The 144179-nt window shown below is 38.7% G+C and overlaps 3 protein-coding genes and 5 long non-coding RNA genes across 14 annotated transcripts; 4 read left to right on the top strand and 4 right to left on the bottom strand.

Moving 5' to 3' along the window:
* Positions 1-5735: 5735 nt before the first annotated feature.
* Positions 5736-11668, bottom strand: LOC131997639 (uncharacterized). 3 transcript variants are annotated; one of them, XR_009398314.1, is made up of 2 exons: positions 5995-11668; positions 5736-5863 (listed from the first exon to the last, which is right to left on the bottom strand). XR_009398314.1 is itself a non-coding variant. In XM_059368803.1 (2 exons), the coding sequence occupies exons 1-2, from the start codon at positions 11666-11668 to the stop codon at positions 6134-6136; spliced, it is 5367 nt and encodes a 1788-aa protein (XP_059224786.1). In that variant the 3' UTR covers positions 5736-6133. The 3 variants fall into 3 exon arrangements, 2 of the variants coding, with proteins under 2 accessions (XP_059224786.1, XP_059224785.1); XM_059368803.1 differs by having other exon boundaries at positions 5736-8085; positions 8254-11668; XM_059368802.1 differs by having other exon boundaries at positions 5736-9505; positions 9575-11668.
* A 5128-nt stretch (positions 11669-16796) lies between these two features.
* On the top strand, positions 16797-20117 carry LOC106082524 (uncharacterized). Its single transcript, XR_001220519.2, has 4 exons — positions 16797-16901; positions 16973-17111; positions 17205-19705; positions 19907-20117. It is a non-coding gene; the product is annotated as an uncharacterized LOC106082524 (long non-coding RNA).
* LOC106082587 (uncharacterized) lies at positions 19647-55662 on the bottom strand. Of its 3 annotated transcripts, XR_009398317.1 has the most exons (7): positions 55483-55662; positions 54991-55404; positions 22458-29043; positions 22297-22384; positions 19924-22228; positions 19794-19837; positions 19647-19730 (listed from the first exon to the last, which is right to left on the bottom strand). It is a non-coding gene; the product is annotated as an uncharacterized LOC106082587 (long non-coding RNA). The 3 variants fall into 3 exon arrangements; XR_009398316.1 differs by having other exon boundaries at positions 19794-22228; XR_009398315.1 differs by having other exon boundaries at positions 19699-19837.
* Positions 55663-58524: 2862 nt separating this feature from the next.
* LOC106082603 (protein pangolin, isoforms A/H/I/S-like) lies at positions 58525-59897 on the bottom strand. Its single transcript, XM_059370312.1, has one exon. The coding sequence runs from the start codon at positions 59895-59897 to the stop codon at positions 58776-58778; it is 1122 nt and encodes a 373-aa protein (XP_059226295.1). The 3' UTR covers positions 58525-58775.
* A 12400-nt stretch (positions 59898-72297) lies between these two features.
* LOC106082604 (uncharacterized) lies at positions 72298-115984 on the top strand. Of its 3 annotated transcripts, none has more exons than XR_009398573.1 (7): positions 72298-72916; positions 91412-91446; positions 91508-91730; positions 91811-92053; positions 107354-107633; positions 107697-108081; positions 115859-115984. It is a non-coding gene; the product is annotated as an uncharacterized LOC106082604 (long non-coding RNA). The 3 variants fall into 3 exon arrangements; XR_009398574.1 differs by lacking the exon at positions 115859-115984 and adding an exon at positions 108154-108260 and having other exon boundaries at positions 72299-72916; positions 107354-107619; XR_001220527.2 differs by lacking the exon at positions 115859-115984 and adding an exon at positions 108154-108260 and having other exon boundaries at positions 72299-72916.
* On the top strand, positions 98288-99978 carry LOC106082606 (uncharacterized). Its single transcript, XR_001220530.2, has 2 exons — positions 98288-98382; positions 99778-99978. It is a non-coding gene; the product is annotated as an uncharacterized LOC106082606 (long non-coding RNA).
* Positions 113814-117352, bottom strand: LOC106082602 (protein pangolin, isoforms A/H/I/S). Its single transcript, XM_013245225.2, has 2 exons — positions 117268-117352; positions 113814-117196 (listed from the first exon to the last, which is right to left on the bottom strand). Exon 2 carries the CDS (start codon positions 116658-116660, stop codon positions 114027-114029), a length of 2634 nt encoding a protein of 877 aa, XP_013100679.1. The 5' UTR covers positions 116661-117196; positions 117268-117352; the 3' UTR covers positions 113814-114026.
* A 19394-nt stretch (positions 117353-136746) lies between these two features.
* LOC106082605 (uncharacterized) lies at positions 136747-140420 on the top strand. The gene is made up of 3 exons (XR_001220529.2): positions 136747-136775; positions 140155-140222; positions 140286-140420. It is a non-coding gene; the product is annotated as an uncharacterized LOC106082605 (long non-coding RNA).
* The last annotated feature ends 3759 nt before the right edge of the window (positions 140421-144179 follow it).

Raw genomic sequence — 144179 nt, 5'->3', positions numbered from 1 at the left:
GATACATATATCAATTACTCATAAGTTGAGTAGTGATCATATCTCTGTGACTGGTTGTGGTAAGTTATTGCAAAAAATTTTGTTTTTACTCCCATTTTTATTTTGATCTCATATGATCTTATGACTTTTTGTATAACACAATTTAGCTCGACAAAAAGTTAAAACTGCAGCGCAGTTGTTTTCACACACAACAGCAAACGCAATTGTTCGATGTCACAGCCTGGGGTTTCAAATGTATAATGCATTGGAGACTGCAAAATTTATTCAAGTGATAAATGATTGGTTTGACGTTTTTAACTCTAACCTAAATACTTTCGGGTACCCTGGCAAGGTATTTAATTTGTGAATTTGTTATTTTTCTATTTATCAATTTTTGTCATCTATTGTTTCAGCAACCATTTGGTCTAAATTATGAAGCACAAAAAAAAGTCATTGATCAAATGAATGAAATAATGCTTGCTCCCATAATCCCAGGGAAAAAATCTATTGAATTTTTTCAAAAAGGCGTTATAATGTCTAATACATCTATAGTAATGTTATACTATTACCTTAAAGAAAAATTTGGTATCGAATACATTCTATCCTATAGATTGAACCAGGATGTATTAGAAAATTTTTTTGGGGCTTTACGAAGCAAGGGTGGTCTTAATGACCGTCCTACACCCAAAGAATTTAAATTCAGACTAAGGAAATATATATTAGGTTGGTACTAACGTATTCTCTTTTTCCAAAACAAAATAGTTTATTTTATATATTATCTTTCAATTTCAGCCCGAAACACTGAGCTCCTCCAATCAAGTGGAAATACACAGGAAGATTGTACGGAATGGCTCAACGCTTCCTGTCATTCCAATACAGAGCAACTTTGTGCTAATGACGAAATTGAGCCTGAAATTAATGAACCCGAGGAGCTAGAAGAATTCGAAGCGGACAATTTTCCGGACTTTGGCTATCTTCAAAATGACGCTCTCGAATATATAGCGGGCTATATAATCAGGAAGTTAAACCTTAAAGATTGTCAGAGTTCCGAGTATTCTTTCACTTGGGTAGACCAAATTTCAAAAGGTCACCTGGTAAAACCATCCTCCGATTTCTTAAGAGACCTTAAACGCTTGGAAATCGTTTTTAGAACGGTGAACGGAAATGGAATTGATCACAATTCCAATTCCAACAGAAACTTTTAAGTAAAAGTTTAGAAATAACAATCCCTGACAATGTAAAGCAATTTTTTTTCAAATGTCGAATTTATTTTAGAATTAAAAGCCTTAATCACGAAATAAAAATTCAAAAACAAAAACAACGAATATTCAGTTATACAAAAGCTTTGAAGTACAAATTTTAATTTTTTTATGATATTAAAATTAAACAAGTATGTAATTATATATCTTGCGCATGTATTCTATTCTATTGCTTTTTGTATGTATATTATTTATTGCATGTATTGCTTAGCAATGTTTCCTTACACTTTTATCGATTTGGGGAAGCTATGTGTTTCAAAAATGTAAAGTAGTTTTTTTTACATAAAGTCTTAAATCTATTTGTTACAGTCGTAATCTTTGTATATTGTTTTTAATTAGTCTACGTCATTACTTTTGATACATAAAAAATTATTTATCATTTTGTTTTGTCATTTTAGCATGATACATATGTGTGTATATATATACATTTATCCACTTAAATGAATGAATGCACTATTAGTACAATAGTATTTTAATTTTGGTTGACAATAAAATTGTTAAAAAAAAAACAATAAAATTGTTTAAAAAAAAGCAATAAAATTGTTAAACAAAAACAATAAAATTGTTTAAAAAAAACAAAATTTCAGTCACTTAGATTTAGTCTTTCGAGAGTTAGCATGCTTTCTACAGACACACCGACGGAGATTGCTATATCGACTTAAAAGGTCTTGACGATCAAGAATATAAATACTTTATGGGGTCTTAGACGAATATTTAGAAGTGTTACAAACGGAATGACGAAATTAGTATACTCCAACCTATGGTGGAGGGTATAAAAAGTACTCTCAAAAAACACCATTTATTGGCGTTTAACAAAGCTGAAAAACAGGTAAAGGGAGGAAGCGGGCACCATATTTATTGCAGGCTTAGAGAACTTTAAATTTTCTTTTGAATTTACGTTGATATTCTTTTATTCTTTCCCAAACTCACAAATGGCAATTTCTGCCCAAGCCAAAACAAATAATTAAAAAGCGCGCACACACACACATACACTTAATATGACAGTTTTTTGACAACGATGTCATTTCAGAAATGACATTTAGATGACGAGATGGTCGATTGCACCATATGATTTGTGGTTGTTGTACAAGTGAGACCACTTTTAATTTGTTACACCATGCAAGTGCTGTAAGGAGACGTCATACAGGGCTTAAGTCTACTTACCGAGTCGCAATTAGCAAACAACTCACAGCCGTAGAGAATGCCAGGAACAAGATACGTCTTTGCCAAGAGAGACCTAACCCGCAGCGGAGTAACCCACGGAGTGGCCCAGAGACCACGCAATTTTGAATGTCCCTGACCAACCACAGAGTCGATATGATTACTCCAAGTCAGAAGTCAGAGTGCTATTAATAACCGCGCCCAAGTACTTTGCATGAGGAACGATTTCCAATCTAGCGTCGTTAATGAATATACCGACATCACATGGAAAACGAGACAGCCTGTTTCTGATAACAACGCACTTGGACTTTACAGGGTTGAGACAAAGGCTATTGGCTTTAGCCCACATGCTGACTATTGACAGAACATGATTAAGCAGACGTATGTTTTCAGCAATCTCATCCCTCGGACTGCTGATATATATCTGTACATCGTCAGCGTACATATGTACCTCACAATAAGACAATTGACTCGCCAAGTCGTTACTGTACAATGAAAAGAGATGAGTACCCAGAATTGATCCCTGTGGAACACCGTTTAAAACAAGCAGAGGCGACGATACAGAAGACTTATAACTGACGTACTGAGTGCGGTGTGGCAGGTACGACAAAATAAGACGAGCGGACGTAGAAGAAAAATTGTAAAGATGTCTCATCTTATCACATAACAAGGAATTATCCACAGTATCAAATGCCTGAGAACGGTCAAGAACAAGGAAATTTATCTTGTCATTCTCCCAATTGACCATTATCCTCTCAGTGACCTCTGCCAAGGCATTAACGCAGCTATGGTTAGGACGAAACCCGGACTGTTTCACATATAACAAAGAGTTCTCGTTGACAAAAGACGACATTTGCAAATACACCAATTTCTCAAAGAACTTTGACAAGTAACAAAGAATCGCAATTGGTCTATATTCCTAGGAATTCATAGGCAGTGGGATGACCTTCCATGCCAATGGAAAATAACTCCTGGTCAATATCCTATTGAAAACATAGATTACATGAAAAATAATAAGGGGGAGCAAGAGTCTTACAAATCTAGGATCAATGCCATCAGATCCGACAGCGTTAGACTTTACAGTTGCGACACACTCAAAGACATCGGCGGGACCAATACAGCTGAAATTAAAAACCAGAGTCGTCATCGAGAGAGGGGGAGATATTGAAGCCATAGAAATTGGGATCAACTGGGATCTGTGGGACATTAACAAAGGCATCTTTAAGCCCATTGATATCCAAGTTTCTTGAACATCTATTAGTATCCTTCCCAATTCCTGTGTCTCGAATAACCTCCCAAGTTCTCTTGGAGCCTATTGCAGAAGAAAAGCGTCTGTAATAGTAGTCTTTTTTGGCTATCATAATCAACTTATTGACGTGGTATCTTGCTGAGCGAAACGTCTCCACCTGCTATGCGACATATTCCTCTCGTGAATAGCCGTTTGTTCATCAATAGTTTCCATGCGAAATATCAGATCCCAGTCGATAAGCACAGTACTCGAAATCAAAAAATCATGGTCGAGACTGGCAAAATCTCTATATGAATAAGTTTTCCTAGTCCTGGTGAGCTCAAATTCATAACATAATAAGATCAAGTCATGGTTCGAATAACATGAGGCTGACAGTTGGTCGTATTGGAAGACTTTAGAAGTGTCACTAACAAAGAACATATCGAGAAGCGTGCTGGAGGATGCAGAAAAATGCGTGGGAATTGTTGAATTGACAGGCAAAAGTCCCAAAGAAGATGTTTCAAACGTCAAGCCCGTGTCCTGTAAAACGTTAGAGTTGAAGTGCCCAGCAACCACAATGTCTGAGTAAGCAAGAGAGAGAGATTCAAGGACAGAGAAAAAATCTCGCGTATCCGTACGGTTGTTCGGTCTAAAAACGCACCCCACTAGGAGCTTGTTATCGGTAGCAGGCACCTCAACAAAAACATACTCAATTGAACCACCTGGGTTAGAATTTATATATAACTGAGTATTCAGGTAGTTTCCCACATACAGAGCGGTGCCGCCCCCACGACGTAATCTATCAGCTCTGTTCACACAATATCCTGAAAGATCAAAAAACGCATCAGATGTTGACTGATTCAGCCACATCTCCGATACACACACTATATCAATATCAGAGTTCTCAAACATTAATCTTGAATTCGTCAAGCTTGTTATTTAGGCTTTGGGCATTAATATGACAGATATTTAATCCATTATGTTGCCTAGACGAGAGTTTATTTCTTTTTCAGGTCTTTTCAAACTTTATCTCCATAACATTTCTGTTTTTTTATTGTTGATTTGCCAGCTTTTCAAGCTTTTTTTAAGTTCGTATCATTTGTTTACAATTTTAGCTTTTTTCTTAATATTATTCACATTCTTTTGTCACATTTATTTTGTCATATCCAATAAAATACGATTTAAAAAAAATCTTGACTTGTGTTTTTTCATTTGACGATGGCTCCACCTCCGTACGCTGCTAAGTCCCAATCCAAAAAGTAAAACGCTTCTTGGGTCACCGGCCGGCTTGACTTGGAATTGCTCCATTATCAAATTTTACTTCCAGCGGGCACCAACAAAACATATGGTGGTAGCCATAGTTGTCATCTCGTGTCAGCTGGCTGTCTCTTTCGTTGACAGGAGGCGAATTTTGCTATGGCTGTTTGCTATTCGCTAGTAGATGGCGCTGGGGTTGCACATAGACCGCACACTTGAAACCCAACCATCCTTTGAACACCACTGATAAAGGATGGGAGGGAGAAAAAAATAATTTTTCTGAGTGTATTCCCTATCATAAAGTGCATACTCCCCTTAAGCCAAGCCTATCTCCCTGTGTGTAGGTCTCATTGGGAATATGTAAGTCTTCCTCAACTTATATACCTTGAGCAATGTACCCCATAGGTATAAAACTTGACTAACCACTTTTCTACCTTTCAGATATACCTTCATTAAATTAATTGGATACCTTTCAGCAAGGCGTATTTATAAGGTGGCCGCATCGCTTAAGGGAATTGCATGCAGGGCGAAAAAAATCGATTCGCCGTGACATTTAAAATTTGCTCCAACCAACCAGAGCAAGAAGAAAAATTTTTATTAATATTTGAGTGTCAAACAAGAAAAATGTTCAAAATTCCCATTAATTCCAGAGGCCTTACTCACAAAACTACCAAGATGCCATGATTAAATAGTTTTCAATAAGTTATTGTAGCGATAAACCAGGGACTTCACATCACATGCGTCAAATGTATGACTCACTGGTGGACATGAGGATTGCTCCTGTCCTTTTTTGCCTCACCGATGAATAAACTGCATCCGACTTTACCCTTCTAAATAAAAAACACTATAAATTTGCTTTAATATTTCTTGCATCCATTCCTTTTATTTATTTGGCACTATAGAAATGGTAGGTATGAGTGAGTGTGTGTGTACAATGATGATATGGTTTGGCTTAGTGTAGTTTAAGATGGTTTATTCACTATAAAAAAGGCACAAATATACACTTGTATTAGAGGAATAAATCACAGTAAAATTATGCAAATTTAAGTGAACAACTTAAAGATATAAAATTTAACAAAATAGGAAATAGGAAAATAGGATCAGTCTTACTTATTGTTTTCGGTTATGAGCAAAAAAGGGCAGATTGTTTTGCCTGATGGGCCTATTTATATGCTCTTTAAGTGCTACAAAAATACAATCTTCTTTCTAATACATAAACAATTTTAAATCAATATTGTAAATAGAAGGATCATGTTGTTGTCCTTCTCTCAGCTTGGGATATTCTGGGGTTGGATGACATTTGATTTGCGTTGCCAAAGCTAGGGTTACCATCTCCAACATCCCCGCCTCCGTGAACTGAACCACCGGGTGAAGATTCACTTCCAATACCAACGCCAAGCTTGACATCCAGCACCGCCAGTTTTGATAAAGGCCTTCGCAAAATACCAGTGCTGGTCCTCACATCAGCAGACCGAGCTACGCCATCTTTGCCTTTGTGAAGTTCAATAACGCGACCACGTTTCCAATGGGACCTTGGAGCCTCCACATCGCATATAAAAACCAAGCAGCCGACTTCAAGAGGTTGGGATGGAAGGCACCACTTTGTTCGACGAGTCAATTCGGGCAAGTACTCACGGATCCATTGGCGCCACATGCCATTCTTTAAACATTGGAGTACACGCCACTGCTTTCTTAGGCATAACAACCTGGGCTCAAAGGGGGCTGGAGTTTGTGTAGAATTTGTGCAGCCAAGTAAAAAATGGTTGGGCGTCAAAGGCTCAGGATCATCTGGGCTTATCGGAAGATGGGTCAAAGGCCTTGAATTTACCATATTTTCCGTTTCGATTAAGAAGGCCTGCAATGTTGCCAGCCTGGGTGCCTGCTCCTTCAGCATAATGTAGAGCGCCTTTTTGACCGACTGTACGAGCCTTTCCCAAACACCACCTTCACTGGGATTGGACGGAGTGTTGAAAAGCCATTTTATGCCTAGTGCTGTTACACCTGAAGCGAGAGAGTCATTGTTAACAAAGTTACTTACACCTTGCAGCTCCTTTGGTATTCCAACGAAATTCGTCCCGTTGTCGCTGCGGATGAGTACTGGGACCCCTCTTCTGTTGACAAAATTTCGGATACAAAGGAGGCAGGCATCGCTCGATAGATCAGCTGCAATTTCCAGGTGCACAGCGCGGATTGTAAGGCAGGTGAACAGGGCTACCCACCTCTTTTCACGCCTTCGTCCTATAGCAACACTCACCGGTCCAAAATAGTCCAAACCAGTGTAGGTGAAGGCTCGTACGTACGGGGTGACTCGTTCTACTGGCAGAGGGGCCATCTGTGGTTGATTTGGTTTAGCAGCACGAATTTTGCAAGCCTGGCATGCTGATTGAACGCTCTTAAGCAATTGGCGTAGAGAAGGTACCCAAAAGCGCAATCGGATTTCACTTAACGCCGTCGCCATGTTAATGTGTAAAAATTTTTGATGGTATGACTGCACGACAAGTCGAGTAAACGGGCTGCCTTTTGGCAAAATTATTGGACGACGTGCTTCCAATGACAAAAATTTTGCATTTTCTAAACGGCCAGACACACGCAGAATGTTTTCATCATCAACATACGGATTTAACATTTTTATGCTGCTGTTTTGAGACACATGACCATTTTTCCGCAAATCTTCTAGTTCGTCAGCAAGATACTGTTGTTGAACGTAGCGACACAAGTACAATTCGGCCTTTACCTCTTCCTCGACGTCCAGCTCACCCACCATACAAGTTTCGCCTCTAACACACCGCCTCAAATTTTTTATATAGCGGTGTATCCATGCCATCGCCCGCTTTAGCCTGCGATATTTTGAAAATCGATTAAAATTTGGTACGACAGCACATACCTGATGAGTAACAAGGATTCTATATTTTGCCCGTAGTTCTGTTGCGCTGCGATCTATCTTTTCGCCCATCTCCGCCACCTTAGGCCATTTAGATTCGTCTAACAAAAGAAATTTTGGCCCATTCTTCCACCGTCCGTCCGCGTTGTAGTTTTTTGAATACTTTGCCCTTGTGGCATCATCCGCAGGATTTTCAACACCTGGACACCATCGCCAATCCTTTGCACAGCTATTTTCTAAAACTTCCGCCACCCTGTTGGCCACGTACTGCTTGTACTTACGATGATCCGATCGAATCCACTGCAAAACTGTAGATGAATCTGTCCAAAAATAACATTTATTAATATTTTTCAAATGGTTTTGCATAATAAGCTCCTTCAATCTCACGCCCATTACCGCCGCTTGCAATTCAAGCTTTGGTATAGTATGATAGCGGGTAGGAGCACAACTCGTCTTTCCCATTATGAATGCAACCTCAACAAACTCACTGTTTACCATCCGCCAGTACGCCACAACAGCCATCGCCTCTTCACTTGCGTCCACGAAGATATGCATGTCCACCAAACTCTTTTCGAAAGCTCCTGAGTAACAACGAGGCACAGAAAATTCCAAAATTTTCTGCAATTCTTCCAACCAGGTCTTCCAATGGCTATAGATATCCGGCGGCAGTACCTCATCCCATTTTGTACCACTTTTCCACACACGCTGCATTAATACCTTCGACGTAATCAGGAAATCCGCTATAAAACCAAACGGGTCGTATATCGACATGTTTAACGACAACATTTCACGTTTGGTTGGAATTTTGTTGCAATTTACTATTTCGCCGTCCACTTTGTGCAATTTTAATAGAAAATGAAAAATATCTGGTTGTGACAGCCAGTGAATGCCAAGTACCCGTTCGGTCTGGTTACTGCTGAGAAACTCATCACTATGGTTACTTTCAATTACAGGGTTGCCATACATGTTTTTAATAGTTGCCGAGTTGGATGAAATATTACGCAGATTAAAACCGCCGACTTTATGAATTCGAATTACGTCCTTTAAAACCTGAATTGCTTCCTCTTCTGACTGGAAGCAATCAACGTAATCATCCACATAATGACGCTCCACTATTCCATGGACAGCTCTCGGTGCCTCTTCTATAAAATTTTTTGCGTTAACATTTTTGATGTACTGTGCTATTGTGGGGGAACAGGTGGCACCAAAAATCAACCTCTGCATCACATATGTTTCCACCGGTTTATTGTCCATCCCGTCTCTCCATAAAAATCTTTGGCTATGTTGGTCTTCTTTGGTGATGGCAATTTGGTGGAACATTTCTTGGATGTCTCCACAGACTGCAACAGGAGCTTCTCTAAATTTGAAAAGAATCGAAATTAATGAGTTGTTTATGTCAGGCCCCTGTAATAGAGCTTTATTTAAAGAAAATTGATTAGTTTCGGCTGCCGCATCAAACACAAGGCGAATGCCTTTCTTATTTGGATTTTTTACACCAAAATGTGGCAAGTAAAAAATTCGTACGCTAGCATTTTCAATTTCTTCCTGAGATAATTTTCTTGCGTAGCCTTTTTTGATATAATCATTAATTTTGTCACAATATTGTGTGGCGTACTCACGATCCTTTGCCATTTTTCTTTCAATTGAATATAGACGTTTTAATGCTGTCGCATATGAATCTGGTATTGGTGGCACGTACTCCTTCCATAGCAATGAACACTCGTACCGTTCATGAACTTTCTTCGTATTAGATTTTAGCAACATCAAAGCTCTTTCGTCATCCTTAGACCTCATATTTTTTGTACTCACTTTCACACCTAGTGTTTCTATGTCGAAATAGCCCCTCATCATGTCATGCATTTCCTGCAACAACTGGTTTTCATGGTCATCCACTCTTCTCTGGATATGTAAACGCTTTGTTGTTGAGATTTTCTCTCCTGGAAAGGGACCATATATTATTGCTCCCAACCTTGTCATGGATATGAATGGACCACCATCTGCTAGCATACGTGGAACCTGCAATGGCACTGTTAAAAAGGAATGATTTAAACTTAAAATCAATTTTGGCTGAACGTGTGAATAGTCTTTTGCGGGTATTTTTTCCAATCCACGGGATTTCAAGAAATGTGATATGTGGCAGCTCTGGATCGGCAATGACAGTTCAGGCGAAATGTAAACATTAGAAATTGTAAATTTTTCTTCACAATGACCAACTCCACTTACGGTTAAATTAATTTTTTCGGTTTTTCGAGATATTTGATGATCGTTGAGCCATTGGAGTTGCAGGATTTCGGGTTCGCCGCGTAAGCCAAGTTCTCGGGATAGGTTTTCGTCCAGCATTGACACGTTTGCGCCGTCGTCCACGAAGGCATATGTTGTTAAGGTTTTAGTGGTCCCATACAGTTTTACGGGCAATATTTGAAATAATATATTGTTGGCTTCGTTTGTTGCATGGCAAATTCTGGCATCGGCTTGTGGTGCTTCGGGTATATTTTGGCTTTCGTTCCGTGTTTCCATAGATGAGGTTGACGTTTGTTGTGTTGATAATGAAGTTGTTGTATTGATGTGCGGTTGTGTGTTGTGTAGCAATCGGTGGTGAAGTTTTGGACAATTGTTTATGCCACATTTTCTTTTCTGTGTACAAAATTTAATACGATGGCCCCGTTTAAGGCAACAAAAACACGTCTTTGTTTGTTGTATTTTGCTCCAACGATCGTTAACGGGCATCTGTAAAAAGGATTGGCATTCTTTGATATTATGGCACTCACCTTCACATATAAGGCATTTTTGAATGACTGCAACACAAGCATACTTTCGTCCTTGAGGGTTGGTAGAGGTCGTTTGACGGCGGCCGGCAGAAGTTGATGCTATTGGAAGAGTGTCGTTTACAATGTTGGCGAGTCGTCTTAAAATGGAGAGCCATTCGCAGAAATCGACTATAGTGGCTGGTCGCTCCAGTGTTAAAGATTTTTCGGCCCATTGCATTTGTCGATTTGTCGGAAGTTTTGAGACGAGTTCACTGAGCAGAGATGGGTTGGATAAATGATGCTCACCTTTGATATTTTTTAGAAATGTCGTCATATTTGAAATTTTTGTGGCATAGTTGACGAGTGAATCTAAGTTGTCGTTTGCTAGCGGTGGGATGGCGCGAACCTTTTCTATCTGGCTTCTGACTAGTTGTTCTGGACGACCATATGTTTCCCTGAGGATTTCCAAAATAGTGGCTACGTTTGCAGAATTTGACAGAAGTGATTCCACGGTTTCTCGAGCACGGCCTTTGATCGATTCTCGAAGGCGCATTATGTTGTGCAAATTTGTGTAACCAAATTCTGTTGTGGTGGTTTCGAAGGCTTCATAAAATGTTTGCCATTCCTCTGGAAGACCTGTAAAAATAGGAAGTGGATAAATTTTCTTGTGTGGTACCATAGAATAATTTTGTGAGTATGAGATTTCCGAAGCTGTCGACATTTGTGGCTGTTGTGTGGACGGTGGTGAACTTCGTGGGTTTCTTTGCTGTTGTGTTGTTGTTGCAGTGGATTGATTATTTGTGAAAAAACTTTGAATTTGTTGCACAGTGGCAGTGAGTTGGGCTTGCAATTGTTGTGTTGAGGTTAAGTACTCAGTTTGCATGGCTTGCATTTGTCGTTGGAGTTGATCCACTTGCTTCTTTAGTTCACGACTTAGTTTCGTTGGTGAGGTTTTGGCAGGAGGATTTGATAGTTTCTTAGGGGCATTTTGGGTGTTCGCGTCTTGACGATCCTCTGTGTGAATACTTGTACCTGCTGTGTCTTTTGCTGGCGAGTGTTCGATTGGCATTTCGATGGCGTAGGTTTTTAAGTAGGCTGGTGGAATTCCTTGCGTTCGTCTACTGGTTCTTCTAGGCTGATCTTGATCTTCTGACATAAGACCGACGAGATCACAATAACAAGTAAGTAGTACGAATCACATACAAATATTTCACGACAGAAATAGACAATAAATTAACATGAATTCCAATTTTACAACAGGTTATGAGAAATTTTTTCCACGACAGACCAATAATCCATAAAGATGACCACGTCAGGCCAAGACAATAATGAATAAAGATGTCCTTTTTTGCCTCACCGATGAATAAACTGCATCCGACTTTACCCTTCTAAATAAAAAACACTATAAATTTGCTTTAATATTTCTTGCATCCATTCCTTTTATTTATTTGGCACTATAGAAATGGTAGGTATGAGTGAGTGTGTGTGTACAATGATGATATGGTTTGGCTTAGTGTAGTTTAAGATGGTTTATTCACTATAAAAAAGGCACAAATATACACTTGTATTAGAGGAATAAATCACAGTAAAATTATGCAAATTTAAGTGAACAACTTAAAGATATAAAATTTAACAAAATAGGAAATAGGAAAATAGGATCAGTCTTACTTATTGTTTTCGGTTATGAGCAAAAAAGGGCAGATTGTTTTGCCTGATGGGCCTATTTATATGCTCTTTAAGTGCTACAAAAATACAATCTTCTTTCTAATACATAAACAATTTTAAATCAATATTGTAAATAGAAGGATCATGTTGTTGTCCTTCTCTCAGCTTGGGATATTCTGGGGTTGGATGACATTTGATTTGCGTTGCCAAAGCTAGGGTTACCATCTCCAACAGCTCCTGAATTTAATTCGTACTATTTTGATGAGCACAATATTCCTATTTGAGAAGGGTCTCAAATAGGAATATTGTGATCAGAGCTCAATAACCACAAGAACGGTTTTTGTACCTCTTTTTGAGGCTTTAGACGCAGGACTATGGCTAAATGAACACCTTTATCCTGTCTAAAGTGATTCCAGGCACATGGTCCTTTTGCCATTTTTGACTGCAATAGGGTCTTCAAACGGCAGATGGGAGCGCGCCTGACTTCATGCGTGTTGGCTCCTTATCTTCTTCATTCTAATGTCCATAAATTTCGTCTGTGTTCTTCAGCGCTTTTTAAATCTTTTTCGGGGGCGACACAATGAACCTTGTTCCCTGAATGAAGCTGATACCGATTAAGGTTGTTAGACGCGTAGCTTAATATAACCTAACTTTAAGAACCATAACAGCAGCAAACACAAAAATCAAATTAGAGAATTTTTATATTGAAGTTCACATTTTAATAAGGCGAATTCAAAAATGAATTGACATATCAAGTTCCATCAGCTGTGCTGTTGCGGCCACCTTATTAAATACGCCTTGGCTTTCAGGATACATGCGAACAGCTGAGTAAAGTTTTTTAATATTTTTTTTTAATTTTTTGCAGTAAATCCAAATGTCAAAGGCTTGATAACACAGTTGTTATTTTTATCTAAAATCTTAAAAAGGATTTTTACTTGATCCGATATTACACACATAAGCAAGAAAACAGTGTCATAATATAAAACACATTTGAAGAAGCTAAGTTGCAAAACATAGTTTATTTCTAATACCACTTTGACATTTCCATTTACGGCATTTACCACTCAAGGTAGTTTCGTTAGGGTAGGTTTTTGTGGTAGTGTTAATGACACTACCCCTTAATTGTATCATGAATACCACTGCAGCCAAGATATATGTATTAGCAGGTAGCAGCAGTTGCCCAACAACAAAATATTGATGCACTATCTGTCAAAATCAGTGATTAGTGCAACTTTTTTGGGTATGTAACTACTGTTTTTGTGTATGTTACTAGTTCGCGCCATTTTTCGTTGTTTGTGTGTGGTATGGTATAATACACACACAACCAAAATTAGTTGACAGATAGTGTACATCGCGAGAAAAAATTTTACTCAGCTGTTTACGGTACAGTACCTGGTAATTATGTCATGACTGCAGCAGATGGACAACGCGGGAAATAATTTTCAATAAATGAAAAAAGGTAAGTATCGTGAGAAAAATGTCAAGGAAAAAAAACAAAAATAATATACTATCCCATGTCGCCCTTAAGTGCATACCAAAACAACATATCTAAACAATAAGAAAATTATGGCTGGCGGGAGAAAGTGTGTGGGTGTGTGTGTGTAAATGAATGGGCAAAAAAAAAAACATACGAAAAGCTAAGTTTTTTACAACATAAATGCCCGTAAGTATGGAAAAGAGTGAAAAGAATTTTTAGCTATGAAATGTTCCTTGTCAGCGTCGGCGATTGAATTGGGCTTATCAATGAACTATAAGTTGGAAAAATGCATAGAAATAAAGTGAAAATAATTGTTGTACGAAATGTGAAAAATAAAAAAACCCTAACCACAATAAATAAAGAAACTGAAAGCAACATGGTGAAGAAAAACCGTTTGTTTTGTGGGAGTGTAAGAAAAGTCATGTAATGAGTGCGTATATTACAAAGAGAAAACATGATTCAACTGTACCCCTGCCATTGTGTAAAAGTCACTCAAATTATGAATGGAGGTGCGGGTACTGAGAAATAATTCAATGACTTTCAAAATAAAAAATTGTTAGCGAATTTGGTAAAAGGTGAAAAATAGGGGGAAAAAAACTCTCGGTGGCAAAAATAAGAAAATCAACGAGCAGTGAAACACTAAACGTTATTGTGATTTTATTTTGAAAAGGAAAATATGTTTCGATATCATAAAGAATGTGAAATTCTTTCGTCCAACACAACAAAATTAATAAGGAAGGAAATTATCGAAAATAATTAGATTTGAACAATTAAACAAATTTTTAAGAAAAATGTAAAAAAATTAGGCTTTACAAAGAAAACGGAAATGTCTAAGGAATTGAAAAAATTAACGAAAAATATACCTCCGGAAAACTTTTGTCTTTTTCAAAGTTTAAAGTTGTTCTCCCTAAAGCCTATACTGACTTCCTTCACATTGAAAATGTCTATTATCTGAAAGCAACATGGTGAAGAAAAACCGTTTGTTTTGTGGGAGTGTAAGTAAAGTCATGTAATGAGTGCGTATATTACAAAGAGAAAACATGATTCAACTGTACCCCTGCCATTGTGTAAAAGTCACTCAAATTATGAATGGAGGTGCGGGTACTGAGAAATAATTCAATAACTTTCAAAATAAAAAATTGTTAGCGAATTTGGTAAAAGGTGAAAAATAGGGGGAAAAAAACTCTCGGTGGCAAAAATAAGAAAATCAACGAGCAGTGAAACACTAAACGTTATTGTGATTTTATTTTGAAAAGGAAAATATGTTTCGATATCATAAAGAATGTGAAATTCTTTCGTCCAACACAACAAAATTAATAAGGAAGGAAATTATCGAAAATAATTAGATTTGAACAATTAAACAAATTTTTAAGAAAAATGTAAAAAAATTAGGCTTTACAAAGAAAACGGAAATGTCTAAGGAATTGAAAAAATTAACGAAAAATATACCTCCGGAAAACTTTTGTCTTTTTCAAAGTTTAAAGTTGTTCTCCCTAAAGCCTATACTGACTTCCTTCACATTGAAAATGTCTATTAAATTATTGCGAAATCCGAAGGGCTCCTTTCTTTGTCAGAACACAAAAAAGTCAAATAACAACACACAACAAAGACAAAAGTATTGAAGCATAGTTGATTCGGCCCATTTCTTGAGCATTTAATTACATTTACAATTAAAACTTTACGAAACTTATCCTGATGCAACGACATGTCATTACTATTTTGCTCATAAAACTCCGTACCACTAGTATGGAATGTGTTCCCATTATCTTCGTCACCATTTTTTTGTAATGCGTTTTGAAAGTTGTTCGGCCGAAAAGTTAAAGTCAGTACTAGGTTTAACTTGTTAAAACATTTGAACAAAAAAGTTAAAAAAAAAATTCTTAAGTGCCAAAAAAATAAAGTAAAAAATCCTTTAAATATAATAAAAACAAAAAATATTAATTTTTTTTTAATTTACCCATTAAAAAATTTAAAACAGAAATATGTAAAAATTACCAAAATTAAAACAAAAATTAAATTAATAAGGCTAATTTTAATATAAAATAAAAAACTAAAAGAACCTACTTTAAAATTTGCCAAAGAGGACAAAAATTAAAAAAAATTTTGAGTAAAACTGCGGGGTAAAAATAAAAGCAAAATTCAGGGCGAATTGGGGAAAAATTTTAAAATATTAAGTACATATATCCAAAATTAAAATGAAACAGAAATATTGCTAAAACCACTTGGCATTTTCCAAAAAAAAAAACAATTGTTACCATGACTAAACTGACTGCTTCCTCTCGTTTATATTTCCAGGATCTTCACATCATGGATTTGCGTCTCGCACTGTGATGCGCCTAAGAGAATTGAACTGGTAAGTGGCAAGTAGATAGTACGCCTCGGTGTATCCTCGATGACTTCCCTCAGCCGCCTCCCATCACTCACCACGGCATCCCTCACTCCACGTCTCAGTAGCCAAAGCAACAGAAGGACGGGTTGACCCATCGTGAGGTCTTCATGAGGCTCTACCGTAGTTGAGTGACTCCCGGAGCCCGGCTATCTCAGTCGATAGAGCATAAGACTCTTAATCTCAGGAGGCGCGGTTCTTTTACCAATCAAACCCTCTAGCAAGTGACAAAAGAACATAATACATCAACCAGCTATCGCTGGAACAAGTAAACACAATAGACCATTAACAAAACACATATGTATATAAACAAACTTGTAGACATCACAACTGTGGAGTTGCCTGGCGCCTAAAATACCTTCAAGGCGCCTCAGGACATTACCTACCCCATCCATCGCACCCACGTCCTGAAATGTTTAAGGGTATCCCGTGATCCATCACCGGTTCTTACTTCGCCGCTGTCTAGCCACTTACCCCATATTCCGTTGATTTAGCCTTCCATCACTCAATTATAAGGCAAGTATTTTCAATGATAATTCATCATACAAATTCAACTATTTTATTAAATGGGAAAAAGTTTTACACCATTAATAATGTTAAGATAAAAAAGAAATTTTCAAATTAAAATTTAAAAAAATTAAACTTCTAAACAATTGCAAGAAAAAGTTAAACTTTTGGATATAAAATCGTTAACTATCCTTTTATAAACTACTATTATTTAAAAACATATATTAAAAATTTTGTAACTTCCTCCGATGAATGTTAATGACTGCCAGTGTAGAATGTGGCCTTGGTGGCGGCCTCTGCGCTTAATAAGGTCCCTGCGAGTTCTCGTCTGTGCGTCCGCCCGTCAAGTCTTTGGTAAGTTTTGTCTAGTTCAAGTGTAGTTGTCGTAGTTAGTTTTTGTCCCAAACGTCTTTTTTTCTTTTCAGGGGTTTTCTGTTGTGCTGCTTCTTCAGCGCAGTAGGGTTAACATCGGCTGAAAGGCGCAAGGAAATATCCTTTAAATTCTTACTACCTAACCTAACGATGAGCTCATGTTTAGGTCAAAGTCTGCATCCCAACCAACAGGTGAGTAAAAAGAAAAAACAACAATAAAATTGTCCCTACCTAACTAATTTCTCATTTCTTTTTTAAACAAAAAACAACCTTTTCAACAAAAAGGATCAAAAGTCCGAGGGTCAAACGTTCGTATTGCAGTCGGGTTTCCAGGTCGTGAGAATCTTAATGGAATTCTTATTGACGCTGGGGTATGCAACAGCAACTGTGTCCCTCGCTGTTGTATGGTGGGTGTGGTTGTAGCGGCTGCAGATTAGCCAATTGAAGATGTGGCGGTTGCAGCGGTTTTTGTATTTTCTTACGGCAGTGGAGTTAGAGGAATATTGGCTTTGGTTATATTTTTTGTGGCTTAGTTTTTTAGTTTTAAAATTTTCGATTTAATACTCAAACTTTATTTTCTACTTCTGTTCAGGTTTTTAATTAACATTTTTCAAAATAAGTTTTCTTTTTCAGCCTTTTTGTGTCTTTCTAGTAACTTTAATTTTTTCTAGATTATTTCTTTTTCTGGTCTTTTAATTTACTTCCACTTTTAACCTTTAACTAATGTTTTAATTAATATTTTTTTCTCTATTTTCAGGCTTTTCAAATTGCTTATTTCATTTATTTTTTCTTTTTACGCTTTTGGAATAACTTTATCTTTTATTTAATTTTTCAAACTTATTTTAAACTTTATCTCTATAACATTTCATTTTTTTTAATTGTTTTTGCTCGCTTTTCAATGTTTTTTATAAGTTCGTTTCTTAAAAAAAAAACTTTCTTTAAATAGGTATATGATATTATTTGTTTACAGTTTCAGCCGTTTTCTTAATATTATTCACATACTTTTGTCATATTCATTTTCAAAAACACACGATTTGAAAAAAAATCTTGACTTGTGTTTTTTCGTGTGACGATGGCTCCCCCTTCGTAGTCCCAATCCAAAAAGAAAAACACTTACTTGGGTCACTGGCCGGCTTGGCTTGGATTTCATCATCAAATTTGACTTCCAGCGGGCACCAACAAAACATACGGTTGTAACCATAGTTGTCAGTTCGTGTCAGCTGGCTGTCGTTTTCGATGACAGGAGGCGAATTCTAGCCATCAGATGGTGCTCTCTGTCTTCTACCCGCTAGTCGATGGCGCTGGGGTTGCATATTAAGACGAACGCCACAACATGTGCAAAAATGTCGAACAATTTTTTAGGTTAGTGCACGCATCCTTACGGCTTAGTGGCGGTGCAGTAGCAGCAACATGGCGGCGGTTTGATTCGCATTGGCAGATGTAGACGGTAAGGTGTCATGGACGATGTTGGCCAGGCGACGCAGTACGGACAGCCATTCTGCAAAATCAACTATGGTGGCTGGTTATTGTAGTTGAAGACATTTTTCGGCCCACTGTATTTCGGCTTGTTGAAGGCTTAGCGATGAGTTCGCTTATCAGTGATTCGGCGGTTTGATTCGGCATTGGCAGATGTAGACGGTAAGGTGTCATGGACGATGTTGGCCAGGCGACGCAGTACGGACAGCCATTCTGCAAAATCAACTATGGTGGCTGGTTATTGTAGTTGAAGACATTTTTCGGCCCACTGTATTTCGGCTTGTTGAAGGCTTAGCGATGAGTTCGCTTATCATTGAAAGGGTAGGACAGATGATGATCTCCCTTCACGTTCCTGACAAATGAGGCCCTGTTGGCGACTTGTTTGCAAAATTGACCAGGGCTTCCAGGTTGTCGTTGGCTAAAGCTGGAATGACACGAACATTTTCAATTTGGCTTCCAATTAACTGCTCCGGACTACCAAAGGTTTCAAGCAGAGTTTGTGGTGTTGACGTTGACAGAATTGACTTGCAGCGACTTGATGGTTTCTCTCGCTCGTCCCTTAATATCATCTCTGAGTGCCATGATGTTGTGTAGGCTATTGTAGCCAAATACGGCAGTGGTGCTTTCGTACGCTCCATAAAAGGTTTGCCACTCTTCTGGAAGACATGAAATGTGGAATTGAAACAAAACTTTGTGGATACGTATTGTGGACAGACATTTACGAATTTATGGACAGAGGAGGCAGCGGATATACACTTGTTGTGGCAATGGCAACTGTCGTGGCAGATTTTGTGGTGGATGTTGTGCCTGATATGGCGCTGGCTGTTTTTACTAATTTCGTGGCGGCAGTATCGTTTCTGGCTTATTATTTAATGGCGGCGGTGCTATCGTCGATGCAAGTAATGCTGACTGCATTTCCACTTGTTTGGTGGTGTTAGTAAGTTGTGCTTGCATATTTTTTGTTGAGGCAATATACTGTGCATTACTTGCATTTCTCGCTGCATTTGCTCCATTTGTACTCTCATTTGTTTCATGAACTCACCGACTTCACTTGAAGGTTTTGGCATACCGGCTGGTGACTTGGCTGCATTTTTCTGGTGCTGTAAATGAGGAGGCGGATTAGTCGTATTTGCAAGAGGCATACCGTTCATTGGCTGTGGCTGGTTTTTGTTGGCATATCGGACTTTGGTGAGTGGCTGATAGACATCTCACTGACGTATTGCGGAAAACGGGCTGGAGGTGTCCCTTTTTTGCTTCCCCTGCTTGTTCTTGGCTGTTCGACATAAACTAGGCAGGATCTCAACTCAAAGGTAAGTAGGGCAATTCACACAATAGCTGGATAAATAATGCAAAATTTGAGGGCTGGTTTTTTCAATTAAAATTTTGCATTAAAATTACACAAAATGTCTCTCCGTCCTTTTTTTTACAACGCTCACTTGCCACTAAACATATAACACAAAATGACATTAAACATTGAATAAAATTGTTGCTTTCTTTCCTTCGTTTAATAGGAATAAACATCACACACCTGAGGCCTTCCAAAATAAGATGATGGATGAATTTATTTTAAACTGGTGAAAAAAACTACTCGATTTATTTCTTTATTGCTTTGTGTTCAAATAACAAGATTCAACATTTGGTTCATGTGTATGTGTGTTGATTTGAGATTGATTATGTTAATTCACTATGAACAAAATAAATGTATTAAAATTTACATTTTAACACTTGAACGATTTTTTAATAAATCAACAAAAAAAAAAATACAATACAACTTACATGTTTTTGGTGGTACCACAGAAAGGACAAGTATGTGCCTGAAGGGGCCATTTATATGAAAAATGGTCTTAAGAACAAACATAATGAAGGTGTCATTTGACGTACAGTGTCAAACCCATAGCAGCCGGTTGTACGTAACGGATTAATATTTGTAATCTTATTCTACCTGTTGTCCTTTTGCCTTACATCGAAATTCATTGTTTTATTTCAGTTTGGTCGTGGTACTACCTTTATTTATTTGATATTTGAAATTGATATCCCATTCGAACCAAGCAATATTAATTCATCAAAAACTTGTTCCAGTAAAAGTAGTGAATCTGAAATGACGGATCAACAAGAGGTTTTTAACTAAAATTTAGCATGTAGTGTTCTGTTACGACTTTCAACAACTGTGCCAAGTACGGTCTTTAACTTGATGTAGCTCCCGTATAAACCGATCTCTCGATTATATTTGTTGGGTTCCTAGAAGATTTCACTTGTGTCTGGCTTGACACAAATTAAGTACGTAGAGCAATACGTAGAGTGCGCAGAATCCATGTTGGTAGTTTTCAATTATATTTACTCGTTATTATTGTGTTGTGCAAAAATTATAATTCCAGAGAAATGATACAAAATTTGCTTAAATATTTCTATATATGTTTTATTTTTCTTTATTTTTAATTCAGCTTGTAGTTATGTTATAGTATTTAAAAATTGTTTATAATAATTAAATTAATAAAATATACCCTACACCACTACTTTGGTACAGGATATATCTAAGAGCATTTGTTTGTAACAACTAGATGGAAATGAAAAAGACCGACCAATTGATAAGTATGTAGTAGGTATGTTCGCGTACTTTTCCAGTAAAAATTTGCCAGTAAAAATTTGCAGGAAAGTAAGAGCCATTTTACTCTCTTTAAAAAAATTTGCAAGCAAAAGTACGCGAACGACTTCCAGTGCAAATTTGCAAAACAACAGCTGATTTTTGTTTTGGTTAGTTTTTTATTTGCTTGTAAGGAAAACAATTGTTTTAAAATAACCCCTATATGCGCATATGGGCTCAAGCTCATTTCCTTAGATAAACGTCAATTTATTGACCTGAGAGTGACAAGGCTAGAAGGGGAGTCATTCGTCGTGTCCGTGATCCCCGTGCCGCTGGACAGCCATCGCAATTAACCGTGCACTAAGCTACGAATGTCACCCGTGGCGCCAAGTCGCACAAGGTGCTGGTCCCAGGCGGAATCTCTACACTGATGCTAAAGAATCAGGATGTGCCTCGAGTCGAGTACCTTACAACTGTCTTCAGCCTGTCTGAACACTATTATAGTATCCGATGTTTGGATGATGATCAGTGTGATCCCGCTACTGAAACATGGAAAAGACATGAGCAACGTGGAGTCGTACAGACCGCTCTCCCTTCTCTCATCAGTAGCCAAGACGCATGAGGGACTACTACTGCCGTTGGACAATTTGCATTCGACGAGCATCAGCATGCTTTTCGGAGGCTGCATTGAACTACAACTGCTTTACATGCATCACCATACATAAAAGTGGAAACAACGTTCTCAGGTCCCTTGTCAGCAGCACTTGGTGTGCTGAAAAAGTAACCTTGGACTAACCACGTACAAAGCAATTATCCGGTCGGTGATAAGTTATGCTGCGGCAGTATAGTATAATCAGCTATGTGACAGGCAGTGGAATAATATTCTGATTTGTGAGAATGCCGCTTTTCGAACTGCGACGGTCTGGTGAACTGAATTTCCAGATATTGTGGATAGACAAATTGCTGCGACTGCAAAGGGAGCTTTCCATTTGGTCATGCGCCGACTACGGACATTGTGTTATCATTGAAGATATCTATATCCGTTCACAATTGGCAGACTAATTTGCTCTAATTTTTTCCAATCCCTTTGTGCGTCACTTTTTTAACTTCCGGGCAGACCTACTCAATCCCATGGCAGCATCTTCCTTCCTTAACAAATTCAAAGGAACGGAGTTGGTTTCATCGCAGCTCTTCAGTGAGGATGATTCCATCAAAACACTTAATACTCCGATAATTGCTCTTTTCTTGGTGTCTGAAAGAATACAATCTTTTAATCTTGAAAAAGATTTTCCCAAAAAATTTCGCCAATTGTGCACTTACCTTCTAATGTACAACAACCGACTTGAGGTAAAATTATAACTTCATTTGGTTAGTTTTCTGTACCTGAAAACTGACTGCTGCGTTGAATCTTCAATAAAAGTAAATAAAAATGAATTTAATAATTACCAATAAGCAATATACATATATAGTTTTTTCCTTACCTCTGCCTTTTTGACCCATTTTGGCGTTAGTTTTTGTATTTTCATTTAACGGCTTCTGTTCATAATACAGCTGACCTTTACAAAACATCTGTTCAAAGTTTCAAATTTCTGTTAGCAAAAAAGTCCCAGTAGAAATCTGCAGGTTCTCTATTTTCTGTCTCTCTTTTTCTGTTTCCAGTCTGGCAGGTTAATTCAACATAAAATAGTTCTGGGATATGAGTAATATACCAAAATGAAGGTAATGACCTCCACCTTACAATTGGTGTAGGCGCTTTGTGACATGTACAAAATAAATATCAAAATTTTAGGAGGCCGCCGTAGCGCAGAGGTTAGCGTGTTCGCCTATGACGCTGAAAACCTATGTTCGAATCCTGGCGAAACCATTAGGAAAATCTTTCAGCGGTGGGTTTTCCCTCCTGATGCTGGCGACATTTGTGAGATAGATGAGGTTAGGTAGAAAAGAGGGTGCAGACACCTAGGCCAGTAATCGGCATGTTGTGCGATCTAAAAACTAAAAAATAACCTCAAAAAGAATATCTATGTCTGGTATTCCGTGCCACTTACAAAATATTTAATTGTTTTTCATGCCACGTCCCTAAGTTGGTCACATGTCTTGGTACTGTTGCCGAGCAATGACAAAGGAAATGCTCCAACGTCTCATCATCTTCCCCAAACGATGTTGATTTTGCCATCCTCAGAGAAGGCGTTAATCTTCTTCTTACACTGCAAGACTATTCGTGACCTTACCGTCACTGCCGCTGGCAGCAGTGCGTCGCACTCGACTTCAAGGTTCATCTCAGCTATCCGTTCGGAACCTCTCCACTTCCTCCCAGGTTTCCTATCCTCGCCTCGATTATACCGCGAAGGTATGAGCTGCTCCCATCCTCAATCCATTCTCCCATCGCCTTAAGTCTCATAGCCGCAGTGGCTGCCCCACAATTAATCTGTATGACAATGGGTCGGATATCTAGAAAAGTCTCCAGCGCCCTAGTGGGCGTGGTCCTCATAACTCCGTCTATGCCAAAACAACATGTTCTCTGAACCTGATGTGTGGTCCTTATGTTGCACTTTTTCTCCATAGCAGTCCATCAAACTACTGAGGCGTAAGTAAGTATACCAGACATAAACCAACTTAGGGGACTGGTATTGAAAACAATTAAGGATTTTGTAAGTAGCTCAGAATTCATAACTTAAAATATTCTTTTTAGAGGTTACTTTATAGTTTTTAGATCGCACAAAAACCCGATTACTGGCTTATGTGTATGTTCATAGTGGCATGGGGCGGATTAATATTTGCACCATCTTTTCAACCTAATCTAAGTAGATATTGGTCTACTCGCCTTCCTGTAGAGCCAGTGGACTATCCTCGGATTCAGGACTCATTTCGAGCCTACGGCCGGTCTACGTAGTGCCCAACATCTGTGAGCCTTCCCATTACGCTCCTAAATCTGAAACTTCCAACTCAGTTTCCTGCCAAGTTGACACCTTTGTATTTGACCTTGTTAGATATCGAAATCGTTTCGTTGAGTAAACGTGGTGCTTTAAATTTGCCCAAATTCGTCTTCCTCTTGAACAGGCATATTTCAGTCTTCTATGGGTTAGCATTGAGACCCCTGACTCTAACCCAGTCATATGCCATATGCAAGACACTTTCGGCAATTCTGCATAACTGGTTCGGATCCTTACCCCTTAGAAGTATTATAGCATCGTCTGCATCGCCTACTAAAGTTTTAGTTTGGACATGAGTTTTTGAAAGTAACTCGTTTATCGTGGTGCCGTCATTAACGCTACCGGCTTGTTCCCAGAAAAGTTTTCAGGAGGCACGTTTTGCCGCTCTGGTAATCTTATTGTATTCTTCTGCGGACCTATTTCCCTTTCTGAACAGGACAACTATCTTTCAAAGACTCCACCAGTGCAGTCGCAATCCTATTGACATTTTCGTCAATGTCTTCTATGCTTAGACAATCTGAATTATCTTGCCCAAGTATTCTTCCAAATTCTGTCCCGTTGGTTTTCAACTTATTCCGGGAGCTTATCGGATTCGGCGCTGGCCATGCTATTCTAAATCTAATGTAGCGATGGTCAGAAAAGGAATGCTCCATGCAGACCCTCCAATCCTGAACCTCATCACCCAGATTTTCCGAACAGATTGTCACATCTGAAACCTCCTCCCTTATCCTATTAACAATGGTAGCGGTGTTACCAAAATTGAGTGTAATCAGGTCATGTGTTTTTCTTTAATCACCTGCCGTTACAGCTCCGAAGTTGGTGGCGGTGTCGGAATCGAAAGGCAGATAAAGTGATGCTCCATCGTCTCCTTGTCTCATCACTGTTGCGTCCGACTTTGACAAGTCTGGGGAAAATATACAATATAAATTTTTATGATTAATATAGCAGGCCCTCGGCCGAGTACACGTGTTAGCATAGAATATTTGGTGGCTAATATGGTTTAGTCCAGAAACTTTGTTCCGAGTCGCCCATGGCTACTGAATTAAGGCAATATGATTCTTGCCCTTGCTGATTTTCTTCATCAGCGCGTGAGTTGCTGTATAGTTCCGTTTGAGGTTTATCTCGATGATCTCAATCAGTGGTGCTCCATTAGATGGGCTTCTTGGGTGTGGGTGATTGTCTCATCATCTGCTCCCTGTTCTTTAGACTGCATTGGCTTTCCTGTCACTGCACTGCCTGATGTCATCGAATTAGGATCCTAGCCTTCCGCATCTTTACAAAGTCGTTAATGGTTCCATCGTCGGGTCCCTGTTCGTTCCTTTCCCTTCACTGCCTGATGTTTCAATACTAGGATTTTTGCCTGTCTCAGTCTTCCAAATTTTAAGTAAATAACCTTCTTGGGAGTAGGCTCCCTGTTCGTTAGGCCGCATTGAAACTCCTGTCGCTGCTCTGCCTAGTGTTTCAATGTTAGGATCTTTACAAGTCCTAGTCTTCCGAATCTTGAAATCGGTGATGGGTCCGTCGTCGGATCCCAGGTCATTAGGCTGGGTTGGGTCTCTTGCCATTGTACTGCCTGTTATTTTAGTATTAGGATATTTCTTTATCCCAGTCTCCCCAATATTGAGGGAGGCGTTGATTGTCTCGTCGTCAACCTCCTGTTCGTTGGGCGGTATTAGGTCTTCTGCCACTGATGTCTCATTATGAGGATTTTTGCCTATCCTAGTCTTTCCAATCTTGAAAAAGACAGCCTTGCTCCCGTAGTGCGCCATGCCTTTAGTCTTATCCAAACCCGTTACGGAGATTTGATTGCTTGCCCAAGAATTCCAACTTGAGTTCTGTCGCAAATTTACTGCCACATCCCTTGATAAAGACTGTCGCCTTTGTGTTTTGGCGGATGTCCATCTTTCACACCAGATGGATCTTTGTGCACTCCCAGGGAGCGTGGAGATGTCCTCTCTATACTCTCAGGTCATAATTTTTATAGGTGGACCCTCTACAGAGTTCCAGACATGTTCGAAATTCTGCTCGTTAACCAGATCCTCTACTTGGGACCGATGATCTGGTGGATCCTACCGGATGCACTGCTTATATTGATGACGGCATGAATCAGGTCATCTCTGTTGTGCTTCCCTGCTTCCTCCTTGGTGTAAGAGGGCGGCTTCTTACCATTCTCAACGACCATCTTCCCTTCCGTGAAGGATGTGGCCTCCTTTTGGTGGTCTCAGTCCTCCATGAAGACTCAGGAGCATTGCACGCTTGCATCGTTCCGGTTTTAACTTGTTCTACCCCCGCAGGACACTGTATGGAATATCTATTGCGGGATGGCTGTCTTGGTTTTCCCAGAGTACTTGAAACCGGAGATCTCTTTTCTTTTTTCTTCTTCAGCATTTTAGCAGTGTTATGCTCTTCGGGAGATCTGATTCTCTTTCCAGATTCGGTAGAAGTGCTTGGAGTTTCACTTCTATCCCTTACAGCATCCTGCACTTTCGCCCGGTTGCGCTGCCGGTACTTACTCCTCTGTCTCCTTCGTCGTGCACGGGATCGCTTTCTCGGTCTGCTTGTGAGCTTAGAAAAGCCATCGCTCATTCCTGCTATCTTCCGCTGCCCTCATCTCTCGATTCGGCTGCGATGACTGTTTCATTGACACCGTCGTTGTCTGAATCCGAGTCGGAAACAATACCTTTACTTAAAGCCTGGGGACGAACTGTGCATCCTTCTGGTTTATCCGTTTCTTCCTCATTAATTAGTCTGACTACTAGTTGTGCGCTTGAAGCATTATTCTCGACTACAGGTGCCAAGGCACCCACACCTTTAGGAGGGGAGAACAACATGCTACGGTCTAACCCCACCACCGCAGCTGTTGGGTCTTTGGAGTCCATTTCCAGCCTATTCCAAAAGGCCGTAACAGGTAGTAAGGTAGAGATCGGGATATATTTTCTTTGAGGAGCGAAATAAAAGCACGTCCGCTTCACTCAACGGTTACAATTTAGTTTTTTTTGTGAGATACTATGCAATGTAATAATTCTCTCCAAATAGATGTCGCACGGGGGCACGCCGGATTTTGTGTCCTCCCATCCAGTTATAAACAGAAATCTGGAAAATTTGTTCAAGGGGAAACTGATTCCGGCTATGGGCGATACGTCAAATTGAAGGTAATGACCTCCTCTTTGACCTGGGCTTTAGGCTGGAATCTGCCTCCCCTTTTGTTTCTAAACAGAAATCTGGAAACTTTGTTCAGAAAAAACCGAATTCGGCCAAGTCTGATGCGTCAGAAGTTAGTAAATTCCGCTTTTACGTGGCATTCGAATTTTTTGTGCGTTGTCCATTCCTGGTCTCCACGCTAGAATAAGTGTCCTGCCCTCCAGTTTCTTAAAAATCATCTGAAAACTTTGTTCAAGGTTAAACTTATTCTAGATATGTGTGATACATCAAATTGAAGCTAATGGCCTCCACTTTGATGTGGCAAGCGCTATTTTTTGAATGAAGTCCATTCCTGCTCGCTAGACTGGAATAAGTGTCCTGCCCTCAGTTTCTAAGCAGAAATCTGGAACCTTTGTTCAGGGAAAAATTAATTCAGCTAAGAGTGATACGCCAAAATGAAGGAAATGACTTCCTCTTTGTCTTGGTATTCCCACATTTTTGTATGAAGTCCATTCCTGGTCCCTAGGCTGGAGTCAGTGGCCAGTTTCTCAAGAGAAATCTAGAAATTTTGTTCAAGAAAAAAGTAATTCTGGATAAAAGTGATACATCAAATTGAAGCTAGTGATATCCTCTTTGATGTGTCATTCGCTGTCTTTTGTACGAAGTCCATTCCTGGTCCCTAAGCTTCAATCCGTGTCCTACCCTCTAGATTCTCAACAGACATCTGAAAACTTTGCTCAAGGAAAAACCGATTCCAGCTAAGTGCAGCATATCAAATTGAAGGTATAGAACTCCCCTTGTAGTAACTGCATTCCTGGTCATTATATATGATCTTCCAAATTTTAATTTATTGTGAAGACATCGATTGAAATTCCCGTATCCAAAGTCGAAAACCCTGCACAACATATTTTCTTTTTGGTATTTTGAAGCCTTTTAAATAAATTGAAGGTAATACTTTTTTGTAACAACGTATTTTTTGTTTATTTTCATTGTTAAGTGATTTCATTTAAAAAATAATTTATTTAACATCTTTATATCACCCTGTATTACTGCCATCATCTGAATTATCGATGATGGTAATCGATGGTAACTTCACGCAGGTCGCAGGGGAATATTTTAATAACCCTGCTGACCTTGAAAAAGGGGGGTTGTCAGTTATTAAGGTAAATTTTCTGCCGTACAAATATATACAAAATTGTCGACTTGTTTTGCTTTGGCATTTCGAAATCTTATTATGGCTCACAACATAGCCTGGATATGTTATTTCTTCTTTAAAATATTCGCACTTGTTTACATGAAGATTGTACTGGTGGATCCATTCAAAACATTTTTCTAATCTATGCAAACATTTATTTTTGGAAACTCCACAAACGACAATATCGTCCCTTCCAGAACCTGAAGTATCTGGTCTAAAATTCTGTTGTACTCACTGGGTGCTGTCTTAATCCAGAAGGAAAGTCGATTCTTTTTTACAGGAAGATTGTACTTGTGGAACCATTCAAAAAAATGTTATAATCTATATAAATATTTATTTTTGGAAACTCCAAAAACGACAATTTCATCGAAATACGATATCGTCCCTTCTAGAACCTGAAGTATCTGGTCTAAAATTCTGTTAAACTCACTGGGTGCTTTTTTTATCCAGAAGGAAAGTCGATTTATCTTGTAGGTGCCACGATGTGTAGATATCGTTTGTATTTCTTTACTACTCATCTACTTGAACTGGAGGTAAGCTTTGTATAGATCTATTTTGCAGAAATGCTTCGCGTTATTTAAGCTGTTAAAAATTTTACCAATACCTCGAATTGTATAGGGAGCAGGTTGTAGTTGTTGATTCACTGCGATTTTGTTTTTAGTGGTATTGTCATCTCCTTCTAGGTTGTCAAGCTCCTGTTCAATTTTACCACGTAATGAAAATGGCACTTGTCACTCCCTCACAAATCATGTTTTGGCACCGTCTTGCAATTTTAGAGTACACGCGAAACCTGGAATATAGCTTAAAATTTCCGAGAAATATGCCGTTGGATTTTGAAGTAACTGTTCTCTTATGTGTCTGCTACGTATACACCTTATAAATTAAGCTCTAAGGAAAATATCATGAACGGACTTTTGGCATTCACATACAAACGAAAAATCTGCTGCTCTTTTCTGTGTCTCTGAAAATAAACTCTGCTATTTAGTGCTCTTATTTTTATATATCAGACAAAAATTTATGCTGCTCAACTAATATGTTTTTCTTTGGGCAAAAATAAGATTCCAAAAATGCAGTTATTTCGTCGTACTTAAGGTTGCTTAGCTTTAGCCCAGGATGCGCTTATTAGGTGAGGTCATGCGAACGGCTGAATACAATTTTTTTATTTTTGTTTTGATTTTGTAGTAAATCTAAATGTCAAAGGCTTCATAACACAGCTGTGATTTCTTTCTAACATCTTAAGACACTTTCTTCAAATAAAAATGGATTCCAAGTCGTTTTTAATAATTTTTAAATGTTTCCACTTTTCGATCAAAATATTCAAAACTTGAAACCACGCTGACATTTGTTGTTGAAGCTGCACTTGCCTTGCGCGCACTCATCGCCGTTATAGGTTCTAACAGTTTTTTCATTTGGTCTTCCATATTTCGATTTTTTCCGTTTTATAGTTTTTATTTGATCTTCATTGAATTTTGAGAAATAAACTGTACTTTGCACTATGTAATAATTTCACTATTTTGATCCTCGTCGCCATTAATTTTTATGTCTTCTTCAAGAGCCAAAAACAACTCATTTTATTGAATTCTTACGATGAACTATGTATGTATATACGTCGTACAAAAATGATGGATTAAAGGCTGGTGCTATATTCGTTTTTATACCATTCACCATAAGATGGGGGTATACTAATTTCGTTATTCTGCTTGTAACTCCTCGATCGATCGAAGTCGATCTAGCCATGTCCGTCCGTCTGTCTGCCGAAAGCACGCCAACCTTTAATTTTGCACAAATACTTCTTATTAGTGTACAAAAATGATGGATTAAAGGCTGGTACTATATTCGTTTTTATACCCTTCATCATAGGATGGGGTAATACTATTTTGTTATTCTGTTTGTAACTCCTGGAAATATTCGTCTAAGACCCCAGAAAGTATTTATATTTTTGATCGTCATGACATTTTAACTCGATCTAGCCATGTAGCCATGGTCTGAATCGGTCTTTAGCCTGATACAACTCCCCAATAAACCGATACAACTCCCCCAAAGGGCGCAATTCTTGTCCGAATTGGTTGACATTTTTCACAAACTTCTGCTTCGGCCTCCGACATTTAATTTAATTATGGTTTGATTCGGACCATAACTTGATATAGCCCCAATAGCAAAGCATTGATATAGACCCAATAGCAAAGTTCGGCAAATGCGATCCATGGAGGAGGGTATATAAGATTCGTCCCGGCCGAACTTATAGGTTTTTACTTATACACATTTGAAAACACATATTTTTCACGGTTACTTTTTTGAAACTACAAAAATCTCAATGAAAACAGAATACTTTTAAGATAATTTTTTTCATAAGTAAATGTTGGTACTATATTCGGTTTTCGCTGTGGAACTCATTTTAAAAAAATGTACGGAAAATATTAATGAAAAGAGTTAATTTCACCATAGCTTTTTTCATCTAGGGTAAATTTATATATCACGACTCCCAAAAAGAGCACAACCACTGTCGCTGCGCAACAATTCTTTTTCTTACGTATAATAAACGCGATCGCCAAACTTCTAATTGTAACTAAGTGTTTGCTAGTGTTGGTGATCTTGCTCACATGTTTTTACTCGGGGTATATAAAAACATCCCGGCCGATACGGGATGACTATGAGCACCACACAGGCTGGAACTTTGAGCTCCGACTTGTGTGGTGCCCATCGTTATCACGGGAAGCTTAGCTGAAAGCTACCGGGCGCGTCCACAGGTTGCGGATGGTGGAAAGCTCCGTTTTTATGCGGAGTAGCTGCAAATGCGGCCGCGGGCAGTCAGCGATTTTCGAGAGGAGTCAGGTGGCACTGGCTTTTAACTAAATACTGAGTGCCAATGATACTCGAGATGACAAGGCGAGTTATTGGCGCCTTTCAATAACCAATGGCCATCATCAGCGTCTGTTCCCAGGTTAGGGGCGGCTGGCGGCGAGCGTCGGATCTTGGAGCAAGCGGCTCGCCACAACGAGGGATACATGCAATCCCACAAACCCATGCGGTTGGGGCGCTGGGCCAGTAACCCGCCCCCGGAAAACATAGAACTACTATGAGAAACGAAAAAAGGACCATAATTTGCGGATCTGCACCTGGAATGTCCGCACTCTTTATAGAGAAGGTGCAGTATACGCGCTGGCGGATGTATTAGAGAAGTACAAGGCAGACATACCCGCCTTACAGGAAGTGCGATGGACTGGGAATGGCGTCACTACAACACCAAACGGTGACGAACTATACTATAGCTGCCATAAAACGAGGCATGAATTTGGCTGCGGATTTGTGGTTAGTCGAAGACTGAAACACCTAGTCTCCAGCTTTACTCCGGTGGATGAGAGGCTAGCCACAATCCGCATAAAAGCCAAATTCTTCAACATCAGTCTTATTTGTGCCCATGCCCCGACGGAAGACAAAGACGAGCAGACCAAGGATATTTTCTACGAGCGAGAATATGACCGCTGCCCCGCCCATGATATTAAAATCGTTCTGGGAGATTTTAATGCGAAAATAGGGAAGGAAGACATTTTTGGTCCAACAGTCGGAAAGTTTAGCCTCCACAAGATAACGTCCAGTAATGGGTTGAGGCTGATAGATTTCGCCGCGGCAAAAAACATGGTAGTTAGTAGCACCAGATTTCAACATAAAAATATCCACAAAGCCACATGGCTGTCACCCGATCAAAACACGAGAAACCAAATTGATCACGTTGTGATAGATGGAAGGCATTCATCCAACGTGTTAGATGTACGATCGATCCGTGGAGCGAATATAGATTCGGATCATTACGTTGTTGCAGCAAAGGGTCGCACCCGTTTGAACATAGCGAGGAAAGTACGATCTGACACTGCACGGAAGCTGGACATTGAAAAGGTGCAGACACAACAAATGGCAGCAGCATACTCCACTCGACTGACCCAACTGCTTGATGAAAGCACTCCTTGTTCCGATGATATAATGGCGCAGTGGCAAACTATTGCCCACTCCATGGAAAATGCCGCGAAATCCGTACTTGGGTACCGAAAGCTTCCTCCAAAAAACCCATGGTACGACCAAGAGTGTCGAGATGCTACTGAAGCCAAGAATGCGGCATATAGAGCAACCCTGCAATCAGTAGCAACGCGCCAGATGAAGGAGAGGTATCGGGAGAAAAGGAGAGAGGAGAAACGTTTATTCCGCAGAAAGAAAAAGGAAATGGAAAGACGTGAGTGCAAGCGAATTGAGATGTACAGGAGTCAGAATGAAGTCCGGAAATACTACCAAAGAATTAAACACCAAACCGATGGCTTTGGTGCAGGCACATCCTCCTGCAGAGACAAAGAAGGAAATCTGGTAACTGACACAGACAACATGCTGAGGATATGGAGAACATTTTACCCAAATGCTAGTGTCCGATGTTGGCAGCGAAGAGGATACCGCAGAACCAACCCCTGATGATGGTATAGAATGTTTACCTCGTAGTCAGAATGAGGTCTAAGTAGCAGTAACCCGACTAAAGAACAACAAGGCAGCAGGAGCCGACGGGTTACCCGCTGAAGTATTTAAGACCGGAGGCGACACGCTGATAAGGCGTATGCATCAGCTTATCTGCGCAATCTGGCTAGAAGAACGCATACCCGATGACTGGAACCTCAGCATACTATGTCCCGTACACAAGAAAGGTGATAAGACGGAATGTGCCAACTACAGAGGAATAAGTCTCCTCCCCATCGCATACAAGATACTCTCGAGCGTACTGTGTGAAAAATTAAAACCTAAAGTCAATAAGATAATTGGCCCCTATCAATACGGCTTTAGACCTGGTAAATCCACCCTAGACCAGATATTCACACTGCGCCAAATCCTGGAAAAGACCCGAGAAGGACAAATCAACACCTACCACCTCTTTGTTGACTACAAAGCCGCCTTCGATACTCCTTTACGTTCAAAGGCTTTCAAGCCATGTCTGAGTTTGGTATTCCTGCAAAATTAATAAGACTCTGCAGGATGACACTTGCTGATACGCGTTCCTAAATAAGAATAGGAAAGAATCTCTCCGAACCATTTAATACCAAACGAGGTTTCAGACAAGGAGACAGCCTCTCGAGTGATCTTTTTAATATCCTCCTGGAGAAGATTATACGAGATGCAGAAGTGAATAGATATGGCACACTAATCACAAGAGAGCACATGCTACTTGCCTATGCCGACGATATCGATATCATAGGTCGGTCACCGGAAGTAGTAACTGCAGCCTTTGAAAGAATCGAAAGAGAGTCAGTGAAAATGGGTCTGGCAGTAAATGGAGATAAGACGAAATGGATGGTCTCCACTCCCAAAAAGCCTTGTACAACCGAGCAGATAAAGAACATGGAGAAAGTTGGGAACCACAACTTTGAGATAGTCAGTAACTTTATCTACCTCGGCACCGCCGTAACCGAAACGAATGACACCAGTTTTGAGATAAAGCGAAGAATAATACTGGCAAACAGATGCTACTTTGGACTAAGTAAGCAGTTTAGAAACAAGGCCATTTAGAATGAGCGCAAAATCGAGGCGCTTGGAACGCTATTCTACGTTCGGCTAGTGGAAGAAATATTCTGTCATAGCCAATTAAAGTAAAGTAATAAAAAAATATATTAATTGTGTGTGCATAAATAAGAAACTAATTGTATAAAAATATAAATAAATATACTTCTGAATAAATAAAAAATATATGTTTCTTTCTTCAACACGCTGTTGCAATAAATCTTTAAGAAGTGATAACGATTGTGAAAGAAAGTGTTGGTGCTTTTGGTCCTGCTATTACAACAACATAATACAAGTGGAAAATGCTGGCAAAGGCTTTTGTTGGAAAGTTGTGCTTATTTAACTTATACATACGAAAATACTACAAAATCTTATTATTTTTACAAATAAAATCTAAATGCGTTTCTTTTTAAATAGTTTTGTATTTCATTATTTATTAATTTCGAAGGGTGGGTTTTGGTTGAAATTGCAACAACATATATGAATTTGAGTACGGTCCACACGCTCACATTTGTGTATAAGCATGCACGTACACTACTATTTTTCAGTGGCGACATTAATGTCTTGGCTGCAACCAAGATATATTTATTTACAAGTTGTAGCAGTTGCCCAACAACAAAATATTGAGTGCACTATCTGTCAAAATCAGTGATTAGTGCAACTCTGATTTTGTGTATGTAACTAGTTCGCACCATTTTTCGTTGTTTGTGTGTTATGATTCTTAATTATAAAACACACACACAAACAAAACTCGTTGGCAGATAGTGCACTTTGCGAGAAAAAATGTTTCTCAGCTGTTTACGGTACACTATTTGGTAATTATGTCATGGCTGCAACCGTAAATTTTGCTAGAGGTGCATACCCAGCTTTACAATTAGGCATCTTCAAGCAAGAAATTATTTTGAACACAACAAAAAGTGGCGACGAGAAAACAATAAAAATAAAATGAAATTAGCGGAATTTCAGCAATTATAGGAAGTTTTCACCAGAACCCAGCAATACCTGTTGAATAGAGTGGCAAAAAGTTGAAAAAACGCAGGAACTATAGCGCCAGTAACATCAGCAAAATGCGCCGCCGGTACAAGTTGTTTTCCACCACTCGAACATTTCGTCTCTAAAAAGTAATTGCGGACTTTTTAAAAGAAAGTAAATGCATTTTTAATTGGAACTTAGAATGAACTTCAATCAAATATATAATTGCCATTTTGTTCGATAACCTTTTGCCATCTTCCTGGCAAATTTAGTATTCCACGCTCATAGAACTTCTGGCCTTTATCTGCAAAAAATTGAACCAAGTGCGATTTTATAGCCTCATCATTGCCGAAAGTTTTACCATTTAAGGAGTTCTGCAAAGATCGAAATAAATGGTAGTCTGATGGTGCAAGGTCAGGGCTATATGGTGGATGCATCAAAAGTTCCCAGCCAAGCTCACTTAGTCTTTGGCGAGTGACCAAAGATGTGTGTGGTCTAGCGTTGTCCTGGTTGAATATGACACCTTTACGATTGACCAATTCTGGTCGCTTCTCCTTGATGGCTGTATTCAATTTGTCCAATTGTTGACAGTAATCATCCGAATTAATCGTTTGGTTCCTTGGAAGCAGCTCAAAATATACCACACCCTTCCAATCCCACCAAACAGACAGCATAACCTTCTTTTGGTGGATATCAGCCTTTGAAGTGGTTTGAGCTGGTTTACCATGCTTGGACCATGATCGTTTTCGACTAACGTTGTTGTAAATCCATTTTTCATCTCCAGTTATGATTCGTTTTATTAACGGATCGAATTCATTGCGTTTAAGGTGCATATCACAAGCGTTGTTTAGGTTTGTTAAATGAATTTCTTTCAATACATGTGGTACCCATATTAAAATTGAAGCCAAACAAACAAATGTAAACAAAATTTCGCGCACTTTTTTTCTAAAGCAAGCTAAAAGTAACAGCTGATAACTGACAGAAGAAAGAATGCAATTACAGAGGCACAAGTCGTTGAAAAAATTTGTCAACGCCGACTATATTACTACTATATTACCGACAATTTCTTTTTGGTCAACCCAATATATTCAGCAATTTTTTTTAGCTTCAAAATCTATTATCTAATAAAAAAATCACCCAGATAAATTCATTTACAGGAAGAAGCAATTGGCGAACAACAAAAAACCGAGGACACTATCTGTCAAAATTAGTGTTTGGTGCAAATCTGATTTTGAGTATCTTACTAGTTCGCGCAATTTTTCGTTGTTTGTGTGTGTTATGGCTCTTCCCCAGCGGGAATGTTCAGGAGTAAAAGCTGCTTCTAAAATGCCTTATTTTGCAGATACAAGATATGCCAGAGACCTTCCCTACTGTCCAAAAATATAGGGCCTTTCTTTCTCAAAGCCTAAAGAAGGGGTTACAGAAGGCCATTTGTATATCGCACACCGAGCAATGACTTCGTCAAAAGCCTAATATATGTTTGATATCGGTTTTCCTTTTTGTTCGTATTTTCCTTGTTTACATGTGCAAAGACATGAGGATCTCATAACTATGAAATGCTATTATAGAATGTTTTATTCTCTTATTTTGAATGAAGTTAATTTGTAAAGTGAAAAAGATTTTATCACAGGCATTATATGAGCCAAAATATAGGATGGCTTTTAGAGTTTGGCTTGTTTTTCTGAGGTTAAGTTATGAACGGTTTCTAAATGTCGGTCCTTTTCAAGTTTCCCGCTGGGTCTCTACAATGCAAACACAAAACCGAACATTATGAAAACTCGTTGACAGATGATGTACTCCGCGAGAAAAATTTTTTCGTTGTTTGTGTGTGATGGTTCTTAACTATAATACAAACACAACCAAAACTCGTCGACAGATAGTGCACTTCGCAAGAAAAAATTGTACTCAGCTGTTTACGGTACACTACCTGGTATTTATGTCATGGAATCATCCATTGAAGATCCCTTTTTTGGCGGGTGAGGTGGAGCCTAACATACCTCGAGGCACAAAGGTAGAATTTTTACTTTTGGAGTTCCTAGGAGCACTTATTTGTGCCCAAATTTGCAGAAGTACGCTAAACAGAGGTATCTGCAAATAGTAATAAAAGCCGCTTAATTTTATCATAGAATCCGTGGTGGGCTTCTAAGGTGCTTAAATGCTAAAATATGTATAATTGTATAATATCACTTGTTTTTTGCATCCCATTTTTGCTAAAAAATTCTCGTCCGATAGCAAATTATCAAGCGACTGGTTTTGACATGTGCTTCGCATTTTTGACAAATGTTAGGATATGCATGCAGTTACGATATGGTACAATTAAGAGGTAGATTTATTAGCACAGCAACAAATATCAACCCCAACGAAACTTCCTTGAGTGGCAAAAGCGATAAATTGAAGTGTTTAAGTGGTTTTAGAAATAAACTTTGTTTTATAACTTGTATTCTTCAAATATGTTTTATATTTGTATTTTCTTCATTATAACACTGTTTTTTGTCTATGTACCGTAAGCAGCTGCGTACAATTTTTGCACTATCTGTCAACAAGTATTGGTTGTGTATGTGCATTCTAGTTAAGAACCATTACACACACAAACAACGAAAAACTAGTAACATACTCAACATCAGAGTTGCATTAATCACTGATTTTGACAGATAGTGCACACAATATTTTGTTGTTGGGTAACCGCCACTACCTGTAAGTGAATATATCTTGCAGGCCAAACAGGCCATTAAACGGACTTATATTGGCTATGACAGAACTTTTGTCCCAAAGCCGAATAACCTTCCAAGCACCTCTATTTTCTGCGTCCTTCTAAATTATCTGACCCCAAGTTACGAGGTGTCTCCCAACACTTAGTCCTTTCCATCAGGCTCTTGGTTGTCCCAGTTTGTGTGTACCACGGTGATCGCCTATTTCTTTTCTTTCTTTGACAACACGACCTAGCTAACGCAACCGTTGTTTTTTGAAACGTATAACTATGGTTATCATATATACAGCTCGTAGTCCTTACGACGCCAATATTCTCCATTAACGCAAACTGGTCCACATATTTTACGAAGAATCTTTCTCTCAACCACTGCCTAGTCTGTTTTCACAAATGGTATGAGTGTCTTATATAGTGTAATATTCGTCTATCGTGGGGTGGCCTTGTTTCTACACTGCTTGCTTAATCCAAGGTAGCATATGTTTGCCACTATTTTTCTTCGCTTTATTTCAAAACTGGTGTCATTCGTTCGGTAACGGCGACGCCGAGTTAGATAAAGTTGCTATTTCAAAGTTGTGGTTCCCATCTTTTTCCATTTTCTTTTTCTGCTCGGTTGTAACTACAAGGCGTTTTAGGAATTTGTCTTGTCTCCATTTACTGTCAGACCCATTTTCACTGATTATCGTTCGATTTTTCAAAAGGGTGCAGTTCCTACATCCGGTGACCGACCCATGATATTGATGTCGTCGGCATGGGCGAGTAGCAGGTGTTGTCTTGTGAGTTGTGTGCCATATCTATTCATATGTGCATTTAGTATGATCTTCTATTAAAGAGATCATAGCCAACGAAAAAGTTGTATTTTGATGCGTTTAACTATGCTGTCGTCGTCAATCTAAGACTCTGGCGTGGTTCATACGACGCTTTCTTTTCCATCAACGCAATCTGGTTCAAATATTTTACGAAGGATTTTTCTCTCAAACACTCCAAGTACTACCTCATCTGCTTGGGAGCGTGTAGTATCAGAGTCTTGTATAGTGTAATTTTTGTCTGTCCCGTCAGACGAAAAACAGATCTTAATCCCCGCCGAAAAACAGATCTCAATGTAGACCCCGAGGCTCACTCTGTCCTCTAGGTTTCATCCATCCGAGTAGTATTAACTTCCGGATGGCAATACCAGAGTTCCGTCAATCCAAGACTGTGCCGCTGGCAACAGTGCCTCGCACCTCATGTGTCGTCTCATGTATACGATAAGAAACCTCGTCCATTTCTTCCAGGTTTCCTATCATCGACCCGATTATACCGCGATGGTATGAGCTGCATCCATCGCTATAAGTCTCATAGCCGCAGTGGCTGCCTCACACTTAAACTGTATGTTAATGGGTCGGATATCTAGAATAGTCCCCAGTGCCCTAGTGGACTTGGTCCTCATCGCTCCGCGTATGCCAAGACAACATGTTCTATGAACCTGTTGTATAGTCCTTACGTTGCACTTTTTCTCCATAGCAGTCCACCTACTACAGAGGCGTCAGTAAGTATTGGCCTAATCACGCCCCTGTAGAGCCAGTGGACTATTCTCGTAGTCCGTAAGACGTAATGCGTCAAATTAGCCCGCTTACGTCTTCCTCGTGAACAGGCATATTTCAGTCTTCTCTGGCTTAACACTAAGACCCCTGGGTCTAGCCCAGTCATATGCCATAAGTCCTCACATTGTTAAACGGCCCCTCGATGTCAATGCAAACCGCCAATGTGTACGTCTTGGCATCGAAGGATTCTTTTATTTTGTGCACAACCTCGTGCAGGGCAGTCTTGTATTGTACTCAGCTGTTTACGGTACACTACCTGGTAATTATGTCATGGCAGCATCGTCCAGCTTCTCTAAGGTTTCTGTTTGTTTAAGGTGCTATTGCACGGCATGTAGGTGTTTATGACAGGTCACATAGACATGTAATTGAAAATGTTTGCCAAAACTGTCAATTTACATTCAATTCATCATTTTTGCTATCACACCTGTATGTTATTTTCGCATGACATAACCTAACCTAAAAATTTTAGCAAAATTTGATTTTTTATGCGTAATAATTGTTATGGTTCTGATAAAGCTCAAATCATTAATTTGTGAAACCAATTTAATTTGGGATTGCTTTCATTCGACTGACAATAGAGATAGTTTATTTTTGCATGTTTTTGTCAGAAGGAACAAAGCTCTATCGAAAAAAATTACATGTGCTTTTTTGAACAGTGGTTTTCATATGTTAGTTTCATTTATATCACACGACATGTACAACTCTACATGTGCTAAATTTGACATCTCATAAGACATCTACATGCCGTATAATAGAGCCTTTACATGTGCACACGCAACACAACCAAACGTGAGGATATGATTCAAATTCAGAGGCTTACCAAATCACTTCTCAAATGGGGTAACATCAACAGCAGCAGACAATAAACGATTTTGTATATAATTGGCATTACTCACGGCTTCAGCACAAAACTTAATGTCAAGACCAGCATACATCTGGCCATTTCCATCAGACTACGATTTTTTCTCTCGGCCAGAACGTTTTTCTCGCATTCCGTGGCAAAAGCCTTTATGTTCTCAAAAGTCAAATCGTTCGATGGAAGGAAATAAATTGTGCTATAACGGCTGCAACCGTTAATCAAAGACAAAAAATAACAATTTCCGGAAGGTGTTGTATTTTGCATGGGGCCGCATAAGTTGCAATGGACTAACTCCAAAATAGCTTTTGATTTAGTTTCCGATAACTTTGGAAAAGGCAATAAAGTCAATTTCCTTTTCAAACACACTTCACAATCAGCAGCACAAGAACATTTCTTTATTTTGACGCCTTCAATAAGTTCTTTCTTTACACTTGTGTTTATGGACTGCACATTCCGATGACCAAGTCGACAATGTATGTATAGATTCAGAGCTTTTTGCTGTTTCATTGCACTATTACACTGCTTCAGCACATACAAAATACAACGCTTCCTCGGCTAGGTCATATTATCAGAATGAATGAAGAAGCTTCAGCATAATGATCCCAAAGTCGACTTTCGACTAATCGATTAGTCGACTTTTTGTGCAAAAGTCTGTAAAACAGATCAAAACAGAATAAGCGTTGAGCTTCTGTTTTTGGCCTTAACGTGGGCAATTAAATTAAAATAATTAGAAAATGATATGGGTAACTAAAAACGCAAAAAAATTATGTTTTTTCTATATTAAACAACTGCGGGGGTAAACATTACCTTCGGGTATTGGTGTTTGTTTCGTAGAGTTTTTGTTGTAGTTTTGTTCAGTTATTGTAAATGTTTTTAACGTTTTCTTTTTTCTTACTTCGTTACATGGTACCATGACATAATTAACAGGTAGTATACCGTAAACAGTTGGGTACAATTTTTTTCTCGCGAAGTGCACTATCTGTCAACGAGTTTTGGTTGTGTGTATTATAGTTAAGGACCAAAACACACACAAACAACGAAAAATGACGCGGACTGTAACATACACAAAATCAGAGTTGCATTAATCACTGATTTTGATACATAGTGCACTCAATATTTTGTTGTTGGGTAACTGCCACTAATTGCGAATGAATATATACTGTATGGTACAATTTAGAGGTAGTGTCATAGCATCCTACCCCCAACTAAACTACATTGAATGGCAAATGCCTTAAGCCTAGTACTGACTTCGACTTTTCACACGAACAACTGTCAAAACGCACTATTAAAAAAATGGTGATAAAGATAATGGAACACATTCCGTACAAGTGGTACTGAGTTCTATGAAGAAAATATTGGCGATATGTCGTACATCAGAATAAATTTCGCACAATTTTAATTGCAAATGTAATTAAATGCTAACGAAATGGGCCGAATCAACTCTGCTTCAATACTGTTGTCTTTGTTGTTTGACTTTTGTTTGTGTTCTGACAAAGATGAGAGTCCGTCGGATTTCACAATAATTTAATAGGCATTTTCGCCGTGAATGAAGTCAGTACTAGGCTTTAAATTTAATTCTCAAAGTGGTTTTAGAAATGAACTTCGCTTTACAACTCGTATTCTTCAAATGTGTTTTATGTTTGTATTTTCATTATTATAACACTATTTCGTTGCTTTAATGTAGAATATCGGATCAAATGGAACATCTTTTAAAGATTTTAGAACAAATCACAGCTGTGTTATTAAGCCTTTGACATTTAGATTTACTATAAAATCACAACAAAAATAAAAATATTGTACTCAACTGTTCGCATGACCTCACCTTATAAGAACATAAATTTTAAATCCCCCTTGATCCACAGGGTTGTATTTAACAATTCCTTAACTTAAAACTAAAGGGGTGCCTACACGAACATTCCACTCCCAATGCAGGAATGCAATGTATATGCAGTTGTGATGGGGCCGGAAGACAACAATCCAAGTAGGATTTAAAGGACACGCACAGTCACACAAATACATTTAAGTCGTTGATGGGTTAGAATCCACTGCAGGGATCATTAGAGAACCCTTCTAGGACCATCGAACATTTTGGGGTTGATTGTCGGTTGTTAAATTTAGGCGAGCATCACCGAGCAACTTAATAGGGGCCAGAAAAATGGCATAGATAAGATACCATTTGCTGTCTTTATGTCAACAACTAGTACATTATTATCGTGGCCTGAATAGGCTTTCTCAATTCTGCCTAATTTTCACTCATGCGGAGGCAGATTATCGTTTCTGATAGCGACCATGTCATTTACAGCAGTATCTCTTTGGGGATATTTCAACGCCTGGGGAACGAGTGATGAAGGACTCTCAGTTTTTGCCATATGGCAAAATATGTGAGTTCCGGTGGAGCAGGGCAGAGCCTATAAGGAAATGTACTGGGGTTAAAGGGGCAAGATCATTGGACTCAGGGACCTAGAATTTAAGCAAGCTTCGATCCTGGCTAACATAGTCGTGAACTCCTCCAAAGTAAATCTCTGGGCGTGAGTCACCTACTTTAGATGAGTCTTAAAACTCTTAACTCCTGCCTGACACCCATGTGGGGAGCGCCAGGGAGAATAAATTTTCATTCAAATAACTGGAAGACATGTTGCGAAATAAGTATTTCTTAATTGGCAATAGAAATTTGGCGTGGTCCTTACCAAGAACATTGGAAGCTCCTACAAAATAGGTTTTGTTATCGGAAAATATCCTAGAGGGACAACCTCTGCGACAGAAAAAACGAGTAATAACCCAAAATAAACGCGATCGTCAAACTTCTTATTGTAACTGGATGTTTGTTAGTGTTAGTGATGTTGCTCACATGTATTTACTCTGGTTGGAAAAAAATAAAGTATTTGTGGATGCATATGTAAATAAGAAAGTATTTTTTAACTTACATAAGTAAATATACTCGAAAGAAAAATAAATATTTCTTTCATAACATGCAAATCAATCAATCTGTACGAAATAATAAGGTTTGTGAAAAAATGTGTTGCGCTTTTGGTCTTGCAATTACAACAACAATATTTGGATAAAAGTGGAAGATGCTGACAAAGGCTTTGGGAAGTTGTACTTATTTAACTTATAACAGTGAAAATATTACAAAATCTAATTATTTTTACAAATAATTTCTGCATTTGTCTCTTTTTAAACTGTTTTATGTTTCATTATGTATTAATTACCAAGGGTTAGGTTTTGGTTGAAATTGCATAAACATACATGAATTTCAGTACGACCCACACACTCACATTTGTGTGTACACATGTTCGTGAACAGTTGATAAATTGTTTGATGCCATACTTTTTTTATATGTAAATGGCAACATTTTGGCCAAAGAAACCCAAAAAATTCAAATGTGGTAACCTTGTCAAACCACCGAAAGAACGATTTTCGGATATTTATCCGTAAAAAACAACGTATTACCAGCCTTTAGTTCAAAAGCAGACAAACACAAGCACGTATTCTTAGTAATACGATAGCTCCTACCAATGTAGGATTTTATTTCAAAGGGGCCTGCGAAATCGACTCCGGTGCATGTAAACGGGTGAGACAATGTGGTTCTCGCAAGGGGAAGTGCGACAATTTTGGTCTACAGTTTTCTTGCGACACAAAACAACACGGCAATTATGGATGACGGTTTTAACGAAATTCTTGAACCTAGGGACCCACATTTGTAGTCCCATTAATCTTAACATTAATTAGAATACTCCATGTACAATTTTGTAAATTTGCGAGTAGTTCTCTACTGCCGCATATTACGTGAAAAGGCTACGTTCGTTACCTCTCTCTAAGCAATATGATGAAAACGTCTGTGTACCTTTACATTTCGTGTGTAACACTCTTAAGAATCTAGATAAATCAGAAAATCTGGTCAAAATGTCCTAAGTAGGAGCTATTTGACTCAGATTAACACGACTTTCTTCGTCTCGAGATTCGTCATACTTTTAAATATAGATTTTGGGCATTCTGAACGGGGACTATTAAGCCATTCCGGACCTTTCCACCAAAAGTCATTGGATATCAGATCGCGCGCCAACATACCTCGTGAAGCCATATCAGCCGAGTTGTCATGCGACAATACGTGATGCCAATTATCTGTACCAACTCTAGTTGGGATGTTAGCTATTCGATAAGCGATGAAAGTAGACCAGTGGCACGGAGGCTTATTAAGCCACGACAAAACTATCGTAGAATCGGTCCGATAGAATGTATCAGTTTGTGGGAGACTCAATTCTGAACGAAGAGTCTCAACCATTTAAGTCAGTAGAGATGCACTCCCGAGCTCTAAACGGGACAAGGATTCAACCTTGATTTGCACTATCACAAAAGGCAAGCAGTTGTATCTTTTGGTCTGGCTTGAAACCAACACATCGGGGAATCGAAATCCTTTCGATCTTACTATAATAATGAGAAATTCGTCATTCAGTAAATATTCCTGGTGCAAATCTTGTAATAGGCCTTGGATGTTGGCCATCCACTTACGTAGATTAAACCCTGTAGAGCCTAGAATTTCAATAATTTCACAGTGGCTCTTTATGGCAACATCCAAGTTTTGAGCACATGCCAATATATCGCGTAATACATCAGCGATCTAATGGTATTCGCAGCCAGGAAAAATCGATCCTCAAAATCTTCAGCTATTTTAAAGAGGGTCCATATAGCTCAATATGGGAAACAGTTCACAACGAAGGTGACCGTGTTCAATGCGAAGTCATAACTTTCATCATCCGATCGGGGTTCAAAAGAATTTGCCTACACATCTCCTCAATGTCGGCATTATAAACAAACCTAAAGAGTCTCCAGCGGAGAACTAAATCTATAAGGTTTGCTTGAAGCACGGTTCCAATATACAATATATCGTTAAGGCTAACGCCATTCGAAGTGGGACTGGACCATTAAATACCACACGTAATTTGGTGGTAGCACTATCCGGCTTTAAAACATCTTGGGGCAAATAATATACCTTATCCGGGAGTTATGCCTACCGCGACGAACTCGAGACATTGAATTCAAGTCAGATTATTCTCGAAGGACTCTATCATATTGATCCTTCGATTCTGAGTTTCTCATCAACCGGGACTCATTTCGTATGAATTGAGAAACATCATCCTCTTCCGACATAGTGTAAATTCTTGGCACATCTTCAAACTCACAAAACCGATTAGGTTAGGTTATGTTGAAAAGAGGGTGCAGATATTCATCCGCCCCATGCCACTATGGACATAAACCTAAGCCAGTAATCGGCTTGTTGTGCGCTCTACAAGCTATAAAGTAACCTCTAAAAAGAAAATTTTAAGTTTGGAATTCCGTGCTATTTACAAAATCCTTAATTGTTTTCAATACCACTGCCCTAAGTTGGTTCATGTCTGATATTGTGTCTCCACCTAAGTACCGGTATCTGTAGGACGCGAAATCCGAGCAATAACAAAGGAAATTCTCCAACGTCTCTTCATCTTTCCCGCATGCCCTACACACGCTCTCACTTGCCGCACCATTTTACACAAGTGAGCTCGTAGTCCTGTATCCCGTTATGATACCAATAGCTATACGGACCTCCTTCTTGCTTCCTTTCAGTAATAGCTTCGTCTTCTCACGATCTGGATCCCCCCATAGGATTTTCGCCATCCTACCGATCGCTGTTCCACAATGTTGCATGCACATTCGTCGCCCTCTCCATTAACTCGGACTGCGTCGGCCCGAAAGGCTTCGGGTTAACCAAGTTTATTGACGGCAGTCCTCTGGCCTTCACCGCCAAATCGTCTGCCGTTTCATTTCCCCTTAGTCCGTTATGGCTCGGCACCCAAACGATGCGGATTTTCCCATTCTCAGAGAATGCGTTAATCTCCTTCTTACACAGCAAGACTGTTCGTGACCTTACCGTCCTGGTTGTAATTGCCCTTATGGCAATTTTACTGTCGGTAAAGATGTTCACAATCGACGTCCTCGCGTTAGCACCACACCACTTCACGTATTCCGTGATCGCCCGGATCTCCGCCTGCAGGACCGTATTACAGTCAGGCAGTAAACCCCCAGGCACACTCTGTCCTCTAGCTTTGATCCATCCGTGTAACATGATCTTCCAGATGGCAATACTAATCCAAGACTGTGCCGATGGCAGCAGTGCTTTGCACTCGACCTCAAGGTTCATCTCAGGTATCCGCTCGGAAACCTCTTCCCTTCCTTCCTATCGTCGCCTCGCTTATACCGGGATGGTATGAACTGCTCCCATCCCCAATCCATTCTCCTATCGCCTTAAGTCTCATGGCCGCACTTAACCTGTATGTCAATGGGTCGGATATCTAGAATAGTCTCCAGTGCCCTAGTGTGCGTGGTCCGCCTATGCCTAGACAACATGTTCTCTGAACCAGTTGTATGGTCCTTATGTTGCACTTTTTCTCCATAGCAGTCCAAAACCCAGTTAGTTGATCATTTAACTCCAAGTGGTTATCAAATGGCACCACAGAATCCAATGGCTTTGTTTAAAAGACTTTGCCAGTAACGATCAATCCGAAAACAGATCTTTGAGCAATAAGATTGCCACTAGGATACTTATGAACATCAGTGTGCGGGAGTTAATGTTGCCGCTTAACTAGAGGTTCATATGTGAACATTTCAAATAATTTATCGTTATCTCGGGGAAGTTGGCATCAAGCAATTGAGACAAGGAATAAGTGGGTAGGCGACCAGTCAATTTGTAAACGATATACGCATCAGTCGTAAGCTCAAATGCGGGATCAATGGGAGAACATAGACAAATCCTGCATACTTTAGCCGACTTGAGAAAACCCGCCTGAGGAAGAGTGGTTCCACAGCTTTTTCACCTGCCTCTGGATGCGTACGGAAACTCATCATGACAAGTTCTAATCTTGCGAGGATGAACTCCTGGTGGAGTCAGAAGACGAGGCTAACACAACAGTGGTGGAAGTTCTGAATCCTGACTATTGTCCGGTTTTTACAGATAAATCTCCACCATTGTAAGCCCGGTTCGGCGGCACTAAAGACCTCCTGACGGCTGGGGGATTTGTCGTGGTTCTTATCCAGGAACCATGGGGGTGTGGAGTAATAATTCCGGGATTCAATCTTCTCCAGAGTACGGGGAATGGGAGACACAGAGCCTGTATTCTTGAAAAGGGTAGTCTTAACGCTTTTCTTCTTCCGTCGCTAAGCACTGAAGATTTAGTAGTAGCCAGCCTTGAAATAAACAAGTCTCATTAAGTCGCTGGTTGAAGCCGCTTCTCTAGGGAGAAAAGCCATATTGTAGGAAGTGATGCTAATGCACATCACCAGATATGGGGAAGTTCGGATGTCAACGAAAGGGGTGAGCTGCTAATGGTATTCGCAGCCAGGAAAAATCGATCCTCAAAATCTTCAGCTATTTTAAAGAGGGTCCATATAGCTCAATATGGGAAACAGTTCACAACGAAGGTGACCGTGTTCAATACGAAGTCATAACTTTCATCATCCGATCGGGGTTCAAAAGAATTTGCCTACACATCTTCTCAATGTCGGCATTATAAACAAACCTAAAGAGTCTCCAGCGGAGAACTAAATCTATAAGGTTTGCTTGAAGCACGGTTCCAATATACAATATATCGTTAAGGCTAACGCCATTCGAAGTGGGACTGGACCATTAAATACCACACGTAATTTGGTGGTAGCACTATCCGGCTTTAAAACATCTTGGGGCAAATAATATACCTTATCCGGGAGTTATGCCTACCGCGACGAACTCGAGACATTGGATTCAAGTCAGATTATTCTCGAAGGACTCTATCATATTGATCCTTCGATTCTGAGTTTCTCATCAACCGGGACTCATTTCGTATGAATTGAGAAACATCATCCTCTTCCGACATAGTGTAAATTCTTGGCACATCTTCAAACTCACAAAACCGATTAGGTTAGGTTATGTTGAAAAGAGGGTGCAGATATTCATCCGCCCCATGCCACTATGGACATAAACCTAAGCCAGTAATCGGCTTGTTGTGCGCTCTACAAGCTATAAAGTAACCTCTAAAAAGAAAATTTTAAGTTTGGAATTCCGTGCTATTTACAAAATCCTTAATTGTTTTCAATACCACTGCCCTAAGTTGGTTCATGTCTGATATTGTGTCTCCACCTAAGTACCGGTATCTGTAGGACGCGAAATCCGAGCAATAACAAAGGAAATTCTCCAACGTCTCTTCATCTTTCCCGCATGCCCTACACACGCTCTCACTTGCCGCACCATTTTACACAAGTGAGCTCGTAGTCCTGTATCCCGTTATGATACCAATAGCTATACGGACCTCCTTCTTGCTTCCTTTCAGTAATAGCTTCGTCTTCTCACGATCTGGATCCCCCCATAGGATTTTCGCCATCCTACCGATCGCTGTTCCACAATGTTGCATGCACATTCGTCGCCCTCTCCATTAACTCGGACTGCGTCGACCCGAAAGGCTTCGGGTTAACCAAGTTTATTGACGGCAGTCCTCTGGCCTTCACCGCCAAATCGTCTGCCGTTTCATTTCCCCTTAGTCCGTTATGGCTCGGCACCCAAACGATGCGGATTTTCCCATTCTCAGAGAATGCGTTAATCTCCTTCTTACACAGCAAGACTGTTCGTGACCTTACCGTCCTGGTTGTAATTGCCCTTATGGCAATTTTACTGTCGGTAAAGATGTTCACAATCGACGTCCTCGCGTTAGCACCACACCACTTCACGTATTCCGTGATCGCCCGGATCTCCGCCTGCAGGACCGTATTACAGTCAGGCAGTAAACCCCCAGGCACACTCTGTCCTCTAGCTTTGATCCATCCGTGTAACATGATCTTCCAGATGGCAATACTAATCCAAGACTGTGCCGATGGCAGCAGTGCTTTGCACTCGACCTCAAGGTTCATCTCAGGTATCCGCTCGGAAACCTCTTCCCTTCCTTCCTATCGTCGCCTCGCTTATACCGGGATGGTATAAACTGCTCCCATCCCCAATCCATTCTCCTATCGCCTTAAGTCTCATGGCCGCACTTAACCTGTATGTCAATGGGTCGGATATCTAGAATAGTCTCCAGTGCCCTAGTGTGCGTGGTCCGCCTATGCCTAGACAACATGTTCTCTGAACCAGTTGTATGGTCCTTATGTTGCACTTTTTCTCCATAGCAGTCCAAAACCCAGTTAGTTGATCATTTAACTCCAAGTGGTTATCAAATGGCACCACAGAATCCAATGGCTTTGTTTAAAAGACTTTGCCAGTAACGATCAATCCGAAAACAGATCTTTGAGCAATAAGATTGCCACTAGGATACTTATGAACCCCTGCCAATCCCATGGCAGCCGGTTGTACGTACCGGATTGACCCTATGGAATCTTCATCGGCAAGGGCTGCCGCCTCAGTGTACGTGTTCGTCTTATGAACATCAGTGTGCGGGAGTTAATGTTGCCGCTTAACTAGAGGTTCATATGTGAACATTTCAAATAATTTATCGTTATCTCGGGGAAGTTGGCATCAAGCAATTGAGACAAGGAATAAGTGGGTAGGCGACCAGTCAATTTGTAAACGATATACGCATCAGTCGTAAGCTCAAATGTGGGATCAATGGGAGAACATAGACAAATCCTGCATACTTTAGCCGACTTGAGAAAACCCGCCTGAGGAAGAGTGGTTCCACAGCTTTTTCACCTGCCTCTGGATGCGTACGGAAACTCATCATGACAAGTTCTAATCTTGCGAGGATGAACTCCTGGTGGAGTCAGAAGACGAGGCTAACACAACAGTGGTGGAAGTTCTGAATCCTGACTATTGTCCGGTTTTTACAGATAAATCTCCACCATTGTAAGTCCGGTTCGGCGGCACTAAAGACCTCCTGACGGCTGGGGGATTTGTCGTGGTTCTTATCCAGGAACCATGGGGGTGTGGAGTAATAATTCCGGGATTCAATCTTCTCCAGAGTACGGGGAATGGGAGACACAGAGCCTGTATTCTTGAAAAGGGTAGTCTTAACGCTTTTCTTCTTCCGTCGCTAAGCACTGAAGATTTAGTAGTAGCCAGCCTTGAAATAAACAAGTCTCATTAAGTCGCTGGTTGAAGCCGCTTCTCTAGGGAGAAAAGCCATATTGTAGGAAGTGATGCTAATGCACATCACCAGATATGGGGAAGTTCGGATGTCAACGAAAGGGGTGAGCTGCTTATTTGACATATTATAAGTTGCATTCTGGCGATTTGGGGAAATACCGACCTTTATTACCAGGAACAGGCAGGAGGTACTAGATATTACCTTTGTATCGGAAGATATAAGTGGAAGAATATGTGACTGGAAAGTGTTGGATGACCACAGCTTCTCTGATCATCGTTATATTAGTTTATGCCTTGGAGAAAATATTGGAGTAGTGGTCCCTCGGCTAAACAGAAAAAAGGCGGATTGGGATAAATTTCGGCACAAATTCTGCAGGTCTATCTCTTCTAGACTAGAAAAGGAAGTGGAAACTACGGAGGATATAGATATATTGGTCAATCGGATCACGAAGGTCCTGCATGACTCGCTTGCGTCAGCATGCCCTAGTGCCAAGCCAAGGGACAAACAGCGACCGCCATGGTGGACCTCAGAACTGGTTGGTCTAAGGAAGAACTGCAGAAAGCTCTTCAACAGAGCAAAAGCCACAAGAGCACCACACGATTGGGACATCTATAAGGCTGAGCTAAGAAAATATAAGGGCGAGCTTAGAAAGACTCAAAAAAAATCGTGGGTAGAATTCTGCAGCTCCGTGGAGGATACATCTGAGGCTTCTAGGCTAAGGAAGATTCCGTCCTCGAGACTTATTACGGTGGGGTATATTCATAAGTCAGAGAATATATGGACAATGTCTAGTGAGGACTAGACATTGTCTAGTATGGACTAGAACTACTCGTTGATACACATTTCCCTGGATAATCTTCAACGGACAACGTGGTGCCAGAAGAGGTTGTCACTGATATGCATTTGTCGAAGGCCATAAGGGAAATTGTGTCTGAGCCGAAAATCCTTTGGGCGATAAGAAGTTTCGACTCCTTTAAGTCGCCAGGCCCTGATGGTGTATCACCGGTTGAATTACAAGCTGTGTCTGATAGACTGGTTCCCTGGCTTAGGGAGATATACTCTGCTTGTATGAGAATGTCATATATACCCGTGGGATGGAGGGACACGAAGGCCATTTTCATTCCGAAAGCAGGATAACCCTACCACACGAAGGCGAAAGATTTTCGTCCTAATAATCTGTCATCCTTTATGTTGGAGACTCTTGAGAGGTTCATAGAAACATATCAAATGTCATATATATCCGTGGGATGGAGGGACACGAAGGCTATTTTCATTCCGAAAGCAGAAAAAGCCTACCACACGAAGGCGAAAGATTTTCGTGCTAATAATCGGTCATTCTTTATGTTGGAGACTCTTGAGAGGTTGATAGAAACATATAGTAGGGCAAAGATCCCTGGAGATCGCCTGTCGCTACAGCAGTATGCATTTAGTAAAGGCAAATCCACTGAAACAGCCCTTCACGATCTATTTGGCTACATACAGGGTTCTCTCGTTATCAAGGAATATGCAATGGTAGCATTTGTTGACATTGAAGGTGCTTTCAATTATGGAAAACCGACGTCACTCATAAAGGAATTGGAGTTTCTGGCATCAACTCTACCGTAAGAAAGTTTATTAATTACTTACTTTCTAAAAGATGCATTACGGCAGGCTTGGGGTCTGTGGATCTAAAAACATGGGTCAGCAGAGGAACATCTCAAGGAGGTGTACTGTCTTCACTACTTTAGAATATAGCCAGGCGTGAAAGTGGTTCGTATGCTGATGACGTGGCAATTGCGGTCAGGGGAAAGTTTCCCAGCATTCTATGAGATATACTTCAGGAAGCTCTACGTGCAACAGCAAAGTGGGCTACCGAAAGTGGTCTGGGTATAAATCCGTGCAAGACAGAAGTAGTTCTTTTCAGCAGGAGATACAAGTTGCCTACAGTGGAACCTGTCTTCTTGGGTGGAGAGAATGTTGCGTTTGCAGAAAGCGCAAAGTACCTGGGTATTTTGCGGGTCAGAAAATGGAACCTCAAATCCAACATTTTGGATTTGAAGTTCCTGCAAGAGAGCCATTGGTAAAAGTTGGGCATTTAGACCGCTTGTCATGCATTGGGTACATACTGCAGTTATCAGACCTATAATCCACCTATTGCTCAATACTGAACCGGATCCAAATGGTGGCTTGTTTGTGCATCACAGCCGCACGGAGACGACCCCATCTGATGCACTGAATTCAATGCTACATCTTATTCCTCTGGACATTGTGGCTACCCAAATTGCAGCGACCACTGCCGTGAGGTTAAGGGAGCTTTCTCAATGGTCATGTGGCGGGTACGTACACTGTCTTATCCTTGATACATTATCCAATATTACAGGTAGCGTGGATTACTGTACCACTATTCCTGATAGAACCGGTTGCAACTACGATATCCCTGGTAACAGAAGTTACATACGGATGGTTCCAACTAATCGACCAGGCGGGCTTTGGGGTTTTCTCTAAAGATCTAGAACTAGTCATATGGAAAAGGTTACCCAGTGTGATCAAGCGGAGATCCTTGCAATTATGGAATGGCTAAGATATAATGTCACTTCGGCGATTGGCATAAATATCTTCTCAGACAGCCATTAAATCCCTGGAACCAGGTCACTGTCTAATCGGAAAACATTCTGACAGACCTTTTATGTATGTGTCCTGCACTAGCAATCAGAAGGAGTTCCATTTTAAGTTCTCATTTCTTTGAGAACCTGTCTGATTTAGCGGATGTAAACATTTTCAAGTTATTAGGCTTTTTAAAGCGATCTGGAGGGTTCAACGGTAGGAACTATAGGGCATCTTCCTTCTTCAGTTCCTGTGGTATCACAATAGACGAAAACGTCTAAGTGAGTCTGATGGCAGACTACCACTTAAACCTAGGCGTATGTCTCAATTATAACCAGTGACCACACAACACAAATGCCAAATGCATGGTGTTGCACATTAGGATTCCTTCTGAATTGAGTTCATACTATTTTGATGGGCAGGATAATCCGCGTACCAATAGCAAAGGGCTCAAATAGGAATATTGTGATTAGAGCTCAATCACCACAAGGACTGTTTTTGTATTCCATTTTGAGACTCTTGGATAATTGTGAGATTTCCAAATCATTTAAAAATTATGGGGTTAAAGTTTGTTGGCTACGAGGATGAGGATTTAATCTTGGTGTGTGGCCGTTCAGAGTGCATATCGTATAATCCGCGTACCACCAGCGAAGGATTAGAGGTCAATCACCACAAGGACGGTTTTTGTATCCCTTTTTAAGACTCTTGGATAATTGTGAGATTTTCATATCATTTGAAAAGGAAGCGGTTTAAAGTTTGTTGGCTACGAGGATGACGATTTAATCTTTGTGTGTGGCCGTTCAAAGTGCATGTAGTATGCTACCAAGATTGGCCAATGGGTTTGACGTTAAAACCCGAAAGGTAAAGTTGGTGCTATTCAGGGAACCACACCTACAAGTGGAGCTGCCACTACTGACTGGGGTCCTTACAAGCCATTGCAATGTCAGGACTTTGACGGCACGCTGCACACTTGACAGACTTACGCATGATTCGGTATGTTATCATTGAGCTTAAAATTGAATCGGACAGCACTTTTGATATGTGAGAAGTTCGTCCCTATTCCATAATGGAATGTTCGCGGGCAAATTTGTATGTATAAAAAATTTTGAGATGCAGGACTATGGCTTAATGAACACCTTTATCCTGTCTAAATTATTTCAAGGCAGATAGGAGAGAAGTTCTCCAGCCCGCCTGACTTCCGTTGTTGTCATGCATGTTGGCTCCATATCTTAAGGTGTAAAGGTGTGTTCGATTAAGGGTGTTCGACGCGTACCACTATAAAACTTAAGTTTAAGAACCGAACAGCAGCAAACACAAAAATTAAATTAGAAAATTTTTATTTTGAAGTTTATATTTTAATAATTTGAATTCAAAAATGAAGTGTCACATCAATTTCCATCAGCTGTACTGATGCGGCCAGCTTATTGAACACGCCTTGAATATACGACAAAATGTGCAAGAACCAATAATATTTTATGCCGGCGAAATACAAATTTCGAAAACTTTAATATATTTAACAAATCAAAGCCAAAAACCTTTTATTTGATTTGCTTTCAACTAATAGTAACTCATTTATTTAATTAACAAATAAACTTTCTAATTTCAAATACTTTATGATAAAAAAAGTCGAACAACTTTTGTTCTTATCGGGCCCACAGAGTTCCATTACCACTTAATCCAATACGCAACCCATTCAATGTTTTGTAATATATATACACACACATAATTCAACTGAAGTGTTGACTGCACGAGACGGGAGTGGAGATAGCAAGGCAAACTGTTGGTTCGATTATTCAAAGCCACTTCTTGGGCGAATAAAACTACAGCAATAATAACACAGGCAAATGAAAGAAACCCTTTATTTTTTGTTTGTCCTTTTAACGCGGTTTTCTTGCAATTTTATTTCTTTTGCTCTTCACAAATAAATATCAACAGCTTTACCTTGGTGTGATGATTTATTATAGAAAAAATGGAGGGTACCAGCCTACCATTTATAGGCTGGTACTATATTCGTCTTTCACAGTTGGAAACACAAATTTTTCACGGTTACTTTTTTGAAGCACTACAAAAATCTCATTGAAACCATAATACTTTTTGTGAAGATTTTTTCATAAGTAATAAGGGAATGAAATCAGCAAGTTTTTGGCTTCAAAATCTATTATCTAAAAAAAGTAATCATGAAAAATGTTGCGAAAACGAAAATAGTACCAGCCATATAAGAGAAAAATATAATTTTGTAATCGGAATTTTCGGCCTCTGAAAAGAGATTCTCAAATTGTTAAATTATTTTATTTTAATATTCCGGCAGATATATCCGGTTCGAAGAGCCATGTAAATGCGGGGTATTAAAATAAATTAATTACCAAATGGGATGGGTAAATAAAAGCACATATAAATTATGGTTTTTCTAGATTAAATAATTGCAGGGTTTAATATTACCTTTGGACATTGGTGTTTTTTTAGAGAGTTTTTGTTGTAGTTTCGTTCAGCTCTTGTAATAGTTTTGACGTTTTCCTTTTTCTCATATCGTTATAATCTACACACACAGGTATGGCAAAGCAATTAAAGGTGGTTTCATTTGTACAAAAGCCACAAATCATATGGTGCAATCCGACATCTTGCCATCAAGCTTAACACCTGTTTGCGTGAGACCACATTTTTAAATCCGCTTGACACACAGGCAGGATTCACTAATAGAAGTTTAAGTCACTTGCGAAAACATAAGGTGGATAAGCCTCATGAACATCTTTTAGGATGTCAAGTCTGCCGATTGAAAATGTCATCAAATAGGAGAAAACGCAAACAAAGAATGAATGTAAAAAGAGAACAAGTTGACATCATTAATGCCAAGTACTGCCAAAAATTAAAAAAAAATATATTAATTAGGCTTAACCTTATTCAGTGAATTCTGACACAGAGGGTTATATTTACAATTCATTAAGGGTTGGTATTCTATTCTGCTTTCGCAATGGCCGCTGAAATTTGTTGTTGTTTCGCAAACGAAATTTTACAGCCATCAAATGTTTTTGTTTCCATACCAAAACACCTTTCTTTATCTGCACTTATTGATTTCTCAATTTTATATATTTTTTCTCTAACATATAAAGAAATACGAACCATTGAAACCAATGAAACAAACTAAAATGATGCCGGCAATAGTTTCAAGTGTTGCGACTATAATAGTTTTTTGCAATTTTCCTCACTATAAACAGATATGCCATATCCGAATAAAATCGTAGGGATTACGTTCTTATAAGTGCATGGTACAAGAAGGAGGTAGTGTCATTAGCACAACAACAAAAATCTACCCCCAACGAAACTAACTTAAGTGGCAAAAACCGTTAATTTAAATGTCAAAGTGGGTTTAGAAATATACTTTCTTTTACAACTTATCTTTTTCAAATGTGTTTTATATTTTCATCATTATAACTCTGTTTTGTTGCTTATGTCCGGAATATCGGATCAAACAGAGCATCCGCTCAAGATTTTAGAAAAAAATTACAGCTGTACTATCAAGCTTTTGACATTTAGATTTACTGCAAAATCAAAACAAAAATAAAAAAAAATTGTAATAAGCTGTTTGCATGACCTCACCTTATAAGTGTATCATGTTAAAGGAGTAAGATTTAGCTTGACAGTTTTATGTTTACTTTTTTTTACAATTTATAGTTTACATATGTGTTTTTATTTGTATTTTCATCCTTATAGCACTGTTTTGTTGCTTATATGTGGAATATCGGATCAAATAGAACATCCCCTCAAGATTTTAGAAAAAAATCACAGCTGTGTTATCATGCCTTTAACATTTAAATTTACAGGAAAATCAAAACAAAAATAAAAAATTTTACTCAGCTGTTCGCATGACCTTAACGTATAAGTACATTTTGCAAATTTTTGCACCGAATTTAACGAAGTCTTAATGGAATTTAGAATAGGTAGACTCCTAATATGTGAAGGCGGTCTGTTTTCATTATTAATGGTGACGACAAATATAAAATTTGGAAAATTCTACATTTTTGAAAATTGTCTTTGATAATGCCATATACCAAAAAATCGGATTGAATAGAAATAAATGTGTTCTTCTTTTTTAAGTTTTATAGAAGAATCGATAGAGAATAGGTCTGTTCGGGTACTTTTCCAATAAAAATTTGCCGGAGAGTAACAAAAACCCTTAGTCTATTTGCTGTTTATTTGAATTAAACAGCTAAATTTCATAAAACAGCTGTTCGATGCTGCAAATTTCTGCTGCGAAAAACATCTAAAAGAAATTTGCAAGTTCTCATTTACCAAACACTCAAAATTGTGCTCACTCTCATGCACTCTTCCGCTCTCTTATGCTGGCGAATAAAGTACGCTAACGACTCCCAGTAACAATTTGTGCATATTTGCACAAATTTTTTGATGTGCAATAAAATGTGGTGTTCTTCTTCGACCTTAAAATTCATAACACTAGTTGAATGTCGGCTAGGATATATAGCCCATTTCAAACTTCAATTCAAATACAAAAACGGGAATATGGAAACTTTTGCAATAAGCCATATTGGATTTAAGAGTTGGTTTTCTATTCTGCTTTCGGAATAGCCGAAGAAATTTTTAATTGTTTCGCGAGTGACATTTGACAGTAATCATTTGTTTTCATTTTCATTCCAAAATACGTTTTTTATCTGCACTTATGGTTTTATATTTTTTTCGCAAATAAATAAAATAAAAAAAATGCAAAAACAAACCACTGAAACCAATAAAACAAACAAAAATTATGTAGCAAATAAATAAATGAAAAAAAAACGAACCAATGAAACCTATAAAACAAACAAATATGATGCCAATAATGGTTTCAAGCGTTGTCACTAAAATTTGTTTTTGCCATTTTCTCCACTATAAGCAAAGTACTACTTTTCCGTCATTTTTTAGCCAACGTTTCGCCTACGTGTTTTTTAATATGGAGTTTGACAGCATTCCGCTCGAAAAGCTAACCAAAATACTCAGCTTTAGAAATAAACGTTGTTTTACAACTTGTCCTCTTCAAATATGTTATATATTTTTTTCATAATTGGAACACTGTTTTGTTGCCTATGTGTGGAATATCGAATCAAATAGAACATCTTTTTAAGATTTTAGAAGAAAATAACAGCTGTGTTTTATAGCCTTTGATATTTAGATTTACTGTAAAATCAAAACAAAAATTAAACAATTGTACTCAGATGTTTTGCTAAAAACTTGAAGGGATGTTCTATTTGATCCCATATTCTACACATAAGCAACAAAACAGTGTTATAATGACGAAAATACAAATATAAAACACATTTGAAGAAGATAAATTGTAAAAGAAAGTATATTTCTAAACCACTTTGATATTTGAATTTTAATTTAAAAAATTGTACTCAGCTGTTTACGGTACACTCCCTGGTAATCATGTCATGGATACAACCCCTTCAGACTTGTTGAGGTCTGCGAGACAGCCGAAGTTTAGTACGAATGCTGCATGTCTCCGGTCATCATCAGCCTCATCCAATCTACCAATCATCCAGTCGGTGGTTCAAAGATCGGGATTATATTCCCTTAGTCTTCCAAGTATCGATTCGGGATCAGTAGGAATCCTTGGTATCCAAGCATGTGCCAATGGTCAAGAAGGAATATCTTCCTTCTTAACTACATCTAGTGCTGCACCTGGCCTTTTCAACCTAACGTGATCTAAATCCAGTGCATCGCTTGGCCAGAACTTGCCAAATCTGTTTTGGAACGCAACTATAAATTTCAATTGAAAATGTCAATTTTTGTGTTTTGTTTTCTCTTATTCCTCGAATCACAACACAAAAAAAACTTATCATTTTGATTTGTTTTTTTCTTTTGCACGCTCTTTTATAAATAGATTTAATTAATACAAGATTATAGTTATACTTGTTTTTTAAAAATCCAAAATGTTTCATTTTAAATAAAAACGCTTAATAACTTTTGTAACATGTATAAATATATTTCAACTCATAGAAATTATCGAATGTATGTGTATATCGAAGCAGAAGTAATCCACGCGGAAAACTATGGTTGTAATTTTTGACAATATAAAATCAAATAGTAATATCGTTTCGATCCATGTATATGAAACTATTTGCCTTTACATAAAGCAGGTACTACGACTGCTGTACTGTTATGCCCAACAATCTTAAGTTAGATGTGATTTATATAACCCGTGGTATTATATTATTTCAGCAAACATTTCATTAATCCTAACATTTTTTTAAAGAAGTTTTTCTTAAATCTGCTGACTGTTTTTCCTTTTTACGTTTTTTTTTCTTTGATACATAACCGTAGTTGTCTCGTGCGCTCCAACCTGGATAAAGTTCCATATGTAATTGACGTTCTTGACGTGCTTTTTCATAGTATTTGCCCTGCTCCTCACGAGAAAGTTCATGCCATCGTCTACCCAAGATTTGATTAATAGCTGCTGATTCTTTAAGGGTGCATTCTGCTACGACTTTCGCTCTCATTTCTTTCATATACAGCATAAAGGCATTAAGTGGTTTTTTTATGTGGGGTTTTTTTTTGTCAATTGCAATGTCATTACTTTTATCAATACTATTAAAAGTTTTCAAGTTTTTGCAGCCCAAATTTTTTGGACTTATATCATCGAGGCTGATTTCATTGCTTGCATTTTGCTTAGATAACGGTGGCACTACAGTTTGATGTGAGTTAATCACATGATATGGTGATGTGTGCACTGAAGGAAGGATGCTAGGTGAAAATCGAAATGGAAATTCGCTAGTCAATTCATTTGGTAGGGTTGGACAGTAAGTACTTCGAAAACTGGACGCTGATGAATAAGCAGATGAGGTATGCCAAGATGTAACTTGAGATATTTCCGGACTTAATAAAGTATAAGGATATTGGCCAGAAGGAAAAGAATACAGCGATGCTCTTGTAAATCCCATGGATTTCACATCTAACTGATATGGCGGAATACCACAGTGAGCAGGTGGAGGAGTTGTTAAATGATCCCCGTTGTGTCCAAAGAAGCATTGCAAACTTAGCTTATTAGCCATCGAAACAGTCAGACCATTTCCGGAATTACTTGTGTAAGTATATGGGGATACCAGATAACTCATATTATATTCAGATTCGTTGGTAGACATCTTGTTACAAACTGGACTTAGGCTTGATCTTGCGGGTAGATGACATTTTTCTGCTATTTCGGTTAAATCGATTAAACTAGATTTTTCTTCCAATAGATTTTCGGATGACACTGTTTCATCATCACGATCCCCTTCATCTTTAAATATTTTAACTTCGTCAGTACTTCCTAAATCATCTCCAGATGTATTAGGCTCACGTGTATGATTTGCGTTTGACATGTTATTTATTGGTGATTGCTGTGATTACATTTTTAATATAAATTTGTATCAAAATTAAAATGGAATATTTGAATTGATTAGTTGATTATAATAAATTAATTAAATGTGTAAGTAAAAAAATAATAAATATTGTCGGATTAATAATAGATAATAGATTTTAAAACAAAAAAACTTGTTGATTTCGTTCAGTAGGACATTCCCTTATTACTTGTGGTAAAATTGTTATTTTCGTAATGTTTCAAAATAGTAATCGCGAAAAAAGGGGTTTCAACGGTGAAAAACGAACATAGTACCAGCCATTACAAAGTGAATTGAATAAAAAAGGTACTGTTTGTGAAGATTTACAATTTAATCGTTGGATGTAAAGTTTTTTATCTCAATTGAATTTTTGTATAGCAACCTGTAATCGAAAAAAATATATTTTTTAAGTGGAGAACCGTTGAGTGGAGTGAACGTTTTGTTATTTAGCTCCGCTGGAATATTCTGCAACTCGTATTAGGTACTTACTCTTGGAAAAAATGTAAGTCACTCAAGGATAGCTACCTTAGTTTTTATCCATTAGGCAGTTGATGATCTGGGCCTGTTTCCAGTGGAGCGGCAGATCTAGAGCCCGAGAGTAGGCTTAGAATGGACTCCAAAGATTCAACAGCTGCGGGGGTGATATAAGGCCGCAGCATGTTGTCTGCTACCGAGACCTAGACTTGTGGAGAGGGTGCTCCAGACTCCACTAGCCGACAGAGGACTGGTTAGCAGGGGGTTTTGACGAATATACCTGGTTCGAGTCATTAGACAAGGCCGAACCTAAGCAGTCAGGAAAAAGGCTGCTGATACCTGGAGGTCTTCCCATCCTCAAAAGAGCTAAGGCGAACCATAGTAATTAGAACCTTAGCTAATGTCTCCGGTATCGGGGCAATACCAACTAATTGCTTTCGTGGATCAACTTTAGTTGAAATGTATCGCTGCGTCCTAAAGAAGATTGGTGGATTTAGTAAAGAACAAAAATATTCGTTCTCAACCAATTGTAAACGCTTGGATACCAAGGATTCTCTCAGATGCTGAATTCATACTTGGGAGGCTAAGGGACTGTAATCCCAATCTTTCAACCACCGACTAGAATATTGGTAGGTTGGATGAGGCTGATGCAAGTTAATTCTCACACAATCTATCTCGCTATAATTAATGCCTGCTCTGAGGATGGCACAATCCGCGTCGTCTGGGTCCCGGGCCATAACGGAGTAAGGGGGAATGAAAGGACAGACGATTTGGCAGTGAAGGCCAGAGAACTGCCGTCAATAAACTTGGATAACCCGAGGCCTTTCGGGTCGACGTAGTCCGATTTAAGGGGGGTGATCCAGATCGTGAGAAGACGAGGCTATTACTGAAAGGAAGTAAAAATGAGATCAGTATAGCTTTCGGTATCATAACGGGACACATAGGACTACGAGATCACTTATGTAAAGTTGGTGTGGCAAGTGATAGCATGTATAGGGCATACGGAGAAGATGGTCAGACGTTGGAGCATTTCCTTTGTGATTGCCCGGCTTTTGCGTCTAACAGATACCGCCATTTAGGTGGGAACATTATACCAGTCATGATCCAACTTAGTGGAGTGGTATGCAAAACAATTAAGGATTTTGTAAGTAGCACGGAATTCCTAAATTCAAAAATTTTCTTCAACCTAACCTAATATAATCTCTCTATAACGAATTTTTTGTCAAACTTGTTTTTTTTATTGAAGTTCACATAAAAAAGAGGAACAACAAAATTTATTTAACGTTGATCATCAACGCACTTGTAATACTGATTGAAAAATTTCGAAAAAATTAAAGGAAAATTTTAGTTTAAAATAAGTTACGTAGCGATCGAAGTACAGACAAAAAAATGGCAAAGCGTAAAGGGTTGTCTATTAAAGAAAAATGCCATATGAAAGCTCTAAAAAAAGAAGAATGTGAGCTAAGAATTTGGAATATCGGCTAGACACCTAAATATAAAAAAAAACAGAAACGCCATTCGCAATTAACATATCCAGTAAATTTTAGAATATTAGAAAATTTCTTATTGAGATGGGTTAAAGTGGGTTTGAATCAAAAAAACAATTAAAAATTTTTGACGTTTGAGACTCTTTAAAATTTGTAATGGTTAGAGCGTGGCAACGATATCATGTGTAAAATTTCCAAGCCATAGGTTGTCCCGAAGCCTCCGGCAGGCCTCAAAAATTGATCACCTTGACATTTCGAAAATATTTTCGGACTGCCAATATTCATTTGTGGTTCGATTTCCTGGATAGTGCTTAAAAATCCCTAAAAAAAGTCCGCTTGAGGTCTATAACATGTTTTTTGGTCTCGGGGATTTGAGACTTTTTTTGCATTTTTTGGCGAGATAAGCCTTTTTTGGAATTTACGATGGCATTTGGTTTTCGGTTTTAATTTTGTTGCATTATTTGAATTGGTGACAAAATTTATAAAGACTGCTGCAAAGTGTGTCCATATCCGATTATTCAGTTAAAAGTTATGAAGTTTAAAATTCAAAAAAGTAAAATTGAAAAAAAACTCTCGGGTTCTCAAAACGCAAAGCACAGCTCCCCCATGGAGGTTTATGTATATACTAAAGCAAAAATGTTTTGCACCAAACAATATTTGAAGCTTTAAAATCCAATTTATTAAACAACAACGATTTGAGACTATCTTTGCCGGAAATGGGTATTTTTTGTTTTTTTTTATGGAAAAAAAATTGGGTAACATTTATATTTTGTTTTTTTAAGGACAGCTTTATCGAGGCCACCGGGGCGCAGAGGTTAGCATGTCCGCCTATGACGCCAAACGCCTAGATTTAACTCCCGGCGTAAACATCAGGTTATCCCCTTACTAATGCTGGCTACATTTGTGGATATCCTGCCAGTTTAAACTTCTCTAGCAAGTGATGCCGCTATGCGGCACGCCGCTCGGACTCGGCATAACAGGTCCCTTATCATTGAGATCCCTTATCATTGAGCTTAAACTCGGACTGCACTCATTTATATGAGAGAAGTATCCCCTGTTTCTTAATGGAATGTTCATGGGAAATTTAGTTAACTGCAAAGTTAAAAATTTTTGTTTTAAAAAAGTTGCAAATTTAGAAATCCGACTACAAATGAAGATCTAATTCCTGGGTCCTGCATAAAGTCGACCGCACCACCAAGGGCCTTAATTATAATTTTGCGCATAATCTCTTTAACGCCTCAGCTATAATCATTCAAAATTTCAAAGAGTTATCTTTACTATTCTCAAACGACATATTTTATTTTACTATTTCTGATTCTGTACGTTTGTTTATTTTTCACTTAGGGTAAATTAAACCTAGTTTTAGACTGTTTCTCTTTAACGAAGTTTCTCTATAACGTAGTATTTCGTCGGTCCCCAACTGCTACGTTATAGAGAAGTTCGCCTGTATATTATCAACCGACCTCTATTACCAGGAACAGGGGTACACGTACACTGAGGCGGCTGCCCTTGCCGATGAGGGTTGCATCGGGTCAAGCCGATAAACAATATGGATTTCGAAGACTGCACAGCCCAACAACAGCTTTGCATGCCATCACTGCACACATTTGCCGTGGCTTCAATCAGCCCAGGCCATGTGATAGGAAGGTCCTCGTGGCACTGGATCTATCGAAGGCATTCGACAGCCATGCCAAACTATTTGAGGTCATCGCCAACATGTCTCTCCAGCCAGGCCTGAAACGCTGGGTCGCGAATTATCTGTGTGGTCGCCAGTCATTTGTGGAATTTAGGGATAAGAATTCAAAGCACCGTAAAGTGAAACAGGGATTTCCCCAAGGTGGGGTGATATCTCCGGCACTGTTCAACCTCTACCTATCCTCCATTCCACCCTCTCCAGACGCCATAGATATCGTATCATATGCGGACGATTGTACGATCATGGTATCAGGCTTCCACCCATTGTTGATATCTGCGATAGGTTGAAAGTTTACATCTACGAACTTGCATCATACAGGGTGGCTGATGAAAGCCGCTACCAAAAAAAAATGTAATAACTTTTTTTCTATTTAATAATAATAATTTAATAATTAATTTAATTAATTAATTAATTAATTTAATTAATAATAATTTAATAATTAATTTAATAATTTAATTTAACATGAATAAAAGAAAAATGTATTCCATACACCGAAAAAAAAATGTAGCAATATTCATCATTGTAGCAATATTCATCAGCCACCCTGTATTTCGCTGCAAGAAATCTGAAGATATCTGCCACCAAATCTTCAGCCACCTTGTTCACTACAAATACGCATGAGGTGAATACTGAGCTGACTGTGATGGTCGATGGAGAAATTATTCCGACCATCAAGTGTCCCAAAATACTTGGCGTCACATTTGACAGTTCTTACAACTTTCCACACCAATTTGCGATAAGTCAAAAGTAGAAACAAGGTCCTCAATTGAGGTTCAGCGTTACAAGAGAGAACCTTTAGATCAAGCGGCATATCAAGCAGGTCTAGACAACATTAATACAAATGTAGTCCTTGGAGAACGAACGCCTCCCATTGCACCTGAAGAAATTGTTCTCCCCCGACAAACCAGAGTAGTTCTGGCTCAATTACGTTCCGGCAGATGCAGCCGCCTCAACCCCTACAGAGCAAGGATTGAAGCCGACGTGCAAGATGTATGTCCTGATTGTACCCAGAGACCGCACGATACACGTCACCTGTTTAACTGCCCAGCCAGATCCACTCGACTCAGATCCAGTTCCCTGGTGACTCACCCTGTCTTAGTCGCAGAGTTCCTGGGTCTTGACATTCAACAGAATCAAGCAAACGAAAGATAGAACACAACAATCTGCTGCAACAACAACAACCCACCCTTCGTTGCTATCCGGGCCTGATCCTGAATACTTGGATTGCATGTCGCTTGAGGCATACCCACAGATGCAAGTCCCCTGGAATCTGTAAGTTAGTTTCTAGTCTCGAAAGCTCGTCTTCTCAGAACAGCTACATTTTGAACTGTTCAGGCATCTCGTTGAGAGGGGGACAGAGGAAAGTTTTTAAATTAAAAAATGTCTTCCTCTGAGATTTAATGACCGCTTGACTGTCTGAGTATTAAGTATTAATGCCAATCGTCTTTATAACATTGTATATAAGCCATTCCACCACTTTTTTAATTGCAAGTATCAAGTTACAGTGGTACGGTAACCTTCTCGAGATGACCAGTCCTAGTTCTATGACAACTTAACCAGGCCTTTAAAACTTATGATATTGAAACTTGGCACTGATATTTTGTTATCAACTACAATGAGTCGAAAGTGAAGATGTTGTTGTTGCTACATTTTCATGTGGAGGTGGCGATCCTCGTCAAGCTTCTGTAGGTTAGCAAGCTCTTTCCGATCCAAAGGACCGATCGCCGCGGGAACAGGATGGCCATTGGTTATTTAAAGGCGCCAATAACTCGCCTTGTCATATCGAGTGTCATAGGCACTCAGTATTTGTGCAAGAGCCGGTGCCAACCGGCCTCTCTCTATGACTCTCCGCACGATACTGCTGATTGTCCGCGACAGCCGTTGCAGCTTATGCGTTTGGAGTATTCCACTATCCGCAACCTGTGAACGCGCCCGGTAGCTTGTAGCTCAGCTTCTCGTGACAGCATTAAACATTACACGGATCGTACCTCATTGTTCCATCCTCTGTGGTGCTCACAGCTATCCCATGCCGGGGTCGAAAGTAAAGTAACATGCACAACATATTTTTACGCATTAATAATATTTTCAACCAAAATCATTTCAATAATATGGTCATATTTCGCTTTCTTATCTAGTTTTTATCAGTGTAGGAAGGTTTAGTTCGTTTTTCACCCTATTTGTACCAGAGAGTTTTACAAGACTCTTCAACACCCACACTGATAGAAAAAGAACGATATTTCGGCTGGTAATTTTATATTCTCATTATTGCTAAATATGTTTAATACCATTTGGTATTATTTTAATACCAGACAGAGAAAGCTATTAAAATTTATTGGCGCCACATTTGTATTTTTTTCATCGCGCAAAATTTGTGTTTAGGTTAGGTTAGGTTGAAAAGAGGTAGCAGATATTAATCCGCCCCATGACACTATGAACATACACCTAAGCTTGTTCGGCTTGTTGTGCGCTCTAAAAACTATAAAGTAACCTCTAAAAAGAAAATTTTAAGTTAGGAACTCCGTGCTGTTTACAAAATCCTTAATTGTTTTCAATGCCACTCTCCTAAGTTGGTTCATGTCCGATATTGTGTCTCCAACTAAGTACCCCGCATGCCCTACACATGCTATCACTTGCCGCACCTATGTGTCCCGTTATGAGACCAATAGCTATACTGACCTCCTTCTTGCTTCGTTTCAGTAATAGCCTCGTCTTCTCACGACCTGTATCCCCCATAGGATTTTCGCCGTCCTACCGACCATTTCGCTGTTCCACAATGTTGCATGCCCACTCCCTTAACTCGGACTGCGTCGACCCGAAAGGCTTCGGGTTAACCAAGTTTTTAGACGGCAGTCCTCTGGCCTACACCGCAAAATCGTCCGCCCTTTCATTTCCCCTTACTCTGTTGTGGCTCGGCACCCAAACGATGCGGATTTTTGCATCCTCAGAAAAGGCGTTAATCTCCTTCTTACACTGCAAGACTGTTCGTGACCTTACCGTCCTGGTTGTTATTGTACTTATGGCAATTTTACTGTCTGTAAAGATGTTCACACTCGGCGTCCTCGCGTTAGCACCACACCACTTCACGTATTCCGTGATCGCCCGGATCTCCGCCTGCAGGACCGTATTATTAGTCTTAAACGGATGTCAGTCCCTGGATTTTCAATGTAAACCCCCAGGCCCACTCTGTCCTCTAGCTTTGATCCATCCGTGTAACATGATCTTCCAGATGGCAATACTAGGGTTCCATCAATCCAAGGCTGTGCCAATGGCAGTAGTGCCTCGCACTCGACTGCAACGTTCATCACAGATATCCGATCGGAAACCTCTCCACTTCCTTCCAGGTTTCCTATCGTCGCCTCGATTATACCGCGATGGTATGTGCTGCTCCCATCCTCAATCCATTCTCCCATCGCCTTAAGTCTCATGGCCGTAGTGCCTGCCTCACACTTAATCTGTATGTCAATTGGTCGGATATCTAGAATAGTCTCCAGTGCCGTGGGCGGGGTCCTCATCGCTCCGCCTATGCCAAGACAACATGTTCTCTGAACCTGTTATATGGTCCTTATGTTGCACCTTTTCTCCATAGCAGTCCACCAAACTAATGAGGCGTAAGAAAGTATTGGTCTAATCACGCTCCTGTAGAGCCAGTGAACTATCCTAGAATTCAAGCCCCATTTCGAGCCTACGGCCCGTCTACATAGTGTCCAACATCTGTGAGCCTTCTCAGTACGCTCCTGAATGTGACACTTCCAATTCAGTTTCCTGTCCAAGATCACACCTAAGAATTTGATCTTGTCAGATATCGAAATCGTTTATTGAGGAAACGTGGTGCTTTAAATTCGCCTACCTTCGTCTTCCTCGTGAACAGACATATTTCAGTCTTCTCTGGGTTAACATTGAGACCTCTGGGTCTAACCCAGTCATATGCCATATGCAAGACCCTTTCGGCCCTTCTGCATAGCTCGTTCGGATCCTTATCTCTTAGAAGTATCATAACATCGTCTGCATAGCAAACGGGTTCAAATCCCTCCTCAGTCAGCATCCGTAGTAGGTCATTTATGGTGGTCACCCATAGGAGTGGCGATAAAATGCCCCCTCGATGTCAATGCATACCGCCAGTGCGTACGTCTTGGCATCGAACGATTCTTCTTTTTTTATGCACAACCTCGTCCAGGGCAGTCTCCATCGACCTTCCCTTGACATAGGCATGCTGTTTGTATTTGAACAGTTCGCTGGATGTCATACTCTTTATCATGGTGTCCACAATACATTCCATGGTTTTGAGTAGAAAGGACGTAAGGCTTATGGATCTGTAGGCCTTTGGTGTCGCAAAACTTGCCTTGCCGGGGTTAGGTAATTAACGTAATCCTGTTGACATTCTCGTCAATCTCTTCCATGCTTGGACAATCTAAATTATCTTGCCCAAGTCTTCTGTTGAGTAGCCTTCCGAATTTTGTCCAGTTGATCTTCAACTTATTCCGGAAGCGTACCGCATTCGGCGCTGGCCTTGCTATTCTAAATCTAATGTAGCGATGGTCAGAGAAACAGTGTTCCTGGAGACCCTCCAATCCTGAACCTCATCGATCAGATTTTCGGACCATTTCGTCACATCTAATACCTCCTCCATAATCCTATCTACAAAGGTAGGGGTGTTACCAATATTAAGTGTTATTAGGTCGTTAGTATTCAAGAACTCTGCCAGGGCTTGGCCCCGCTTATTAGTGTTGGTGTTACCCCACGAAGTGTGGTGAGAGTTCGCATCGCACCCTATTAGCACCTCGTTTCCTGTCTGTTTTGCTTTCCTCACCAGCCGTTGTAGCTCCGACGTTGGTGGCGGTGTCGGAGAGTCGAAAGACAGATAAAGTGATGCCAGGTATGCTCCACCGTCTCCCTGTCTCACCACTGTTGCATCCGACGTTGACAACTCTGCGGAAAAAATATAATTCAAATTTCTATGACATATAACGCAGGTCCTTGGCCGAGTATCAGTGATAGCATAGAATAATTGGTAGTTGATATGGTTTTGTTCAGAGACTTTGTTCTGGGTCGTCCATGGCACTTAATTAAGGCAATATGAATCTTGCCCTTGCTGATTTTCTCCATCAGAACGTGTGTAGCAGTCTCGCTCCGGTGGAGGTTTATTTGCATTACCTCAGTCATTAGTCCTCAAGTAAATGGGCATCTTGGGAGTAGGTGATGATCTCATCGTCTGCTGCCTGTTCTATAGACTGCATTGACTTTCCTGTCACTGCACTGCCTGATGTCATCGTTTTAGGTTCATTGCCCAGTCTAGTCTTTCGACTTTTTATAAAGTCGGTAATGGTTCCATCGTCAGGTCCCTGTTCATTAAGCTTTATTGGGTTTCCATTCCCTGTACTGCCTGATGATTTAATACTAGGATCTTTGCCTATCTTAGCCTTTGAAATCTTAAGTAAATGAGCTTCTTTTCGTTTTGTTGCATTGAGTCTCCTGTAGCTGCGCAGCCTAATGTTTCAATATTAGGTTATTTACCAGTATTCCGAATCTTTAAGTCGGTGATGGGTCCGTTGTCGGGTTCCTGTTTGTTGGGCTGTGTTGGGTCTCTCGCCACTGCACTGCCTGATATTTTAGTATTAGGATCATTGCTTCTCCTAGTCTTTTCAATATTGAGAGAGGCCGTGATTGTCTTGAAAAAGACAGTTTTGCTCCCGTAGTGCGCCATGCCTTTAGTCTTAGCCAAACTTGTCACGGAGACTTGAGCAATGCCAACCACAAAGAGAGTTCCTTCCTCCTTCTTCCAATCCCAACAAGGGTTCCGTCGCAAATTTACTGCCCCATCTCTTGATGAAGACCGTAGCCTTTGTAAGCTGGGGGATATCCACCTTTCTCACAAGGTCGAGCTTTGCGCCTGCCGAGCTGTTTGACTGTATCAATACATTCCGCCGACGCAAAACGCAGCTTAAAGATGTCCCCTCTAAACTCGCAGCTCATCATTTGTATGGGTGGACCCTCTACAAAGTTCCACATATGTTCGAAAACTCGATCGTTAACCAGATCCTCCACTTGCGGCCGATGATCTGGTGGAATCCTACCGGATGCACAGCCGATATTGATGACTGCATAAGTCAGCTCATCTCTGTTAAGCTTCCTTGCCACTCTGGCGTAATGTGGCGGATCCTTACCATTCTTAGCGACCATCTTCCCCTTCCGTGATGGCTGTGGCCTCCTTTTGGAAGTCCTCTATGAAGACTCAGGGGTCGTGCGCTTCCTTCGTTCCTGTTCCAACTTTGTCTACCTCCACAGGACACTGTCCGGAGTCTTCAGGCTGGGGAAGGCTGGCTTGGTTTTCCCAGAGTACTTGAAAGCGGGGAGCTCCTTTTCTTCTTCAGTATTTTAGCAGTGTTATGCTGTTCGGGAGATCTGATTCTTTTTTCAGCTTCCGTAGAAGTGCTTGGAATGTCAGTTCTATCCCTTCCAGCATTCTGCACTTTCGCTCCATTACGCTGCCGGTACATACTCCTCTGTCTCCTTCGTCGTGCACCGGATCGCTTTCTCGGTCTGCTTGTGAGCTTAGCAAAGCCATCGCTCACTTTTGCTGTCATCCCGATGCCCTTATCTCTCGATTCGGCTGCGATGACTGTTTCATTGGCACAGTCGTTGTCTGAATCCGAGTCTGAAACTCCACCTTTGCTTAAAGGCTGGGGACGAACTGTGCATCCCTCTGGTTTATCCATCTCTTCCTCATTTATTAGTCTGACGACTAGTTGTGCGCTTGAAGCATTACTCTCGACTACAGGTGCCAAGGCACCCACAACTATAGGAGGGGAGGACAACATGCTGCGGTCTGACGCCACCACCGCAGATGTTGAGTCTTTGGAGTCCATTTCTAGCCTACTCCAAAAGGCTTCAAAATTTTTTCGTAATAGGTAGTACCTATTCCGAGATACGAATATATATTTATTTATTTTTTCTTTGAGGAGCGAAATAAAAATTTGTTTTTAACTTTGTACTTAAAATATTGAAACCATTTCAAAATATTTGTTTTAATTTAATATATTTGTGTGCGTAAAAACTTGTTCAACTACTCGAAAGCCATCAATACAGCTTCCACCAGATTCACAGAATCATATGGACCATGGAAGCAGTATAATTGTCGCAGGAAAAGTCTGTCATTATACGAAAACACATGCATTGGGAAAAAGTACAGCTAATAGACAGGTTTGTCGAGCGTGGTTAATGGGGTAATTGTATCATAGAGGCGTTTTCGCAATAAATACGATTCAAATACAACATACCAACTTAGGGTCCTAATATGGTTGAAAAGTCTTCTAACCAAAGACGAAACGCGTTCCATAGTAGTTGGTGTGTTGCTATTTCTGGCATTCCTTTTCCATTTGCAAAGAAAAAGCTGCAACGGCTGTTGAGGAAAGCAAAACAGACAGGAAACGAGGTACTTATGGGATGCGATGCGAACTCTCATCACATTATGTGGGTGCCAATCTCTGGCAAAGTTCTTAAATACTAACGACCTAAAAACACTTAATATTGGTAACACCGCTACCTTTCTTAACAGGATTAGGGAGGAGGTATTAGATAGGACGATATGTTCGGAAAATCTAATCGATGAGGTTCAGGATTAGAGGGTCTCCATAGAACACTCTTTCTCTGACCATCACTACATTAGGTTTAGAATAGCACGGCCAGCGCCGAATCCGATAAGCTTCCGGAATAAGTTGAAACCCAACTGGAAAAAATTTGGAAGGCTACTTAGAAGAAGACTTGGGCAAGATAATTTAGATTGTCCAAGCATAGAAGAGATTGAGGAAAATGTCAACCGGATTACGACTACACTAGTGGAGTCTTTCGAAAATAGTGGTCCTCTTCGGGAAAGGAAATCAGTCTAAGAAAAAACCAGGATGACCAGGGAGATTCGCAATATTGGGAAAGAGGTCCGAAGACTTTTAACAGAGTATGTCGTATAAAACGGAAGTTTAATGGGATGTGTATTACACACGGCTCAAGGAACACAATAATATTACCAGAGTGGCAAAAGGTGCCTCCAGGAAGCTTTTCTCCGAACAGGTCGATATCCGCCAAGATAAAAAAGTTTCCCCTCAAAAACCCTTGTCCACCACGTTTCCTCAATAAGACGATTTCGATATCTGACAAGGTCAAATACTTAGGTGTGATCCTGGACAGGAAACTCAATTGGAAGTGTCACATTCAGGAGCCTACTGAGAAGGCACTATGTAGGCGTGCCGTAGGCTCGAAATGTGGCCTGAATCCGAGAATAGTCCACTGGCTCTACAGGGGCGTGATTAGACCTATACTTACTAACGCCTCAGTAGTTTCGTGGACTGCGATGGAGAAATAGTGGAACATAAGGATAATACAACAGGTTCAGAGATCATGTTGTCTTGGCATAGGCGGAGCGATGGAGACCACGCCTACTAGGGCACTGGAGACTATTCTAGATATCTGACCCATGGACATACAGATTAAGTGCGAGGCAGCCACTGCGGCTATGAGACTTAAGCGATGGGAGAATGGATTGGGGATAGGAGAAGCTCATACCATCGTGGTATAATCGAAGCGATGATAGGAATCTGGGAGGAATGGACGATGTTTCCGCAGGATACTGTGAGGCGGATTAAGTTATAGGAGAACTATAGAAATCGAGTGGTTTCGAAAGGTTTTAATTTTCAATGAAGGCGGCCTAGAAAAAAAATTCAAAAAAAAAGATATTGAAGAAAATTTTGTTTGAAAGAGATTGGAATTTGAAATTTTAAAGAAGACAGACGTTTTTTTTCTCTTTGAAAACACAAAAAGATATACACGATTGGCTATTTAATCTGCGTTCTGGTTCCGTGAGTCGAAAGGATTAAATTTACTTTTGGTTATTAAGGACAACTGGTCCGCCAACATTGAAATTCTAAGGAGTCTATCGCATTCCGAAGTGACCTGAACCGTGAAAAAATAAGTTTTTTTTTTAAATTTGCTTATTGCTGTCATGTTCAAAACGATGGTACATCAAACCCTTTATTCCTCATTTTAATGTGTGGTCACAGGAATCCATTTCTGGTTCATTTGTGAAATTGAAGCGATAACGCCCGAGGCATTGGTCAAGTTCCCACATTACACCAAATGGTCAACGTCAAATAATTCAATAAACATACTCTAATAAGGACAGCGGCAAGGTTTAAATAATTGTGGATTTGCCAAAAAAAAAAAAGAAGAATCTATTTCTAAGCACACAAATCATTCATATTTAATTTAAATTTAATCCTGGTAGAGTGAAAATTTTGCAGTTTTTGTTTGGATCAAGATGCGACAACAGGCCTGCGGTCAACTTCAAGGATCTAAAGGTGAGTTTTTCTTCACATTTAATCAGTCGAAAGGTTTCCACTCCACTTAAAGTATTCATTTAAAAAAAGAACACGGAAGTAGCGCAATCGACAAGGGTTATCCAATGACATCTAAATAGGATAACATAGGTGGGAGGGTAATGAACAAAGGGGAAAATTACATCTTAGTCCTCTTTTACTCGAAGACTTCCAATTTATCGTTTGTTTTGTGTTTTTTATTATTTTATCGTTAAGTGCCGTCATTATTCATCAGGGTTTATGCTACCTAACTTTTGGTTTTTGTAATAGGCCCTAACGCATCTTCTAAGACCAAGATCACCACCCCATTTCCCTGAGCACGGCCGGATACAAAGGTAGCAACCGGTACTTAGAAGATGTGACCTATGCCAGGTCGTTACAATACCTGAGACGACACTTGAGGTCGAGTGCGGGGCAATGCTGCCAGCGGTGCAGTCTTGCATTGACGGAACCCTAGTTTTCCCATCTGAAAGATCATGTTACACGGATGGATCAAAGAACAGAGTGGACCTAGGGGTCTATATTGAGAACCCAGGGACTGAGATCTGCTTTGGACTGTCTGACCATAATTCGTTATCACGAGAAGCATAGCTGGGTGCTACCAGGCGCGTCCATAAATTGCGAATAGTGGAATTCTCCATCCAGAGCAGCTGCAACTGCAGTCGCGGATAATCAGCGGTATCGAGTGAAGAGTCTCAGTGAGAGGCCGAATGGCACCGGCTCTTGCTTAAATACTGAGTGCCTATGATGCTCGATGTGATAAGGCGAATTATTGGTGCCTTTAAATGACCAATGGCCATCATCGGCGATCGGTCGTTATAGACCGGAACGAGCCTGCTCGCTTATAAGAGCTTTACGAAGATCGCCACCTCCACATGCAAATGAGACTACAACAACAACACCAACATAATACGGTCCTGCAGGCGAAGATTCGGGCGCTCACTGAATGCATGAGCTGGTGTGGTGTTCACGTGAAGACTTCGAGTGTGAACATCTTTACGGACAGCAAATAGGACATAAGGGCAATAACAACCAGGACGGTAAAATCACGAACAGTCTTGGAATGTTAGAAGGAATTTAACGCCTTCGCTGAGAATGGCACGATCCGGATTAATATCCGCACCCCCTTTTCAACCTAACCTAAACTAAAGGATTTATATTTTCGGACTTATTTTACGATTTTCGTGATATAATGCTCAAATTAATCTCTTAAATAAAGAAAAATAAAAAAATTTCAGCGGTGGTTTTCCCCTCCTAATGCTGGCAACATTTGTGAGGAACTATGCCATGTAAACTTCTCTCCAAAGAGGTGTCGCACTGCGGCACGCTGCTCGGACTCGGCTATAAAAAGGAGGCCCCTTAGCATTGAGCTTAAACTTGAATCGGACAGCACTCATTGATAAATGGAAAGTTTGCCCCTGTTCCTTAGTGGAATGTTCATGGGCAAAATTTTAATTTTCCATATTTGTAGTCTACTTGACAATGCCTTTAATTTGATACACATAAAGTGCAGTTTTCCCTTATGAAAATTTTCCATGACGTTTCAAAAATTTGGCTGGGAAAGATCTCATTAAATGTTTGGCCCATAAAAGAGCGAAATACTTCCACGGAGAGAGTGAGTATTGCCTTTATTTAAGAGAAATGGACGACCCGGAACAAAGTTAATGGGCTGAGCCATATCAACTACAAATTATTCTATGCTAACACTGGTACTCGGCCGAGGACATGCGTTATTTGTCATAAAAATTAAAATTATTTATTTTCCCCTGAGATGTCAAAGTCGGATGCAACAGTGGTGAGACAGGGGCACGGTGGAGCAAACCTGGCATCACTTTACCTGCCTTTCGACTCTCCGACTCCGCCACCCACGTCGGTGCTGCAACGGAAGGTGAGGTGGCACCAACAGAAAAAAACGGGGCCAAGCCCTGGCAGAGTTCTTTAACACTAATGACCTAATAACACTTAATGTTGGTAACACCTCTACCTTTGTTATGATTAGGGAGAAGGTATAAGATATGACGATTTGTTCGGAAAATCTAATCGATAAGGTTCATGATTGGAGGATCTCCTTAAAACATTCTTTCTTTGACCATCGCTACATTAGGTTTAGAATTAATCGGCCAGTGCCAAATCCGATAAGCTTCCGGAAAAAGTTGATAACCAACTGGACAAAATTCCGAAGACTACTCAGAAGAAGACTTGGGCAAGATAATTTAGATTGTTCAAGCATTGAAGACATTGACGAAAATGTCAACAGGATTACGACTGAACTTATGGGATCTTACGAAGATAGCGGTCCTCTTCTGAAAAGGAAACCAGTCCAAGAAAAACCCTGGACGATCGGGGAGATTCCCAATATTGGGAAAGAGGTTCGCAGACTTTTTAACAGCGCACGTCGTAAAAAAGCGGAAGTATATGTGTGTATTACACACGGCTCAAGGAATACAATAAGATTATCACAGCGGCAAAACGTGCCTCTTGGAAGATTTTCTGCGACCTGGTCGATAGCGTTAATGAAGCCGCCAAGATAGAAAAGTCTCTCAAAAATCCATATCCAAACTGAAACTTTAGTAGACGATATGGGAGTGAGAGCAGAGACAACGACGGACATGTTGACGCCTTTGTTGCAAAACCCTTTTTGACACGATACGACGGGACTCACGGAGACACCGGAATCTTGGAATAATGATGTTGATTGAAGGCTTATAAGTACGGAATTTATGGTGAAAGAGGAGGAGATTCAAACCATTTAAGTCACCCGGACCTGATGGAATATTTACGGCCTTACTACAGAAGGATTATCTGGCGCCCCACTTGTCCAATATTTTCAAAGCCATCAAGGAGGCAAGGGTGGTGTTTATACCCAAACCCGGCAAGGCAAGTTATGTGAAACAAAAGCCCAATAAGCCTTACGTCCTTTCCATTCAAAACCATTCAACGCATTGTGGACACCATGATACAGAGTAGGACATCCAGCGAACTGCTCAAATACAAAAAGCATGCTTATATCAAGGGAAGGTCGGAGGAGACTGCCCTGCACGAGGTTGTGCATAAAATGGAAGTATGCTTCGATGCCGAAACGTACACACTGGCGGTATGCACTGACATCGACGATGCTTTTATCAATGTGCGGACCAACACACTGATTCAATCCTTAGACCAATGTCGGGTGGACCCGGTCCTTAGAGACTGGATAAACCATATGCTAAGGAAAAGGTGGATAAATTGTGTGTCGCATGGCATAAATATAAAGGGAGAAAATGGCACAGGGCAAGCCACAGGGGCGCATTTTACCGCCACTCCTATGGGTGACCACCATAAATTACCTATTACGGATGCTGACTGAGGAGGGATTTGAACCCGTTTGCTACGCAGACGATGTTATAATACTTATAAGAGATAAGGATCCGAACGAGCTATGCAGAAGGGCCGCAAGGGTCTTGCATATGGCAAATGACTGGACTAGACCCAGAGGTCTCAATCTTAACCCAGAGAAGACTGAAATATGCCTGTTCACGAGGAAGACGAAGGTAGGCGAATTTAACGCCCCACGTTTCCTCAATAAACGATTTCGATATCTGACAAGGTCAAATTTTTACGTGTGATCTTGGACAGAAAACTTAATTGGAAGTGTCACATTCAGGAGCGTACTGAGAATGCTCACAGATGTTGGACACTATGTAGACGGGCCGTAGGCTCGAAATGGGCCCTGAATCCACTGGCTTTGGATTAGATCAATACTTACTTACGCCTCAGTAGTTTGGTGGACTGCTATTGAGAAAAAGTGCAACATAAGGATCATATAACAGGTTCAGTGAACATGTTGTCTTGAAATAGGCGGAGCGATGAGGACCACGCCCACTAGGACACTGGAGACTATTCCAGATATCCGACCCATTGACATACAGATTAAATGTGAGGCAGCCACTGCGGCTATGAGACTTAAGGCGATGGGAGAATGGATTGAGGATGGGAACAGCACATACCATCGCGGTATAATCGAGGCAACGATAGGAAACCTGGAAAGAAGGGAAGAGGTTTCCGATCGGATACCTGAGATGAACCTTGATGTCGAGTGCGAGGTACTGCTCCCAGCGGCAAACTCTTGGATTGACGGAACCCTAGTATTGCCATCTGGAAGATCATATTACACGGATGGATCAAAGATAGAGGAGAGAGTGGGCCTGGGGGTTTACATTGAGAACCCAGGGGCTGAGATCTGTTTTAGACTACCTGATCCGGGCGAACACGGAATACGTGAAGTGGTGTGGTGCTAACGCGAGGACGTCGATTGTGATCATCTTTACCGACAGTAAAATTGCCATAAGGCGATAACAACCAGGACGGTAAGGCCATGAATAGTCTTGCTGTGTAAGAAGGAGATTAACGCCTTCTCTGAGGATGGGAAAATACGCATCGTTTGGGTGCCGGGCCATAACAGAGTAAGGGGAAATGAAAAAGCAGACGATTTGGTGGTGAAGGCCAGAGGACTGCCGTCAATAAACTTGGTTAACCCGAAGCTTTTCGGGTCGACGCAGTCCGAGTTAAGGGAGTGGGCATGCAACATTGTGGAACAGCGAAACGGTCGGTAGGACGGTGAAAATCCTATGGGGGGATCCAGAACGTGAGAAGACGAGGTTATTACTGAAAGGAAGCAAGAAGGAGGTCAGTGTAGCTATTGGTATCATACCGTGACACATAGGACTACGAGCTCACTTATATAAAATCGGAGCGGTAAGTGATAGCAAGTGTAGGGCATGCGGGGAAGATGATGAGACGTTGGGGCATTTTCTTTGTCATTGCCCGGCTTTCGCGTCCAATAGATACCGGTACTTAGGTGGAGACACAATATCAGACATGAACCAACTTAGGGGAGTGGTATTGAAAACAATAAGGATTTTATAAGTAGCACGGAATTCTTAACTTAATATTTTCTTTTTAGAGGTTACTTTATAGTTTTTAGAGCGCACAACAAGCCGATTACTAGCTTAGAGTTATGTCCATAATAGCATGGGGCGGAATAATATCTGCACCCTCTTTTCAACCTAACCTACCCTTTTCGCGATATTTAGTTTGTATGTATGTAAACTAGTATGTAAGCAACCATAATATTGTGCGTATATATTTGCTCTCTTCACTACATTTCGTGTACATGTATATACCGTATAAGTACCCATAGTTTCAGTTTTGTAAGTATTTGTAAGTAGCTTTGTCTTTTAGGTTTGTAACCATAGATATAGAAATAAAGAAGTCAGCCTTGGTTAATCAATGAAAGGCAGCGGTTGTTTGATTTGAATATGCTATTTCAAGAATATAATTTCAAAAGTAAGATTGCCCATAAAAAAGAGAAAAAACCACAAGAAGGAGAAAAGGACAAATTTTTTGTGCGTTACAAAAGAAAGAGAACCTTATGTTTAAAGAAAAAAAAACTTTGCGCTACAAAACAGACTCTTTGTAAGAAGAAAAATAGACTTTTTTCTCTACCTAGTGTACATAGCAATGGATGACTCAAAAGTAAAGGCTTGTACACTGAAGCAGTTGCGTAGGTGGTGTTGCAAACTTGGCTTGGCAACGACAGGAACAAAGAATGAGATTATTCTGCGGCTGTTGGCTGTCCCTGCAGACGGCAGAGGGGTGTGTCCGAGCGAGACCGATCTAATGCGAAGTAATTATTGATGACGGAGGTGATGCGGATGGCATACCAGAGGAGAGGGTCGAAAAAACGCTGGTGGTGGAACTGCTAGCAGGCAAATGAAGGCACCCATACAATGAACGACGGTGGTGGCCTAACAAATGAACGTATGAAGAAGACTACTGTTGGCAGACCAACAAAGACACTACAGATCAAACATGGGTGCTGCTTTTTGGCTATGTGTGCGTTAATACAATTATAACATGATATTTCACGTGCAAAGCGACAATTGATAAAATTTTTCAAAAAAAAGCGATTTTATTCAACTTGATTTGAAGTAAGTTTTGTTTTTGTTGTTACTTATAGCTTTACTGATTAAGGATTTTTTGAAAAATATTGTTTTAAATATTTGCTTGTTGGTGAGCAACCGTGTCTTATATCATTGTAATTTGAACGTAACAGTGTTTTCTGGCACAAAGCGTAGTTTGTTTATATTTCTGCGTGTGTAAAGAGAGCAAGCATCCACCAAAAGAGCATAAGCTGATGAGCACAAACATTCAAAAGAGCACCTTTGCCAATGCCTGCTACAGATACAATGACCAATGGTAGTGGCGAGAAAAACTAACGGGAAAGAAAACAAATAACAGCAACTGACATTGATCGACGAAGCTGGCATGTCAAATAAGAGTTTAAACCTAACCAAGAGTCAGAGTCGACAGACTGGTGATGAAGAGGTTGTTTACTTATTATAGTTTTTACAATTTTTAATAACTTCGACGTATACAAAAATGAATTTAAACTGAATTGCAATTTTATCACTTAAAAGATTTTGTATATTTTTTGTAAATTTATCACACAAAAATTAGCAATTTGGTAAACACACAATTTTTTTCATGTTGTTTACCATATTTTAAGCAAAATTCTCTGAAAATTGTTGGCATCGTAACGAATTTTCATGAAAATGTGGCAACATTTTCAGAGAGAAATGTGCTTGGAGAAGAAAACATTGAGATCGACGCTGCACAGTGGGCCAAATGGCAAAAAAATTGGAAATAAGTCTACAACTTTTTATCTGTTGATTTTAGCCATACAAAATGTTCTAGACATTTGTAGAGGAGGACATAGGCTTTCAGAAAAGTGCTGTTGTTGGTCCATATCTTTAATACAGGGTGAGCTACAGGGTGTCAAAGTTGACCACTTTTGACTTCTCCAAGCTTCTGGGGGCCATAACTTTTGATCTACTCAACCGATTTACATGATTTAGGACTCTAGAGAAAGAGCTTGACAAGATCTAAAAAACTTATGCATAAAGTACCATGCCATCGTGTACTGTTAAGGAGTTATGAATTGTTTAATTTTAAAATATGAAAATTTGGCCTTGGTTTTTTTCAGTGTTTTTTTAATAACTCCGTCAATTTTAAAGCTATAAACTTCATACTTCACACAAATTATGCCAGCATATGTGTGCATAAAATACAAAAGGAATCACGTGAATATCTTTGGCGGTTTAAAAATGGCATCGTTTTCAATATGAAAAATATTTTTTTTGTCAAAAAATTGCAAAATTTTTCAAAAAAGATACTCCCATTTCCTTTAAGTTTTCGCAAACTTTGGCCGTCAAAGCATTATCATTTCTTTCCATTTTCACAAAGTCGAGGTATTAAGAAAAGTTTTAAGTGCTAATTTGGCTAATTTCGATATCAAACAACACCGTTATCTTAAGACCAAAATGGCCAATTTTTTTACTAAACTTCAAAAGTTTCTCACTGGAAAAAAAGTTCCACGGGGATTTTTTCGCTTTTTTTGAACTTAAATGAAAGCTTAAAATGTTCCCAACATTTTAAGGTATGTCTCGCCATATCCTAGCCATAAATGAGATCGTAGCGATCAAAATACTGAAAAAAGTCAATTTTCAAGTAGTGCTATATTCATTGCTAAAAAACAAGTATTACGTCACATTTTATTGCAAAGATGTTAAATAAACTTTTATTTGGTAACACTTCTTCTACAAAACACAAAAAGAATCATGGAAATATCTCTATTCTATTCCATTTTATGGAACCGGCAATAAAAAAGTCAATTTTTCAAAAAAGTCGAATTTCCCAAATTTTGTTTTTGTTGTCCTAATTGCACATGACACACTATAGCCATATTTACGCAACATACCTTATCGTAAAGGAAATTTTCATACCTTTCCAACGATGTATAAAACATTTCTCAACTCGGATTCTATCTACTCTAAAATTCATTTACACTTCATTAAACTCTATATAAAAATGTCTATTTGTGAAATGGAACCTTATATGGGGCCTACACTAAAACATTGATAGATTTGCCCAGGGTTTACAATACAAATGTGTTAGAATAAAAAAAGGTCTCCTGCCAAAGTTTAAAAAAATTGGAATAAAAATATGTGTTTTAGAGCGAAAACACTTCGCATCGGCGTGCGTTTGTATAGTACCTACATCTATTTTTAATGTAAGCTGATGATTTTTGAATAAAAAGTAACCTAGAAATATACCTGCATATATATATATATTTGTGTTAAGATTTGATGCAGACAAATGTTACCTGTTTCGCTATGTCGAATTCCCAGGAAATCCACCGTATCAATGAATGTGAAAAAACCTACCCATAAAAAATTCATTGTCATTTTTTTTAACCAAATTCGAGTCCAGGTAAATAATTATAGAAGAGTAAGTAAAAAGAGGCACTTTGGACCCCTTTTTACGATTGCGTCTGATACCTGAAATGGGTCATTAATTGTGAATATATTGCATAAATATTTGAACAAAATCCAAATTTTCTTCATTATATTTTGTAGAGGCGTAAAGGACATTTATAAGTTATGGAAGTCATACTGAAGTATTCCACTCTTTCGAAAATTGTATGGGACATCAAAAATGATTCCAAATCATACACGGAGTCATTTAAGGAACTTGTTTACACTTTGGACCACATATATGGAATAAGGCTAAATAAAGACGCTTTAGACAAACTTGAAAAATTCTACAAATCATTTGAGAGAAGGTTGCCAGAATGTTCATTCGCAAAAATCAAGTTTTTCAAAATGTATGAGAAGTGGCTGAAATCGGATCTACTTATTGAAATTAAACCGCTGATTCCCGGCCGGCCTAGCAAAGCATACGACGAAGTTACGGAGAAAACCAAAAAGAAAAAACAAGAGGAACTATTGGCGGCACATCCGCCAAATTTAATAAAAGATACGTTCAAAACAGCATTGTTAAAAACACAACCAAAAAATGTTGGACGAATTGTCGATGTTTTACCATTAGCATCTCCGAAAAGGGTAAAGAGAATGGTAGAAAGTATTCCAACTCCAAAATCGACTACAGAATTCACGGAGGAAGATGCACTGGCCCTGATTTTGAACCTAGGCCTCTCAAGAAACAAATACTCAACAATGAGGAAGGCTCTTCGTGAAAAAGGATGGGGTTGTTTACCCTCAAAACATAAATTGTACAACACCAGGACGAAAATGGTGCCATCAAATATATACGTGGACGAATTAAAAGCAAGAGTGAAACTTGCTGATCTTGTTGAAAATACAGCTGTTAGAATTATTTCTAATTTTACTGAAGAACAGTTGAACACATGTAATAATTCCGAAGTGGTTTTGATCAGCAAATGGGGTTGTGATGGATCATCTGGATTTTCCGAATATAAGCAACAAACAGAAATAGATACCAACTTCGCATCAATTTTCATGGCATCATTAGTACCATTGAGAATGAGATTGTACAAGGACCAATCTTCATCATCGAAAGAAAATGCATTTCAAGATATATGGATAAATAGAACACCTGGGTCAAAATATTTATGTCGCCCAATTCGGTTTGAGTATACAAAGGAAGACCGGAACACAACACGATCTTTGGTGAACGAAATAAAGGAAGAAATTGCTGCATTACCCATGATTGTTATAAACCAATTGGGAAGAAATATAAAAGTTTCGTTTCAACTACAACTCACTATGATCGATGGAAAGGTGGCAAACGCATTAACTGGCGTTATGTCCAATTGGAGATGCAATATTTGTGGCAAGAAGAATGGGCAATTCGAGGACAAGTCTGATGAAAATTTAGTAAACGAAAATGCGCTCAATTTCGGTATTTCGCCCCTGCACTGTAGAATTCGATTCATGGAGTATTGTTTGCATTTATCGTATGACCTTAAATATCGGACTAGCCCTGGAAACCGCGATGTCTCTGCTAGAAACAACCAAGATCTTCACAAAATGAGGCAGGAAGAGAAGAATCGAATCCAGTTGGAGTTTAAACAAAAGGGACTTATAATAGATAAACCTCTTTACGGATACGGAAGCACAAATGATGGCAACTCGGCAAGGCGGTTTTTTGAGGACCCCGTATCGACATCTAAAATAACCGGTCTTGATGAACACTTGCTAAGACGATTCAAAGTGATTTTGGCTGTAATCAATAGCAAAAAGATGATAAATTCAACCAAATTTGAAGCTTATAGTAATGACACAAAAAACATTTTATCTGATTTATATTCGTGGAAAGCTTTAACACCGACAGTACATAAAGTCTTACATCATGGCAAGGAAATTGTGGAATACAACATACTTCCGTTAGGAGAACTTACAGAAGAAGCTCAGGAATCCCGTAATAGAGATGTTAAACAGTTCCGGCTTTTCAATACCCGAAAGAGCACCAAATTTAACCAAAATTATGATTTACTTCAATATTTATTGTTATCGTCTGATCCGGTACTATACAGCATCAGAACTAAATGGCTACCAAAAATATGTGACGATATAGATAAGGACGATCCCGATGCCATTCAAATTAAAGAGCTTTTAAATTTTGATACCTTAGATTATTTGGTAGAGAATAAAATCAAATAATACAAAACTAAAATGCTTTTTTATTTTGGGAGTAGCTAATATACATATAAACGCACGCCGATGCGAAGTGTTTTCGCTCTAAAACACATATTTTTATTCCAATTTTTTTAAACTTTGGCAGGAGACCTTTTTTTATTCTAACACATTTGTATTGTAAACCCTGGGCAAATCTATCAATGTTTTAGTGTAGGCCCCATATAAGGTTCCATTTCACAAATAGACATTTTTATATAGAGTTTAATGAAGTGTAAATGAATTTTAGAGTAGATAGAATCCGAGTTGAGAAATGTTTTATACATCGTTGGAAAGGTATGAAAATTTCCTTTACGATAAGGTATGTTGCGTAAATATGGCTATAGTGTGTCATGTGCAATTAGGACAACAAAAACAAAATTTGGGAAATTCGACTTTTTTGAAAAATTGACTTTTTTATTGCCGGTTCCATAAAATGGAATAGAATAGAGATATTTCCATGATTCTTTTTGTGTTTTGTAGAAGAAGTGTTACCAAATAAAAGTTTATTTAACATCTTTGCAATAAAATGTGACGTAATACTTGTTTTTTAGCAATGAATATAGCACTACTTGAAAATTGACTTTTTTCAGTATTTTGATCGCTACGATCTCATTTATGGCTAGGATATGGCGAGACATACCTTAAAATGTTGGGAACATTTTAAGCTTTCATTTAAGTTCAAAAAAAGCGAAAAAATCCCCGTGGAACTTTTTTTCCAGTGAGAAACTTTTGAAGTTTAGTAAAAAAATTGGCCATTTTGGTCTTAAGATAACGGTGTTGTTTGATATCGAAATTAGCCAAATTAGCACTTAAAACTTTTCTTAATACCTCGACTTTGTGAAAATGGAAAGAAATGATAATGCTTTGACGGCCAAAGTTTGCGAAAACTTAAAGGAAATGGGAGTATCTTTTTTGAAAAATTTTGCAATTTTTTGACAAAAAAAATATTTTTCATATTGAAAACGATGCCATTTTTAAACCGCCAAAGATATTCACGTGATTCCTTTTGTATTTTATGCACACATATGCTGGCATAATTTGTGTGAAGTATGAAGTTTATAGCTTTAAAATTGACGGAGTTATTAAAAAAACACTGAAAAAAACCAAGGCCAAATTTTCATATTTTAAAATTAAACAATTCATAACTCCTTAACAGTACACGATGGCATGGTACTTTATGCATAAGTTTTTTAGATCTTGTCAAGCTCTTTCTCTAGAGTCCTAAATCATGTAAATCGGTTGAGTAGATCAAAAGTTATGGCCCCCAGAAGCTTGGAGAAGTCAAAAGTGGTCAACTTTCACACCCTGTAGCTCACCCTGTATTAAAGATATGGACCAACAACAGCACTTTTCTGAAAGCCTATGTCCTCCTCTACAAATGTCTAGAACATTTTGTATGGCTAAAATCAACAGATAAAAAGTTGTAGACTTATTTCCAATTTTTTTGCCATTTGGCCCACTGTGCGCTGCCAAAATAGAATAGAATCTATTTCAGCAGCGTCATGACGCTAGACTCTGACTCGAACCGCGGTGGATTTTTGCTTTCCATGTAAAATAACTTGACTCTGACTCTTTGATTGAATTTAGACAAGATATATCCATTTACAGGTAGTGGCAGTTGCCCAACAACAAAATATTGAGTGCACTATCTGTCAAAATCAGTGATTAGTGGTAATTAGGTCATGGGTTAACACTTTAAGCGAATGCAGCCGGTGCGGCCGATGGTGATGCAGCAGGGTGGCATATGGACAGCGTCAACGAAGAGACACAGGCATGTGAGTATCAAAAAACGGCAACAAATGAAAACGAGCGAGTGATTATATACAAAGGGGTTTTCGAAGTAGAGTTAATAAAGACAGAAATGAGGCTGCTGCAGAGGGGGAACGAGTTGCTACAGCGCGAGAACGAGCTACTGAAACGGTCGCTGGCAGTTAATGTAAATAGCGCACTAGGCAACACAGATGTGAATAGGTTGACTAGAGTCAAGACGCAATTTTTAGCGGTAAATCGATCAAAGATTAAAACTTTTAGAAAGTCTTTAGGAAGAAGACGAAGAATTAAGGATGTGTGTTGACTACCGAACTCAGAACAAGATGATGGCGAAAGATTGTTGTTGGACTGGATGGCAGGGAAGTGTTAACTTTCGAAGTTTGATTTGCGGAACGGGTTTTATTACGTGTTTGTTGAGGCGGAGTCGGTTAAACACGGCTCTCAGTGTTTAAAAGTGTTGTAAGGTTTATTATTTGCATGGATGACATAATGATCGCGACGGAGGATTTGGTGAGTCATTTATCGGTGTTGAGGGAGGTTTCTGAACTTGGAAATGGAGACGCTGGCCATCATTTATGCGCTGCAGAGATTCCGGATATGCTGACAGGGAAAGCGATAGCTACTGATTGGATTTCACTCACCATGACCCTGAGCAAGAAAGAGCTGAACTCAATAATATCTAGGTGGGCTTTAGAGCTAAAGAATTACGATTACGTTTTGGAGCATAGGTCAGTTAGCCGAATGCAACATGTTGCTGCGTTGAGTAGGGTGTCCGCGATTATGACTATAGTGAGCAAGATATATTCATTTACAGGTAGTGGCAGTTGCCCAACAACAAAATATTGAGTACACTATCTGTCAAAATCAGTGATTAGTGCAACTCTGATTTTGTGTATGTTACTAGTTCGTGCCATTTTTCGTTGGTTGTGTGTGTTATTGCTCTTAATTATTATACAAACACAACCAAAACTCGTTGACAGATAGTGCACTTCGCTAGAAAAAATTTTACTCAGCTGTTTACGGTACACTACCAGGAGATTACTTTTTTGGCGGGTGAGGTGGAGCCCAACATACCTCGTGGCCTTTGGGAGTTCCTAGAAACACTTATTTGTGTCCAAATTTGCAGAAGTACGCTTAACAGAGATATCTGTAAAAAGCCCCTTATTTGGCCCCTTAATTTTATCATTGAATCCGTGGTGGGCTTCTTAGGTGCTTATTCTTAGGTGCGCATTTTTGGCAAATGTTAGGATATGCATGCAGCTACGATATGTTACAATTAAGAGGTAGATTCATTAGCACAACAACAAATATCAACCCGTAACGAAACTGCCTTGAGTGGCAAAAGCAATAAATTGAAGTTTTAAAGTTGTTTTAGAAATAAACTTTGTTTAACAATTTGAATTCTTCAAATGTGTTTTATATTTGTATTTTTTTCATTATAACACTGTTCTTTTGCTTATCGGATCAAAAAGAACATCTTAGTAAAATTTAAGAAAAAAATCACAGCTGTGTTATCCAGGCTTTGACATTTAGATTTACTGCAAAATCACAACAAAAATTAAAAAATTGTACTCAGCTGTTCGAATCACCTCACCTTATAAGTGCGTCCTGAGATATGCTTAAGTTTTTGTTCGACTTGTTCGATAAATTCTTCATTTAAAATCAGATATACAAACCCATGATATAATTACCAGGTAGTGAGCTGAGTAAAATTTTTTCACGCGAAGTGTAGGTGTGTATTATAGTTAAGAACCATAACAAACAACGAAAAATGGCGTGAACTATTAACATATTTAAAGTCAGAATTGCATTAATCATTGATTTTGACAGATAGTGCACACAATATTTTGTTGTTGGGCAACCGCCACTACCTTTAAGTGAATATATCTTGCAGGCCGACGCCTGCGTTCGACGTCAACAAACCGGCCATTAAACTGACTTATATTGGCTATGACAGAACTTTTGTCCCAAAGCCGAATTTAGAATAACCTTCCAAGCACCTCTATTTTCTGCGTCCTTCTAAATTATCTGACCCCAAGTTACGAGGTGTCTCCCAACACTTAGTCCTTTCCATCAGGCTTTTGGTTGTCCCAGTTTGTGTGTACCACGGTGATCGCCTTCAAAATATTTCTTTGACAACATGACCTAGCTAACGCAACCATTGTATTTTGATACGTATAACTATCGTATCGTCGTCATACAGCTCGTAGTTCTTTCGGCGCCAATATTCTCCATTAACGCAAATATATTTTACGAAGAATCTTTCTCTCAAACACTCCAAGCACTGCCTAGTCTGCTTTCACAAATGGTATCAGCGTCTTATATAGAGTAATATTCTCCTGTCGAGTGGTGGCCTTGTTTCTACACTGTTTCTACACTGAAAGCGCATGTTTGCCACTATTTTTCTTCGCTTTATTTCAAAACTGGTGTCATTCGTTCGGTTACGGCGATGCCGAGGTAGATAAAATTGCTATTTCAAAGTTATGATTCCCACCTTTTCCATTTCCTTTATCTGCTCGGTTGTAACTACAAGGCATTTTAGGATTTTGTCTTGTCTCCATTTACTGTCAGACCCATTTTCACTGATTATCTTTCGATTTTTCAAAAGGGTGCAGTTACTATTTACTGTGACCGAACCATGATATCGATGTAAGGTATCGATGGGCGAATAGCAGGGGTTGTCTTGTGAGTAGTATGCCATATCTATTCACATCTGCACTTCGTATGATCTTCTCCAGCAGGATATTAGAGGGATCATAGCCAACGCAAACGTTGTATTTTGGTGACATCGTCGTCATAGAGTTCCGTCAATCTAAGACTGTGCCGTGGTTCATACGACGCTTTATTCTCCACTTACGCAATCTGGTCCAAATATTTTACGAATGATTTTTCTCTCAAACACTCCAAGTACTACCTCGTCTGTCCCGTCAGACTAAAAACAGATCTCAATGCCTGGTTTCGCAATGTAGACCCCGAGGCTCACTCTGTCCTCTAGGTTTCATCCATTGGAGAAGTATTAACTTCCAGATGGCAGTACCAGAGTTTCGTCAATCCAAGACTGTGCCGTTGGCAGCAGTGCCTCGTACCACATGTGTCGTCTCTTTATACGATAAGAAACCTCGTCCATTCCTTCCAGGTTTCCTATCGTCGACCCGATTATACCGCGATGGTTTGAGCTGCTCCTATACTCCATCCATAGCCTCACACTTGATCTGTATGTCTATGGGTCTTATATCTAAATAGTCTTCAGTGCCTTAGTCGTCGTGATCCTCATCGTTCTGCCTATATCAAGAAAACGTGGTCCCTGAGCCTGTTTTATCGCCCTTACATTGCACTTTTTGTCCATCCCTGTTCACCAAACTACTGAGGCGAAACTAAGTATTGGTCTTATCACTCTTCTCAACGCCACTAGACTATCCTCGGATTCAGACCCCATTTCGAGCCGGCGACCCGTCTGCATAGTGCCCAACATCTGTGAGATTTCTCGGTGCGCTCCTGAAGTGACACTTCCAATTCGGGTTCCAGTCCAAGATCGCATCTAAGTATTTTACCTTGTTACGTATCGAAATCGTTCTATTGAGGAAAAGATGTTCGTAAATTGACCCACCTTCGTCTTCCTTGTGAACAGGCAGATTTAAATCTTATCTGGGTTAACATTGAGACCCCTATGTCAAGTCCAGTCGTATGTCATCTCCAAGACACATTTCGCACTTCTCATAGCTGATTCGGATCTTTACTTAGAATTATTATAATATTGTCGGCATAGCAGACTGGATTAAATGCCTCCTCAGCCTTCATCCGTAATAGTTAATTTGTGGTGGACACCCCTAAGAACGGCGACAAAATGCCCACTTGTGGCTTGCCCTGTCCCACTTTCTCTTAATATTTATAAACCTAACCTATATATATGTCATTGGACAGACAATGTATCAACCTGTTTCTTAGGATATGGTTTATTCAGTCTCTATTAACCAGGTCCACTCGGTCTAAGGATTAGATTGGATCAGTGTGTCGGTTAAATATTGTTAAACACCCCTTCGATGTCACCGCCAATGTGAAAGTCTTGGCATCGAAAGATTCTTTGAAGAGTGTGATTTAAGTAGTCATGAGAGATGGTTATTCTACTCATACACACGCTATTTTGTACCCGTAAAATTTTTTTGACTAACAGCAATTAGGTAAGGTTGAAAAGAGTGTACGGATATTAATCCGCCCCATGCCACTATGGACATACACCTAATGGCTGGTACTATGTTCATTTTTCGCAACATTTTTTCGTGATTACTTTTTTTAGATAATAAATTTTGAAACAAAAAAAAAATGCTGATTTCATTCAGTAGGACATTCCCTCAAAAAATCTTCATAAAAGTATTATGGTTTCAATGAGATTTTTGTAGTGTTTCAAAAAAGTAACCGTGCAAATTTCGTGTTTCCAACTGTGAAAAACGAATATAGTACCTATGTTAAGAATTCCGTGCTACTACAAAATCTTTAATTTTTTTCCATACCACGCCCCTATGTTGGTTCATATCTGGTATTGTGTACCCACCTAAGTGCCGGTGTCTGTTATCCGCGAAAGCCGAGAAATGATTTAGAAAATGCTCCAACGTCTCATCTTCTTCGGCGCATGCTCTACACATACTACCACTTGCCGCACCGATTTTGCATAAGTGAGATCGTAGTCTCATGTGTCCCTTCATGATACTGAAAGCCACACTGACTGACCGCCTTCTTACTTCATTTCAGTAATAGCCTAGTTTTTTACGATCCGGTTACAACCGGAAAAATGCATGCGAATCAACAAAACCAACAACAACAGTCAAAAACGCAGCCCGAAGTGCATCAAAAAATGCAACAACAACAAAAGGAACTCATAGTGAAAACAATCATAACATTAATAATCAAAACAAGACAAGCTATCGTCAATTAACATCTAAAATGTGGCCACAAATTAATTGATTTCGTTCAAAACAAATGGTTTCAAAATAAATGATTTCAACATTAAAGAAATATCAATCATAGAAATAAATTTTACGACCGATTTTGAAAAGGTTGTGAACTAAAAGATATCGGAATTGGAAAATCGAGGCCTGTTAATCAAATTCGAAAAGATTCTACATAGACAAATGTTTCCATACCTTCGCGTGTTTTCTCTTCTCATTTTTTTTTTAACTATATTTTTTTAATATATTTAGTACATTCCTTCACTTTTTAGTGAGCAGAGTAAACGGGGTTTTAGAAATACACTAACAAACCTGAGTACACAGATGGTTAATCTACAGAAATTACTACAATTAAAATTTACAAAAATAGATACATTGTTTTCATTTATGGATGTACATATAATGAATTAGACAACGAATCAACCAATAATATCCAAAATTGTATTTTTAGTTTGAGTCTTCTTTTTTTCTTTTACATTACAGATTATATGTACTTAGCAAATTGTTAAGATACAAACCTTTAGAACTATACATGTCTTGTTCTAGTATTCAATTTCAATGCTTTTTTATACAAATAAAGCATTTACCTAACTTTACTGTTGAATATTACTGGTGGATTCGTTGTTAAATTAAATTTAAGCCACATGCTTCATGAGAAAGTAAATATACATACATATAATGAATTAGACAACGAATCAACCAATAATATCCAAAATTGTATTTTTAGTTTGAGTCTTCTTTTTTTCTTTTACATTACAGATTATACTTAGCAAATTGTTAAGATACAAACCTTTAGAACTATACATGTCTTGTTCTAGTATTCAATTTCAATGCTTTTTTATACAAATAAAGCATTTACCTAACTTTACTGTTGAATATTACTGGTGGATTCGTTGTTAAATTCAATTTAAGCCACATGCTTTATGAGAAAGTAAATATATGAATATTTACAGTGCTAGAGCGTGACAACGCTTGCTCACGGCCTTACCAAATGACAACAGAACGGAATGTCTGCTCAAAACAAAAAAATAATAACAACAACACTTAAACATAGATAAACTGTAAATGCAGTAGTTAGGATTAGTAGCAGGTACGACTGCATACATATTGTAGGAAAAATAATTTTCCTTATGAATGGAAGTGCAAAGCACGTATTACAAATTATTGAAAATTGGCTTGAGTATAAATATAATATACATGGTATTGTTAATGTCGTTATTTTTCAGGTACAGAGAATATTTGAAAGTTATGATAAAGCGAGGTGAGTTAGACTCATTATTTAAATAACTATTGTGTAACATTATGTTATCTTCCTTTTTAAGCCCTTATGGGAGCCGGACGTTGCTTTGATGAAAAATTGTGCAAGTGTATTGTGGTCTGCATCGTTGTCGGGAGTTTCACTGAGGATGGATATCGGTGATAAATACGATTCAGACCGGCGTGAATTTTTCCTAGCATTGAAAATGTCAACCAAATTGAATTTTCATGGTTATTTAGTCCCTGACTGAAAGTCTTCAGCTGTTGCATGACAAATTTGCAAAGAGGGTGAATATTCGCAGCATCATATATTACAGAATTGGAGAACTTTGCGATTTTCGTAATGCTTATTTACAAACTTTCTCAAGATTGTGCGCTCATAGAGCTCAAGCTCCGTGGCAACTATAGACGAGATGGAAAACCAGATGGGGAATCCTTACAACAGCACCGACCTGGTGGCTACTTTATACAAAACCAATTTTGTTGTTGTTGTTGTTGTAGCAGTGTGCTGTACACTGAGGTGGCAGCCCTTTCCGATGAAGGACTTCATCGGGTCAATCCGGTACCTACAACCGGCTGCCATGGGATTGGAAACCAATTTTGTAATTTGGGTAAGTATTTATTATTCATTAAATATGAAAATGATACTGAGATTATTTTGTTGTAGGGCGGCTCTTAGGTTAGGTTAGGTTAGGTTTAAGTGACAGTCTGCCATCAGACTCACTTAGACGTTTTCGTCCATTGTGATACCACAGGAACAGAAGGAGGAATATGCCTTATAGTTTCTACCGTTAAACCATCCAGATCAGGTTTTCAAAGAAATGAGAACTTAAAGTGGAACTCGTTCTAACTGCTAGTGCGGGACACATGCACAGAAGGTGTTCTATAGTCTCCTCTTCCTCGATGTCCCTACAGCTTCTGCAAAAGTCGTTGCTGGTAACCTTCAGTCTGTCAGCAAGTTTTCCGATTAGACAGTGACCTGTCATGATGGAACCAATGACTGAGACGTCTGTTTTAGCCAATGAGAGCAACGCAGTAGGCCTCTTAAAGTCTAGATTAGGCCACATAGTTTTGGGATGATCACAGCCCCCTCTTCGTGACCATCTTTCATTCGATGCGCTTCGGGCCTGGTCCTAAAAACTTAGCTTACATGTCGCTAGAGGCATACCAACAGATTCTAGTGTCCATGTAGTGTGTAAGGTAGTTACTAGTCTCGCAAGCTCGTCTGCTTTAGAATTCCCTGGGATATATCTGTGGCCGGCACCCAGAACAGGTGAATTTTGAACTGTTCAGCCATCTCGTTGGGAAATCTGCTTTAGAATTCCCTGGGATATATCTGTGGCCGGCAACCAGAACAGGTGAATTTTGAACTGTTCAGCCATCTCGTTGGGAAATCTGCGACAGTCGAGGGCGGTTTTTGTGTTCAGAAATACGTTCTTCAGGGATTAAATGGCTGTCTGAGATCTGTTAATGTCAATCGTCGTAATGACATTATATCTTAGCCATTCCACCACTTCCTTAATTGCAAGGATCTCTGCTCGATACACACTGCAGTGGTCGGGTAACCTTTCGATATGACCAGTTCTAGAACTTTAGAGTACACCCCAAAACCCAGCTGATCGTTTAGTTTGCAACCATCCGTATAGAAGTCCATGTAACTTCTGTTACCAGGGATATCGTAGTTCCAATCAGTTCTATCAGGAATAGTGCTACATTTCCCAATGGCTCTCTTGCGCACGAGTGGCCTTTTTTGGCCTTTCCAAAATGTTGGATTTGAAGTTAAATTTCCTATCTAGCAAAGCACCCAGGTATTTTGCGCTTTCTGTAAATGGAACATTCTCTCCACCCAAGGTTACAGATTCCACTGTAGGCAACTTATATCTCCTGCTGAAAAGAACTAATTCTGTCTTCGTTAGCCTACTTTGCTGTCACACGTAGAGCTTCTTGAAGTGTATCTCTTAGAGTGCTGGGAAACTTTTCCCCAATCGCAATTGCCACGTCATCAGCATACGTCACCACTTCTACGCCTTTTTCTTCCAGAGACAATAATAATTTTTTAATGGCTATATTCCAAAGTAGAGGAGACAGTACACCTCCTTGAGAAGTTCCTCTGCTGACACATCTTTTTAGATCCACAGATCCCAAGCCTGCCGTAATGCATCTTTTAGTAAGTTACTAATAAACTTTCATACGGTAGAGTTGAATGAATGAAAATGACCTTCGTGTACCTCCATCCCACAGGTATATATGACAATCTCATATAAGCAGAGTATATCTCCCTAAGCCAGGGAACCAGTCTATCAGACACAGCTTACAATTCAACCGGTGATACACCATCAGGGCCTGGCAACTTAAAGGAGTCGAAACTTCTTATCGCCCAAAGGATTTTCGGCTCAAACACAATTTCCCTAATGGCCTCCGACGAATGCATATCAGTGACAGCTTTTTCTAGCGCCACGTTGTCTGTTGTTGAATTTCTCGGGATATATGTATCAACGAGCATTTCTAGTGTTTCCTCACTAGACATTGTCCAAACATTCTCTGACTTCTGAATATACCCCACGGTAATGTCTCGAGGCCAAAATCTTTCTTAGCCTAGAGGCCTCAGATGTATCCTCCACGGAGCTGCATAATTCCACCCAGGATTTGTTCAGAACCTTTCTCAGCTCGGCCTTATATATTATCGGCTCAGCCTTATAGATGTCCCAATCGTTTGAATGGTGTATTTGTGCCCTCAAGTGAAAGTTGAAGTTGTTTGCTTTCGGGTACTACGTTTCGCGGACATTTTCCTAAAGCACTTCTGACGCAAATTGCTTCCGATTTCGCAGCGTTTATTCTAATTTTCAATCTTCTTAGAAATTATTGATCTGTCTGAGGTGAACCGAGGCCTTATAAAGCGCTTGACCAGGCAACGAATGATGTGGACTAATCATGCAATCATCAGCGTAGAGAATGGCTTGATATTCCTGACTGATGTATGGGAAACCGTATAAGAGAAGATTAAACAGAAAAGGTGCCAGGACGTTACCCTGAGGTAGCCCGCTTTCAATCCGACCAGGTGGTGAAATTGTATCTTGTATTTGTGGAGTAAATTGACGATTTGTGAAAAAAAAACTTTGGTTTTGGTTTGTAAAATCGTCGCTAAAACTTTAAATCACTCAAGACACTGGAGAGAAAATTGGATACCCTAGAGTCGAAGTCAGCGACAGGGTTCAGGGGTGTTGCCTGTCTGAATGTTTCTTCATTCGAGACTTGGGATCGCTCCACAGTATCAGATTTGTTGTACAGCAAAGTATTATTGTTGGTTATATCACAAGGCGTATTTAATAATGTGGTCTCACGCGAACAGCTATTAACAGCCGGTCAGGATTGAAGATATTAAGATGCCAGATTTTTGTTTGCATTCTATTTGTTGTTATCTTCTTTCTGGCATATTCTCTGCTCATTTACGAATACGTATACACACACGCACACAAATTTTTTGTGTATCTTGGCAAAACGTCGATCAGCTTGATGACAAAGAATGATTGCACCATATGAATTGTGGTTGTACAAATGAGACCACCTTTCGCCATAGCTATGTATATCACAACAAAGAGACGACTTTCTCCCCCCAACCAAGTTGTAAACCTCTTGAAACGCTGAAGGCCCCGTTTTGATGTTTTGTACATTTTTGTTGAAATATTATGTATGTTCTATGTTTATGATTTTCTTAATTATTTTTTTAAAGGCTGTATTTGCTTTGAGAGGATAATATATTCGTGACTTTGCCTGTTGGCGGCTCTGTGAAAGATCTTTTTGAGATCTTGCTGCCAGTTGTGTTTTATTGTTAAGAATTTCCTTACTTTCTCGGAAAGTGGAAATTTGTCCTGGTTAATTAGTGTTTTTTTAGAGTGGGCAACATACGTGGAATTTACATCATTGCTTAAGTCTTTAATGTAGTTGTCAATTTCGAAGCTCTCCCAGTACCTATTTATGGGAGACATTATATTAGAGATTGATTTTTCTGTGTACATTTACATTGTGTACGTGTACATTTGCGGGGACTTTTTTAATATCCCAGATGGGAGGAGGTTAAGATTCAATTTTAATGGAAAGTGATCAGAGAAAGTGGGGAGCGAGGATATCTTAAAGTTTGGGTTGACAAGATCTAATATATTAGGGCTGAATAGGAAATGGTCAAGAAATGATGGCCGTTAGGGTAGGAAGGCGAACTACCGCAGAGTCGCACAATGTCCAACGCATGATTAAGTAACCAGGCATGTAGTCTTGCCATTGTTATTTTCGGTGTTATCGTCCCAGGAGAAACTTTAAGAATTAAAATCGCCATCCACAATAAAGCCATCGTAACTGTTAAGCAACTCCAGGAGATTGTTCAAGTCGGCATGAAGTCCTGCATTAGACCAATGTCGAAATTTTATGCACAAAGGTGTTTCGAAGGTTGAGGCCACTACTTCTGCGACAACCGGCATCGTGGTTGCAGAATGTGCAATAGAATGCCTGGACGGTTAATTTTGGTTGAAATTGCAATTAATGAGTCGATTATGGATTTTTTACAAATATCTTGGAAACTGAACTTTAAAAATGCTGATATTGATTTTTGCTCCTGGCAATGCAAGTATAGCATTGTCAGGAGAAAAAACCACGCAACTGAAGTTGGGTTGCCATTCATAATCGACTCATAAATTTGTATAAAATCGCGCAATGAAAAAGAAACGTCCGATTAGTCCATACACAGGGAATTGATATACGTAATAGCCAAAATATTGAATATATTTCGCATAAACGTTGATTCATTAGTTAAGTTGCTTTCTCACGATATGTATTAAGCAAGATAGCAGCTCTAAAAGTTGTACACATCGTGTGATACAAAGAAAAAATTTTATATGAAAATTTAATTATCGAGTAAATATGCAACTCTTTCGATTAAAGCGAGCTCTTATATCACCAAACACACATTTTTTTATACATATGTGTCTATATGTATGAAAAAAGTACAACACATATGGGAATAAATGCCGATTAGAGCGCGCTCTAATCATATTTGACGTACATACGTCAAGTCTTCTGGATACAGAAAGTGACAGCATATATCGTGTGATAGCAATTTTAGATTGAATAGTCAGCATATATCGTGTGATAGCAATTTTAGATTGAATAGACAGAACGACTTCATAAAGACAACTGAATCTGACATACAGCGGTCAAAAAAAGTATTCATCATTAGCAAAATTGATAATAAATTCACTTATTTTGGGTAATTGAAGAAAATTTAAAGTAAACAAATAATGCAGTTTTATGCAATAGTTTATTTTGCGTAATATGTTTTAAAATAAATTCAAAAAATAAATTTAATTAGCGCAAAAAATGCAATTTTATATAATAACACCAAAAACAGAACAAAAAAAGTATTCATCATTGATGTGCTATCATCAAAGTCAAATTCAAATATTATTTGGGAATCCCCCTTTTCTGTTTTATTTAGTAAAGGAGGCTTTGCCCTTGACAGCAAATATTTAATTTCATTGAAAATATAGTTTTTGTCAAAATGGGTCGTAAGCAAAACGAGGTTTCTGATGAGGTAAAAGTTTTGATAATAAAACACCACAGGAATGGTTTAACTCAAAAAACTATCAGTGAAATATTAAATAGACCACGATCTACTATACAATCCATCATCAGAAAGTGGACAGAAACGAAAACTGTTGACAATAAACCAAGATCTGGTCGACCAAAAGCACTTTCAGTTGGAGATGTGCGTTGGCTAGTGCGGCAAGTTCAGAAAACTCCGAAGACAAATGCGACCATTCTTCGTAAAAACACTATGGAATATTTAGGGAAGGAAGTTACTACACAAACAATTCGAAATACACTCAAAAGGCATAGTTACAGAGGAAGAACTGCACGTAAGAAGCCCTTTATAAATAAAATAAACCGAGTGAAAAGGCTAAACTTAGCAAAAATGTATGTAAAACAGCCCGAATCATTTTGGAAAACAGTCATTTTTGCAGACGAGAGCAAGTTTAATCTTTTTGGGTGCGATGGAAAGGTCATAGTGTACAGAAAACCAAATACAGAGCTTGAAGAACGAAACACAGTTGCTACTGTAAAACATGGTGGAGGTGGTTTAATGGTTTGGGGGTGTATGGCGGCTTCAGGAGCGGGAAATCTTGAAATTATTAATGGAGTAATGGATCATAAGTATTACATTGACATTTTAAAGAGGAATTTAAAAGATAGTGCTGTAAAACTTGGGCTTGGTAATAACTTTCAATATTATCAAGATAATGACCCCAAACATTCTGCTTTAAATACCAAGATGTGGATGCTGTATAACTGCCCCAAAGTCATTAAAACTCCTCCTCAAAGTCCCGACTTGAACCCAATTGAACATCTTTGGGAACATCTCGAACGCAAATTGAGAACGCGCAATTTTTCGAGCAAGAGTCAAATGCAACAGGTGATAATGGAGGAATGGACTAATATAGACCAAAATATAACCGCTAAATTAGTCCAATCGATGTCAAACCTTTTAAAAGAAGTTATAAGACGCGGTGGTCGAATAACAAAGTATTAATTTTTTTAATTATGTTATTTATTTTTTTGTTTTTTTGCAATGATGAATACTTTTTTTGTTTAATTTTTTGTGTTCAGCTGTAAAATGGCCCTTTTTGTTCCAATAAATACTATTTTTTTCTTTAAAAACAATGAAATTGTGTACATATATATCACACAAGCACTACTGCATCATTAGTTTAATATGTTTTTATTCCAATTGTCTTTTGTAGACTTATTAAAAAAAAAACATTGAATGATGAATACTTTTTTTGACCGCTGTAGTTCAATTGAACGATACGAAACTCAACCCAAGGCACAATAAAATGGAAAATTTAACTTCGTAAGGAAAGGCAGATAATCCAGCAATTGCGGCGGGGTACAGGTAGCTTGATTAAAAACAAATTTAAATATAAGATAAGATAGTAGTATTACAGATTTATTAAAATATTTGGAATTCTGCTAATAACAATTCCAATTGCGGACAATAGCCTACTTTTCATCATTTCTGTTCATTATCCTTGGGAAATAATAATTCATATTTCAAAGGAGAACTTCACAATTTATTTCAGATGTTAGAATTAGGTAAACCGAGATATTTTTATATTCTAGAGAGAAATATCCCCTGTTCCTTAATGGAATGTTCATGGAAAATTAAGTAATAATAACTCAATACTGCACGTTGATTAACGATATACTAAATAACTCTCACTTTCAATTAACAAGGCAAATAGCAAAGTTAATGCGCTTCCCAAAAAAAAAAAAAAAAAAAAAATAAAGACAGCAAAGCGGTAGACCTCTTCAAATCTAGGTCACATAGTTTTGGAATACCCACAGGCCCCTCTTTGCGACCATCTATCTTTCGTTGTCCTTTGGGCCTGGTCCTGAAAACTTAGCTTATATGTCGCTAGAGGCATACCCACAGATTGAAGTAGCCCTGGAATGTGTAGTCTCGCAAGCTCGTCCGCTTTACAATTCCCTGGGATATCTCTGTGGCCCGGTACCCAGAACAGGTGAATTTTGAACTTTTCAGCCATCTCGTTGGGAGACCTGGGACAGTCGAGGACGGTTTTTGTGCTCAGAAATACGTTCTTTCATAGTGGAAAGAGTATTCAGACTATTTGTGGGGGACTACAAGAAAAGTTGAATATTGTCACTAAGTACACAATGGATTGGAACATGTCCTTAAATATCGAAAAATGCGAGACTATTGTCTTCCTCCCACCTGTTCGAAAATTTAATTACGACATAACGGCTGGTGCTATGTTCGTTTTTCACCGTTGAAAAAACTTTTTTCCGCTATTATTTTTTTGAAACATTAAAAATTGTACCTTAAAATCTATTAGCTAAAAACAGTAGTCGGCGAAAAATAACGCGAAAATCGAATATAGTACCAGCTCAAGACGAAATAGGAAGTCATTTAGGATATATTGAATTATTTGGGTTTTAAATAGTTAAATTTCTCTATTTTGATAAACATGTCAACATACAAATGGAGAAAGCAAGGCACGCATTTTTTGAATTTAAATCCATTTTCTTTTCTAAACATATTCAAAACAATGTGAATGTACTTTTATATCAAGCTTTGGAACGTCTTATTATAAGTATGGTTGTTCCATATGGTTTAATATTTCCCCATCATATATGAAACGCATAGCGACATTTGAATAAAAGTGCCTACGGGCCTGCACCTCAGCGTATAGGTCCAGTAACTTCAACTATACAAAATACATATATCTCCAATAAAATTTTATTAATAAGATTGACAATTTTATTACAGAACTTATAAGGAATCACATCGTCAATTCAACGCAATGCACACCCTGAAGCCTTCTTATACGTAGATAGAAATGGCTAATTCAAGATACGAATGGTATCCCTACTTTGTATCACCTATAAAGACGTTCCAATACTAAATGTATTAATAGAAATTTAATCGCATTGAATAAAATTCGATTCGACACTACCGGGACCACATAAATAGGGATAAACTTTCCCAAAATCGTTCTTTCACTTGTTTGACAAGGTTGCCATATTTGTTTTTTTGGGGTTCTTTGGCCAAAATGTTGCCATTTACATATAAAAATTAATATTAAAATAAATTAATAGCTTTAGATAATCGATTTCATAGCAAAACATCTTTCTAATTTCATTCAGTAGGAAGTTCCCTCATTACTTTCAGTAAAATTTTAATAAAATTGTTATTTTACGATTGTTATTTGCGTAATGTTTCAAAAAAGTAATCACGAAAAAATGGTTTTCAACGGTGAAAAACGAACATAGTACCAGCCATTATTTGAAAAAAAAAAAATATATTAAATAGTGAAAACAATAAGTGCAGATAACAAACGTATTTTGGTATGGAAACATTAACATTTGATTGCTGTCAAATTTCGGCCGCGAAACAATCAAAAATTTCCGCGACTAATCCGAAAGCAGAATACCGGAAGGGGCCTCGCCGTCTTCTTTAAAAATGAGGCCCCTCATCTTATAGTTAAGAAGTATCCGTTGAGTGGAGTGGACCCTCCTCAAAGAAAAATATCTGTATTTCAGAAAAGGTACTACTTAATACGAAAAATGTTAAAGCTTTTTTGGAGTAGGCACAAAATATGCTGCGTCAGACCGCAGCATGTTGTCCTCCCCTCCTATAAGTGTGGGTGCCTTGACACATGTAGTCGAGAGTAATGCTTCAAGCGCACAACTAGTCGTCAGAGTAAGTAATGAGGAAGAGACGGATAAACCAGAGAAGGCACAGTTTGTCCCCAACCTTTAAGTAAAGGTGGTGTTTCTGATTCAGATGGCTTTGCTAAGCTCCCAAGCAGATTAGGAAAGCGATCCGAGGTACGACGAAGGAGACAGAGGAGTATATACCGGCAGTGCAATCGGGCGAAAGTGCCTGACATTCTAAGCACTTCTACGGAAGCTGGAAAACGAATCAGATCTCCCAAAGAGCATAACACTGCCAAGAGTTGAAGAAGAAAAAGAGCTCCCTCCCGCAATGGAGATACCAGACAGTGTCCTGTGGAGGGAGACAAAGTCGGAACAGGAACAAAGAAGCGCGCACGGCCTCTGAGACTTCATGGAGGATTGTGACTTCCAAAAGGATGCCACAACCATTACAGAAGGGGAAGATGGCCACTGAGAAAGGTAAGGAGCCGCTCTCTTACGCCGAAGAGGCAAGGAAGCACAACAGAGATGGGATGACTTATGCAGTCATCGATATCGGCTGTGCATCCGGTAGGATTCCACCAGATCGACGGTCCCAGATGAGGCATTTGGTAAACGATAGGGTTATCGAACATGTATTGAACTCTGAAGGGGGTCAACCCATACGAATTATGAGCTGCGAGTATAGAGGGGACATCTTAATGTTGCGCTTTGCGCCAGCGGAATGTATTTATATCGTCAAAAAGCTCGTGGGAAGTATTCACACTCTCTGGGGCGCCAAGATCGACCTTGTGAGAAGGATGGTCATCCCACAGCTCATAAAGGTGACGGTCTTCATCAAGGATGTGGGCGGCGAAATCGGAACGGAACGCATGATGGAAGCCTTAAACAAGCAAAACCAAGATTTGGTCGTGGAGAAATGGAAGGTTTTCCACAGGAAGAAGGAACTCTCCTTGTGGTAGGCATTGATCAAGTCTCCGTAAAAGTTTGGCTTATACTAAAGGCATGGCGTATTACGGGGCCATGGCAGTCTTTTTCACGATTGCGAAAACAAGGATAGGCAAATATCCTCATATTGAGCCATCAGGCGATGCAGTGGCGGGACACTCAATAACTCCTAACGGACAGGGCGCCGACGATGAGATTATCACCGACTCTCTCAATATTGGGAAGACTAGGATACGTAAAGATCCTAATACTTAAACATCAGGCAGTGCAGGGGCAAGAGACCCAACACAGCCTAACGAACACGGACCCGATGACGGAACCATCAACGATTCTCGAGATTAGGAAGACTAGGATGGATAAAGATCCTAATGCTGAAACATCAGGCAGTGTAGTGACAGAGAACTCAATGCCGCCTTACGAACAGGGAGCCGACGATGAGACCATAATCTACTCCCAGAAGCCCATTTGGAAGACTAGTCTAGGCAAACATCCTAATATTGGAACATCAGGCAGTGCAGGGACGGTAGACTCAATACAGCCTAGCGAAACGGGCCCCATGATGGATACATTACCGACTTTCTCAAGATTCGGAAGACTAGGATATGCACAGATCCTAATATTAGAACATGAGGCAGTGCAGTAACGGGAAAGTCAATGCAGCCTTAAGAACAGGGAGTAGACGATGAGATCACCACCGGCTCCCAAGAAGACCATCTAATGGAAAACTAATGATTGAGGTCATCCAGATAAACCTCCACCGGCGCGAGATGGCTACTCACGCTCTGGTGGAGAAAATCGGCAAGGGCAAGTTCTACATTGCCTTAATTTAGGAGCCATGGATGACCCGGAACAAAGTTTCTGGACTGAACCATATCAACTACCAATTATTCTATGCTCACACTGGAACTCGGTTGAGGACTAACGTTATTTGTCATAAAAGTTTAAATTATGTATTTTCCCCAGAGTTGTCAACGTCGCATGCAACAGTGATGAGACAGGGAGACGGTGGAGCATACCTGGCATCACTTTATCTGCCTTTAAACTCTCCGACACCGCCAACTACGTCGGAACTGCAACGGCTGGTGAGGAAAGCAAAACAGACAGGAAATAAGGTACTAATAGGGTGAGATTCGAACTCTCACTAAATTTCGTGGGGAAGTACCAACATTAATAAGCGGGGTCAAACCCTGGCAGAGTTCTTGAATACTAACTACCTAAGAGCACTTAATATTGGTAGGTATGAGGTATGAGGAGGTATTAAATGTGACGATATGTTCGGGAAAACTAATCGATGAGGTTCAGGATTGGAGGGTCTGCACGGTGCATTCCTTCTCAGGCTATCCTACTTTAGGTTAGAATAACAGGGCCAGCGCCGAATCCGATAAGATTTCTAAATAAGTTGAAAACCAACTGACCAAAATTCGGAAGAATACTAAGAAGAAGACTTGGGCAAGGTAGTTAAGATTGTCCAAGCATAGAAGACATTGACGACAATGTCTACAGGATTACGACTGCAAGGGAAAAGAAATCAGCCCGAGAAAAACACTGGATGACCGGGGAGATTCGTAACATAGGGAAAAAGGTCCGAAGACATTTTAACAGAGCACGTTATAAAAAAGCGGAAGAATATTGGGATGTGTATTACACACGGCCTCCTGGAGCTTTTCTGCTACCAGTCGATAGCGTTAATGACGCTGCCAAAATGAAAAAGTTTCTCCCAAAAATCCATATCCAAACTGAAACGCTAGTAGACGACATGGAAGTGAGAGCAGAAAAAGCGGACGACATGTTGAGGTTTTTGATGGAGACTGGACTCACGCAGACACCGGAATCTTGGAATAATGAGGTTGATCGAAGTTTATCATAACGGAATTATTGGTCAAGGAAGCCTTGATGAGCTTCAAATCATTTAAGTCACCTGGACCTGATGGAATATTTCCGGCGTTGCTATAAAAGGAGGCCGACTATCTGGCCTCATCTGACCACTTTTTTCACAGCATGCCTAGGACTTGCATATACTCCAAAAGCCTGGTAGGAGGCAAAGGATGGCTTGTTTATGCATCACAGCCGCACTGAGGACGACGCCATCTGATGCATTGAATATAATGCTACATCTTATGCCTCTGTACATTGTGGCTAGCCAAATTGTGTTATCTTTGATACAATATCCGATGCTGTGGATAACACCCTACATGAGCCGCTTTTTGATAAAAAGTACTGTACCACTATTACTGATAGAACCGATTGGAACTATGATATCCCTGGTAACAGAAGTTACATAGACTTCTATACGGATGGATCCAAACTAAACGACCAGATGGACTCTAAAGATCTAGAACTGGTCATATCGAAAAGGTTACGCGATCACTGCAGTCTGTATCAAGCAGAGATCCTTGCAATTAAGGAAGTGGTGGAATGGCTAAGATATAATGTTATTACGACGGTTCGGATAAATATCTTCCCAGACAGCCAGGCAGCCATTAAATCCCTGGAGAACGTATTTCTGAACACAAAAACCGCCCTCGACTGTCACAGATATCTAAACGAGATGGCTGAACAGTTCAACATTCAACTTTTCTGAGTGCCGGGCCACAGAGATATCCCAGGGAATTGTAGAGCGGACGAGCTTGCGAGACTAAGAACTACCCTACACATTCTAGGGATACTAGAATCTGTGGGTATGCCTCTAGCGACATGTAAGCTAAGTTTTCAGGACCAGGCCCGAAGGACAACGAATGATAGATGGTCATAAAGAGGGGTCTGTGATCATTCCAAAACTATGTGGCCTAATCTAGACTTGCTTTGCTGTCATTGGCTAGAACATTGTGTCAGGCATGACAGGTCACTGTCTAATCGGAAAACATGCTGATAGACTGAAGGTTGCCAGAAACGACTTTTGCAGAAGCTGTGAGGACATCGAAGAAGAAGAGACTAAAGAACATCTTCTGTGTGTGTACCGCATTAGCAGTCTGAAGAAGTTCCACTTTAAATTCTCATTTCTTTGAGAACCTGTCTGATTTAGCGAAAGTGAACATATGCAAGTTATTGGGCTTTTTAAAGCGATCTGGATGGTTCAGCGGCAGGAACTAGAAAACATCTTCCTTCTTTTGTTCCTGTGGTATCACAATGGACGAACAAGTCTTAGTGAGTCTGATGGCAAACTGCCACTTAAACCTAACCTAACCTAACCTACCGACCGTTTCGATGTTCCATAGTTTTACATGAGCGTTCGTCGCCCACGACCTTAACTCGGACTGCGTCCACCCAGTTTAACCAAGTTTATTGACGGCTGTGCTCTGGCCTTCACTGCCAAATCGTCACACTGGCCGGCTGTTCGCCTGAGACCACCTTGATTAGTCCACCTTGTTCTCCTCCGAACTTTTTTAAAGTCGATCGAAAATCCGATTTTGAAGGAAAAGATGTCCGGTATAAGTTGCATCAAACTATTGCCGCATATGGCTATAATTTGCATCATGTCGTTATAAGTCCTAAAATTTCCCTAATTTATTGGAGATAAAATAAGAAAAGGTGCTAGAACTAGAAATCAGAAATGCGAAGAGATTTCAATGTTTTTGCAGTTGTAAAATTTTTCTTTCTTTGCCCAACAATTTTTACTCGGTAAATGAAATAAATAAATAATTGATGTCAATTGACCGAGCGACAACCGTAAGTGTAAAATAAAACTTGAATTGTGGTGTAATATAAAACTTGTTCTCATACATACAATGTTTACCGACTAATAATATTTTAACACATTTTCTTACTTAAGGTGGGTATTAAGTCCTTTTCATTGTTATATTTTTATTGTAGTATTTCCATTGTAAAAATTTTTGGAAAAATATCAATAAATCAAAAAGTAAATTTAAAAATTTTTTAAACAATATTTCAATGTGTACAACACTACGATCAAAGCCTACAGAACGAATAAATTTTGACTAGAATCAAAACTGCTTGCTTTTGACTGATAGATGACTGATAAATTAGACGACTAAAACTAGTTAAAATTAACTTTTTTCGTGATATAGGGTCCGGTTTTGGGGAAAATTGGCTTATCGATAGTCGGCCATTTTATACATTCAAAAATATTCAACAGAAATTTTTCTCAAAATTCTTAGGAGTGAGATTTCTGGAATATTTTTGGAAGTCTAGTTGCATTTAATGTTTGACTATATTAAAAAAATAAATTAAAGGCGATAAGTCAGCAGGTGCTATTCAATGTTCTTCGCTTAATGGTTACAAAGTATTGGAAACATGATTTTTATTTGTTGTAAACACACCGTGGCTTAGGAAATAAAAATATTTTATTTCTATTTATTATTTCTAAAAAAATGGTTAAAAATATCTTTTTTAAATTTTCTTAAAAAAATTGTCGTTAAAGAAATTTAAAAAATATATATTATGAAAATATGAAATTTCATCCAAATTGGCAAGGGAATCGAAGGTCAAATGTGATGCGTTAAAATATTTTCTTTTTAAATATTAATTGAAAATTGTCTAAATTTTAAGAAAATGTTTTCGGTTGGAAAAATTTTATTAAAATTTATCGAAATCTTTCTTTTAGAAAAAATAATTTCGAGAATACCCGGGCCTGAGCAACATGTGACCTTTGTACCATATTTCATTTTGTTTTTGATTCTATTAAGGACAGAGAAGCATAATAAAAAAACTTTAAAAATATTTAAGCAAACAGTAGTGTCGCATTGAGCAGGCACAAGAAATTTTGGCTTTATAAAATAATTTTCACGAAATATAGTCTTAAAAAACTCAATAAAATGTAGTCTTTAGAAACATTTTTATTGAAATTTTGCCTATAGAAAAAATTGAAATGAAATTTTGTCTTTAAAAAAATGTCGGGACTCGGGCTGAAGAGAATGTTACGCTGGATTATTAATATTTTGTCTTTGGGAATACTACGTCTTCAAAAATACTACGCAGAAATTTTGTCTTTAGAAAATATTGGGTTGCCCAAAAAGTAATTGCGGATTTTTCATATAGTCGGCGTTAAAAGTGTAAAAAAAGTATATTTGATTAAAGTTCATTCTAAGTTTTATTAAAAATGCATTTACTTTCTTTATTTTTACTTTTTGGGCAACCCAATATTTCATTAAAATTTATTAAGAACGAATTTCATAAAAATTTTGTACTTAGGAAAAATATTGGGTTGCCCAAAAAGTAATTGCGGATTTTTCATATAGTCGGCGTTGACAAATTTTTTCACAGCTTGTGACTCTGTAATTGGATTCTTTCTTCTGTCAGTTATCAGCTGTTACTTTTAGCTTTTAGTGTAAAAAAAGTATATTTGATTAAAATTCAAAGTTTTATTAAAAATGCATTTACTTTCTTTTAAAAAATCCGCAATTACTTTTTGGGCAACCCAATAATTTTCAGGTGTCCCAGTATAATCAAAATGTTGACTTTGTAGAATATAATAAATACGGCATTTTGTCATTTTAAAAAGTTGTACTAACATTTTGTGTTTAAAATAAATTTAATTTAATTTTTTCTATAGGTAAAATTCCCCCTCCCCCCTGGCTACGTCTCTGCCTAACGGTCATAGTAATCATATCATCAAAAACAAATGATATTACTCTACCAACAACTTGCAATGTGGATTCTTTTCCAACGATCATTCTATTCCAAGGCTAAACCTATCATTATCATCATTGGCAACATCATTATGACCTTATATCAATACTTCTTTCAATTTTAACATCCTTCCCTACTCTACCCGTCTTCTACAGAGTCGGAGCCTAACTCGTTAACTATACTCACTTTGTTTAAAGCACAACAACAATAGCGTACATTCGAGAGCCCACGATCAAAGAGGATGAAAAGGGAGAAGAGATGGCATTACAGCGAAATTCGGGGTGACCGGTGATAAAAGTTAAAGACACAACATTTTTGAATTGCTTACGATATTTCGTTTTCCTTTTATTCCAACTTTCGGTTGGAAAGAAACAAAGCAAAATACGAAGAAATGTTCAAACAATTAATATACATCGAAAAGGTTGTTTCTTTAACGTGAGTTTTTTACGTTATTAGGAAGACTAAGCAGAAACCTACTCTTCTTCTTTTTCTCGCCAGCACGCAGATCAGACAGCATATAAACAATCAAACAAACCTTAACATTTTATATTAAAATGGGAATGCTAGTATGTGCAATGATCGAAACATAGCATGCCAGTTCTATGAGTAAGCAGCCAGTGCCATTTGGCAACGAATATGTTGGAACGGGCATGATACATGTGACTTTGAAAATGGTACAAAATACGAGTCGAAATGGTACTTTTTACTGCCAAAAAGTACCACTGCTACAACAACAACGAATCCCATGGCAGCCGGTTTTTGTACGTACCAGATTGACCCGATGAAGTCCTTCATCGACACGGGCTGCCGCTTCAGTGTACAACACTATGCTACAACAACAACAACAACAATTTTTGCTGGAGGATGCCATTGTTGAAGATAAGTAAGGGTATAAATGCATCGTGTTTTTTAGTGTTTTGCATCCAAGGAACACAAATCTGATGTCTGTTTTTAGGGTAAAGGCGCCAGGACCTCACTAGGAGCTAAACCCCCCCTAAGGGGGAAGTGATCCAACCTAGGCAATATGGGAATCAATATTGGTATCGAATAGATTACGAAAATGTATGTTTAAAAATTGGACCCGGGAAGAAACTATATAAAAAGTCTGAAAATTTGACCCACGAAGGACCTAAGAATTTTGACCATTCGTTAAGGTTTATTAACTTTTATTTTACTTGAAATCTCTCTCTCTCTCTCTCTCCATTTCTGGTAGTCAAACATCAAACAACTAAGTGACCTCAAGTTATAATTAATTTGTAAATTCTTTACGCAATTTATATGTCTGTGCAACCGTTTGTTTGTAATCTATTTCCATTTCTTTTCTAGGGAATTTTCCTTACTATTTTCAATGGTTCTTTACTTTAAATGATTAATATGGAATTTTATGTTTTTCCAATATTTCGACATAAGAATTGTGCTTACTTATACTTCGCTTTTTCATTGCGCTTTCGGTTGAGAACTTCCATAGTCTTGTCCACAAGCAAGTCGAATTTTGGTTTGCTCTTTAAATTCACGTTTTTGCCGTTCGATTTTCGAGTTTAAATCCTAGCTAAGTGATTACGCAATTTAGTTTCTTGGTTTTTTTCTTTTCGCTTTTAAGTGTTCACGTTAGACAAAACCACGTGTGAGCTGTCGGTGTTAATAAACGAGCAACGTGATTTACTGAATTTAATAACTAACCTTCAAATCCGATTTATGGCAAAAAAAAAAATGGCTGAGAAAGCGAGTGGTTATGCTAGTGCTCTGGCTCAAACGGTGGATGACATATTTAATAGATTAGAATCTCAGCATGGGACTATTATGCAATATATTCGAGACTTGTGGTAAATTTCAACTCAATATCTCAATTGTCGAAGGCTGCGGAATGGATATTTGGGTGTGTTGTAAACGGGATTGCAAAAGTATATTCGGTGGTGGGTATTAAAAAATTAAAGCAATTCATTGGTGGTGCAAGCGTTATAGAACTCATTTAGAGAAGTTCTTAAAATCATTTCATATCATTTCAATAAAAGAAAGCCTTGTTTTAGTAGATACAACAACTCAACAGTGAGTGTTTAACTCTCACTGCGTTAACATCTCTTCAGCTCTTAATCTATCCAAACTCGAGAGTATAATAAAACAAAAAAACAAACAAATTGATATATTTTATGCGCACACAAAAACAACTTTACAACCAAAGAATTCGACTGGACTGAAGAGATCGGTTGTCTCTCATTAAGGGAGGTTTACTGTTCGACTGGGACAAGAGTGTCATAAACCCAGATTCTGTGCAACCAGTTTTCCTTTTGATGAGCAGAGATGTACATGCCGAGAAGGGGTACTAATGGAAAACAGGCACACAAAATTATCAAAATGATCTCCCTTTCTAATGAAATTTTTGTTAGCGTTGAAGAGCACAAATCTCTGAACACCTCCAAAGGCATCTTCTACACGAACGAGCTTCGTTATTTGGATGACGAAGAAATCAAACATGAAATAGTAAGTCTTAACTAAAATGTAACTGACATTAAACGATTAAAAAAAGAGACCTGGAATCAAAACAGATTACTATGTTAGACTCTGATCTATACATAGATACCTTTAATGTTAGAGATCCACCAATTCAATTCAATTTTGGTTGGATACTTTAATTCCAAAGTGAGGTCCTATATTCCAAACCCACTTCGTTGCTACCATTGCTTTAAATTCGGCCACGTTTCGGAGAAATGCCCTGCACCATCCAAAATATGACCACACTGCAGTAAAAACGAAACACCACTGTTGACGAATAAGGGAAAAGAGAAAAATGCAATGACAATCCAAAGTGGGCAAACTGCTTAGGCGACCACCATAGTTTTTTTTAAAGATTGTCCACTTAACAAAAAAGATGAGATCCAAACTATTCGTATAACGGAAAAAATTAGTATACATGAAGCACGCAAGGAATATGCAAGAAGCAACCCCCTCCCCGTATTGTTTGCAAACGTAACCATGCCAAATCCAACAACTTCTATAAACACAACAAAAACATGCAAGTGCTCTTGCCCCTGTAGGGAAGAGAGTAAACTCCACACTGCGGCTGCTAAAACGACTCCCGAAAAATCTTTAAGAGAAGCTCTCTCTTCAATCGCTACTGTTGGTGAGATAACTAAACCTGATGGGTCGAAGATCAGTCTCTTACCGAAAGGCATATCAAAGCGGAAAAAGCGTGAAATATAAAACGCCGAAAGAAAGAAACAATGGTAAACAATCTGATGATAATAATGACGACCCTGAAGATGACGTTTCGTCATGCTGTTCTTCTTTACATGAATAACGAATACCAAATAATCCATTGGAACTGCAACGGTATTTTAAAGCCATTTCGATGAAATCAAATTAATGTTAAATAATGAATCAAACATGTATTGCGTTATGCATTCAGGAATCTAGATTTAAAATGAATTACCACACATCACTCCGAAACTTTAAATGTTTTAAGGTGTTTGTATATATCTCAACGAAAATATTGATGGCGAAGAAATTCATTTAAATACAGAACTGCAAGTAATAGCAGTTAAGGTTAAGTTTCCCCTAACTTGCATTCTATGTTTTATCTATCTTCCTGGATCAGAAAGTATATCCAGAAATGTTTTCAAAAACTTAACTAACCAATTTGATTCACCTTATATATTATTAGACGATTTTAACGCCTATAACTCTACGTGGGGGTCTGAAAGGACAGACGCCAGAAGAAATATTATTGGTCGATTCATTAACGATAACGATCTTAATATCTTAAATATCATAAGCTACCCAACGAACTTTAGCTTAGCTTAAAAGACTTTAAGCAACATCGATCTAAGTCTTATTTCACCTAACAATTATCATAACTTTGAATGGAATGTCGGTAACGACCTACCCAATATGTACAAAGTATAATAGACTTTCTTCCTCTTTTGATAGACGACCAACATGGATATCCGAAGGGCAAATTGGGACAGTTTCAAATGCCACTTACGTGAACCATTGGAGAACTTTCGTGATGTAGATGATATTGAGAAGTATATTTTTAGTTCAATTATTGACGCAGCAGGCTATCCCTTTCAAGAAGTCGGAATGTAATCGGAAGGAGGTTCCCTGGTGGAGTGGCACTATAAGACTATTGATAAAGGAAAGAAGGTTGATAACTTGGGCATTTTACATTCTGATGTTACGGAAAACTCCGCCTTAAGAAGGGATGTGATTGCAGTCTTTTACGACATTCAAAGGGCTTATGACTCCATGTGGAGAAAGCTGGTTATTAGAAAGCAGAACGAGGTCTAGGAACGAAGTATGTCAATTTTCATTTTCCGTTTTTTTAGAGACAGGTCCTTTTGTTGCATGGTTGGCAATACTTGCTCAGACTATTTCTCCTTTTACTAGGCGTAGGAAAAGTAGTCTTCCCGACGATTTGACTTTGAAATTATATGGAAAGAATATTGCTTCTGTGGATAGTCACAAGTTTTTAGGCGCTACGCTCGATAAGAGACTAACTTTATAAATTCACACCTAGAGGATGAAGGCGAAGGCAAACTCGAAACTGAACATATAACGAATGCTCAGGTGCTCGAGATATGGATCGGACCAGGAAACATTTCCAAGAATACTTACGTGATTTTGCCAACAATAGACTACGCATCCGTAGTACATTCATCCACACTGGAATCATACTTTAGGGAACTTAACCCGATATTGAATACTGGAATCAGACTATCCATTGGTGCCTTTAGGACAAGTCCTGCGGGCAGTATTCAGGTATTAGCCAGCTGTTCCCCCTTACACCTCAGAAGACTAAAACGGTCACTTGTCTACACTTTCAAATTATTATCCCTGCCAGATCATCCTATTTCTAAGTTGATTAGAGATGAAAATCAGTCGACTCGGTCTCAAATTACTGAAGTACCGACCCCTATACTTCAAGGCACATTAGGAATTTACACAACTTCTGCGGAATTAAGACCTTAACAAGACAACTATAGATACAACGAGGACAACGGATATAGCTTCTCGGTCATTCGCAAAGATACTAGTGAATTTTTACTTGCCTTTTTGTAGGAAAAGGGATATGCTGCCCATAGAAATCCGGACACGGTTCAGAGAAATTATAAGTACCAAATACGGAGACTATACGACTTATTACACAGATGGTTCAGTAATGAATGACAAAGCTGGTTTTGCAATTACAGGAGATAACTTCGCCGTAAAAAGGAGATTGAATAATTACACATCTAGATACAACAACTCAATAAAATGAGTTGTAATCGAATAGAATTATTACCCGAAATAAATAGTTAAAATGTGAGTATTTGAGTGTGATTATAATACAAAAAAGGAAAGAATTTTTTCGTACTCAAGACTAATTTACACAAAATAAATGGGTGACAATAGGTTGGAATGGCTCAATTCATGACCATCCCAATTCAGAAAAAAATGTTCCCAAACTGTAGCAAAGGGAAGGTAAAATCTTTAAGGTTATGGAAGGAATAGTCTACCCAGATAAATTACTACGGACCAAGAACAAATTATGCCAAATCTTGGAGAAATGTAAGAAACAGCCAATTTCAGCTTTGGTTGTTCAGGTCCTACTGCACGATCAGATGTATCATATCTTATGTAATTTCAAAAATAGCAACTCTGAAAGTTATACACATCGTATGGATATAGATTTTGGAATAAATATGCAACTTTTTCGATTTAATCGAACTTCTATTTCATCGAACATACGTGTAGACACATGTCCATAAAAAAGAGCATTGCATGTGAGAATAAATGCCGATTAAAGCGCTGTATTCGTATATGACGTACAAGGCAAGTACAGTGCATGTCTGGTCGTGTAATTGTGGCTTAAGCCAAGAATGTATGCAGTCTCTCTGCATACAGCTAAGCTGTATGAAAATCAAAATGTTTTCAAAATTATTACTTTCAGCTTTCTTCAAAATTATAAGCAATACTGTTTTCTCATTTAGACTATTTTTGTGTAAGGTCAAAAAATTTATAATTGACTGAGTAATTTGTCGAAGAATTCCGATGAAAACTTTCTACCAAATTTTTGAAAACATTTTGATTTTAAACCAAATGGTGATTTTATTAACAATTAAAATCACCCACGGTTATCAACTAGTAAATAAGTTGGACAACCATTGGTTTGGTAGTTAAAGGAACTATAAGAAATATTTTTACACAAAAGAAATGTGATCGTTTGACACATACTGAAATACTAATGATACATAAAGAGTGCCATGTCAAAAGACAAGAACATATAGTGTGATAAAAAAAGATCGTGCATGAGTCTACTTGAATAAAATTTTTAAACAGCCATATTTAAACAGCTGGGTTGAGGTAGATATTTCACCAGGCTTTCAACCACCCCCAAAAAAAAGATTGCGCATTACACAAACGACTTCAAGTGAAAAATTGTGGTAATTTGCAGAATTTTTTTGAGTGCGAACACGCATAATGATATTTTATGATTTCGATAGTTCTATACGCGAATAGAACATACATTTTTTTATTTATACCTACCTACACGACGATGATAACCTGAAGCAATAAATCGAAAAACAATGGCGAACTATGTACATGTGCACATAGATTTGTTATTTTCAAAACCATGGATTAAATAAAAAACTATTATAAATTTATTTGTATAGTCCGTATTTAGGGACATTTTTCACATATTCAATTTTAAAGCCTAAATTTGAACTTACGTGTAAATTAATTCTATTTATAGTTTAAAACTATTACGAATTAAATCTAATACAAAGCAAATTTTTGTTTCAAGAGTTCGATTGAAGGTCTAAATTACATGTTACATATTAATAAAAGAGGTTATGTTACGTTTATGGCACCGCTTTCGTTCGATGTATCTGTTGACAATTTCTGGCTACCACCACTTTTAATACTGTTACTTTTTTCTGATGTTTGTGTGACAACTGGGGAAGAAGACGTTGTTGTAGCCGGTATGGGTGTTACTGAATGTCGAATGAACTTCTGCTGAAAGTGTTGAGAATTGTTATATATGGCACTTTGTGTTGGGGGTGGTAGAGGTATTGCTGTATGCATCTGTTGTGCATGATGCGAACGTATAAAGCTCATATCACCAGATACTACTTTTGAATCCCTCATATTAGAAGCACAACTATTAATATCGTCACTATTTGTTGTACTATTCTCATCGTGCGGTCTTTTTGTCAACTGGTTTATACTAAGTGGATTGTTTATGTCCCTTGGATTGGCTCCTATAGGGCTTCTTTGAAAAGGTATATTGCTATTAGAGTTAATTTTAATATTCATAGGATTGGTGGATTCAGTCAAGGATATGGCAGGTAGGGAGCATGATTTTGACGTGGAAAGAGATTTTTGGGATGAGATTGTATCAGTTACAGATGAGCTTAATACTTTTTCAGTGTCTTCCAGTTGATTCATATTTGCCGCACTTGAAGACCGATTATATATAGTTTTAAATTCCGTCGCAGGCGCTGTATTTAACTCTTCTTTCTTGGCACAACTAGTATCCAACGAATTGAATAGTTTGTCAGTACTGATACTACTGTTGGTTCCATGAATACCATTTCCAATAATATTGTTATTATTATTCATGGCTAGTCCCATAGCCAAATGACTTAAACGATTTCCAAGCAGCATGGCAGGACTACTACTTAGAAGAGAACGCATCATTCGATCAGACAATGATGCAGGTAAAGAGGAGGATGTTGATGCAGAAGGTAAACACTTTGAACCATAGGCAGACACAGTTGTCGACGAAGGCGTCGGTGACGCATTAATTGTTGAAACAATATTTGATATTGAATTTGGGTTGTTTCCAACAAGACCCCCCGTTTCATAGGCAAGGTGTGGTGTTGGGCATAGAGAAGACATAGAAATGGACGGCTGAAAATGTTGCTGTAATTTATGTTGGTGCTGTATTTGCACACTTTGAGACTGCAAAATATTTAAATCAGGGTGATTGTGGTTATGGTCGTTAAACCCAGTGTTTATTGAATCGTTGACATGATGGACAATGGCAGGACTAGCTAAACTAGTTGGAGGACTCTGGAAGTTTGAAAACCCGCTTGGACTTGAAAGACTGTGACTTAACGACTCATTGTCATCGTCATATACCTTATTATCATCACCGCTATCACAACTACCAATGTTTTCGTGATCGACGTCGTCGTCATCGCTGCGTTGGCCATCTGTGTCGTCTAAATCGTTCAGGTGTTCCTCTTTTACACTGTCGCAACCGATTCCAATAGATTCCATATAGCGAATACATTTCTTTTTGCGTTTGCATGGTTTACACCACTGATTTTGTTGATCGAGGCCAAACCGGGCTCTACACTTTTTCATATTATTTCCTCCAGAATCTGCAGGAGATCTGTCTTTTTTCCGCTTTTTCTTTTTTGAAACGTATCCATAGTTATCTCGAGCACTCCAACCTGGGTATAGCTCCATGTGCAGTTGTCGTTCTTGGCGAGCTTTTTCGTAATATTTGCTTTGTTCTTCTCGAGACAGTTCATGCCAACGTCTACCCAGTATTTGGTTAATTGCAGCGGATTCTTTAAGTGTACATTCCGCAACTACCTTCGCTCTCATTTCCTTCATATATAACATAAAAGCGTTCAATGGTTTTTTAATATGAGGTTTCTTCTTTTCTATAGCACTGTCTTTACAGGTTTCGTGGTTTTGCATTCTCACATTTCTACTCTCCATATTTTTTAAAAAACGATGTGTTCCCGCTGTATCATTATTGCCGTCCTGTTTTGAACCTGATGCAGAAGCAGTAGAATGTGCGTTGAGCATATGATGTTGTGATGTATGAACGGAAGGTAGAAGGTTTGGAGAAAATCGAAAGGAGAAATCACTTGATAACGTTGAATTGATAGGAAGGGATGTAGGGTAAGGATTTCTGAAACTTGATGCCGCTGAATATACGGAAGGTGTATGCCAAGTTGCAACTTGGGACATATCAGGACTTATCATAGGGTATGGATATTGGCTGGAAGGAAATGGGTAAATTGCCTGTCTACTCAAGTTAATAGATTTAGCATCCAATTGATAAGGAGGTATACCACAATGTGCAGGAGGAGGTGTTGTAAGATGTTCTCCATTGTGACCGAAAAAGCAAGGCAACCCTATTTTATTTGCCATAGTTGCAGGTAATCCTCCTGTGGAACCGTTTGAATAAGGATATGGCGATACCAGGTAACCCATACTATAAGGAGATGCATGAGGCTCAATTTTGTTGAAGACGGGGCTCTGGCCAGATCGAGTTGATATTTTACCACTTTTTTCCTCACTTTCAGTTAGATCAATCAAGCTAGATTTTTCCTCTAATAAGTTCTCCGAAGAAATCTTTTCATCCTCGCGATCTCCCTCGTCTTTGAACACTTTAACCTCATCTGTGCTTCCTAAATCGTCACCAGAAGAACTCGTATGGCGCGCGTGACTTGTGTGGGGCATAATGTCGAATGTTTTCGATTTGACTATTTGTATTACAATTTAAACTAAGTTATATTTAAAAAGTATCGGCAGATTTTATAAACTTGATTGCACGCGGTTGAAACAAAAAAATGTTATCGCTGCTTTAACTTTCATTTGTAATGATTTTAATGTATGAAAATATTGGTAAAAATTTTGGCTTTTAGTTTTCGTTATTTCTTTCTTATTATAGCATACATATTCTACATTATCTTATATATTAAATTATACATTTTTAGTATGATCTTTAACATTTGCAACATAATAATTAAATTTGTTTGCAAAAATAAGTATATACTTGATGTCCAACAAAAAAGGAAAATATATTTATATTTTTGAAAACTTTTTTAATAGCTTTCTATTTTTATACTTTAGAAGTATTTTTGCAATAGACAATTAACGTAGCTGTTTTAAGTAATTTTTAAACGACATCAAATATATACTTATTTTAGGCAAACAAATTTCACGAAAACAGTTAATCAAAATATCATTAATTACAGGTTAACAACTTTAATGCACTGATCATATGTAATTACAAAAATAAACATAAATGAAACAATTGCTTTTAAACGAGAATTTTCACATTTACCTTAGATATTCACAGTAATCACAGATTCAATATAATTTATGGTTCAGGTTTTGTAAGAACAAGTTTAAATAAAATTGCGAATTGGCGTGCAATAAATAATCACCATTCAAAACTGTCCTGGAACTGAAGCAACTTCTGCGAAACACCAATCGAGTATGTGAAAATCTGGCATCAGGAAATTCCGTTGCTTCTATTGATGTCAAATAGATAATTTAGTAGAAAGTATTGGAATACATATATTATTCTTACGGCGTTACCTTCAGAAACCAATTCAGCAATTTCCTAATAAACAAAAAAAAAAAAAAAAGAAATAAAAAATTAAAATAGAAAAAAATCAAAAAAGAAGTGTAATACGTTGGTAAGATTCTTCGAAATATTACAACCCAGTGTAAATCTTATATAAAAAATATCTCAAACAACTTCCTTCAAATATTGAAAGATTATATATAAAAAGAAGTTACCTTAAAATGTTGAGAGTTCGCTTACATGTGTAAATGTGATCCTGGTAACGTCACAAACATTTGGTACCTTCTGCCAAACCTTCGAGCGGACATGTATATAGTAGAACTCAAAGGTAAGGTAATGGAATGTAAATTTCAATTGATTGGCCAATGGACATTTTAAAAAGTTTATCCTACTACTAGATATTTCTTGGGGATGCAAATTTATTTAACAATATAAAACTAAAGATGAAAGATATGGAAAGTAAAGTCGTAGGCCAACAGATTCGCGCTAGGTTTTATGCCCCTCGTCCTCTCGCCTCGTAAGAATATCTATTCCAGACGTCCTATTACCTCCAACAATCATACTAAAAAAAATATATACATTCGCTACGCCAAATCATTGCTCCAACCTTCACATTCGTGGCTTTGATGACTGTCACCGGAGTGCACTTGTTCCCACCGATAGTCGAAATAAGCTACGCCTTTGGTAATCAAGCACTCTGATTACTCCTTATATTTACCACGATTTATTTCCACATATTTCTTCTCACCTTACTCTCCAAATCTCATTCAAATAAAAATAGACTTAATAAGACATGATTATTGAGAAAGAAAAAAATGTATAATATCAAGGAATGAACATGTTAAGTTTCCCCTAAAACTATTTAGGATTTGTTAAGTATTTAAAATTTTTTTTTGTAAAGACAAGTGGGTTTAAAAAAATATGATTGTTTAAAGTTTATCCAAAAACATTATTAAGATTATCAATTGAAAAATTCAGTATAGTAATAAATTATTATTACGAGTCATCTTAAAGCTTCTTACTCTTTCATTTTATTACTAAAAACGTGTTTCAGGAGTTTTAATGAATTTTGTAGCTTTTGCTTTAATTATGATTTGAAAGCAACTGGTCTTTGCTTAACCCTTTTTAATATTCATTTAAGAGTAACTGCCCTGTTTTTTTTTTTGTAAATAAAAATGTTGAGATTTAACTGGAGTTGTATTTTAATTTTGTCTCTTAGACCATCTTTGGTGGTCAAAGAGGCTTAGAGGATAAGTGAAATTATTTTCCAATTTTCCAAAAGTGCAGGGGATTTTTTTTTTTAAATTTAAATTTGTGGTAGAACGAAATCTGGTATGTAAATGCTTTTTCAGTTTAGCGATATTTCCAGTAAAGTTTTTTTTGCACTTGAAGGTAGTTATGAAGATCGTTGACTGTTGAAAGTTTTCAGAAGACATATATATATATATAATATATAGAGAATTATGAGATTTCCATCAATAGCTGAAAATGGAGCGGTACTTTTGCACATGTCCCCGAAGTGGGTCTTCTTCACTCAGTCTATTATATGGACAGTATTCCTTGTATAGTTCCAAACCGGAAACGTGGTACCGAAAGTCGACACTCCATTACATACTTACAATATCGATTTTCTTGGACCTTTTCAATTGAGTATCGACGATCCAGGAAAGTGGTATAAGCATATCGACGCTGTACAAAAGCTTATAAACTCATCAAACCAGCGATGCTTAGATACAACACCATTTGAAATGTAAATTGGAACGAAAATGGAAACAAAAGAAGATTTGAACTTATTGATATTTACGAAATTCTTGCCGTACAGGAGGAAAAAACGTGTTTTTAATCGAAAACGTAAACCTGCGACCAGTACAACGAGAACGACACCGTAGCAGTTAAATGGACTCAATTAGGCGGTGGTCTTAAACTTAAACCAAAGTATACGGGACCATAAAAAATTCCTAGAATTAGACATGCCATTACAATTCTCAACACTCTCAAACCAACATATTTTATTCATTCATTGAACCATACATTTTTTAACATCTTCCACTAAATTTATTCTTTAAGTTTTGAATATATATATATATATATATATATATATATATATATATATATATATATATATATATATATATATATATATATATATATGTATATGTATATTATATATATATATATATATATATATATATATTTTTCGGCCTTTAAAAATGGTCTAAGATACAAAAATAACCGATTTGGCCCATTTGCAAACCCAACGACCTAGCGGCTAGCTTTTTGACGTTGATCGAAGGTTTATAATAACGGAATTTATGGTGAAGGAATCCTTGAGGAGCTTGAAACCATTTAAGTCACCCGGACCTGATGGGATATTTCCGGCGTTTCTACAGAAAGAGGCAGACTATCTGGCGACTCGTCTGGCCAAAATTTTCACAGCGTGCCTAGGACTTTCATATACTCCGAAAGCCTGGCAGGAGGCAAGGGTGGTGTTTATACCTAAGCCCGGCAAGGCAAGTTATGCGACACCAAAGGCCCACAGACCCATAAGCCTTACGTCCTTTCTACTTAAAACCATGGAACGTATTGCGGGCTCCACGATAAAGAGTATGACATCCAGCGAACTGCTCAAATACAAAAAGCATGCCCATGTCAAGGGAAGGTCGGTGGAGACTGCCCTGCACGAGGTTGTGCATAAAAAGAAGAATCGTTCGATGCCAAAACGTATACACTGGCGGTATGCATTGACATCGAGGGGACTTTAAACAAGCTGAGCATGTGTCCAATGGCATATATATAAGGGAGAAAGTGGCACAGGGCAAGCCATAGGGGCGCATTTTATCGCCACTCCTATGGGTGACCACCATAAATGACCTACGGATGCTGACTGAGGAGGGATTTTAACCCGTCTGCTGCGCAGACGATGTTATAATACTTCTAAGAGGTAAGGATCCGAACGAGCCATGCAGAAGGGCCGAAAGGGTCTTGCATATGGCATATGATCGGGCTCGACCCAGAGGTCTCAATGTAAACCCAGAGAAGACTGAAATATGCCTGTTCACGAGGAAGACGAAGGTGGGCGAATTGAGAGCACCACGCTCCTCAATAAGACGATTTCGATATCTGACAAGGTCAAATAGTTAGGTGTGATCTTGGACAGGAAACTGAATTGGAAGTGTCACATTCAGGAGCGTACTGAGAAGGCTCACAGATGTTGGGCACTATGTAGACGGGCCGTAGGCTCGAAATGGGGCCTGAATCCTAGGATAGTCCACTGGCTCAACAGCAGCGTGATTAGACCAATACTTACTTACGCCTCAGTAGTTTTGTGGACTGCAATGAAGAAAAAGTGCAGCATGAGGACCATACTCAGGTTCAGAGAACATGTTGTCTTGGCAAAGGCGAAGCGATGAGGACCACGCCCACTAGGGCACTGGAGACTATTCTAGATATCCGACCCATTGACATACAGGTTGTGAGGCAGCCACTGCGGCTATGAGACTTAAGGCGATGGGAGAATGGATTGAGGATGGGAGCAGCAAATACCATCGCGGTATAATCGAGGCGACGATAGGAAACCTGGAAGGAAGTGGAGAGGTTTCCGATCGGATATCTGTGATGAACCTTGAAGTCGAGTGCGACGCACTTCTGCCATCGGCACAGTCTTGGATTGGCGGAACCATCTGGAAGAGCATGTTACACGGATGGATCAAAGCTAGAGGACAGAGTGGGCCTGGGGGTTTACATTGAAAATCCAGGGACTGAAATCTGTTTTAGACTGCCTGACTGTAATACGGTCCTGCAGGCGGAGATCCGGGCGATCACGGAATGCGTGAAGTGGTGTGGTGCTAACGCGAGGACGTCGAGTGTGAACATCTTAACCGACAGTGAAATCGCCATAAGTGCAATACAACCAGGACGGTAAGGTCACGAACAGTCTTGCAGTGTAAGAAGGAGATTAACGCCTTCTGTGATATATATATATATATATATATATATATATATATATATATATATATATATATATATATATATATATATATATATATATATATATATATATATATATATATATATATATATATTTATATATATATATATATATATATATATATATATATATATTTATATATATATATATATATATATATATATATATTTATATATATATATATATATATATATATATATTTATATATATATATATATATATATATATATATTTATATATATATATATATATATATATATATATATTTATATATATATATATATATATATTTATATATATATATATATATATATATATATATTTATATATATATATATATATATATATATATATATATATATATATATATATATATATATATATATATATATATATATATATATATATATATATATATATATATATATATATATATATATATATATATATATATATATATATATATATATATATATATATATATATATATATATATATATATATATATATATATATATATATATATATATATATATATATATAAAAATATATATACATATATATATATATATATATATATATATGTGGAGTTAGATTCTTTTTTTCTGCCCTACTAACTGAACTAAATTTCCCACTAACGAACAGTGGATACTTCCCTTATATCAATGAGGAGTTTTTTATGCCGGGTCCGAACGACGTGCCGCATAGTGATACCACTTAGTAGAGAAATGTACTCTTCAGTAAGGTTTGCCATTTTATGATGGAAAGATATACGAGTCAACAACGAGTCGAAATTATTAAAATTTCTATCGAAATTCTCCGTCAGTGGCCTCAACGTTAAGAGCGCTACGTCCAATTTAGCGATAAGGTTCATTTCTGACTGAATGGGTTCGTCATTAAGCAAAATATGCAGTATTGGTCCGACAGCAATATACACGTTGATGAGATAAGTTCACAGAAGATGCAGTCGTGGAATTCAAAATTAACACACCGTCATAATAATTTTGAATTACTTCCACCAAATACTTTTTAGGGTAAAAAGGTAAAACTAAGTCGCAATGTATATGAAAATTCCGCCACTATTGAAATTAAAAATGCTTTTCCAAAATTTAACAACCAAAAAAACATCTGTGTGGAGAACTTAAAATTCTTTGGCCTTTAAAAATGGTCTAAGATACAAAAATAACCGATTTGGCCCATTTGCAAACCCAACGACCTAGCGGCTAGCTTTTTGCGTTCGACAGCTATTGGAATGTCGACTCGGAATGTCGAGACGACCAAGAATATATATACTTTGTGGGGTCCTAGATCAATAGTTCGAGGTGTTACAAACGGAATGACTAGATTATCCCCATTCTATGGTGGTGGGTATAAAAAGAGAAAAGCGAAGACCGGCTGCTCTCAAATTATAATTACAGGAAAAGTCAAAAATCATCTCACCACCAGAATACAAGTGTCTTAAGTAGCGAGTATTCCTCATTCATTGTTTTCTTTTTTTTCATTACGACTGGATTTCGCTCTCTATATAATGGAGCATTTTGTAGTTATGGTAGATTAAGTAGCTTTAAGATGACTCGTATGAATCATTTAAGTAATTATACTGAATTTTTCAATTGACAATCTGAATAATCTTTTTGTACTTTCTTATAAAAACTTCTCCATGCTTCTATAAGAAAAAATTAGAAATAATTAACAAACAAAAAACATTAATATAATTTGTTTTCTTACTAAATAGTTTTAAGGGAAACTTGGCTTGTCCGTTTCTACATAAAATAATTTTTTTTATTTTTTCTGTATAATGTTAGAATAATGACGTTGATCGAAGGTTTATAATAACGGAATTTATGGTGAAGGAATCCTTGAGGAGCTTGAAACCATTTAAGTCACCCGGACCTGATGGGATATTTCCGGCGTTTCTACAGAAAGAGGCAGACTATCTGGCGACTCGTCTGGCCAAAATTTTCACAGCGTGCCTAGGACTTTCATATACTCCAAAAGCCTGACAGGAGGCAAGGGTGGTGTTTATACCTAAGCCCGGCAAGGCAAGTTATGCGACACCAAAGGCCCACAGACCCATAAGCCTTACGTCCTTTCTACTTAAAACCATGGAACGTATTGCGGGCACCACGATAAAGAGTATGACATCCAGCGAACTGCTCAAATACAAACAGCATGCCCATGTCAAGGGAAGGTCGGTGGAGACTGCCCTGCACGAGGTTGTGCATAAAAAGAAGAATCGTTCGATGCCAAAACGTATACACTGGCGGTATGCATTGACATCGAGGGGACTTTAAACAAGCTGAGCATGTGTCCAATGGCATATATATAAGGGAGAAAGTGGCACAGGGCAAGCCATAGGGGCGAATTTTATCGCCACTCCTATGGGTGACCACCATAAATGACCTACGGATGCTGACTGAGGAGGGATTTTAACCCGTCTGCTACGCAGACGATGTTATAATACTTCTTAGAGGTAAGGATCCGAACGAGCCATGCAGAAGGGCCGAAAGGGTCTTGCATATGGCATATGATCGGGCTCGACCCAGAGGTCTCAATGTTAACCCAGAGAAGACTGAAATATGCCTGTTCACGAGGAAGACGAAGGTGGGCGAATTGAGAGCACCACGCTCCTCAATAAGACGATTTCGATATCTGACAAGGTCAAATAGTTAGGTGTGATCTTGGACAGGAAACTGAATTGGAAGTGTCACATTCAGGAGCGTACTGAGAAGGCTCACAGATGTTGGGCACTATGTAGACGGGCCGTAGGCTCGAAATGGGGCCTGAATCCTAGGATAGTCCACTGGCTCAACAGCAGCGTGATTAGACCAATACTTACTTACGCCTCAGTAGTTTTGTGGACTGCAATGAAGAAAAAGTGCAGCATGAGGACCATACACAGGTTCAGAGAACATGTTGTCTTGGCAAAGGCGAAGCGATGAGGACCACGCCCACTAGGGCACTGGAGACTATTCTAGATATCCGACCCATTGACATACAGGTTGTGAGGCAGCCACTGCGGCTATGAGACTTAAGGCGATGGGAGAATGGATTGAGGATGGGAGCAGCAAATACCATCGCGGTATAATCGAGGCGACGATAGGAAACCTGGAAGGAAGTGGAGAGGTTTCCGATCGGATATCTGTGATGAACCTTGAAGTCGAGTGCGACGCACTTCTGCCATCGGCACAGTCTTGGATTGACGGAACCATCTGGAAGAGCATGTTACACGGATGGATCAAAGCTAGAGGACAGAGTGGGCCTGGGGGTTTACATTGAAAATCCAGGGACTGAAATCTGTTTTAGACTGCCTGACTGTAATACGGTCCTGCAGGCGGAGATCCGGGCGATCACGGAATGCGTGAAGTGGTGTGGTGCTAACGCGAGGACGTCGAGTGTGAACATCTTAACCGACAGTGAAATCGCCATAAGTGCAATACAACCAGGACGGTAAGGTCACGAACAGTCTTGCAGTGTAAGAAGGAGATTAACGCCTTCTGTGATATATATATATATATATATATATATATATATATATATATATATATATATATATATATATATATATATATATATATATATATATATATATATATATATATATATATATATATATATATATCACAGAAGGCGTTACAGTCAGGCAGTCTAAAACAGATTTCAGTCCCTGGATTTTCAATGTAAACCCCCAGGCCCACTCTGTCCTCTAGCTTTGATCCATCCGTGTAACATGCTCTTCCAGATTGTTCCGTCAATCCAAGACTGTGCCGATGGCAGAAGTGCGTCGCACTCGACTTCAAGGTTCATCACAGATATCCGATCGGAAACCTCTCCACTTCCTTCCAGGTTTCCTATCGTCGCCTCGATTATACCGCGATGGTATTTGCTGCTCCCATCCTCAATCCATTCTCCCATCGCCTTAAGTCTCATAGCCGCAGTGGCTGCCTCACAACCTGTATGTCAATGGGTCGGATATCTAGAATAGTCTCCAGTGCCCTAGTGGGCGTGGTCCTCATCGCTTCGCCTTTGCCAAGACAACATGTTCTCTGAACCTGTGTATGGTCCTCATGCTGCACTTTTTCTTCATTGCAGTCCACAAAACTACTGAGGCGTAAGTAAGTATTGGTCTAATCACGCTGCTGTTGAGCCAGTGGACTATCCTAGGATTCAGGCCCCATTTCGAGCCTACGGCCCGTCTACATAGTGCCCAACATCTGTGAGCCTTCTCAGTACGCTCCTGAATGTGACACTTCCAATTCAGTTTCCTGTCCAAGATCACACCTAACTATTTGACCTTGTCAGATATCGAAATCGTCTTATTGAGGAGCGTGGTGCTCTCAATTCGCCCACCTTCGTCTTCCTCGTGAACAGGCATATTTCAGTCTTCTCTGGGTTAACATTGAGACCTCTGGGTCGAGCCCGATCATATGCCATATGCAAGACCCTTTCGGCCCTTCTGCATGGCTCGTTCGGATCCTTACCTCTAAGAAGTATTATAACATCGTCTGCGTAGCAGACGGGTTAAAATCCCTCCTCAGTCAGCATCCGTAGGTCATTTATGGTGGTCACCCATAGGAGTGGCGATAAAATTCGCCCCTATGGCTTGCCCTGTGCCACTTTCTCCCTTATATATATGTCATTGGACACATGCTCAGCTTGTTTAAAGTCCCCTCGATGTCAATGCATACCGCCAGTGTATACGTTTTGGCATCGAACGATTCTTCTTTTTATGCACAACCTCGTGCAGGGCAGTCTCCACCGACCTTCCCTTGACATGGGCATGCTGTTTGTATTTGAGCAGTTCGCTGGATGTCATACTCTTTATCGTGGTGCCCGCAATACGTTCCATGGTTTTAAGTAGAAAGGACGTAAGGCTTATGGGTCTGTGGGCCTTTGGTGTCGCATAACTTGCCTTGCCGGGCTTAGGTATAAACACCACCCTTGCCTCCTGTCAGGCTTTTGGAGTATATGAAAGTCCTAGGCACGCTGTGAAAATTTTGGCCAGACGAGTCGCCAGATAGTCTGCCTCTTTCTGTAGAAACGCCGGAAATATCCCATCAGGTCCGGGTGACTTAAATGGTTTCAAGCTCCTCAAGGATTCCTTCACCATAAATTCCGTTATTATAAACCTTCGATCAACGTCATTATTCTAACATTATACAGAAAAAATAAAAAAAATTATTTTATGTAGAAACGGACAAGCCAAGTTTCCCTTAAAACTATTTAGTAAGAAAACAAATTATATTAATGTTTTTTGTTTGTTAATTATTTCTAATTTTTTCTTATAGAAGCATGGAGAAGTTTTTATAAGAAAGTACAAAAAGATTATTCAGATTGTCAATTGAAAAATTCAGTATAATTACTTAAATGATTCATACGAGTCATCTTAAAGCTACTTAATCTACCATAACTACAAAATGCTCCATTATATAGAGAGCGAAATCCAGTCGTAATGAAAAAAAAGAAAACAATGAATGAGGAATACTCGCTACTTAGGACACTTGTATTCTGGTGGTGAGATGATTTTTGACTTTTCCTGTAATTATAATTTGAGAGCAGCCGGTCTTCGCTTTTCTCTTTTTATAGCCACCACCATAGAATGGGGATAATCTAGTCATTCCGTTTGTAACACCTCGAACTATTGATCTAGGACCCCACAAAGTATATATATTCTTGGTCGTCTCGACATTCCGAGTCGACATTCCAATAGCTGTCGAACGCAAAAAGCTAGCCGCTAGGTCGTTGGGTTTGCAAATGGGCCAAATCGGTTATTTTTGTATCTTAGACCATTTTTAAAGGCCAAAGAATTTTAAGTTCTCCACACAGATGTTTTTTTGGTTGTTAAATTTTGGAAAAGCATTTTTAATTTCAATAGTGGCGGAATTTTCATATGAACATTGCGACTTAGTTTTACCTTTTTACCCTAAAAAGTGTTTGGTGGAAGTAATTCAAAATTATTATGACGGTGCGTTAATTTTGAATTCCACGACTGCATCTTCTGTGAACTTATCTCATCAACGTGTATATTGCTGTCGGACCAATACTGCATATTTTGCTTAATGACGAACCCATTCAGTCAGAAATGAACCTTATCGCTAAATTGGACGTAGCGCTCTTAACGTTGAGGCCACTGACGGAGAATTTCGATAGAAATTTTAATAATTTCGACTCGTTGTTGACTCGTATATCTTTCCATCATAAAATGGCAAACCTTACTGAAGAGTACATTTCTCTACTAAGTGGTATCACTATGCGGCACGTCGTTCGGACCCGGCATAAAAAACTCCTCATTGATATAAGGGAAGTATCCACTGTTCGTTAGTGGGAAATTTAGTTCAGTTAGTAGGGCAGAAAAAAAGAATCTAACTCCACCCTATATATTTCTACCAAAAGAAGATATCCATATATCACAACAAAACACACTTTTCCAACTGCTACTCTGAACAATTGTCGATTGCCATAAGAGTAAGTTTTCAATGTAAACATATTGCATTCTACACTGTTTACGTCGTGCCGTTGCGTTTATACACACGTCTGGCGTTAAATTGATTCGTTCTTGAAATAATTCATACAATCGGATATTGTCCGGCTGTAGACCGTAATATACGCATTTATATAATGGGTGATTTTTTCCATTTCCGAAGTGAAGATCAGCCAGAAGCTTTGCAAGAGTTACCAATGCATCCAGAAAAAGTCACAGTTTGGTGCGGTTTATAGGCTGGTGGCATCATTGGACCTCTTCTTCAATGATGCGAATCGTAAGGTAACTGTGAATGATGAATGGGAAAACCAAGCCAGCCCTCCGGCAACGGTGTCTCCATTGCGGAGGTAGACAAAGTCGGAACAGGTACGAAGGAAGCGCCCACGGCCCCTGAGTCTTCGTGGAGGACTGTGACTTCCAATAAGAGGCCACAGCCATCACGGAAGGGGAAGATGGTCGCTGAGAATGGTAAGGACCCGCCCTCCTACGCCAGAGTGGCAAGGAAGTACAACAGAGATGAGATGATTTATGCAGTTATCAATATCAGCTGTGCATCCAGTAGGATTCCAACAGATCCTCGGTCCCGAGTGGAGGATCCGGTTAACGAGCGGATTTTCGAACATGTGTGGAACTCTATAGAGGGTGCACCCATACAAAAGATAAGCTGCGAGTTTAGAGGGGACATCTTTAAGCTGCGTTTTGCGTCGGCGGAATGTATTGATACCGTCAAACAGCTCGCCCGAGGTATCCACGCTCCCTGGGAGGGCGCAAAGCTTGACTTGGTGAAAAAGGTGCAAAAGGTGAAAAAATTGTTGATTTTTATCCTCCTTGGATGCTTTGAATAGAAGTTAATGAGCCTTCCCGATGCCGTTTCTTTTTGGTACCAATCGAGCTTTAATCTTTTGCCCTTCCTATGGACTATTGTGTGAAGGTATGATAGCATGCCATTTGTTTCGCATTCCATTGTAAATTGGATCTGCTTATTGAATGAATTCAATATTCGGAGTGTGTTTTTTTACTTCATTCTTGTCGATTATGCAAAATATGTCGTCTACATATTTGGTCAAAAATCGCGGTTTGCTCGTCAATTTATACATACATTTGTCTAGTAGTTCCTCCATTATTATGTCTGCTACAATCGGCGATAATGGAGACCCCATTGGCATGCCCTTTTTTTGTTCATAGAACCTGTCGTCATACATTAAGTATCTGGAATCCTTTGTACATAAGTTTACCATCTCTTTAAGTAAATCCATTGGAATTTTTGTATATTCTTGAATAATTGTCCATTTCTTCTTTATTGTCGATATTGCCAGATTGACAGGAACACTGGGGAACAAGGATACAACATCGAACGAGACTAGTTATTCCGTGTCTTTAATCTCTTGGTAGTTGATTCTCATTTTGAATTCTATTCCGTCTTTTATGATGTATATTGAGTCCTTCGTAACATTGTTGTTGTTGTTGTTGTTGTAGCAGTTTATTGTGTACTATCTTTCGTCTGCTTGATTCTGTTGAGTGTCAAGACCCAGGAACTCCGCGACTAAGAAGGGGTGCGTCCACAGGGATCTGGGTCTGAGTCGAGTGGGTCTGGCCGGGCAGATTAAACAGGTGACGTGTATCGTGCGGTCCCTGGTTACAGTCGGGACATACATCTTGCACGTCGGCATCAATCCTAGCTCTGTGGGAATTGAGGCGGCTGCATCTGCCGGAACGTAATTGAGCCAGAATCACTCTGGTTTGCCGGGGGAGGTCGATTTCTTCGGGTGCAATGGGTGGCGGTCGTACTCCAAGGACTACATTCACCCGGTAGCCAGTTAACGCGTCTGCTACCGTGTCTGCATGAATGTTGTTCAGACCCGCTTGATATGCCGCTTGATCTAGAGGTTCTCTCTTGTAGCGCTGAACCTCACGCTCTAGATCATGTAGATCTACCTTAAGGCTTCTGGGCGGTGGGTATCTATCCACAAGATGATGATTTGGATGATTTCTGCGATAACAGCCCAAAAGGTATTGCTTAGACAGCATGTAGTTATGTCTTCGCACTGGTAGGATCTTTGTCTCCTGGTGGAGGTGGTCCACATGAGAACTAAGGAGGCAGCCCGTCGCAGTTCGGAGGGCGGCATTCTGACAGATCTGAATATTATTCCACTGCGTGTCACAAAGCTGACGTGACCACACTGGCGCTGCATAACTTACCACAGACCGGCCAATTGCTTTGTACGTGGTCAACAAGGTTTCTTTGTCTGCACCCCAAGTGCTGCCGGCGAGTGACTTGAGGACCTTGTTTCTACTTTTGACTTTATTGCAGATTGCTGTGGCATGTGGGGAGAAGGTGTAGGAGCTGTCAAATGTGACGCCAAGTATTTTGGGACACTTGATGGTCGGAATCAATTCTCCATCGACCATCACAGTCAGCTCAGAATTCACCTCACGCGTATTTGTAGTGAACAGTGTGGCTGAAGATTTGGTGGCGGATATCTTCAGATTTCTTGCAGCGAAATATGAGGCAAGCTCGTTGAGGTAGACGTTCAGCCTATCGCAGATGTCATCAATGGGTGGGGGGCCTGATGCCAAGATCGTACAGTCGTCCGCATATGATACGATCTCTATGCCGTCTGGAGGAGGTGGGATGGAGGAAAGGTAGAGGTTAAACAGAGCCGGAGATATCACCCCGCCTTGGGGAACTCCCTGTTTCACTCTACGGTGTTTTGACTTCTTATCCCTAAATTCCACAAATGACTGGCGGCCACACAGATAATTCGCGACCCAACGTTTAAGGCCTGGCTGGAGGGACGTGTTGGCGATGTCCTCAAATAATTTGGCATGGCTGACCGTGTCGAATGCCTTCGATAGGTCCAATGCCACGAGGACCGTCCTATCACATGGCCTGGGTTGATTGAAGCCACGGCAAATGTGTGTGGTGATGGCATGCAAAGCTGTTGTTGTGCTGTGCAGTCTCCGAAATCCGTGTTGATGCTCGGCGAATGGAAATTCTCCTACGAGGCTCGGGAGGAGTAATGCCTCAAGCGTCTTTGCCACTGGTGAGAGAAGGGAGATCGGTCTGTACGACTCCCCCAAACTCGGGTCTTTACCAGGCTTCAGTAGCGGGATCACTCTGCCCATTTTCCAGACATCGGGAACTATAAGAGTGTTCAATGACAGGTTAAGGACAGTGGTAAGGTACTCAACTCCAGGTAAATCCAGATTCTTCAGCATCAATGTAGAGATTCCGTCGGGGCCCAACGCCTTGGAAGATTTGGCGCCACGGATGACATTTGTAACTTCGCCCACGGTAAATTGTGATGGCTGTTCATCGGCTCGGAGACCACGAATACGGCGAATGGCTCTCCTCCTTGCCCTGTCTCTCTCGGGATGCACGATAAATTGACGGTTGAACAACCTGGCGCATCTCTTCGGATCAGTCACGGTTAACTCGCCAAAAGTGACTGAGGTCCTGTCGTCCCGTCTACCGGGGTTCGAGAGAGACTTAACAGTGGCCCACAATTTGCCTGCACCGGTGCCTAAGTTACATTGCTCCAAGTGTTCCAGCCACAAATTCCGCTTATGTTCGTTGACTACCCTGTTTATTTCCAGATTCAGCTCGCTGATTCTGGGGTTAGCGGGGTCCATAGCACGAATCCCATCACGCTCGTCTGCGAGTACCACTGCTTGCGCCGGGAAATTGGGTCGCACTTGCGGTATTCGACCGGCTGGTATAAAGCGAGCGGCTGCTGCGTTGATGATGTCTCGGAATTTCCTCTCGGCCACAAGCACATCAGAGGGGGGTGGCAGTTCATTGAAGCGGCGATTGGTATACTCTCTGAAGCCAGTCCAATTGGCCTTCTTATAGTTGATGAACGTTCGGCGCTCAGAGGTTATGAAGTCGGGTGGTCGGTCGATGGTGAGGATTATGGGGAGGTGGTCTGACCCCAAAGAGATGACGGCTTGCCAGGATACGTCACTCAGGAGATCAGGGGATGCGATTGAGATGTCTGGCGAGCTGCTGCACCTCCTCGTAATCCTAGTGGGGGCATCCTCATTCACCGTGCAAAACGTGGAGCTATCTATCTGCTCTGCCAAAGCTATGCCACGCTGGTCGTTGCCTAGGGGAGAATGCCATGACGAGTGATGTGCATTGAAATCCCCCAGAACCAGACGACTATGGCCAGATAGCAACCCACTTATGTCGGGGCTGTAGGCCTGGCCATTAATCGGGACACAGCTGCCAACCGGCGGTATATACACGTTGTATATCTCTATCTCGGCAGTACCAGACTTGACTGCTACCCCCATACATTCCATGTATGGGTCACTAGCGTCAAGCGCAGGCGAGATAGGTCTATACTGCACGGAATGGTGTATAACGAAGGCCAATCCCCCACCTCCATTCCTTGAGCGATCCTTACGTAGCACATTGTAGCCGTGACAACTGTGCAAGCTGCAGGTGTTAGTCAGCTTTGTCTCCTGGATCGCTGCGACCGATATGCTCTTCCGACTCATAAAATCCACAATCTCATCAATCTTGCCTCGCAGTCCATTGCAGTTTAACTGCAGGAACGATACATTTCCCGACACTGGCCTGGCAATAGTAGGGCTAGGGTGCTGTCTTTGCATAAATTGCCGTAAGGGAGAGGTCGGGGGGGTCACATAGTCCGACGACGAGGACGCCGAAGGCGACGACGGCGACGCTTGTGACCCACTGCTGGCTGTGTTCGCACAGCACCTAGCGACATAGCCAGTATGACTATACTCCCGTAGGGAAGTTAGGCCAGAGCAAGAACGGAAATGTACCCACTCCAAGCACCTGTTACACCTCACCGACACTGACCGATGATGAAGGCGGTTCTGGCAAACGGAACAGAACCAGGGTCCGGGGTTCTTTTCAATCCCGGCACGGACCAAAAGCATACGGAGAAGGCACTCCGGGATGTGCCTCTCCCATGACGAAAAAAGACGAACACGTACACTGAGGCGGCAGCCCTTGCCGATGAATATTCCATCGGGTCAATCCGGTACGTACAACCGGCTGCCATGGGATTGCGTAACATTGTTTAATATCTCTGTGATGTATTTGGATAATCCGTATGTAGGGGAGTTTATGGAGGAACATATCGGCCTAAGTGGGGAAACAGGAATTTGCAGGACAAATTTGACCTGGTGGTAAGATATTCCACAAATTGAAACATGTCTATTAACTATGATAAAAGTGTGAGACGATACTTTTTCGACCACCAGTGGGCAAATGCAATTATAATGTAAGAAAATATTGGAAATCATTCGGAATCAAATCCCCAAACCATCAAAATATCCCAAATAAGGAAAAAGTTAGATATTTAGGGTTTTATTTAGATAAGTTCCTATACTTTCACGATTATATAAAGATTCAAATCCAGAAGGCAAGAGGTTCATGAGATATAACTTCGTCAGTAAAACTTTTACTATATAAATCTCTTGTAAGACCCATTTTAACTTACGGTTGTCCCATATGGATCAATATATCGCCATCGTATATGGAAATGCTAAGGAAATTTGAGAGAAAATGTTTACGGGCCTGTACTTCATTATATAGGTCAGCAGAAAGTGACTTTGTTAAATATATACCTAACAAAGGACTGTATGATGTAGCAGATGTCATAAGGATAGATAATTTTATAATAAAGCTAATAAGAAATCATATTGCTAAAAGTACACAATGTACTTCAAACAACTTAATTAAAGCGCCTTATTTGTAGACCACAATTACATCTCTAACCGTTTAGTTACAGGATATGTGCTCCCTGAAGCTTTCATATTTTTAGACAATCAAGAATTTATTCAAAATCGACAAGGTATCCCGATATTTTACCACCTATATAGGAGGGCCAATGTAAAGGCTGTAAGAAATGATTTAATCATAAGTAATGATTCTATTCTTCTATTTCAAACAAAGATTCAATTGAGAGGAGAAATTTAAACAAAGAAATTTTTTGGTGGATTGTCAATTAAACCTGATGCATTTTTTTAATTTTTCTTTTACTTCCTCTAACTTTTTTTTATACTTCAATAATATTTAAGTAATGTTTTTGTAAATTTTTTAATTACATGTATATATAAAAGATATCCGAACATAAATCTAAATTCATGTAAATATGTATAGATCATAATTAAGTCTAACTATTATATATAAAGTATTTGAGAACCCAAACATGGGCTATGTACTATATCACATTTCTTTTTTAAATAAGTCTTTTTTGTTTATTTATAGTATCAACTTTGTAAATATAAAACATAAAACATAAACAACTAAAAAAAACCCTAAATCGGCACAACGATCAATATGGCAGTTACCTCTAAAGATAGTTCGATATGAACCATATTTGGGTCGGATGTCGGAAGTCGTAATACAAATTACTGTTTCAAATTTCAGCGCAATCGGGTAATAAATGCGTCTCTTACAAGCTCCTACAAGCCCTTTGTAGGCAGATCGGATTATAAGGCAGCTATATCAAAATATTGTCCGATCTGGGCCATATTCGTATCGGATGACGGGTGGCCTAAAACACCAAATTCATCAAAATCGGGTAAAAAGTGGGCTTAAAAGACCCTAAACGGGCAGATCGGTCTATATGGCAGCTATATCCATATATAGTCTGATATGGTCGATATTTGGGTCGGATGTCGGTAATCTTGATACAATTCACTATTTTAAACACCAACGCATTAGGATAATATATGCGTCGTTTACGGGCTTTAGACCTTATGTCGGTCTATATAAGAGCTATACACTCAACCAAATTTGTTATTCAAAACAGCAAAAATGCTAGCTAAAACAGCAGTTTTTGTCTGCTAAAAATGGGAAAGCAGACATTACTGCTGTTTCAGCAAACAAAGGACTGCTGTATTAGCAAACATTTCTTACTGCTATTTCAACTAACAAAATCTGCTGTTCACAAGTCTGCCGAAAAAAAAAATTTTATGCTACTTTTTATGGTTTTCTAAAAATTTTATTGGAAGAGACGATTTTAATTTGTGGAATATTACTGCAAAGAATATAAAGAATATTTCGAAATGTGACTGAGCTAGCTCGCATTTTTTGTTATTGCTCTACTAATGTGCACATGACTGGCATGGCCTTTTGTATCTAAATTTAAAGAAATAAGGTTATGGAAAGTATACATTCAGTGGTGATTATAAACATCCACTGAAACACACATTTACATATGTGCTCTATTTTTTCTTCTAACATCCCCTTCATAATTAAGCAGCAGTCATTTTCAACAAACAACAGATTTTTAAGCGGTAAGCTTGCTACTCTGAAATTGCAGTACTACTGCTGTAATAGCAGAATTACTCCTACAATAGCACCAAAATTAACTACTAATATTCAGCTGACAGTGTTTGCTGTTTTCGGCAAAGTTTTTTCTATGAGTGTATCTTAATAAAGTGTAATCTGCACCATATTCGGGTCGCATGACGGGAGGCTTAAGACCCTAAATCATCAGACTACTGCTGTAATAGCAGAACTACTGCTACAATAGTACCAAAATTAACTACTAATATTCAGCTGACAGTGTTTGCTGTTTTCAGCAAAGTTTTTTCTATGAGTGTATCTTAATAAAGTGTAATCTGCACCATATTCGGGTCGCATGACGAGAGGCTTAAGACCCTAAATCATCAGACCGTTCTATATTAGAGATGTGCACGTGAGTGATTTTTCACTCACGCACGCTCGCGAGAAAAAAAATCACTCACGCTCATGAAATAAAAAAATTTACTCATGCACGTCTCACGAAAAACTTGCGAATCTCGGTTGAAAAAATATATTTCCATAAAACGATAATCATTTTTTTGCAAACGTCGGCAAAAGTTAAGAGAAAAATAGGCGAAAAAGTAGGGCTTTTCTTATTGTGAAGAAAATGATATAAAAAATATATTAACAACCCTTAAAACCATTAGGCCACCATTGCCGGCATCATTTTTGTTCTATTGGTTTAAATGGTTAGTTCTCTCATTTATTTCCGAAAAAGAAAGGGTCCCTTTGAAGTGATTTAAGACAGTCCACGTTAAATTAAATGGGTAAAAGACAAAATGTCTGTCATAACGCCCAACGATCATAAGTCCCAAAATTAATTTTGGGCGTTTTGACCGTCCATACCATTGAAAGATTATTTGCCTAAAATTTTTGATTTTGTTCTATTTTTAATTTTAATATTCGAAAGAAATGCAAAAATTGAAGCATTCAGTCGGTTTTGCTTCTCACTGTATGTACGCATAGACCGCTGAATGCAAAAACAAAATTTCTTGCATATTTAAAACATATTTGTCTAGTGAACGACATGCAGTCCAATCCTTTTGCTAATATTCCATCTGCCTGCACGTATTGCTTTTGAAGCCACAGCTGGTGTTTTTGGCAGCTATAGAAAGGGAAATTACGTTTGAAAACGTTGATTTGGCTGTTTTCGTCTTCTACATAGTGCCCTCTTTACAATAGGGGTGTTTTATTTACCCATTAAGTGGATTTTCTCGCTTTGTTTGTATGGAGAAAAATTCTGTTCCCGTTTACCTAAGCGGCGATAAGTAATCTTATTAAAGATATGGTGTTACCATTTGATTTGAAGGACAAAACTGAGAGAGAAAGAACGCAACATTTTTATTTACTGATTGAACGTTCTGAAGTGGCAAAATTGCTTAGGATTTTAATAAAATCACCTTTATAAAACCCGAAAAACATTTATTTATTAAAATATTTTTTTTTTTATTTTGTTGATATTTATTTATTTCAGATGTTGTGTCTGTGCTGCCAACGTTAAAGTAAGTATAAGGCATTTAGCGGGTAGAGCGTTTTATTTATCCATAAGCTAGCGAATCCACTAGACTGGTAAATAAAATAGCAAATGTATAAACTAAAAGATTTTATTGACCAATGAGATCCATACCATTAAACCCTCTCCGCTTTTAATACTAATCAGTTTTTGGTTTTAATAAAAAAAAAATACTTTAATGTAACTTTTTTATTTTTGTCTTTCCCGATTTAGTTAAAAATTGTCTATTTGTGGAAAAATATCAATTATTTATTTGAATTAAGTCAATTTAAAGTTTTCTGAAAGAAGAAACGGTTTTACAATAAATTTATTTATTAAGTTGATAACCAATTTAATTGAATTTAATGAAATTCAGTTTATCATAAATCCAAATCACAAAATCGTTTATTTATAATACAAATTTCTTTATAGGACCGATTTCAGCAAAGTTTATAATTAAATATGCAAATTTATTAATTAAACCAAGATATCTCTTTTTTATTTGTTATATTGCAGTATATTAACTTTTAAGATAAAGAAATTGCCTTTAAATTAAAGCAGACCACACGCCTTGGATTGAAAGTCAAAAATAGTATTGCTATTAATAAGAAATATTTGCAATTTTTAAAGTTAACAAGTAAAAGTGTGCTAAGTTCGGCCGGGCCGAATCTTATATACCATCCACCATGGAGCGCATTTGTCGAGTTCTTTTCCCGACATCTATTCCTAGGCAAAAAATGATATAAGAAAAGATTTGCTCTGCTATTAGAGAGATATCAAGATATGATCCGGTTTAGGCCACAATTAAATTATATGTTGGAGACCTGTGTAAAATGTCAGCCAATTCGAATAAGAATTGCGCCCTCTGGAGGCTCAAGAAGAAGAAGACCTGTGTAAAATGTCAGCCAATTCGAATAAGAATTGCGCCCTCTGGGGGCTCAAGAAGTAAAATAGAGAGATCGATTTATATGGGAGCTGTATCGGGCTATAGACCGATTCAGACCATAATAAACACGTATGTTAATGGTCATGAGAGGATCCGTCGTACAAAATTTCAGGCAAATCGGATAATAATTGCGACCTCTAGAGGATCAAGAAGTCAAGAACCAAGATCGGTTTATATGGCAGCTATACCAGGTTATGGACCGATTTCAACCATACTTAGCACAGAAAACGATACTAAAACACTATGTGCAAAATTTCAGTCAAATCGGATGAGAATTGCGCCCTCTAGAGGCTCAAGAAGTCAAGACCCAAGATCGGTTTATATGGCAGCTATATCAAAAAATGGACCGATATGGCCCATTTACAATACCAACCGACCTACACTAATAAGAAGTATTTGTGCAAAATTTCAAGCGGCTAGCGTTACTCCTTCGGAAGTTAGCGTGCTTTCGACAGACAGACGGACGGACGGACATGGCTAGATCGACATAAAATGTCGCGACGATCAAGAATATATATACTTTATGGGGTCTCAGACCAATATTTCGAGTAGTTACAAACAGAATGACGAAATTAGTATACCCACATCCTATGGTGGAGGGTATAAAAATACTTAAACAAAAGTCAAGTTTTTATTAAATTTTAGGGTATAGTACTTATTATGAAGCCTATGTTTAATTGGGTCTAATTTAAAAATCATTGAAATTCAGAGTGCAACCGAAACTTTAACCAAAAGATTGTTTTTTGTCCAAGAGTTTAAATACACAGAAAAAATTAAAATCTTCCAATTTTAAAGAATGTGTATTTAACACAGAAAGAATTAAAAACTTCAATTAAGAAATTTGAGGATTAAATTATAAAAATTGCTGAAATCGAACCTACTAAGCATTTTGTGTTATTGATTAACAACTTTACAATTTGGATTTACAATAAGCTCAAAAATTCAATTAAAGTAGTTATTTACTCCATAAACCCATTATTTGAAAGTTGCCTTTTTCTTTTCTTGTAAGCAACCTTTTTCCTGTTTTAATAAGAATAAATGGAGACCATCGTAGTGCAGAGGTTCTCAAGTCCGCCTATGACGCTGAACGCCTGGGTTCGAATCCTGGCAAGACCATCAGAAAAAAATTTTCAGCGGTGGGTTTCCCCTCCTAATGCTGTTAACATTTCTGAGGTATTATGCCACGGCGTTCGGACTCGGCTATAAAAAGAAAGCCCCTTATCATTGAGCTTAAACTTGAATCGGACTGCATTCGTTGACAAGTAAGAAGTTTGCCCTGTTCCTCAATGAAATGCTCATGGGCAAAATTTGCAATAAAAATAAATACATAATTGATATGTTTCACATGAAAAAAAAAAAAATCTTATTTCAATAGAATGAATTGCGTACAGAATATGAAATGTATATACAGTAAAAATACAATAATTATATAACATAATTAATAATAATTATATATTTGTTTAATGAATAATGAGGCTTCGCATGGTCTATAATAGTATGATAAACAAACTCATTTATATAATACTAAATTTACCATGAACATTCCACTAAGGAACAGGGGTACTTCTCTCATATCAATGAGTGTAGTTTGATTAAAGTTTAAGCTAAATGAGAAAGGGGCCCATATTGAACCCAGGCGTCATAGGCGGACATGCTTAACTCTGAACCACGGTGGCCTCCAAATCATTTTCCATTTACATAGAAGCGAGACATATTTGAATCATTCTCTTTCTTCTTCTTTCCGTTCTCTTCGCATTACATATGTGTGAAAGGGAACACAATATTATCTTGATCAATGCACAATTTATACTATTTAAAAACATTTTAATTCGTAGAAACTAAAATATTTTCAATATATACCATGTTTACCAATCACATGATTTGACCGATTAAACATTTGACCGATTAAACATGGTATTGACTCTTAAAACACGTTTCAAACATGGTAAGTCATTGGAAAAGAAGCCATACGTGTTAATCATATTTTTAATTGTATGAATTAAATTATTTAGTATTATAAATTGTGCAATAATCAAGATTATTTTGTGTTCCCTTTCAAACATATGTAATGCGAAAAGAAGTGCGAATGAGTCATATATTTTACATGGCTAGCTTCTATCATATACAGAGTTTCTCTCTGTATATGATAGAAGCTAGCCATGTTGTGGCGTGGGTTGACAAGAAAAAAAAAATGAACGTGTTGTTTTTATCTCTCTTTAAAATATATTTTATTTATTTATAATTTTGAAGCAAAACAAATTTATAGTGAAAATGTTATGCTAAAATAGTGCGAAGCAGACAAAATCAGAATGTGAACATATAGATTAGATGAATTTCGGACGCAACAAATTGGAGGACATTGTAAAATTAATACTTGGTATTTATAAATATAAACAGTATCTTATTTATCTTATTTTCTATTATCTTTCTATTATAAAAAAAGCGCTGAGGACAGAGGATAAAACATGTGGAACTAGATTTCATGGTATTGTACACAAAATGCTAAGATTGGTATGTTTTACGTTTTATTTTAAATATAGTGTATCATTATTTTGTTCGTAATACTCTTTACAGACGGTGTCTCCGACAACGAAGAGATGATCGTAATGACAATAAATTGGTTTATGTAGCGAACTAGCTGATCCGGGCCCGCTCCGCTGCGCCTTCTTTTACTTTATATGTAACAAAAGTTTCCTTGGAATATTTATTTTCGACAATTAAAGAGCTTTTAGCGAAATACCATGCTACGAAAATAGTATACCGCTTGACTAACAGTTTAACAATATAAGTGCCTTTATCTGAACCCCATATGACGTTTATTGGTCCACGAATTTAAATTTGGATGTAAGGTGTACTCCATTCTTAAAATACTTTATTTCAGCCCGATATTCTCATGATGTCTGATTTAGTGGTGTTTTAGGGGGAAAGGTGGTCCCCAATATACTTGGCCCTGAAAAAATATTAGCATCGTGCTCTTCTCCCAAATACCATTTATTTAAACCCCATATTGCCATTGGCTTAAGAGGAGTTAACATGATGAGGCGTCCCCCAAGCACATGGCCCCAAAATAGGTTATCAAATTCGTTTTCTAATCTTAAATATCTTTCTTTTGAGCCACATATTGGCATGGTCGAAAATTTTTTCCCTTTGGGGGTGTTTTGGGAAAGAGGTGATGCCCTAAATACATGGTCCTACATTTGGATATCAAACTCGTATTCGTATTCCCAAATACCTTTATTTGAGCCCCATATTGCGATGGTCACTAAAAAATTGCTGTTTGTGGGGTATTTTAGGAAAGGGGTAGACCCCCAAAAAATTGGTATCAATTCTTGCTCTACCCCCCAAAACCATTAATTTAAGCTCCACATTGACATGGTCGGTAAATATGCCCGATTTAAGGGTGTTTTAAGGATTGAGATGGTCCCCCAAACATTAAGCCCGGAAAATATATCAGCAATGTACTCTATTATCATATACGTATTTGTCATTTATTTGAACCCCATATTGCCATTGGCCTCAAAATTGGATATCAAATTCGCTTTCTAATCTCATTTAAACTCCTTATTACAAAAGTCAGCAAATATGTCCGGTTTGGGGTATTGGCCCTAAAAACTATGAATATTTATTTCCACTCTCTTTAAGACTCAAATTGTCTTGGTGAGCAAATGCGTCCTATTTGGGGGTTATTATGGTGATGGGACGTCCGCTAGACAGTTGGCCTCTAGTGTTGATATCAGATAAGTGGTCTACTCCCACATACCTTTAATTTGAGCCCCATATTTCCATAGTCTGCAAACATAACCGGTTTGGGGGATGGGCGGCCACTCAGCGAGTTGGCCTTGAAAATATATTTCGGATTCGGGTTCCACTTTAAAAACCCTCTTATTTGAGCCTCATATGAGCCTCAATAGTCAGAAAATACTTACTATTTGGGTGGTGTTGTGGGGGTGGGGTGGCCCCATAGACACTTTTCCCGAAAATTGATCATCAGACTCGTGCTTTACTCCCAAAGACCTTTCATTTGAGCCCCATATGGCTATGGTCGTAAATTAGTCACCTTTGGGGGATGTTTTTGGTGAGAGGCGGCCCCCCAAACACTTGGTCCCATATTTGGATATCAGATTCGTACTCTACATTCGAATACATTTTATTTAAGCCCCATATTCCCATGGTCAGTAAACAAGTCCAGTTTGGGGGTGTTTTGGGGAAGGGGTGGACCCCCAGAAACGTGGTCCCACATTTCAACATCAGATTCGTATTCTACTCGCAAATACCAATTATTTGAGTCTCATATTGCCATGGTCTGTAAATATGTCCGATTTAGAGGTGTTTTGGGTCTTGGGGTGATCCCCCTAGCACTTGGTCCAACAATTGGATATCAGATACGTTTTCTAATCCTAAATATCTTTCTTTTGAGTCCCATATTGTCGTGATTTGTCTAAACATATGTTTGGTAGGTTATAGGGTGGGGCAGCCCCCCTAGGTACCCCATCCGAAATTTGGATACCAAAATTTTATTTTTAGGGTACTTTTTGAGAGCACACAAAATTTCGCTTAAATCGCACCACCCATCTCCGAGATCTGGCGTTTCTGAAAATTAGGGTAAGGGGGAGGGTCCGCCTCCCCTAAGATATCAAAAAATGGAGTACCCTATTTTCACCACGGGGTCATTATGCACCATCTGTGAAAATTTCATGAAAATCGGTTCAGCCGTTTCTGAGTCTATAGGGAACACAAACATACAAACAAACAAACCTACAAACAAACACAAATTGATTTTTATATACAGGGTGGCTGATGAATATTGCTACAATGATGAATATTGCTACATTTTTTTTCGGTGTATGGAATACATTTTTCTTTTATTCATGTTAAATTAAATTATTAAATTAATTATTAAATTATTATTAATTAAATTAATTAATTAATTAATTAAATTAATTATTAAATTATTATTATTAAATAGAAAAAAAGTTATTACATTTTTTTTTGGTAGCGGCTTTCATCAGCCACCCTGTATAAGATTACCACATTAATTGGATTTTTGAGCCTATAAGAAATTAAAATTTAAAAATTGTTAATCAATAATATAAAGCCATTTATAGGTGCGATTTCAGCGCAGTTCCTTAATTAAACCTAATTTCTCCTTATTACTGTATAAGTTTTCAAAATTTTATATCCACAATGTCCATATTCAAGAGAATAAATAAATTCCTCTGCATTTGAATCAAATGTATGACTTGGATCCTAGGAAGAGTTCTTGAAACTTGATAATGAAAATTTTTAATCGCAGAGAATGTTGCTCCCGAATTTACTCAAGAAAAAACTCAAGTATCAAATTTCAGTTAAATGTATAAAAATTTAGGCTTTTAAGAGCTTAAGAAGTTAAAACTGTGTACTGATTTCATCCAAATCTAAACGATTTCCACGGAAAAGTTTCAGTGCGCAATTTTAGACGGAAAGCTTTATAAGTTCCAACTCCATCGTGATTTTGACCGACAAACGAACGGACGGACATGATAAGATCGGATAAGAATGTCAACACGATCGAAAGTATATGTAAACATATCTAGGCATTCCAGTTAATCGAAATAATCAGATTAAATCGAAATAATCCAATCCACAAATATAAAATTACAAATATTTTCCATATTAGTGGGTATACTCAAGAGCCAGAAACGGTTGGAGCGACCTTGGCGTAAAATAATAAAGGTTGATTTGTTAGACCCGATAAATCGTTGTATCGCTATGCTGTAGGAGAAAACAACTACATATGATACCTAAAAATAAATGGACTGACATTGACAAATTGATAACGTCCGAAAGACACGGGAAAAGTTTGCATTTATTTAACCATTAAAAATTTGTAATGCTATTATTTCACTCCAATGTCAATTTAAGTCGCAGTGTAGCGGGTAAAAAAATATTTTGGATTTCATTTCGCTCAAATGCTTTCGATTTAGCGTTGACAGCGGCACCGCAAAATAAACAAAAAATGTGGCAGTTGCAGACTTATATATATATATATATATATATATATATATATATATATATATATATATATATATATATATATATATATATATATATATATATATATATATATATATATATATATATATATATATACTGTTGTTAAGGGAAACTAAACAACTATAGTGGCGAATGCCGCGGCTAGACAAAAAATATCACGACTAATAGAATGTGCGGATTTTTCTATCTATCTATATAATAAAATAATTTTTTAAATATAATGCTAAAATAGTATAAAGAAAAAAATTTAGATGTGAAACAAATTTAAGGACATGGACAAAGGTCGATGTGGTATTAATAAATATTATTTCATTGGAAAGTAAGGCTGATGATGGAAGATAACAAATGCAGAATTCCTTTATGTGGATGTAGATTTCGCGCTATTGTGAGCAAAATGCAGTTTTTGTCTGCTAAAAATTGGAAACCAGACGTTGC

This window comes from Stomoxys calcitrans, chromosome 5, assembly GCF_963082655.1.
Source record: "Stomoxys calcitrans chromosome 5, idStoCalc2.1, whole genome shotgun sequence".
NCBI lineage: Eukaryota > Metazoa > Arthropoda > Insecta > Diptera > Muscidae > Stomoxys > Stomoxys calcitrans.
The sequence above is the reverse complement of the archived record's forward strand: the minus strand, read 5'-3'. Positions and strand labels throughout refer to the sequence as shown.

Excerpts from the sequence above, each read along its gene's own strand:
- LOC131997639 (XM_059368802.1), bottom strand. The coding sequence starts at position 11,668 with ATGTCAGAAGATCAAGATCAGCCTAGAAGAACCAGTAGACGAACGCAA. Across the intron at positions 9,506-9,574 it reads TAGAAACACTAGGTGTGAAA|AAAGTTCATGAACGGTACGA; the intron begins GTGAGTACAAAA and ends TCTAATACGAAG.
- LOC106082603 (XM_059370312.1), bottom strand. The coding sequence starts at position 59,897 with ATGTCAAACGCAAATCATACACGTGAGCCTAATACATCTGGAGATGAT.
- LOC106082602 (XM_013245225.2), bottom strand. The coding sequence starts at position 116,660 with ATGCCCCACACAAGTCACGCGCGCCATACGAGTTCTTCTGGTGACGAT.